We start from the raw sequence: 143,204 nt of genomic DNA, 5'->3' as shown, positions 1-143,204 counted from the left end.
TTTTATTTGAAAGAATGCCACATGTGTAGAAGTACCTATGGAAGTCAGAGAGGGCGCCAGATCCCCTAGAGCTGGAGTTACAGGCAGTTGTGAGCCGTCCAGAGTGGGTGCTGAGAACTGAACTCTCCTGCCTCAGGTTTGGCTTTTGAAGATGATTCCCACCTGTGAGATAACAGCTGCGCTATCTCTTTGGAATCCACACGTTAGGCTCATGCTTTTCAGCTGATGCTGTCCATCCTCCCTGCTGGTTGGAATTCTCTGTAGAGGTTGCCCTGAAGTTATTCCCCGCTGACTGAGCATCAGGTCTACAGCCCTCAGCTCTCAGCTGTTGGCTCCAGCTCCCCCCACACCCCCACACTCCCCCCTGCCCCCCCCCAGGGTCACAGTGTCTGCCATGTTCCCCCTCCAGCACCACAGTGACTCTTCTCTCCCCCTCCCCCTCTCCTGCACAAGTATTTTGTCTTCAGATCTGACCAACTCCCACTTATACTTACATCCACAGCTGGTTTTGACAGATGCTCTGGGGATCAGGATATTGGCACGCACAATATCTGAGGCGGATCAAATAAAAGGAGCCCCGCAAATGAGTGTTCCTTAGGGAAACTGCCTAGAAACTCGCGGTCACTTCCAAACTTGGGCAGTGATGGGTGTGAGTCTCTCGTAGGCTTTTTTAGAGAAGACTTTTGTGTGTACCTTTTAGTAGGTTTGCGCTAACAGTGTGTGCGAATTTCTCCATCCTCCTGCCAATAAGAAGCCAAATGTCTGGGCAAAACACGAAAAGGTGTGCTGAAAATGCAAGCACATTGTGGAGAGGAAAGGGACGGAGGAATTACAGCAATCCAACAGTTAAATGACCTTCCTGTTAGTTTTTACCGAGGATTCCAAAATGAGGAAAGAATAATTATTTCCAGCAAACCGTGCTGGGACAGATAAGATATCCATTGTGTAAAGGATGCTTGAATCCCTTCCTCACACCACACAAACATCGACTGAAGCAGACACACACCTGTGACCAAAATTGAAAGCTAGACGCACAAACCTGTTCAGGAAAACACTGAAGGAAATCCTCGTGATTGGGCCTAGACAATGGCTTCTTAGTGAGACACCAGAAACACAAGGAACAGGCGAAAATGTCAGACATGAGACTCAGCGGGTGAGGGAGCTTGCTGAACACATAGGGCACTCCGGGTTCCAGGGATGGGACCCACGTGAAGGTGGGGGGCGAGAACAGACTCCATAGTTATCCTCTGACGCCACACTCACACTGTGGTGCATACACACACAATAATAATTACACAGTTATCCTTGGACTGCCACACTCACACTGTGGCACATGCACACAATAACAATTAATTAATTAATTTTTATTTTATTTTAAAGGTCTGGGGAGATGGTTCAGCGGTTAAGAGCAGTGACCGCTCTTGCAGAGGCCGGGGTTTAACGCCCAGCACCACATACTGGCTCACAACCATCTGTAACTCCGGTCCAGGGGGTCTAACGCCTTCTTGCTTCCACCAGCACCAGGTACCACACGTGATGCACTGACATCATGTAGATCCATAGACAAAATGCTCACTTGAGGGGGGAAAAGAAAACACACATACATAGAATTTTTTAATTTAAAGGAAAAATAAATAAATTAGACTTTGTTGTAATTTAAAACTTCATACATCAAAAAAAACTACCAGGGCCAGTGAGATAGTTCAGCTGGCAAAGGCAACCTGAGTTAGACCCCACGTAGAGGTGGAAGGAGAGGACCAGCTTCACCAAGTTGTCCTCTGACCTACACACACACACACACACACACACACACACAGAGACAGACACTCACACACACACATACACACACACACACACACACACATACACTCACACACACCACATACACACACACAAACACACACACACAGAGACACACACACACCACACACACACAAACACACACACACTTTAAATATTTTTAAAGAAACCAACAAAAAAATGAAAAATAATAAACTATAAAATCAAAGAAACATTTGCAAATCATATGCCCAATGAGGTATTTGTATCAGAATATATATAAAGAATCCTAACAACTCAACAATAACAACAACAACAACAACAACAAAAACCAGAAAGCCAGGTGGTGGTGGCACACGCTTTTAATCCCAGCACTCAGGAGGCAGCGCCAGGCAGATCTCTGTGAGTTCGAGGCCAGCCTGGTCTACAGAGCAAGATCCAGGACAGGCACCAAAACTACACAGAGAAACCCCCTCTCGAAAAACCAACGACAACAACAATAAAAAGTCAACCAGGTTCTCATCAGTGAAGGATTTGAACGGGCAGCCATTCCTCCACAGATAATATAGAAATAGCCAATAAAGGCCCAGAGAGACTTTCAGCTTCACCGGTCAACAGGGCAACACAATGATCTTAGTTAGAGTTTCATTGCTGTGAAGAGGAACCACAACCACAGCAACTCTTATAAAGGAAAAGATTTAACTGGGGCTGGCTTACAATTCAGAGGTTCAGTCCATTATCTTCATGGTGAGAAGCATGGATGTTAAGGCAGACATGGTGCTGGAGAAGGAGCTGAGAGTTCTACATCTTGATTCCCAGGCAGCAGCAGGAGACCGTGTACCACACTGGGTGTGGCTTGAGCATATGGGACCTCAAAGCCCACCCCCACAGTGACACACTTCCTCCAACAAGGCCACACCTACTCCAACAAGGACACACCTCCTAATAGTGCCACTCCCATGGGCCAAGCATTCAAACCATGAGGCTATGGGGGCCATACCTATTCAAACCACAACAACCAAAACTATAATGATGTACAGCCCATATATATTGGTATGGTTAAAGTGAAGGACAGAGAATTCTGGGTGAGGGTATGGATAAATCAGGAGCCTTGTACATTGGTGATGGGACTGGGAAATGGTACAGAACCTAGAAAAGGTCTAAGCAATTCTCCTAATTGTTAAATAGATTCACTGTTTGGCTCAGGAACTCTACTCATTGAAATACATTCAAGAAAAAGGAAAATACACATTTACATGAAAATCTACACAAATGTCCACAGAAGCAATGTTTGTAATGTCCCCAAAGTAGAAATGACTCAAATCTCCACCAGGGGATAGTTGTAGAGACAAAACACAATATATCCATGCAGTGAAATACTCAGTAGTAAGAAGACATGGCATCATTTGGATAGGATATGATACATTCTATAATTTCAGTGGAGTTTGGAAACATGCCAATTGAGAGAGGCCAGTGGCAAGAGATCATATACAAGATGATTCTGTTGATGGGAAGTGTCCAGAACAGGTGCTGTTTTAGTTCGGTCTCCCATGGCTGTGATCAATATCATGACCAAAAGAAACTTGGGGAGCCAAGGGTTAATTACAGTTGTAGTTTATCATGAAGGGAAGCCAGGGCAGGGACTCAAGGCAGGAACCTGGAGGCAGGAACTGAAGCAGAGACCATGGGGGAACACTGCTTCGTGGCTTGCTTCCATAGCTTGCTCGGCCTGCTTTCTTATACACCCCAGGGCACCTGCCCAAGGGTGGCACCAGCTGCAGCAGGCGGGGCCTCCTCTATCACACAGACTTGCCGCAGGCTTCTCTCAGCTGAGGATCCTCTTCCTATTTTACTCCAGCTAACTGTGTACGGTGACAGAAGACTAGTCAGATGGGCATAGAGACAGAAAGCAGGGAGATCTGTGCTCTGCAGGGGGGGGAGAGGGACGGACAGGAGGGACTCCTAACGGACAGGGGGTAATGGAGCAGTGAAATGAAACAGACCCTGTGGTCTCTGTGTGTTCCTTTTGTCTGGTTCTGTTCCGGTTTTTTTCTCTAGTTTGTTTTGCTTATTTTGGGTTTCATTTTTTATTTTGTTGTTGTTGTTGTTATTGTTGTTTTTCCTGTTTTTTTGAAAGAGAGGTAGAGAAAGAACAGGAAATTGGGTGAACAGGAAGATGAGAAGGATCTGGGAGAAGCTAGGGGAAGGGAAAGAACATGGTCAAAATACATTATATGAAAAAATGTTTACAAAATTCATCATATAATAAAAAAAAATCTAAGCCAGGCTGTGTTGGCACAAACCTTTAATCCCAGCACTTGGGAGGCAGAGGCAGGTGGATCTCTGTGAGTTTGAGGTCAGCCTGGTCTACAGAGTGAGTTCCAGGACAGCCAGGGCTGTAACACAGAGAAACCCTATCTTAAAAAAAAAAAAAAAAAGATAATTCCTTCTAGGTATTTAATATATAAACAGCATAAATTAAAGTTTAACTTTTGTGATATAACATTGTTTATATTCTAAACGTTCTTTTTAAGTATTTTGTTTTATTTTTATATGTACGGCTGTTTTGCCTGCGTGTATGCCTGTGCGCCCCATGTGAGCCTAATACCCACAGAGGCCAGAAGAGGGCATTGGGTCTCCTGGAACCATAGTAAGAGACAGTTGTGAGCCACCATGAGGGTTCTGGGAATCAAACCTGAGTCCTCTGGACGAACTGTTCGCTTGCCTGCTGAACCATCTCTCCAGTCCAATGTCGTCTACTTTTAAAGTTATGCTGTCTAGATTTTTCATTGTCACTGATTTCTGAATAATGAATCTCAAACCTTGAGGGAAAGGGGAATTGGCAGACCTATGTGTTAATAAAGAACGATCTACACACATAAACTGTTAGCCCACAGAACTTGAATACAGTATCATTCGGTCCACAGCACAGTCCCGTGAACTTCTTGGCCCGCCACTATTAGGCAAAGCTGGGGAAATTTTCTTTGCTTTTCTTGCAACATTGTTCAGTCTAAGATGGTTACAAGATTAAACATCCAAAGTAGCACATAAAGATGTGTGCTGTGAAAATGTGGGTGTCTAATGGGCATGCGTGCCTGTAGGGAGGAGGAAGGCGCTCCTGGGGGCCCGGTGTGGAGAACTCAGCCAGCACACATCAGTGGTGTGAACGGACCTGCAATGTTTCACTTCCACCCTGTCAAGTGCTTATTACGTGATTCTTTGAAAATATTGCTTAGATTCAGCTTATAATAAATTGATGAAAGAGAAGTGTATAGAAAATAAGGCACAAAAATCATGATGTGTCTTCGTGAATGTGTCCATCTCCTTAAACCTGGTCTTGAGTTTCCAGAGTCATGCTGTTGATTTGAAAATGCTCCCAGCATCGTCATAAGTCACTTGGCTCCTCAGAGGCACTTGAACCACTTCGTGGCTGGGGAGCTTTGCCTGGTGTGCTGTTCTGTCACTAGAAGGAGAAGAAATCAGGAGGGACCCAGAGGCGGAATCCCTCAGGGACCATTTGTCACGTGATTAGATTGCTCATTTCATGGAGACACCACCTGCCATTCAAAAAAGTACAGGAGAGCCCTCTCCCTGGCTCCATACTCTAGTGTGAATGTTTTTTTCTCAGCACAGGTAACTCACGGATTCCTTGGTAACGGTAGCTAGTCCATAGCAACTACACGTCATTTTCCTTAGCCGTCCACAATCGCCCTGCAGAGACCCTTATTTTCTTTTGCTTCGGTCTTTGTGTGAAGTAGACAGCCTCAGTGTTTCCTCTCTCTGGTCAGCAAAGGCTCATGGGTACTGAGCCAAAGCCACGAAGCAGCTGTGGCCCCAAGAGCTGCAGAGAGCCAGGCCACTTCCGTGTCCTTAGGGAAGCCCTGCAGGGTCAGCTCCTGCCAGTAAGCTATTTGAGCTCCAAAGGGTGATAAGCCAAGAGGGGTGCAGGGAACACATCTCTCCTCGATGATGATGCTAGCAGTCCGGTGAGATGTCTAGAAGGCAAGACTCACAGCAACAGTCCTTTAGGAGACTGAGCAGGAGGAAGCTGGAGCTGTCCCCTGGCAAACCTGGGTCTAACCCAGAGTTTTACTCTGGCTCCCATTATGACCTCTGACCCCTACTGCTCACACTAACACCCTCTCCTCCCTCAGTTCTCAGCTCATCAGCTTCTCTTCATTCTTCTTGACCACTTTCTTTCTGTTTCCGGTCTACAGACAATAGTTTCTCAGGCTCCCATGCTGATTCCTCTTTTCAGCATAGCATGGCAAGTCTGCCTACGAGACTTCCCATTCTCTAACATCCCAACACATCACAAGTTTCCACTGGGGAGACTGTTCAGTGGGTAAAGTGCTCGCTACCCAAACCTGGGACCTTGAGTTCAGATTCCTGATGCCCACATAAAAAGCCGGGTGGTGGCGCAATGGTGCATACCTGCAACCCCAGCTCCAGGGAGGAAGATGCTACATGCATGTGCTCAAGTATCCATTCTCTCCTTAGCATTCTCCAGCACACTACAGTGTGCCGTCACCTGCCTGAAGCTCATGGCAGACCTGGTACCAGTGTGAGCAGGAGGGGTGAGAGGTCATAGTGGGAGCCAGAATAAAACTCTGGCTTAGACCAAGGGAACAGCCCCAGGTTCCTCCTGCTCAGTGTCCTAAACAACTGTTGCTGTGAATCTTGCCTTCTAGACATCTCACTGGACTATCATCTGACATCTCACTGGACGATCATCTGACATCATCACTGGACGATCATCTGACATCATCACTGGACTATCATCTGACATCTCACTGGACTATCATCTGACATCATCACTGGACTATCATCTGACATCATCACTGGACTATCATCTGACATCTCACTGGACTATCATCTGATATTATCCCTGGACTCACTGACATCATCACTGAACCACTGACATCATCATCAAGGAGAGACTGTGTTCCCTGAGCCCCACTTGGCTTATCATCCTTTGGAGCCCAAATAGTTTACTGGCAAAAGCTGACTCCTGCAGGATTTCCCCTAGGTTTAGGGACCTCGCAGTGTCCATCCCCTCCTCTCCCTCCATATCTTTCTTTCTTGGCAGAAACCCTCTAGGACTACAGGGATCTGGGGAACAAGTCATGAAGGAACACTTCCACACACTTCCACCTGAGACACAGCACAGAGGATGGTAGCTGGCTGTGGCTGCCCAAGGCCTTAGCTGCTGGGGGCACTGCCACAGGCAGTACTGAGCAGAACTCTCGGGGGCCTCAGAGAGTCAGCAGGGAGCTTGCAAGGCAAGGGAGGGGGCATCTAGGGCAGGTGGACAATGAAGACAAATGGTCCTGGGTTGTCAACGAGTGTAGCATCTTGTCTGAGCCAAGCTAGGGTTTTTCCACTTACGTGGACAACATTCCATCTCCTCCCTTGGGCTAGGGCGTCCAGAGATGACCGATGACCACGGTGTGAAAATTAGCACCTTCCCTCACTGCTAAGCAAAGTCACTCTCCTCTTGAGGCTGATGCTAATCACCTAACTCTAAGAGGACAGACGGACGAACACTATGCAACAGAGAAAGTAAACTACATGCCGTGTCCCGGGAGCTCCTGATCATCCACTTAGGGACAGTGGTGCAGGACAAGAGTAAGCGAAACATGCTGATGAGAGGCTTGTAATAGAGAAGCCTGTTGGGAGGAGATGTATGTGACACACACTAGGTTACATGTGCCAAGACCAATGGAGACAGGAAGGAGATGAAGGCTGGGGGCCTCCGCACAAGGACCCTTTGTGAGCTGGGAGGTCTGTGGCAGGTAGAGCCAGCCCAGGCTGCATCTGAGGAGAGACTAGGCTGAAGAGATCTGGACAAAGATGTAGGACACAGACTGTACGTCTCACTTCTCAGTTAACACTGATTTGTGCATTATCAGTGACCAAATGTCATCTCTGAGATATTCTTCTCAGGACAAAATGGGATAGGAAGAAATCACGTGTGTATACGAATATGTATATTATGTTTGTGCATCTGAGTATGGCTAATAAAGACCATGGATGTCATATGTGCCAATGTATATTGGATATGTACATAAACACGAATGTGTATACATATATGTGTGTGCATTCTATCAATATTCATGTGTATATTATATATGCACTTCTAGATATATATTTATATTGTATATAATATATGAATGTGTAAATGAGCATGCACATATGTGGGCATATGTGCATATATATTATAATTAATATTTAAATGTGTACTACAAAAATGAATATATGTATGTATTAATATGAATAGCACACATGTTTACATGAGCATATGTATATTTGCATAGATGAATGTATATGTGAATATGTATATATGTATTAGTAGAATGATGTATGCATGTTTAATAAGAATAAGTGAGTAGATGAATGTATATGTGCATGCACGCATGAAATGTGTGTCATGTATGCATAAACGTGTGTGTTTATATAGGTGAATATGTGCATATGTACAATGACTGTCACATGACCACTTCCTTGTGCCCCAACTCCACCTGGGCCACAATCACCCACAACACTTCGGACAGTGGGGCCTTTCCTTCCCCTTCCCTCCTTGAGACACAGAGACCTGAGGGGGCTGTGCCATCCTTTGATGGGCACACCAACCTCTGCAGGAAATACCTGGGTGGTTAAGCTTGGCCTGGCTGCCCCTCCCACAGAGAAGCCCACAGCTGGTCCTCTAAACCCACACATCACAGTTCACTCACCCTCTCACTGGTCCCTGCTCTGCTCTGTGTCTCCACCCACCACCCTCTAAACCCTTTACATTTAAACTTTCACATCTGTGTTGATCTATACATTACTGCGCTGCATAGTTTCATGTCAACTTTGACACAGCTAAAGTCATCTGAGAGAAGGGAACCTCCATTAAGAAAACGCCTCCATATGATCTGGCTGTACACAAGCCTGGAGGGCATATTCTTAACTAACGATTGATGGAGGAAGGCACAGCCCATAATGGGTGATGCCATCTCTGGGCTGGTGGTCCTGAGTTCTTTAAGAAAGCAGGCTGAGCAAGCCATGAGGAGCAAGCCAGTAAGCAGCACCTGTCCATGGCCTCTGCATCAGCTCCTGCCTCCAGGTTCCTGCCCTGTTTGAGTTCCTGTCCTGACTTCCTTCGGTGAAGAACAGTGATGTGGAAGTGTAAGCCAAATAAACCCTTTCCTCCCCAAGTTTCTTCAGTCATGGTATTTCATCAAGCAATAGAAACCCTAACTAAGATGGTAATATATAATGAAATAATACACACACACACACACACACACAATTTAAATGCACAATTTCGCCAGTTTGACACCTGCAGACTCCTGGAATATCACAGTCAAAAGCAAATGCATCCCTCACATCCAAGCACATTCTCCAATGACCCATCTCTCCTCCCACTTTGGTCTACAGGTTCCAGTTACATCTTCTTAACTAAATACTAGTTTGTATTTTACGCAACTTTAGACATTGTGTTATACTGTATAGCTTCTTACACACAACCTAATTACCTTGAGGTTCTTCCCTTTGTTGCAAACATCAATGCTTTTCATCTTTTTCATTACTAAATGGTATTTTACTATGTGGCTATATCAAAATATGCTTAGCTGTTTGTCTGTGACGGACATTTAGGTTGTTTTCAGGGCTGTGTATCCTGATGTCGTGGATGACGTGTTTTCTACCGTTTCTGAAGAATCTTGGTTAAGGCTTCTATCGATGTGCTAAAACACCATGACCAAAAGCGACATGGGGAAGGAAGGGTCTCAGTCTATCACCAAGGGGCTCAAGGCTGGAACCTGGAGAAGCAGAAGCCGTGGAGAAGCATTACTTACTGGCTTTCTCCCCCATTGCTTGTTTGTTGACACCATCCAGGAATACCATCCCAAGGAAAGTGCCACCCACAGTGGGCCGGGCTCTCCCACATCCATCATTAATCAGGAAAATGCTCCACAGACTCACCCACGAGGACAATCTTAAGGAGGCATTTTTTCAATTGAGGTTCCTCTTCTCAAATGACACTGGCTTGTGTCAAGTTGACCAAAGGAAGTGACTAAGGAGGACAGTTGAGACCTTGTCAACTTGACACATGAACACATTGCTGTTAAGCCATAACCTTTCCTTCCTTGTTCATCCCAATATTTTATATTAATATTAATATCACAATATAAAACATTCCATGTTGGGAGCACAAAGGTCCTTAAGCTCACAGACAGCACTAGGGAAGTCAGGAACATTAGACATACAGAGCTCTTTTAAAGAAACAATGGATGTATATAACCTGTTTTCTGCCCAGAAGGCTGGGAATGGAGTTGGCTAACAGCCGTCTGTGACCTCTGTGCTACTTGTAGGGCCAGGCCATACACAGCTCCCACAACCAGGACTGGAGGTGGCATATAGCCCAGATGACCTCTTCTGTATCTGTATGACAGAGACCACACCAGATCCTCCCCAGGCCCTTAAGATGACACGTGTAGCCTAGAACTCATCATCCCAGAAGAAGTGGCATACACTTTGAGAAGACTTCCGATGTAAGTGTGTTTCCTTGTGCACACAGGGTTGTGTTACACCAGGATACCTTTTTCCAAATTATACTGTACTTAGTATGCCTAAAGTAAACTGGCCAGTGTCACACTCCAGACATTTGAACCAGCACTGGCTACAGAGTTTCCTTTGTTTTGTTTTTTGTTCTGAGACAAGGTTTCTCTGTGTAGCCCTATCTATCCTGGAACTTACTCTGTGGACCAGGCTGGCCTCGAACTCAGAGATTCCCCTGCCTCAGCCTCGCAAGTGCTGGAATTAAAGGCGTGTGCCGCCGCCGCCGCCGCCGCCGCCGCCGCCGCCGCCGCCGCCGCCACCACCACCACCACAACCAGGCCCAGACTTCCTTCTTGCCTCACATGGATCATTACTCTGCTGGCCCTGGTGGTCGAAAAGTAACCTACACATGTGCCGTGGCAAGCCCATGCCTGAATCCACACATGAACATCCCACACATATAGACTTAAAATAATAACAAAAATGACTGGGACTAGCATCAGTTCATGCTCATTTACAGAGAAAAACTTGGAGAAGGATAGAGGACAGGAGGGAGATTGCTCAAAATACTGGAGAGCTCTGAGGCAGGATTAGGAGAAAGATCCAGCTAAGATCTTCAAACGGGAAGAGTAGTCATGCAAAGGGAAGTAGAATTCACACAAACTACATCCCCCAGATGTATGTCAAGTAATCACAAAGAGAGGAAAAAAAGCAGTCTTTCAAATGAAATAAACTAGCAGTTAAAGATTAGGAGATTTTTGTGCTCTTGGGCACTGGAGAGATGCCTCAGAGGTTAAGAGCACCGGCTCCTCTTCCAGAGAGCCTGAGTTTGGTTCCCAGTAACCACATGGTGACTCACAACCATCTGTAATGAGATCTGGTGCCCTCTTCTGGAATGCAGGCAGAACACTGTATACATTATAAATAAGTACATCTTAAAAAAGAAAAGAAAGTGAGCTCTTTAGATTGAAAAGCCCACTGTAGACACTGAAAAGTTGACATAATGACCCATACAATACTGGAAAGTAGTTGTAAAGAATAAAAAAAACTTTTGACTGAAGAAAAAAAAAAGGCTATCTGTAAGAGCTACCCTCCTGTCCCCAAAGTAACAACTAGGGATGTTCCCTGCTGTGCACAAGTGGGGTGAGGTCTACAGATGCCCCAACAGAGGACAGGTTTGTTTGGCCAGTAGACTTTTATACCCAGCCAAACTGCCATAATATATAAAGAGATAGCAACCAAATCCCAGTAGGCTACTTTGTCCATATAGAAAAGTTAGTTCTAAAATTCAAATGGAAGTGCAGATGACCAAAATGACATTGAAAATAAAAGTTAGATGATGCATCCTTTATGATATCAATGCACAGTGTAAAACCATTTTCATCAAAGTTGAATGGTGCTGTCAAAAATTGAATGTAGAAGGCGGTGGCGCACACCTTTAATCCCAGTACTTGGGAGGCAGAGCCAGGCAGATCTCTGTGAGTTTGAGGCCAGCCTGGTCTACAGAGCGAGATCCAGGACAGGCACCAAAACTACATGGAGAAACTCTGTCTTGAAAAACAATAACAAAAAAATTGAATGTAGAATAATAAAGTGAACTGCTGGAATAAATTACAAATGCCCAGTGTACCAGGAGTATATACATTTTATAGAAATGACAAACACAAATTTAGTGGAAAAACACATTTTATGTAAGCAAAAAAAAAAAGATAGAAACTAACATATAAAATCCTAACAAAATAAATTCTAGAAGTACCCTCCATATAAAATCTATAATGCGGAGGCTAGAGAGATGTCTTAGAGGTTAAGAGCACTGACTGCTCTTCCAGAGGTCCTGAGTTCAATTCCCAGTAACCACATGGTGACTCACAACCATCCGTAATGAATCTAGGGCCCTCTTCTGGCATGCAGACATACATGCAGGCAGAACACTGAATACATGATAAATAAGTAAATCTTTTAAAAAAAAAATCTATAATGCAAATAGAAAATCAAGTTGCAGGAGAGTTATTCTGGAAATATCAGGAGATTACAAGGTTAAGGTAAGAAAAGGATGGAAGGGAAATGTCTAGTATGGAAAGACATTGTTTAAGAAAAAGGTATGAACTACGAAGGGAATGACTAGCGAAGCCAGAACACACAGGTGCGCCCCAGATGCCCTTATCTGCAGTGATGCAGAAATGCAGCAAGGTACATAAAGAGATCCACTGCAATCTGACCCAGGCCAACATAGTTCTTGCAAAATTTTCACACATGAAGTAGATATGTTTCCAAAGTACCAAACTGGAACTATGTAGCTAAGCACCACTCGCAGTGTGTGATCGCTGGTCAGACGTAAAATGTAAAATTCTGTAAGTGCTTCAAATGTTTGTCATGAAAGCTCATTTGCAGCAATTCCCTTTTGTTTCGTTAATAATCTCAATAGAGAAGTTTTCTTGGAAAAAGACAAAGCTGGATTATTCCTAATTAAAATATAACTTAAGTGTGCTCATTCTTGAATCTCATCTGGATATGTTAGATGACAATATACAACCAAATTATGAGCATTTTAGTTCACAGAAATGTTGGTCTTTGGACATCTTGAAGGTGCACATACTATTCAAAATCTTCTCCCAACACCAAGTGAAAGATCAAAACAGGCCACTCAACTGCAAGTTTGCAGCCTCGGCAAGAGACAATTTACAAAGCCCCCAAATACAAGTTACTATTCAAGCCGCACTTAATTATCCACTCAGAAATAAATCAGAAAATACTGTCACTGTTGCACCCTTGCCGTGGAAGACATACTATCTCCTGTTACTCATTCGGTCTTCCATCCATCACTCAGACAGGGGAATTTTCCTCAGCGCCCTCTGAACTGTATCTTCCATGAGGACATTCTCCTACCTAGATGAGGAATGTCATGCATTTTCCACACTCAGCCTCTAAGAACAGAGCACACAGAAGCAGCCTCAGGAGGGCCCTGCCTGAATCCCAGACCTGGCAGGAAGCCAGGTCCAAACACCAGCGTGTGCTTACTGTGTCTCCAGCCCACAGTGCTCACAGAGGGGCCTTTATCTCTGTGTGGGACACTTCCTCACCCCTGCGGTATAAACCAACAAAATTAAGAAAATTCTAGTCTTTGACAGGAAAGTAGCATGACCACATATTAGACAGAAAAGCTTAGGTGTTTTGTTTTCCAAGGGAATTTGGATAGAAAAAGGTAAAATTAGATGTCTTATCTGGGCTGGAAGATATCCTGAAACCAAGATGATTAAAGAAACCTGTCTCTACTTTTACATAATAACTTTTCAAATCACTTTTATTTGGCTTCTAATATATTAGTATACAAAGTTAAGAGGAAAAATAAGGTAGAGATCTTTGTATTAAGAATGAGATAAAACATCACGGCAATTTAAAAAGATTGAGAATGAAGCCATCACGTAAAACTGCCATCTACAGAAGGAACAAGCAGGAAAGATCATCACTATGGTGGTGGGGTCACAGGCGACCAGGCAGACTCCACATACCATCTTGGCTAGTCTGCTAACAAGAGACACTTCAAGAATGTATATTCAGCTTGCTCGGCCTCTTACAACTTCTTAGAGTTTGCTTGTGATGGGTTTAAGACAAACAACCTAGAACTATGGTTCCCATATGTACACACAAACACACACACACACACACACACACACACACACACACACACATATGGACACACACGTACACCCCATCACTATTATGATTTGGATCTGAGGTGTCGTTATAGGCTCATCTTTTAAATGCTTGTCCCCCAGTGGGTAGTGAAATTTCAGGCAGTTGAAAAGACATGGGGTTTGGCTGCTAGGAATAGGCCAGTAGAGGTGAATTTCTCATGGTTAAAGCCGCCTGGTTCCAGCTTGCACTCTATCCTGCCTACTGTCCCATGAATAGCTCTACCTCACACCCTACCAGCTTGTGTGGAAACACTCAAGCCAGTGTGCTTTCCCCATCATGATGAACTCAGAAACAATGATCCAAAATGAGCCTTTTCGCTATTAAGTAATTTCTGTCAGATATTTTGTCATGGCAACAAGTAACTAATACAGGAAGTTCTTGCCAGTAAAAGTGGTGGTGTTGTTATGATAAGCCTAAATGCATGCTCTGTGGACCTTTGGGAATTGCTTGTGAGAAGAACGTGGAAGACTTGGGAGATGCAGGTTGGAACAGCCATGGAAGGTTGAAAGCAAAGTTTAATGATAAATTCTGGTGGGAGTCTGGGTGATGAGACCACCAATATTAATGTGTAGAACTGTGCCCAGGAGGTTTCAGATGCAACAACACCCTATTGTAAGTTGTACTAGAGGCTGTTCACATGACAACCTGATACAGAATCCAGCTATATTGTACCTATGTCCTAAAAATGAGGCTCAAAACAACTGATTAATTTGTGGTAGAGTAAGTTTCAAGACAGCAGAGCATTTAGTCTGGGCACAACTACTGCTGGCTGCTTTTAGACATGTTTATAATGAGAATCAAGAGGAAAAAGATGAGCAAAAGGATTTGAAAACAGGAGTTATCAAGACTACAGAAAAGTAATTAGAATTGTTTCAAAAAAAAAGATTAATGATATCATTGAGAGGAGCAGTTCCCATCAAGTCTCAAAAGTAGGGGCTGGAGAGATGGCTCAGTGGTTAAGAGTACTGACTGCTCTTCTAGAGGTCCTGAGTTCAACTCCCAGCAACCACACAGTGGCTCACAACCATCTATAGTGGGATCTGTTGCCTCTTCTGTCTGATGCCCTCTTCTGGTAGAAAGTTATACATGAGATAGAGTACTCATACATATAAATAATTGTTAAGGAGGAGGAGGAGGAGAAGAAGAAGACGAAGAAGAAGCTGCCTCAGGGTATAAAAATGCAAATTCACAACCAGGCAATGGTGGTGCAGCCTCTCTGAGTTCAAGGCCAGCCTGGTCTACAGAGTTCCAGAACTACACAAAGAAACCCTGTCTCAAAAAACCAAAACAAAATAATGCGAATTCATTTGAAAGGAGAGTGCCTGGAGAGAGGGGGGAGAGGGGAGACACACACACACACACGGACAGACGGACGGACGGACGGATGGACGGAACAGACAGACAGACCAGGGCTCCTTGCTGGAACAGGCCACATGGGAATGATTTGAAGTTCAGCCACCAACACTCTGCAGTTTGATAAATAGCAACTCAGCTGTTTCTTGAGCTGGCAGTAGAATTGTAAAACATCCATGTGGTTGCTGTTGGAAACTGTTTATTCTACCCCAGGAAAGCGCCCTGGAGTCGCTAAGAGGAGGCTGTTCCTTCTCAAGGAGATGTTAGGGACGCGTGGGAATAACCCCACCTCAGGACCATTCAGGTAGGGAAAGCATGTTTGGACATAAGGATCTGAAAAAAATGATTCTGTTCAACCTTTCAACAGAGAAAGCATTCTACCAGATGAAGCATCTCCTGTCATCCTTGTGCAGAGAGGACCCATCCAGCCCTGCTCCCCTGCATTCAACACCCCACTCACAGTGTGCTGATTTACATTTGCTTCCATTTGACTTGTTTTCAAGAAATTTTCTAACCATGCTAATAAATGTCATTAATTTGTTTTCCTTGGCTTTAGAATCAAGTTTGGGGACTAGAAGGATGGCTCAGTGGTTAGGAATACTTGCTGCTCTTGTAGGTCACCATACAAGGTTCAATTCCCAGCACCCTCATGAGTCTTGGCATTTTGTGGGCAGCTCAGTTTGTCAAGTGTCTTGTGGGTAGCTCTCTTTCAGAAGGCTTGCATGGTCTGAGAGTCCACGCAGCAGCGTCTTCTCCCCAGACTCCCTCAACAGAACTGGGCTCAGTTGTCCTGGTCTCACACACATCTGGCCTTCTGTGCACTCTCCAGATCCCTTTCTTGTTTCTCACAGGCATACTAAGTACTTTCTCTGCTGTCACGTGTGGAAAACCTGAAGTTTGGAAGTAGAAACCTAACTTCCTCGGGTCCCCACCAAGTGAGGAGAACGAACACAGTACACTCCTCCCAGAGTCACCGAGGCTCCTTCCTGCCCAAGTCAACCCTAGCTTAAAATAGTCAGTGAAAATTTTCAGAAATAAACCATCTACTAGGTTTTAAATTGTCTGATACTTGGAGTAACGTGATTAAAATCTTGCACAGGGGTGGGGGGGGGGGGCTGTAGAGATGGCAGAGCACTGGCTGCCCTTACAGAGGACCTGGATTCAGTGCCCAGCACCCACCTGGTGGCTCACAACCAGCTGCAACTCCAGTTACAGATGTGATCCTCTCTTCGGGCCTCTGTGCGTACAGACACACATGGTGTACAGACAAACACGCAGACGAAGCACTCATACTCATCAAAGTAAATTAAAAAATAAAAAGAACAATCTTATACCAGCCTGCTCCATTGTGCCTGGTTCAATTTTCCTTCTGTCCACTGTATCCACACTTCCACCCCAACCCTCTGACACCCCAACCCCTCTGACACCCCAACCCTCTTCCACATCTATGTAGACATCAGAGTTACTTGTCACAGTATCACAGTGCTTGTGACTAAGTAATCATTGCTCAATAAAGCAAATGTAGTTGATGGTGACTTTATCATAATATACTGTAATAACTGCTCAATTTTATTATTGTATTTGCTAATCTCCTGCAGTGCCTAGTTCATAAATTAAGAGCTGTCACTTGGATGGATGGATGTATGGATGGATGGATGGATGGATGGATAGATGGTTGGATGGATGGCTGGTTGGATGGATGAGTGGGTGGATGGATGGACAGGTGGATGGGCGGATGGGTGGGTGGATGGACAGATGGGTAGATGGATGGATGATGGATGGATGATGGATGGGTGGGTGGGTGGATGATGGATGGATGGATGGATGGATGGATGGATGGATGGATGGATGGATGAATGGGTAGATGGATGGATGGACAGGTGGATGTATGGATGGATGGATGGATGGATGTATGGATGGATGGATGGATAGGTGGGTGGATGGATGGGTGGGTGGATGGATGGGTGGGTGTATGGACAGATGGGTAGATAGATGGATGGATGATGGATGGATGGGTGGGTGGATGGATGGGTGGGTGTATGGACAGATGGGTAGATAGATGGATGGATGATGGATGGATGGGTGGGTGGATAGGTGGGTGGGTAGGTGGGTGGGTGTATGGACAGATGGGTAGATAGATGGATGGATGATGGATGGGGAAAACTGTACACACATGTACCACCCATGGTTTCAGTCTTCTGACAGATCTCAAATCACATCCCCTGTGGATGAGGGAAGACTGAACTCAAATCCAGGTTCTTTCCATTTTATGGCCCCTTCTGTTCCCACTTCATCACCAGAAAGACTGGATTATTAAAATACTACTCTAATTTGAAATCTGAATACTTTTAGAAAGTCAAGCAGGTCAAGAACCAGCCACTGTCCATGTGTTGTCCCCCTACGACACAGGCTCATGAGAGAAGGGATACGGGGCTCAGTTTCCCCAGCCTCAACAACAAGGTGAAGACATCCCTAGGGATGACCTGCAGGCTCTTCAGCCCCAGCATAGACACCACTGGGGTAGTGAAGGTCCTGAAACACAAGACCACACTCCATCCACCTGTCCATGATCACAGGGTGTGAGTCACCACAAAGTGACACCTGCTGGTGGTACCTGGCCTCCACCTCAAATGTCCCTCAGCCCTGGCCTAGAATCTTAGCACTTGCTCTGGTGAGGACCCACAGTCAAACAATTGGTTTATTTCCCAACTCTGGCAGCGGATTAATTCAGAAACTACTTGCCTAACACCTGTCAACTAATCCAATCAAACGTGAGTTCTTCAGGAAGGGGGCAAGCACAGTCCTCTCGGAAACTGGGCATAAATTACACCAGCAGTGCAGTTGTTTCTACTTAAATCCTAGAAAGCAATCACTTCACCTCCTCAACATGTGGTCTGAAGGAGGCAGCGCTGCAGCCCCTCCTCCAGCCCTTACCCCTCAGCATCTTCCCACTTCAAACTTAATGTGCACAGTCTCCAAGCAGGACTCCTGCTTTACTGGTGACCAAGCTGGCCATCTGCAACTTTAAGAAAGCAGAGATTTGGGTTAAACCAGGGTCACACTAAGGATTCTGCCACTAGATGGAGAAATTACCCCCAGATCCTTACAGAATCTTACCACTGATGGGAAAAAAGGCAATGACTGTAAAAGACAGAGCAGTCAGGTCCCTATGGCAACTATATATGTAACATTAATCAACTATTAACTCATTTTATGCTCTCCCTTATATCAGGTAGATATCCTGTATTTTTATGACATTGGCATGTTTCAATTTTGCCATGCACGTTCATCTATGATTTAATATTATTGAAACTTACTTCATCTTACCTTTTTTAGCCGTTAAGGTTGCATAGGTACCTAAAATTCATCCCTCCGGTTCTGCAACTGATTTGTAGCTACAACATTAAAGTTCAGAACAGACTGAAATACACCTTGGGGAGAAAGCCTTTCCCAGAAGAAGACTTGCACATAATAACTGCAAGGACCATGTGCTGCATATTACCTTTATTGTGCAGAAAAAAAAAAACTTTCTGCGGATTGTCTTTAGCTACTTTGTCAACAGAAAAGTATTACACAGTTGCCTTCACAACACAAAAAGCTACATGTGCTTAAAGTAGACATCTTCCAGAGGACGGAGTAGTTTCCAGTTCGGTTACAAACCACTGGCTATGATCTGTCTCTGTCCTCAAAGTTAACTACTCTAAAGCAACAAGGAAGGGCATTAGAAGTGTGCCTTGTGTCTCGCTAAAGTAGGGCAGGGGAGTGGGCAAATTCCGGTATATCAGAGTCACCTACATGTTGCAGGAGAGACAAACACAAGGTATAGGATGCTGGCAAAGAATTCTGACTGCCAATCACAGGAAACTGGACCATAGCCTCATCTCTGTACCTGGCTTCACATGTAGGACATACATCACTACCATAGGTGTCAAGCAAGAGGCTGTGAAACATGATCAACAGGACATGGACTGTTCCTCTTACTTGAAAATGGAGTTAGTAGCAAGCTTTTATTTCTTTCCCTTGTCCCAAGAACCTGCCATGCTGTGCCTAGCAGACGATCCAATTGACACTGGTTGTTACAAGTCTTAGCACATGGAGGAGAAGAGTTCAATTCACATGGACGGAGGTGACACGGGTGTCCACGAGGCTATGAGGAGGCTTTGGGCCGTGTCGTACTGGCTGTCAGAAATGTCTGTGACTGTAGCAGCCCCTTCATACATTGGGGAGCCAGAGGAAGTGGCGGCTGAGACCGTGTGCGTCAGGGGTGCATAATGTGCAGGGGAGCCTCGAAAGAGCTGGGTTCCCAGCCCGTTGGACACCCCAGCTGTCTGGGAGCCTGGGGTGATGGTGCCGTTGCTCACAGACCACAGGCTGGGGTACTGGCTGAAATGAAGAAAATAGACGTCAAGGGGCTGGGAAGAGGCTCCAAAGGAGCTACATGGGGGCGAGGTGGAGGGGAGGGACTAGTGCTCAGAACATTGTTGTCAGTAATTGCATCATCACAAGGCTTTGTACCTGGCTTTTCCGCTACTACCACGTGTCCAGAAGCTACTGTATTAAGAAAATCAAATACGAAGCAAACTAAAAGGAAAGTGTGCCTAAGCGCGGTGGACATTCGTGGGCTGGGTTCCGCTGAGACAGACTCCCGGCAAGAGTTTGTACTGAGCAACAAGGCTCAGAGCTGTGTGCCTATTTTGTTAACTAATGTTCCCAACCCGCTGCAACAACCCCTGAATTCACGGAAGACGCATTCCTCAGAATGCTGACCCCATCTCATCCAGTGGATAGTGTGCTAGCAACGTCGACATGGGCCAACATGCAAGGGCCCCCAGAGCTGGGCTTGAGACCAGCTCTGCTCTCTAGCTGGCCCCACGACTGCTTTTCAGGCTGTCTCCTCATCTATCAAATGAGGAAGCGGAAATGTATTAAACCCTCTGGCCTACACCCTAGAAATGAATTTCATTAAACTATAATAAAATTGTTTGAGAAACCTTCCTTAGAGCTCTTCCATAAACACACAGCATGAACTGACATAAGACTGCCATTATTTAACATGCCATCCCGTATACCTACCTCAAAGCATTTGAACTTGAGAGCAAGCCTGGGTAAATTAAGGAGGATTGTTTCTGATTTTGTTTTTTTACAGGTATGAGTTTCAGATGGAGACACCAAATTGGGATGAGTGGTCAGCACTCGCTGCTGGCAGATCATCTAGCTTCTTTTTTTGGTTTTTCAAGACAGGGTTTCTCTGTGTAGTTTTGGAGCCTGTCCTGGATCTCACTCTGTAGCCCAGGCTGGCCTCGAACTCACAGAGATCCACCTGCCTCTGCCTCCCGAGTGCTGGGATTAAAGGTGTGTGCCACCACCGCCTGGCTCATCTAGCTTCTTAACAGTGTCCTCAAGGCCATGGACAAGTTTGCCATCCTAGGTGTGTGTGTTTGTTTTAAGAGCAGATAAAGGTGGATGTAGTGATACCTGCCTATAACCCCCAACAAGTCAGGAGGCCGAGGCAGGAGAATCAAGACCTTGAGCTCTAGACTGGATAGTGAGTTTAAGGCCAGCCTGGGCAGCATACTGGAACTCCATGTCCAAAAAACACTTTTCAGTAAAGATCTATATCCTAAACTCCACAGCTAAGACCTTAGGTAAACATTTGATGTTCTAGACCAGTGGTTCTCAACCTATGGGTCACAACCCCTTTGGATGTTGCATATCAAATATCCCACATATCAGATATTTGCTTACGATTCATAACAGTAGCAAAATTACAGTTATGAAGTAGCAATGAAATTATTTTATGGGTTGGGGGTCACCACAACATGAGGACCTGTATTAAAGGGGTTAAAGTGTTAGGAAGGTTGAGAACCACTGCTTTAGACCATCAGGTACACCTTCGAGGTCAAAGTCACATGAAGTCAGGCTCACTCCTTTATGAAGTAGCAGCTTATCAGCACCACTGTCCCAGAATTAATGTCTTTGGGCGCGTTTCCTCACTGGAGAATCGGCGTTGGCATCTATCTTTGCTCTTACCTCAGTACTGTGGAGGATTAATAACCCTGAAGGGGATGTATTACCAGCTTCGCTGGGTGTTTTTGAGCCTTCCTATTATAGAACTCACTGGTCACTCTAACAGTCTCCATGCTGTGCCTGTTTCCCAGCATGCTATTAAGGACGTTTACTCCTTGATCCACAGAAAAGCCAAGCAATGTATTGCCTCAACTGAATAAAGGTTCTGCAATATTACTTTAACCCACATGTGCCAACCCCATCAGCCTGAGAGAAACAGCCTGAGGCTGGGGCTATTTAGCATCTTTTTACATATGGAGAAACTGAGGCTCAGATAAATTAGAGGACTGTTCATCACAGCACATGTTAAGAGCCGTGGTAAGGCTGAACCCTGGTTTGGATAAGCACAGCAGACCACTGGAAAAAAATGCAGGTAATCAGAACCAGACAGTCCTGGGACCAAGCCTCCCTGGTCCCAGTTTAGTTTAATTGCAAACACAAACCCAACCACCACAGGTGGGACTTGAGGCAGAATAAGGGAAAAGGCCAATAGAAACGGAACCAGCAGAAAGAAGCCCCAGGAGCGCTTGTCTCACTCCCCATACATACCTAGAGCCAGTAGGTGGGCTGGTGCTATGACTCATGGGCAGCATGCTGGTGTGGCCAGGCACTCCCAGGCTAGACCAGTTGTCGTGGGATTGCAGCATGGATAAGCACGCAGATGAGTTGTCGGCATAGGCTGAGGGGTGTAGAGAGGGGAGTTACCTGACAGGTCTCCAAAAAGGAATAAAACGCAACAAAATGATAATAACAGCTGAACCAACAAAGGCTGCAGGGGTATTAGATGAGAGTACGCCATTTAAGTAGCCAGCAGGGCAATACTTATTGTTTCTTATTTGAACTATTTGGAAATATATCAAGTCAGGCGGTGGTGGCGCACGCCTTTAATCCCAGCACTCGGGAGGCAGAGGCCGGCAGATCTCTGTGAGTTCGAGGCCAGCCTGGGCTACCAAGTGAGTTCCAGGAAAGGCGCAAAGCTACACAGAGAAACCCTGTCTCGAAAAACCAAAAAAAAAAAAAAAGGAAATATATCCCAGTTAACCAAAGCTGTCTCCTGCAGACACTTGTATTGCTTATCTTTCTTGTTATTTTTATGGTATTTATTTACTATTTTGCGGCATTGGGGATCAGATTCAGAGCCTTTCAAATGCTAGGCAAGTAAGTGCTGAGCCACTGAGCAACACCTAGAATACTTCATTTAAAAAGTAAATAAAAAACATCTGCTGCTTAGTTCACCTTTTCCATGGGGGGAGGGCTATTCCCTAAGGGTTGACCAAATTAAAAATTCGATCTCCCCACCTCAGAGGCTAGCCTCTGGCTGAACAAGTCTCCAGAACTGTTGCCTTTCATTTTGAATCCGCTGTAATTGCTTAATTGTTTTATGGTGTTCTTCAGCCATTTTCCCCTCCTTTTGGAGCAGACAAAGTTCTGACTGAGCAGACCACATTAGAGAACCTGCCAGAGGTCTCTGGCTGTCCTGGAGCTGAATCAGGGAAGTTGGTCCTGATGTCGAGAGGACCACCACACCCTCCAGCTTCTGGGTCTGGGTGGACCTGAACTGTGGCTGGTTCTCAGGTGACACTGAGGGCCTGGGCTCTACACCTCAAGAATCTTTGGTCTAGTCAGAAAGGCTTGCACCTGGCTAATCCAACATGGTCACTTTAGAGAAGTTCAACATCTAAACTAAAGCTCAGTGAAAAGGCCCAGAGAGCAGTCATTTTAAAAACCTACAGCGTGATCTGAACATGGAGACTGAAAGCCTCCGTTGGAACTTCTGGTAAACGACCATCCTGACCAAGAATAGGGAGCTGGGTTCCCTATTCTGCACCGCTGTAGAAATAGCTCCCCAGAGGGGTCCTCCCACACCCACCCCAGCCACCAGACAGAACCTACTTGGAGAATTGTTCCGATGAGCATATGGGCTGGGGTAAGGTGATGAGCGGTGATTCCTCAAAGCTGGGTACCTCTCACAGCCATGTGTGGAGGGGAGAGGGAGCGAGCCTCCAAACTGAGGGTGGGAGCTGGCAGGTGGACAGAGGGTGCTGGTGCCAGGAACAAGCCACCCCCCTGCTGTGAGAAAAGCATGCTGAGTAATGGACCCTTGCTTGAGACTGTCCTAGCTCTAACCCATGAGTCCTTGGAAGTGAAGAATCCACTGTCCCACCCCTCAGTGCAACCTAACCTCAAAATATCAGAGTGGAGAGCTCCACACTATGAGCCTTGGATGCCGAGCTCTGAGGGCCTGAGCTGAGGCCACAGCTGTCTTAAAGGTTTACACCTGAGACCTCTCCCCCAGCCTTGGCGGGATTTCTGTTCTGATGGCAAGGAGCTTTCTACCAGCTGAGCAGAATAAGATACTTGTTCAAAGGATGCAGTATGAAGACAAGAGGAAGGCAGTGGGTCACAGGTAGGACCCAGACTGCTCCGGGCTGCTCCTCCTCATCTGAGGTCCACAGTCATGCTCCTGCCTCAGAAACAGCTAGTGGATTCATTTCCTATTTGGTCCCTTCTGTTTCGACTCCCCCAGGCCTCCCCACATTCTCCCCACTACATCTCCTCTCCCAGACAGCTAGATCCACTAAAACTAATGTTTTCCCATAGTTTTTATAGTTTTGTTTTAATTAAGCAGAAGGAGCCCTCCATGACACAATTTCCAAACAAGACAGTTCTTTAGATAACGCTTCAAAGATGGAGGAACACACACGTGCCCACACCGTCCTGTGTGACCCCCATACACAGTCCATCTCTTGCCCATTTCGCCCTGATCTGCTCTCAAGTGATTACTGATAAGCCACAGTGTGGGTCCTGTTTGTTAAATTCATTTGTCGAATTTATAGAAGACGGTGTTAAAACAGCAGTTTAGAATAGCTGGTTCTAGTTTCAGGGCAGAGTGCCAGGCTAGTTTTGGCATCCACAGAAGTGACCCTGCAAGCAGGACCCTTCTGCCCCTCAGCAGCGACTTCCTCGATATTTGCAGATCCCTTCTTGGAAAGAAGGGGGAGGCCAGGCCTTCTCTCTCCCCAGGTGTGTCTGCACAGATCTGCGCCCCTCATTCTGGCTAAGAGAACTCCTAAAGGAATTCTGAAAGAACTAGCCACCTTACAAGCTCCCAAAATCAGGAGCCAAGGGGACTGAGCAGGAAGGTGTCTCATGTGTGTGTCCAAAGACAGCCATTCAGTTTCCAGTCACTAACAAGAATGGAGATCATCTCCAAGGGGATATGACAAGCTGAATTCTCATCATACCCAAGTCTAACCCAGAAGTCCACTCTACCCCTGACCACTGCAAAACAAAACAAAACAAATCCAGAGCTCTTTGGCTGGCCAGTGTCTCAAGCCCAAGATGGTCCGGCAGCCTCCAAAGCAAAGGGCACCTGCCTGGGGCACAAAGAGGGGCCATCCTGCTACCCCACCATTCCCAGAAAGCCCTCAGCTTCCCTTTGGGCTCTGGTTTTAGTGAATCTTAGAACTGAAACAAGCCAGAGGGACATGGAGAATGCAACAAACCGTACATTGGGAAAACCCCGGCTGCTGGCAGTCCCCGGGTTCCTCCGTCACATCTTTGTGGTCGTTTCTGGGGGAAAAAAAAATCAGAATGGTCAAAAGGGAGAACTGCCTGGAGACAGCGTGTCGCTTTCTTTCTATGTGGCCCTTTGTCCCAGGAGTGGGATTAGATTTCTCTCACCTTTCTTTTGCATCAAGGAAGGCTTTTGCAAATGGATTGTATTTAATTTTAAGGGCTGTGATCTGAAAAAGAAGAAAGTGTATTTATTAATACAGTGCTGGTTACCAGAGGATTTAACGAGGAAAAAGAAGTATCATAGGCCTGTAAGCCCAAGGATCAGAATGCTGAGGCAGGAGGACTGCTGTGAATATAAGGATAACCAGGGATACATAGCAAGACCCTGAAACAAGTGGGGGATGGGGGGGACACACTACCAAAGAAGGAAAAGAGAAATTGAGAAAGAATAGAAACGAGTTGAAATATTCAAATTGAATCAGTCTTTATTTTGAATGAGTTATTTTAAACTTTTTCCCTCTTACCACAGAAGTGGTAAACCTGAACCCAACTCCGCCTGTATTCAGCACTGTGAATACAGTCCCCAATCCTATATGCATGGAGAGCACCCTGAGAAGACCCTCTGCCTTCCCAGAGCCTCACCTCCTCGTTCTGGTAGGCAGTCACAGCTATGAACTGGGTCTCTGGAAAGCAGTGGCTGGTGATCATGCGCTGTGGGCCCCCAACTCTCACAATGTGAATCCGAGGCTCGTACTTATGCAAGGAGTTCAACATGATCTGCAGGAGATAAGGAGCAAGAGTGGAGACCAGCATCTGCCTTAACACCACAGCTTCCACAGGAACTGCTCAGTGAGAAATGGATTGAGCTACAAAAGTCACCAGGAAATTGCCTGTAGTATGGAGGGCATGGGGTCTGTGGGTGGTGTTTCTTGGCGTTTTACACCTCTGCTTCCCACAGCTGGTCTGAAACTAGAATGTGAGGTGCTACGCACTATTAAACCCTGCCAGAATAAGGCCACAGACGACTTTAAATGCCTGGCTTGATGGCAACTTGGAGTGAGTTTTCTAGGAACAGGCTCCAATAAAAGGCTTTTGAGAAGAGTGGAGTGTACACGCTTGTGCAAGACTTCCCGCGGTGTTCTCTTTTGACTTTAAGATGACCGAGGATTCCAAGTCAAAGCCCACCTGTCCACAGCGCTAGGAGAGAGAGACAGGGCCTGAGTGGTTTCCCAAGAGGCAGCCCTGACTGCACCGAGCCTTCCAGGTTGAGTGAGGACTCCCAGCTCCCTTCTTCAGGCCTCGGTGTGACCCTTATCAGCTTAATATAAACAGTACTAAAGATTTAATTGGGGAAGCCTGTGCTGGCTTCTGTGAAGCTGACAGAAGCTGAGGGAGCGCTTCCAGGCTCCCAGCCGGGGAGGTGCAGCCCTCAGCCCCCTGGGCTGGGGCGCAGCGGTCTCCAGCACACCCCGGCACACCCTACCTGCCCTCCTCCGTTGAGCTTGTTGGTGAGTTTGACTTTGCTGAAAGACACCGGCGCCTTCATCCAGTGGGCCCCGAAGTTGGGCGAGTCTGGGTGGATGTAGACGCAGCTGGGCGCCTGAGGCTCTGGCTTGCCCCCAGGTACCCACTCCCCATTCACGTACTTCCAGCGGTGATTGTCAGCCGCCACGAAGTCCAGCAAGAAGGAGTACATGGCATTGGGGTCCAGACCCGACACGTTCACCTTCAGCACCGGGAACATCCTCCTGGAAAAGACAGGTCACAGCAGGAGGACCCCGAAACTGACCCATCCGGTCGGAGAGAGGAAAGCCTGGCACAAAGTGTTCACTACCAGTCAAAGAAGGGCCCCGGCAACAGGCCTCACAAGCTTCTCTTCCCGAGCTTTCTCAGTTCTGGCACCAAATCCATCTCCCCACTAAGCCCACGGTCTCTTGAGACAGCAGAGGGACAAACCTGGCCAAGAAACACAGGCCAGCCTGGCCACACTAGTGTAGACCTAGGGGCCCTAGAGTTCGAATACCTCCTCCCCAGGTTTCAGTCAGTGAAAGTCCTGGAGGAACTAAGGTTAGGAATCCCTGCGGCAGTCAAGCGGGAAGAGACCGACAGTCGGCCTTAGGCGGAGAGAAGGCGCTCCACCCCCCCGAGAGGCCCTCTCCGTGCCCCAGCCTGCAGACCCGCAGCACGCACCTACCTGCCGTTCTTGGTCACAATCATCTCGTTCGTCAGCTCCTTGAAGCGCAGCCACAGCTCGCCCTCCTCCAGGCCCACGCGCAGCTCGCGCTCCGTGGGGTCGCCCTTCTCGCTGCCCGCCTGCAGCTCGCTCTCCACGGCGCTGAGCAGGTGGTCCACTCGGTACTGCAGGCTCTTCCCTGCGCTCTCTGTGCCCGGGGAGCTCATCCTCCCGCCGCCCTCTCCACCGCCCCAGAGTCTTGACTGCCTACCCAAGAGCCACCTTCACTTCTCCCGCCACGGCTGTTCCAAGAAAAAAGGGGGTCACTCGCGGAGCCCAGAGACCACACCTGGGTCCCAGCACGTTCGCCAAAGGAGGGCCAGGACTGGGATGTGGGGGGAAGGGGGCGGGGAGAGGGGAGAGGGGCTAGGGAGCCGTGGTTCCACTTGAACTCCCGCAAGTCGCGACAAGAGTAAGTCTCTGGGGGAGAGAAAATGGGTCCCCTCCCCATAAATACAGCCGAAGTGGCCTCGCAGGGGGCGCGGCGGATTGGGCGGGACACCCTTTGAAGTACCTAGCCGCTGCCCATTGGCGGTGCGCGGCCATATCAGACCCGCCGGGCGGGCCCGGAGGCCAGGGGCCAACAATGGGCTCCCGCGCGCGCTTCCTGTAAGGAAAGCGTCGGGCGCAGTCCCGACACCCCCGCCCTCCCCAAATGTTTGCACCTCCATCAAAGCGGCGGGGCGGACCCTGGGGGGGGGGAGGGTAAGGAGCAGGGCCGAAGCCACCCAAGCCCGCCGCTCCCAGAGCAACTGCTAAGCTCTCCACTCCCACGCTCACACCGCGCTCTCCGAGCGCACTGCAGCGCCTGCGGCTGTGCCCCACGGAGTGTCCACGCTGCGCGCACCTGCGCGGGACTACGGCGGATCTGCGTCTCTCGGGTCTCCCTGACCTCTCCGAAGCCTCAGCTCCCAGAGGTGCAGCAGCTTCAGGACACGTCCCCTCGCCCCATGGACTGCCACTAACTCCCACCTCGGCGTCCGGGTTCCCCAAGACCTTCTTCACCTGCGCAGAGAGGGAAGCCCAGTGCGGATCTGTCCAGATAGCGACCCTAGTAGGAGATGTTCTCGCGTCCCACATAAAAGCTGGACTTTGGTGACGGTGGCTGCTCCTGCACCGAGTGTGGCCCCGGGATTCCCTGGTCTCTTTGCCCCGGGGATTGTTGGAACGCACGCTGGGTGCGTTTCCCTACCCGCCTCCGCGCCAAGCGGTGTGGGCAGCAGTTGGTTTATTACCTCTCGGTGAGAACCTCTGCCGGAGAGCGAGGGGAAGGTGACAAAGAGCAGGAAATAGTTCAATGGGGTCTCTTTAAACAATAACATTCCTCTAAAACGGGAGCCCAGGAAGCGGGAAGGAAGCCAGAGATCGCTCCCAGCTCTTTAACGAGGGCCTGGGTCCTAGCCTCCGATTCCCCATCTTCCACACGCGCACTCCACCCGGAAGCTCCTTGGAAGAGGCCCCTGCATCAGGTGGGGCACCCACTTCTGAAAGTTCTGTGCCTCTCTTGAGTCTCCTTGGGAAGTCTTTGGGGTCGGGGTTGCGGAGTAAGCCAGACCCCGGCTCCGGGTTCTACCTGCCTCCTCCTCCTGGGAGAGAGGGTTTTCCGAGAGCCAACCGCCGAGGAAGATGCTCCGGGAGTGGGATGGGAATACGTCCCAGGCTACTTTCCTCGGCCCTTTTCTAACTGACTACGGGAGCTGCGAGAAGCTATCCCGCTTATTTGCTCTTTTGTAGTCTAGGATGTAAAGAAATTAATTTCGGGCTGACCCGAGGGAGACGTTCCTTCTGCGGAGACGCCAAAAGGCCCTCATTTGCACTCAACCCCGACCCTCCCGTAACGCCCACCAGCCAGCTTGTGTTATGGGTTTGCAGGAGTCCGGGTACTCGGAATAAAGGGCCTGGGTGGAAGGGACTTGAAGACGGAGGGTGGGTCCGAAAGTGACGGAAGATCTCTAACCTCGGGCGTGAAGGCGAAACCGGCCCTGGGAATGTGGTTGTTTACGGGTGGATTTTCTCCAACTTCCACGAAGCTCGTGGAAGATGGCCCTGGATCCATTCTCCAAGTGGGAGGAGGCAAATAAATGTTACTTTTTCTACCGTGAGCAGTGAAATCTACACTCTGGGCTAGAAGCAACTCTTTCAATGCTTAGCTATTTTGCCCCTTACCCTCTTCTGTGGTTGATTTCTGGTCTTTGTCCCCAGAACCTCGTCCACAGCCTTTTCAAGGAAGGCTGCAGTGCATGACAGTTTACAGCCAAAAACTTCCTCTAGCTCAGCTATAAAGAATTCCCAGTTAATAACCTGAGCTTCCTTGGGAGAGAGGCGTGGCTTAGAACTACTCTCTGCCAGTCCTTGGGAAGCCTCAACCTTCCCTGGATAGGCAGAGAAGCGTCATGCCTGGGCCTCTGCACCCGCAACCTTCCCACGAAGAGCAAACAAAGGAAAAGACCCGGGAACCATAAATGTATGCCCACGGCAATTCCCAGAGGGGCAGTTCCCCTGATCTCACCCCTTCTCAGACAACAAAGCCCCCAAGAGTTGAGACGTCCTGGATCCTGACCTCACCTCCAGAGTCTTCTTTCTTGAAAGAAAAGGTGGGGGTGTGTGTGGAGCGTTTCTTTTGTGACGCTGGGAATAATGTACATCCATGTTGCAGAACACAGACACATGGGCCCTAATCACTGTTCAGATTTAGTGTGCCGAGCTAGTCCTTCTCCACTTCCTGTTCCCCCAAGCTGACCAAGCAGACATAGCATCCCCAAATCCTAGGTTAGTGCACAGAGACCCCTTCAATGAAATAATTTTGTCACCAAGTGGTGAAAGAGAACGAAATAGCACAGTTCTTTCGACTGCATAACATTGAGCTTTTTTTTTTTTTTTTTTTTTTTTTTTTTTTTTTTTTTTTTGGTTTTTTGAGACAGGGTTTCTCTGTGTAGCTTTGCGCCTTTCCTGGATCTCGCTCTGTAGACCAGGCTGGCCTCGAACTCACAGAGATCCGCCTGGCTCTGCCTCCCAAGTGCTGGGATTAAAGGCGTGCGCCACCACCGCCCGGCACATTGAGCTTTTTTTTAGGACCTTGGACTGTTTGTAGTGGCTGTGGTTTGGGTAGAAAAGAATAAAGACAAACTTTCAGAGTGGGCCAGCAGGACTCACCTGTCACTGGTCACTGTGACTGTGGGAAGAAGGTCACCCCACTGTAGAGGTCCTGAACGGCGATGAGGGCTAGCTGAAGAAGGTGTCTTCAAGTCCAATCCTATCCTAGCTGTCCTCATGAGCCAGTGGTCTGGTAGCTTAGGGACAGGAGCGGACACATTGAAAACAAATAAACCAGCCAACATTTCTCCCTAACCTCTCTGGTCTTTGAAGCCAATGCTGAAGAGGGGACTCTGTGGTCACTGGCTTGGTAGGTAGCTTGAACCTCTTCAGCCTCCTTACCTAAGCTTTCCATGCCCAGTGGGTCCAGGCTTCTTCAGGAGTAATCAGGGGCAGCGCTTGTACCTCATTCTTGTCTCAGTAAGGGTCTTGGTGCAAGCCCCAGAGGTCATCCGTGCCTGGGAATGACTGCCCCTGCCTATTCTCCCAGTCTCCTGCTTCTCCCCTGAACTGTTTCATCTCAGGTCCTTCTGCATGTATTGAATGGTGTGTGAAGTATTTGCGCCACACCACCTTGTCAATTTGTCTCTCTGTCACTCTTGGGGTTTTACTGCCTCCCATGCAGATTTTATTTCTTTGCTCTCCCTTTGAGTTTCTGGCAGACCCGGTTCCCTATGAATCTCGGTCATGCTATTTATTCCACGGTCTTCTATGGCAGCCTTTTGCTCCTTCAGGCTGTTTGTGACTCCTAGAGGCCACAGGGCCTTATACTCAGGCCTGACAGCTGTTTTTAGGTGAACACTGTGGTTATTTCCTTTTAGTCTTGGGCTGTTCTCCTGCCCTCTACATTAGCCCTTTGAGGAAGATTCCATATTTCTCCTTCCTTCCTCCAATTGACCCTGGGCTAAATCTGAGATAAACCGATCTTTGCAATGGATCTTTGGCCCCATTCAGATATGGTAGGTACCTCATTTCTAATCCTCTTGAGCTCAGGGATGGCCATGGAATGCAGATGTCCCCATGTCCAAAGATGTCACTGTGTCCAGGAGGAACAGCAGTCACCACACTGAAACCTACCCACCGGTGGTGTTTTAACTCCAGTCGACACAGACCTGGCAGTCCTGCATACATCCTGAAGACATCTGCCATCAAATTCGGGGCAGCCTTCCTCTATTCCTTGTTCCCAGTTTCCCAGAGGAGAACAGCAAACTGAGACAGAGCCTCATTTGAATGACAGTGAAGACGCCACAGCTACGGGGAAGGATGGTCCAGGGAGGTCAGAGGGTCAGAGCTGCAGGTATCAAGGCCAGAAACTTCGGAGCTGACGGAGAAGGGGGAAATAGGGGGCTAAGTCCAAAGGAGGACTCTGAGAGGGAGTGTGCCTGCCAGACTTCTTACATGGGGGAGGTTTAGGGGTCTCCAGAGGCCTCGGAAGAGGAATTTTAAGTCCCACAAAAATCCTAGAAGAGAAGAGCACTACTGAGAGACATTTTATAGGAATTTCCAGGGGTGCTCGAGGCAAAAACAGTAACAGGAGAAGAGCAGGAGAATGATGGAATTGTGAGAATATCCCAGGAGGGTGACCAGCAGGGAGTGTGGGGGCGGCTTCCAGGAGGAGTGGGTGTGAAGGAGGAGGCTGTGCCCACCTGCTGACAGCTAGCCAACAGGAAGGACCGGAAAGGTGGAAAGGTAGCGAATGCCCCGGGTGGGGGGTGGGGGCTTGGCTGCAGGAAGAAGGGGAGTTAAAATAAATCTCCCCACATATCAAGGGCAAGACTGATAAAAATGGGGACGCGGACTCTTAACACACTTCTGAGAACAGATTCCGAATCGGTGGCTCCCACCACCAGACTCCAGCAAGCTGAAGAGCCCAGAGGAAAGCCCAGTTGGAAGTCAGAATTAGCACATTCGATGATCCACACTCAGGCTTCCAGACCCCAGTCCTACCTCAGACTGCAAGAAAGCCTATTGTATGCAGGGGAGTATGTACACCGGTCAGGCAGACAAAACAACTCCACGGTTGTTTTCTACAGATAAGGCAGCTAAAGCTTACAGAGAAGAATGGAAAGTGAGAGGAGGTTTTGCTTTCTAACTTGTCTTGGTTTAAAAATACTTTGTTTCCACTAAAATAAGTCTACAGAAAATAGATACAAGGTTTTGTTTTGTTTTTTTCTCTTGCCCCACGCACCACTCACTACATTCTCTCAACTAGTTACAAAAGGAATTTGACCCGGAGAAGACAAAGCTGATGGACTTGACTTGTTTGCTTGTTTGTTTGTTTGTTTGTTTGTTTGTTTAGACAAGGTCCCACTATGTAACACCAGGCTAGCCCGAAACTCACTATGTAGACCAGGTTGGCCTTGAACTGCTACTGCCTCCTGAGTGCTGCAATTAAAGGCATTTCCCATCATGCCCAGTGACTCCTTAAATTAAAAAAAAAAAAAGAAAAGAAAAAAACATGGTCTGTACTGTCCCCAAAGAAACAATTCCCGGAACATCAACCTCAATGATGTTGGCTTCTTCTTAATCATAACTGGTCCTTCAGCCCAGCTGACCTGAACCACAGAATCTTAATTCAAAATATCTCCCCGGGCGGTGGGTGGCGGCGGCGGCGCACGCCTTTAATCCCAGCACTCGGGAGGCAGAGCCAGGCAGATCTCTGTGAGTTCGAGGCCAGCCTAGTCTACAAAGTGAGTTCCAGGAAAGGCACAAAGCTACACAGAGAAACCCTGTCTCAAAAAAAAGAAAAAGAAAAAGAAAGAAAGAAAGAAAAAGAAAAGCAAATATCTCATAAGTAGCCTGAATCGAGTCTGCTTTGCTTCCCTCCGAAACTTCACAAGCCAGCCCTCCATCCTCTGCATTACTCTCCACACTCTTATCATCTAAGATCCCACACAATAGCCAGCCCACTGAGCTCTGAGAACTCAATGGCTTTTCTAGCCCAAAGTTCAAATGCCACCATAATCCTCCCCAAAACACATAGCCACATCAGTCGCCTGCAGCAACACCCTGCTCTTTGTACCAATTTCTACCTTCGTTAGGGTTTCTATTGCTGTGATAAATCACCAGGGCAAAAAGCAAATTGGGAAGATGGTTTGTTTCACTTGCAGCTTGTACTCCCATCATCCAGAAGGCCAGTTCAGGAACTGAAGCAGGGACCTCGGAGGAGCGTTCTTTAATGGCTTCCTCCTACATGACTTTCTCAGCCAGGACCACCAGCCCAAGGTAGCACCATGCTCCCACATCAATCTTTTTTTTTATTTTTTTTATTTGTTATGCATACAGTTTTCTGCCTGCATTCCTGCATGACGGAAGAGGGCACCAGATTTCATTACAGATGGTTGTAAACCATCATGTGACTGCTGGGAATTGAACTCAGGACCTCTGGAACAACAGTCAGTGCTCTTAACCTCTGAGCCATCTCTCCAGCCCCATCCCACATCAATCATTAATCAAGAAAGTGCACTATAGGTGTGCCCACAGACCAATCTTACGGAAGCATTTTCTCAGTTGAGGTTCCCCCCTCTTCAATGACCCTAACTTGTGTCAAGTTGACAAAAAACTAACAGTACATAGTCCAGACGAGATCATCCGCAGGAAAATCTGTCTTCTCTCCTAATGGCTTTTATTTTGTAATTGTGTGTGTCTGTGTGTGTGCACGAGCGCATGCAGGTGCCTACAGAAGCCAGAGGCCTCAGATTTCCCTAGAGCTGGAGTTACAGGCAGTTTTGAGCTATCTGATATGAATATAGATATTAGGAACTGAACGCAGGTCCTCTAGAAAAGTTGTGTGTGCAAGAATATATGTTCAGAGGACAACTTGTAAGAGCTGGTTCACTCTTTCTAACCTGTGGACTCCTGGGATCAAATCCAGGTCATCAAACTTGGCATCAAGAGCCTGTATCCACTAAGCTACCTTGCCCTCCACAAACACACAAAAGAAGTAGGTATGATGGCCTAAGACTTCATTTTTGAAGAAAAAAAATATATTATTTTTATATGTATGAGTGTTTTCCCTGAAAATCTGTCTGTGTACCACTTACATGCCTAGTGTCTGTGGAGGCCAGAAAAGGTCCAGATCCCCTGGAACTGGAAATACAGACAGCTGTGAGCTGCCATGAAAGTTTGGGTGTCCAGCACAGGTCCTCTGGAAGAACAGTCATGGGACAATCTCTCCAGGCCCCCAAGATTTTTTTTAATTGTTTTTTTTTTTTTTTTTTTTTTTGCCAGTCATGGTAGCACAGAGGAGGCAGATCTTTATGAGTTTGACACTAAGTCTGGTCTACATAGCCAGTTCCAATCTGCCAGAGCTACATAATCAGACCATATATATACACGTATATATATATATATATATATATATGTATATATATGTGTGTGTGTATGTATATATTACATTATATGCACATGTGGGCAAGTGTGTATTTATGTGTGGGAGCACACATGTTCCACAGCACTCACACAGAGGTGGGAGGACAATTTATGGGAATCAGTTCTCTCTTTCTGGCACGTGAACTCCAGGAATCAAACTCACGACCCAGAGGAGGGCTTTGGATCCCCTGAAACTAGAGTGACATACAGTTATGAGCTGCCAGAGGTGCTGGGGATCAAACCCAGTCCCCTTGGAAGAGCAGTCAGTGTTCTTAACCTCTGAACCATGCCCCCAGCCCCGACGGCTTCAGCTTTAATCCAGTTTTGAACGTCTTCTGGAAGTTGGTCCCTGAGTTGATGACCACACAACAAATGGATAAAAGTTCAAAGAGGGCATCGGGTCACCCCTCCCACTTTGAAATCCACTAGTAACTGTGGAACTCGAGCTCCATGCCAGCTAGGGACCCAGAGTCCTTCCGAAACAGGATTAGGAGAGTGCAGTGAAGTGAGGGGCAGGATTAGCTTTGCTTCCCTATCCAGCTGCCATTCCTGCGCCTGACACTCAGCATCTCTAACTGGGTTGCAAGATGGGGTTTTTTGTCGTTGCTTTTAGATATTTTTATTTTATTTATGTGTTTGAGTATTCTGCCTGCATGTACCCAAGTGCATGTATCACATGTGTAGTGACCAGGGAGGTCAGAAGAGGGCATCAGACACCCTGAAACTGGTGTTATGGATGGTTGTGAGCCATCATGTGGGTGCTGAGAATTCATCCTGGGTCCTCTGCAAGAGAAAGAAATGCTCTTAACCATTGAGACAGTCTTAATACTTGGCTCTATCCCTGGTTACAAGGGATTTAAGTGACAGATTTTGGGGCTTGAGAGATGTTCAAACATTAAAGTCTATACAAATATTCCAAAATCTGAAAGACACTGAAGTCTTAAATACTTCTGGTCACAAGCATTTTAGCTGAGGGATCCTTAACTTGCATAAATAGTTTCAGCTTGTCTTCAGCCTTCTGAGACCACACTGTGTACACAGATCTCTAATGTTTAGAATAGTGCTAATGGGCAGGGTTTACTTAGAACTCTTCTTTTTCTCGTTCTCTGGCTGATAAGGAAAGTGGTAGCCTGCCTTCCTTTCCTTCCTTCCTCCACTTCTCCTTCCTCCTGCCTCTCCTTCATGGCTCGTTTCTTCTGTCTTTTTTTCCTCAATATCATTATGTTGACCAGGCTGGTCTTGAACTCATAGGCTCAAAAGATTCTCCCATCTCAACTACCCTAAAAGCTAAGATATACTCTCTCTCTCTCTCTCTCTCTCTCTCTCTCTCTCTCTCTCTCTCTCTCTCTCTCTCTCTCACACACACACACACACACACACACACACACACACACACACATCTCATGAATATTATTATTATGCTAGTGACATGGTAGCTATACTTAACATACTTGTCACCAATGGAATGAAGGAACTTTATGACCTTCTTATTCAAGTGTCTTTACCATTCTATTGCTGGGCTGGAGAGATGGCTCAGTGGTTCAGTGTTCTTGCAGAAGACCCAACTCTGGTTCCCAGCACCCACACAGTCCCCAGTTTACAGCCACCTGGAACTCCAGCACCATGAGAATGGACATGTTTAGCCAAACACACACACACACACACACACACACACACACACACACTTAACAGTTAAATCTTCTTTTAAAATTCTATTAACTCATAGAAGAAATGTTTGCAATAATTAAGCACAACTAAATTAGCTGGGTGTGGTATCACACACATTTAATCCCAGCACTCTGGAGGCAGGTAAATCTTGAAAAACCAAAACCAAAACAAACAAACAAACAAACAAACCAAAGCTTAAGTTTTCTTGTAGCATTTAAACCATATAGGATTGAGCTGGAGAAACGGCTCAGAGAGTAAGAACACTGGCTGCTCTTCCAGAGGACCCAGGTTCAACTCTCTGCCCCTCCACAGCAGCTCACAACCATCTGTAAGTACTGTTCCAGGGGACCCAACACTCCGCCTCCTCGGGCACTGTATGCATGTGTACACAGAAACCTATACACATAGAATACAATGAAAACCTAAAAGATGGTAGAGTTACACATTTTCCACCTTTTGTGGGTCAAGCTTCCGGTATAATATCTCATGGGAGTGGAAATGAAGGGATCCTCGTGTTGTCTAAACCTCAAAAGAAAAGGCTGGCTATCTCGCTGTGAAACACACCATTTCTGATACATGTTTATTTAGACATATGATTAGTTCAAGATTTTCCCTCCTTTTCATCGTTTGCTGTTGTGTTTACTGTGGGGAGGAGTTGCTGAGATGAACAGAATGTTACTAGAGTGGATTTGTCGCTGTGTCTCTATGAGTGTTGCCTCTGTGTCTTGAGTGACAACTGCCTAGCTCTGGCCTTGTGAAGGAGGACCAGTGAGGTCAGACCCTTTGGCCCTTTTTCTAGAGAATTTATATTTGCATTCAATGCTGTTCCTCCTTACACGCCCGCAGACTCGGCCAGCTGAACCAATGTGTCTAATAGTTTCTTCTTTTCTTTCAGGGAGGTTTGTAAGTGGTGGACTTGGCTTAGTTAATTGTTACAGGGCCACTAAAGGTTTATAAGTGGTGGACTTGGTTTAGTTAATTGTTACAGGGCCACTAAAGGTTTCCGCTTCTTTTTGTTGGTTTGGTTTGGTTTTTTGAGATGGGGTTTCTCTGTGTAGCCCTGGTTGTCCTGGAATGCTCTATAGACCAGGCTGGCCCGGGACTCACAGAGATCCACCTGACTCTGCCTCTCAGTACTGGGATTAAAGGTGTGAGCCACCCTGCCCTGGCTCTACTTACTGTTAAAATGACCCTCTAAGAATCTGCTTGTCATCCCCACTAGGGAGCTGCCTGCCTTTGGGTGTCACACCTTGGTGAGAGGTGAAATCTGCTTTTTCTTTGGCTCCTTTGAGGATCTCCTTTTTTTTTTTTTTTTTTTTTTTTTTTTTTTTTTTGAGAAAGGGTCTCACTATGTAGACCAGGCTCACCGCAAACTCAGAGGGATCCACTTGCCCCCGCCTCCCAAGTGTTGAGATTAAAGGTGTGCACCCTACACCTGGCTGAACTTTTTTTTTAACTATTCTTTTTAAAATCTCCTTTTCATCTTTTATGTGTACAGGAGTTTTGCTTGCATGTATGTCTGTACACCATCACACAGTGCCCACAGAAGTCAGAAGCGGGGCTCGGGTCCCCTGACACTGGAGTCACCCACAATTGTGAACCATCATGTAGGTTCTGGGGATTGAACCCAGGTCTTCTGCTAGAGCAGCCAGTGCTCTTAAGTGCTGAGCCACCTCTACATCCCCCTATATTACTATTATTATTATTATTATTATTATTATTATTATTATTATTATTTAAGTGCTGGGTACTGAACCCAGGGACTTGAGCATGCAAGTCAAGCACTCTCCCACTGAGCCACATCCCCAGCTGGTGCCTTTTTTTTTTTTTTTTTTTTTAACTAGTGTTGGTGATTCTTTGGGTCCCTAAATCTGAGGGTTGATCCTTTCCACCAGTTCTAGAAATACTTTCTTTTCAAGTACTGCACCTTCCACAGCCTCTCCCTCATTGCTGCTGGGCCTGGGATTAAACTCCACCAGCCTAGTAAGGCCAGCACTTAGTCTGCCAGCGCCAAACATCCCATCAAATCTTTGGCCTGTCTAGTTCCTGCATTCTGTCTTCAGGTACGCCTAATCCAACCACTTGTCAGATACTACTTCCATTAATTATATTTGTCTACCCTATAAAGCTAATTTCACTTCATCAAACTCCTTTGATTCAATTTCCTACTGCCTTATGCTCACTCATAATTGGAAAGCTTTTTTTTTTTAATTATTTTTAAGAAAGAAAGCAGGCTTATTTGACTTAAGGTGTTGCAAAGAGAGCACCAGGCAGAAGGACCCTGGGCCAGCAGAACTGAAGCGCCACCAGCTGAAGCCTCATTTTTAAGTCTGCCCAGCGATGCTGACGATGACTATGCTTGGCCATCACCATCATCTGAACTCACGGTTCTGGGTTCTGCATGATGACGTCGCTTTTATAATGAAAGAATGAAGTGCCATGCCAGGTATCTCATATCAGGTACGCACATCTTTACTGGATGTCAACCTCACTGCTTATCATAATGTTGAACCAAAGGAAAAGAAAGCTGTCATTTCCTGTTTGGATTTTTTCATCTAGTAACCATATAAAAATCTTATTCTTCATCCACATAGTTCACCCAGTATCGACATGCTGTCTTAGCCTCCTACAATGAATGAAAGAAAGAAAGAAAAAAAAACATATTTACATGACCTCTTTCATCGTTCATAGAATAGATAAACTCTGAGGGTTACGCCATGACTACTTTCTTAACATTCACCCATAGTTTATGTGCTCCAGCTCATCAGGGAATTAGAAATCTATTCACCCCTCTCCAGTGCCTACCACTGTCCTGACATCTCCCATACTTCATCTCTGGGCTGCTGGCCAGAAATCTCACACTTGCCAGCATCCTGCTCTGCCCCACCTCCCATCCCTCCTCCATCTCCTGCTCTCATCCGTCCTTTGATCTCATGGAGAGCCACAGCCTCCACCCAGCACAGGCAGAGAGAAAACAGTTGCCTACCAGCACAGGATGGGTCTGGATCACGTGTTCCAGGGTCAGGGGTGCTGTAAGCCTGGGGTCTGTGGGCATCCCGGCAGGAGCAAGCTTGCCCCTCACGTGATCTGAAAGCTTGCTCCTAAAGGAAAGAGATTATCTTACAGATGGCATTCAGATTGTTTTCTGAGCATAAACTCCAATGGTGTTAACACGAGTACAGACTTTTTTTCCTGCAAATACAAGGGGTTTTTTTCCATTTCATTCATCTGCATGATGTTAACCTTTTTTTTTGGATCACAGGCTTCCTCATTATAATTTAAAATTTTTGCTTGTTTGTTTTTCAAGACAGGGTTTCTCTGTGTAATGTTTGTTTGTTTTAGGTGTGAGTGAGTGGTCTGCCTGGATGACAGAAGAGGGCATCAGATCCCATTATAGATGGTTGTGAGCCACCATGTAGTTACTGGGAATTGAACTCAGGACCTCTGGAAGAGCAGCGAATGCTCTTAACCAGTGAGTGAGCCATCTCTCCAGCCCAGTTTTAAATTTTAATGTGTGTGAACAATTTGCCTGCCTACGTGTCTGTGTACCGTATGCATGCAATGCCCATGGAGGCCAGAAGGAGGCACTGGATCCCCTGGAACTAGAGTTACAGGCAGTTGTGGACTACCCTGTGGATGCCGGGAATCGAACCTGGGTCCTCTGGAATAGTAGCCTGTGCTCTCCACTGTGGAACCATCTCTCCAGCCCTGTCAATACCATAATTTTTTAAAAAATCTATGTGAGTCCTTTCTCCAAGACAATCATATCCACAATCATATGTGGTGTGTTTTAAGGGGGTTTCTCTCTCTCTCTCTCTCTCTCTCTCTCTCTCTCTCTCTCTCTCTCTCTCTCTCTCTCTCTCTCACACACACACACACACACACACACACACACACACACACACACACACACACACGAGGCTATGAGACTTTCTCACTCCCAGAAAGTTTCCTCTCACTGGACTCAAAGCATTGCTTTCTTGGTGGATCTGGCATGGAGAATGTATCAGTCACAGACTATCTCTAATATCAGTCACAGACTATCTCTAACTTCTTTCTGAGTAACTTGAATCCATGAGGCTATTTTAGGACAAACTGGAATTGACCATGAACAAAATCACAGGGCCAGTCTCTATGATTTTGAAACAAATTAGATAAAAGTCTGGCTTGGCATTCTGTGCTCAATGTCACGATCTTGGCAGAGTCAAAGATGCTGATTAGGACAGTATACCTGCTTCTAGATCCTTCTTCCAATCCTCAACAAAGGTCACTATCAGAGAAACAGAAGCAAACAGCAAGGCAAATAGCAAGGGCATGTGTGTGCACATGTGGGTGTGGGTGTCAGTGTGTGGAAGTGTGTTTGTGTGTGTGTTTTTATGTGTGTGTGTCTATGTGTATCTGTATGTGTGTCTGTGTGTGTCTCTTCATGTGTCTGTTAGTGTCTGGGTCTCTGAGTGTGTGTGTGTGTGTGTGTGTGTGTGTGTGTGTGTGTGTGTGTGTGTGCATGTCTGCATGTGTATGTGTCTGTATATATGTTTGTTGGCGTGTGTGTGTCTGTATGTATCTGTGTGACTGCATATGTGTCTGTCTCCTCATGAGTTGGTGTCTGGGTCTCTTCGTGAGTGTATGCGTGTAAGTGTGTCTGCATGTGTGTGCCTGCATGAATGTCTGTGTGTGTGTGTGTCTGTGTCTGTGTGTATGTGTATGTGAAAATATCAAGTGTCCTGGAACTTGCATGCAAATGCAAAGAAATGAGAGAATTTTCCCGCCAGCTGTGTTGTCTTAAACTTAATATCACTTTGTACAGGTAGCATCTGGAGATCTCCTAGAGATGGGTACTGGAGGATGATTCACTAGCAAATTCGGGCAGCTGAGTGGAACGACTCTGGCCCTGCCTTTCCTCAGCCATGGTGCTGCAAACGAGCCCACAAGAATGGCATCTGTGTCACTTGGGAGGACAGAATTCAGGGTGGCTCTAGAATGGACAGGAGCACTGACCCTCACCCCTCAGCACCTGCATGGTGCCAGGGTCTTAGCAGCATTTGAGACTCTCCTGGGCTGTCTGAAATCATAAGGCTAGGAAGCTATATTAATTTTTTTAGCTTTATTTTATGTATCTGAATGTTTTACCTGCATGTGTGTGCCCCATGTGCATGCTTAGTGTCCTCAGTGGTCAGAAGAGGGGCATCTGATTCTTGGGGAAAGGGATTATGGATAACTGTGAGTGTTGGGAGTTGAACTTGGGTTCATCTACAAAGAGTGCTCTTAATCACTGAGCCATCACTCCAGCCCTGGCAGACTACTTCTTAAGGATAAGATGGTGAATAATAGCTTCATTCTAGGATACAAGGAAGTTGGCTGAAATATCAGTTCTCTCCATTGCACTCGATCTAGAAAGGATTTCTAACAGAAAAAAAAAATGGACATGTATTACCAAAGTAACAGATGACTGGAGAGATGCCCTGATGGAAGGCTTTACCAAGCTAGAGTGCAGGCAGACATGGCCATCCACAAACTCACTCTGCAGGGCATCAGATGGCACCAGGGGCCAGGCTGAGAATGGGCTTCTCCTTGTTAGAGGCAGGCTCACCAGCACAGGAAGCATTTGGCCGGACGGCGTTCACTTAGTGAATAACCCTAAGCCTGAAGCTCCATGTGACTTGCTGTCTTACACAAGTGTCCACACCTAGGGAAGATCTAACCCAGCATGACCGGCGAGGACTAGCTAATGGCGGCCTTCCATTCCCCCCTTAGGAAATTCTTCTCAGGGGAATGAGAAGCTGGGTATGGACTAGACATGAGTCACGACTGATACATACATGGACAGGACATTTAAAGAGCTGGTGCCACCTCGGACATACGTGAGGGAGAATGCCTCCCTCACGTCACTAAACTGAGTCCTCCGAGTACACCACAGTACAGATGAAACAGACTGAGCTTCACCGAGATCAGCCAAGAAAGCACAGCTGGGCCCACCTGTGTCAACACACACCACCAGCCATGCCCCTCAGCCTCACAGCGGGGAGCAGGGAGGGGCCGTGTCCAGAAGGTAAACTGCAGACCGGGGGGAGAGCTCCAGGGGACAGTGTTTGTCTGACATGTGCAAGACCCTAGGTTCAACCTCCAGCACTTCAAAAACAGTTAAATGAAATAAAACTAACGAAGAGGACTTTGCCGGAGTGTCCCACAGGAGCAGGGTGTGGCAGGCAGAAGATGGCAGGGCACACCCTCTGACTCGGGATGATGGAGTCTGGAGGCAGCGGAGAGAGGCACCTGCCCCACCCAGGGGCCCGGGGAAGGACTGTGGAGAAAGTGGTCTGGGACTGGCAGAGACCCAAAGTGGGAATCCTGTGGGTGAAATCCCAATTACTTATTTCTCAGTTTTCAGCCCTCCACTGCCAAATTCTTCTAATGCCATGGTATAGTTCTGTGTTTACCCATTTGCTGCGGGTGAGTTGTTTCTGACCTATTTTTCCCACGTTTATTTATTGTGTGTGTGCGTGTGTGCGTGTGCGCACACACACACACACACACACACACACACACACACACACGCACAGGTACATGTGGGAGTCAGAGGGCAACTTGTAAGAAGTGGTTTTCTTCCGCCATAGGGGTCTCAGGGATCTCAGGTCGTCAAGCTTGGCAGCAAGCGCCTCTGCCTGCTGAGCCGTCCCCCGGGGCCATTATCATTATTTTGATAACTCACCTGCCACACAGGGTCACTTGGTGTCTTCCTGTCCTCAAGCGGGAACTTCTCTGTGGACTTTCTGGGCTCCGGCACTTGAGAAATCGGAGTGCAGGTGGTGCTTGAAGCCGCTGGCCAGGGACCAGGGGGTCCTCCATCCCCGTCTCTTTGGGTGGAGCGTCTGCCTGCGTGTGCCTACTTGGGACCATGAAATCCAGCTTGGAAAGGAAAGAACACTTTCATTTTGTTGTCATTGGAACATGAGAAATGGGTTAGAGACCAGAATTGGGGGTGCTGAGTAATGATCGTTAACATGTACACTCATAGTTTAAATGTTCCACCATCTAAATTGTGCCACTTTAGAAAATCATACCTTATCACCAAGAACTACCACTGGGGATCCCCCCCCCCACCCCCCGCCTCCCACCTCATGCTTGCTACATGAGTCCCTCTCTGCTCTGTCACTCTTCCTCCAGGCCACCACATCAGACCCAGTGTTACAAGGGAAAGAGCAGAGGAAGGTCCGGGGTGGTTTGGGCTTTCCTGTTTTTAAGTTGGACTTGGCCATTTTCTTTTGAGACAGAGTCCTCAGGTAGCCAGGGTTGGCCTCAAACTCACTGCCTAGCTAGGAGCGACTCCGAACTCTCAATTTTCCTGCCTCTACCTCCCAAGTGCTAAGATTACAGGTATGTGCCACCATGCCCCATTTATACGATGCTGGGGTTTGAGCCCAAGGTTTCCTGCATGCTGGGCAAGCATCTATTAACCTGGCTACGTTTCCAGTCTCAGACCTAAGACTTTACTTCACGGCAACCCAGACGGACCTTTCTGTCCCCGGCCGCCACCGCATAGGGTCCTGGTTTGAATCACAGTTCAGTGAGAATGGACTGGATCTTGCAGCCAGGAGACAGTGTACACCCTGTCCCAGCACCCTCTGCACCTCCCAAATCTATGTCCGAGCAGGACAAGACACCTTGGGTGCTGTCTCTGGGCCCACAGGACACTGACCAGGCTTCCAGCCCTGTGCTCAGCGTGCGCGTCGGCAAAGCGGCCGTCTCTCTCCAGCAGTCTGCCCGGGTGGCACCAAATAGAGAAAAGCAAACACAGGGAAGCCGTGAGGCTCAGCACCCCTTGAGTATACAGAGGCCGTGGCCACAAGCCCTCCATGTCCTTAGGCTGGGCGCCCTCAGCTGCTGGGTCATCCTGCAGGAGGCCACAATGACAGGACAGCTCTCACGCAGCACAGTTATGCTGGACAAGTAGCAGAACTTCAGAGGAGGCTCTTACCGTGTATTCAAAATAAAAGTTTGGCCTAAAAACAGGCTTACTCCCAGGGAGCCTGCAGTTGAAGGAGCACACTGTGCTGGAGGGAAGTCTCCTGGAACAGGCTTGTAGGATTGTGCCCTCTGAAGGGTGGCTGGCTGTATTCTTTAATGAACCCTACTGGCTTCTCGGAGCCTAGCTTCGGCTCTACAATGAGTGATGAGGGCTGTCTGTCCTCATGAAGATGCTCACAGTTACATGTGCCCTGCACACACTTCTGATCATGAAGGTGCACCTGGCACTCAGTGTAACCTCACCTGTGTGCTGAGCACAGATACTTGGGACACTGTGTGTCTGTGTGCACATGCATGTGCGTGTGAGTGTGTGTGTGCATGTGTGTATGCATGGGAATGTATGAGTGTGTATGCATGTGTGTATGTGCATATATGCATGGTAGGGAATTTCCTTGTTATCTTCAGCTAGCCCTAAAAACCAGGAGACCTTGAATAAACCTTGGCCCTGTCTCAGGTTAAAGTATAGACTTCATTGTGTAGCTCAGGAACATGCCTCCATTAACAGTCCCCCGGGGGGCTCTTACTGAGTTCTCACAACAGTTCAGTGAGAATATGGGGTGACTGTACTGGAACTATCTCTGTCTGTTTTTTGAGACAAGGTCTTATTATATCACCCCAGCTGGCCTAGTACTAGCTCTGTAGACCAAGCTGGCCACAAACTCACAGAGATCTGCCTGCTTCTGCTTCTAGAGTGCTGAGATTTGAGGCCTGTATGTCACCCTGCCAGGTCCTGGGGCTGTTTTTGAGGTCATAGGTTCCAGAACCAATAAATAACCACACTGTGTTAGTTGGGTGAGGAGTTGGGCCATGGATAAGGCCCTGGGGGTGCTTTTCATTGACTTCTGTGCTGCTCCTGGGGTGCCCAGAACATCTGAGGCAAAGAAGTGGGCCACCCATGCCCAAGCGACTCAGCTGAGCTCACAGCACAGCGGGGGGAGGGGGGGGGGATGACACAGGGAGCAAAGGCAAGCCAATCTGGGCTGGATTCTGCTGGGCTAAGGACAGGACAGGTGACATCTGTCTTTGTACACAGGATACAGCAAACAGTCTTTTATCAGGTCAGAACAGCTGTTTGACAAACTGCTTTCCTTGGAGAAGTCCGGCCTGTGGGAGGATGCTCACTAATTAGGACCCTGGCTGGCTCCTTTGAGTCACCGAGGGAACTCCAACAGTTGGAGAATGCAACTCAAGGAAGGAACTTGGGAGCCCCAGGGTTACAGGCTCTGTGTGAGCCAGGGGTGGGTGGGAGAAGGCTCTCTCTCACACAAGGCCTCCCGGAGAGGTGTGGCTGAAGCCGGTCTCAGAGGGAGGCCATCTCCCATTTCCGGGGGAGTAGGGCAAGGAGAGCAGGAAGAGCAGAGAGAGGCATACTTGATGCAGGCCTAGGGAACATCTGAGGCAAAGAAGTGGGCCACCCAGAGCAGACCAGATGCCAAATGAGCTGTGACTGCCACAAACGGCAACTTCCTAGGAGGTTTTTCCCTCAGTGGGAGTCACCTCCTTTTTCAGGAATCACCAATCTTTATGTCCCTATGTGCACAGTGGTGGCACACACCTTTAATCCCTGCACTCCGGAGGCAGAGGCAGGCAGATCTCTGAGTTCAAGACCAGCCTGGTCTACAGAGCAAGTGGACGGGACAGCCAGGGCTACACAGAGAGACCCTGTCTTGAAAAAATAAAAATAAAAAGAAGGAAGGAAGGAAGAGATAAAGAGAGAGAAAGAGGCCGGGCAGTGGTGGCGCACGCCTTTAATCCCAGCACTCGGGAGGCAGAGCCAGGCGGATCTCTGTGAGTTCGAGGCCAGCCTGGACTACCAAGTGAGTTCCAGGAAAGGCGCAAAGCTACACAGAGAGACCCTGTCTCGAAAAACCAAAAAAAAAAAAAAAAAGAGAGAGAGAGAGAGAAAGAGAAAAAATATAAACCATGGTGCCAATTTCAGATAAAAGGAAGAAAATGGAGGAATTTTGAAAACTTAACCTTGTGTCTTTTTAACCTAAAACTTGGAAGCTTTTGCTACTTACTAAAGTAATAAAAGTAATTTACACTTCCAGGTCATGTAAATTAAATACTGCAAAATGCTGTATAAACATGCCCTTGAAGGGGTCTCTCACCCAGTGCACTGTGAGCTTCAAGTTATTTGAATATCATCCCGGAAGTGGCCGCCTGTCCTTGGCCCTTGCATGTGGGGAATGGGCAGCAATGGGCTGACTCGACCACCTGGACCTTCTGTGTTTCCATAATTATGTGGGTTGGTTTCATCCAGACAAAGAGATCCCTCTGAAGGCACTAAAGAAATTCTGAGGGAGAGGACAGCAGCAGGCAGGGAGCGATACCAAGTGCTTCTGGGTCCAGGGCTCCCACGGAAGGGGCTTTAGAGGTGGGCCTTGTGCATTCTCAGCCCAGACAGGCAGCCATTGACATTTCCCCCATTCCAGCTGATTAAAGGAGACCAGGGAACAACTTACTCCTTAAATTGCAACAACAAAGGCTTGCCTTCTCTATTCAATCAAAACAGCTCGGCTGCCCGATTCAAATGCTAATAGCGGGCCAGAATTGGTCCCTAAATGAGGGAAACACTCCTCCGACACCACCCACCACCCCACAAATGACCAGCCAGCAGCTTGGCCACCAGAATTCTCCCAGGTGTATGGTCTGTTAAATGTCTCATGGGAAACACCCTAGCGGTGAGAGAGCAGATTTCCCAGAGGGTGGGGAGGGCATGCCTCCATTCGCTAGCGCCTCTGACTGGAAAAGAACTTGGTCTCCTGGAGAACCACCTTCTGACATTTTGACGGATTGGATGCATGTTTTGAATACCTTGAGGAAGACTACCGCCTCAATCCATCCTAGTTTCTGGAAGGCCTCTGTGGACTTTGAGTGAAGGGCGCTCTCTATCTGTCATGGACACCTGCACGGCCTGCAGTCCCCCAGCCTGTTTTATCCACCTTGAGCTCACAGGGCAGGCCAGAGTCAGACTGCCCAAGTTCAGCTCCTAGGTGGCAACCTCAGGCCAGGTCCTAGACCCATACACTGGGGTTCACTGTGTCCTTGGTCAGTTTGGAGGAAGTGAGGGTAATGCCCACATTTCCATGCTGTTACAGAAAAGTACATACAACACATGCAGAGGCCGTCTCTGCCATCATTACAGTGGTATACACACACACACACACACACACACACACACACACACACACACACTTTACATCTGCCTTGTCTGTCACTATGTGTTGTTGTTCATGTTGATCTCACACCTGCCCACCCCTCTTAACAGTGTGGTCACTAGGAAATGGTACACACTGAGGCCATGGCAGTGCACACGGACGTCCGGCTAACCTCCTACTATCTAGGAAGTACTCATTGCTGGAGCGGGTACTAGATTCAAGCTCACGCCGAGGAGCTCCAGTGACCCCAGCCCTGAGTAGGTGATGAATCCCCTGCCTCGCCTCTGCCTTCTTTCCATGTTCCTTCACAGCCTCACAGGGCAGCAGAGCCTTCTCCCCCCTCTTATCGCACACCAGGTTCTCCCTCAGGATTGGATTGTATGGCTCTTCCTTTTCTAGGAGGCAGCTTGAAGGCTGTTTGGTAGTGACAGTTCTTCAGTGTCTACGTGACAAGAAAAATGAATGTGACCATGAGGGGACATCAGACGTAGAAGAAGACACCAAGGGATGGACACAGGGCAGTGAGTCTAGTGGGAGACTGTGAGGAAGGAAGGAAAGGGAAGGGAAGGAGGGAGGGTGGGGGAAGGGAGGATGGGAGAGGAGGGGAGGAAAGGGAGGGGAGGGCAGGGAAAAATGGAACCTGAGTATGGTGGTTCACACCACAAACCCAGCCTTCTGGAAGATAAGGCAGAGTGATTTTGAGTTTGGGCTACAGAGTGAGCCCCCAAGACCTTGTCTCAGCAGGGGTGGGGTGGGGAGGGGGAGCTTACCTTCTGGAGAATTCCATGTTAGCAAGGGAGGTGGAATACATCTGGTACAAACAGCTAAGGTATATTTTGCTCCGGGAATCGGTCTTTGTCTTACCCATAATCTTCTTGCTCTGTAAGATGCATTTCACGGTGAACACATCCTTCCTGCTCCTTTTAGCTACCCGCCTTGTAGCTAGCAAGCAATTGAACTTCTCAAGTATAGGGACAAAAACCCCCTTGTACCACTCTGGTACAGGCTGGCCAGCATGCCACATGCAGTAGCCGTCCACTGTCCCGTTTTCCATGATGGCTGAGTGGAAACACCACTCTCTCTCGTTTGGGATTACGGTGCCTATGGGGTGTGGACACCTCAGCCTTGCCTTCCTCAGCCTCACATTCCTGTAGGTGTGACGTCTGCACTTAAGCTGTTCTGCCTTTATCTCAAGGGACAGCACCAAGAGCTGGGGGGCCGAAGAGCTCAAGAGCCTGCATCAGCCCGACACTGGAAAGCACAGACGTATCATTTCAATAACGGCTAAAACGGTGCTGTTTAGGATAGTATTTTAAAAATCCAAACATGCCGGGTGGTGGTGGTGCACGCCTTTAATCCCAGCACTTGGAAGGCAGAGGCAGGCAGATCTCTGTGAGTTTGAGGCCAATCTGGTCTACAGAAAGTTCCAGGACAGCTAGGGCTACACAGAGAAACCCTGTCTTGAAAAAATTAATTAATTAATTTTTATTAATTAATAAAAACTCAAACATACTGTTACGAATTACACCACTCTTTAAAAGGTGTGGGAAAATATTTATATTCATCTAAATGGTTACCTTTTTTTTCAGTGTTGGGAGTCAAACCCAGGGCTTCAAACATGCTAAACCCATACTCAAGCACAGGGCTACATCCCATGCCAGAAATTGCTCAAAAAAGAATAACAACAACAAAAACTACAAACAATTATATCACTAAGCATAGAATACTAGGTGGAAGGGTGGTCCAAAAGGAAGAAATTGACCTCGAAATAACGAAAATGTGAAGCTGAGGAGGAAGGAAGGATGGGGGGATGTCTGAGCTGGAAAGAATATGCTGGCCCCCAGGCCTGAGATAGGAAACCATTTATATACACACTGTCCTTCCTCACTGAGACTTGGACCCTTCACTGGGGCTGAAGTCGTTCTAAAGGCCCGACAGGACAGAGGTCACCCAAAGATGAGGCTGAGTCCCACACGCTCACCTCCCCCTGTCCTTGGGGCAGTCTCGGGGCCGATTCACGCTGCTGGCACCTTTTCCTCCATTCCGTAAGTCGAGAGAGAAGGCTCTTATAAGAAAGCAAAAGAGGTCTCCTTGCAAATGTCCTCCAATGGGCCCTTTTCATCAGGCCAGGAGCCATGCCCTGGTCCCTCCATCACCTCATGACAGCCCTGTCCTCAGAGCAGGACTCCAGGCTTGTGTCCACCCTCTGGGCACACCAGCCTCACTGGGCCAGAAGCCTTTGTGCCAGCTGCTCCCGTTCTGAACAGGATGCCTGTCACCTCGCTCAATGAAAGCAGGTGAGTGAGATGATAGAACCCACCCCACAGGCCGCAGTACAGCCATCAGGAACGTCAGAGAGAAACTGGGATGCAGTGTGGGACGATGAGGAATGGAGGAGAGATGAACATTCCAGGCTCCGTGAGGACCACAGCAAGACACACATAAACACTGCCAGCACACCAGGGCTGGGGCTGGGAATGAAAAGGACAGACAAACTTTAAGTGATGGGAACAGAACCCAGCTTCACACAAATGTGGTGAATTAGGAGAAATGAACTGTTTCTCAAGATCCACAACTTTCTTTTTTTTTTTTTTTTAAAGATTTATTTATTTATTATGTATACAGAAGAGGGCACCAGATCTCATTACAGAAGGTTGTGAGCCACCATGTGGGTGCTGGGAATTGAACTCAGAACCTCTGGAAGAGCAGTGGGTGCTCTTAACCTCTGAGCCATCTCTCCAGCCCCAAGATCCACAACTTTCAAAATTCACCCGAGATAAGAAAGACAGACAGGCTTGGTAATCATTACAGATGGTTGTGAGCCACCATGTGGTTACTCGGAATTGAACTCAGGTCCTCTGGAAGAGCAGCCAGTGCTCTTAATCTCTGACCCATCTCTCCAGCTCCTGAGCTTGACGATAATTAAAAGAATTGAAATGTGGCAACATCCAACCCAGGTGGTCTCATGAAGAAATTGTACCCAGTTCTTAAGGAAAATTTGACACAAAATTTTACACACTCCAGAAGGTAAATGAGGAGAGAACGCTTCCCACATCATTTTATGGGGCGAGTACCCTAACACCAACAGCAGGAAGGAAAAAGAAAACTGTGTCCTTGTCACATGACTTTCCCTGAAGAAACCTGCATCTGTTCACTCCAAACATGTCACTGACATATCAGAGAAAGGACTCCACCCAAGTCCTGCTTGTTGAACCAGAGATTCTGTTGGGGATTATGTACAAGAGCATGAGTGACTCATGGGCAGTGGCATTACCAAAATGTTCAAGCCAAGCTGATGACCGACAAGGCTGTACCAATAAAGATTCCTCAGCCCCAGTCCACCTTTATCTGCCAACGACCACACAAAGCTGACAGGCAGAAGGAAATGGACAGTTTGGTGAACCCCTCCCCGACTTCCACGAGGGAAATTGGCAGCCCCCTCACCGCTACTATAGATGCAGATGTCAGGAATGTTCTGTTTGTGTTTTGCCATGTGTTCCAGGCCAAGGGCTTTTGCGGGCTCTCACAGGAACTCAGCTTCATGACTGGTCATATCAGACTTCGAGGAAATAACTTCACTACAACACTCAAAGATGTGAACACAAAAATTCTCAAACAACAACAACAAAAATCAGCAAATCCAAGCCAGCAACATATGAAAGCAACGTATGAAAGAAAACTCCTACTTGAGAAAGTAGGAGTTTTCTCAAGAATGCAAAGGTAGCCCAATATTCAAATGTCAGTCAATGGACTCCGCCATCTCAATAGATACGGAAATAAACTGATACCCAAAAATCATTCGGCAAAATTCTACACCCATTCACGAACAAAAATAAAAGGAAACTTTCTCAACCTCACAAAGGTATCCTCAGGAAGTCCACAGCCAACATCACGCTTCATTCGAACCACACGATCCTTTCCTTTAGGACCAAAAACAAGACAAGGATGTCTGTTCTTACATCTCATTCAACACAGTTCCAAACATGCTAGTGTAACAAGCCAATGGGAAAGAAAAAGGAGAAGGAAGGAAGGAAGGAAGGAAGGAAGGAAGGAAGGAAGGAAGGAAGGAAGGGAGGGATAATTTTTTAAAAGAATCCAGCCAAATCTTTATAAACATTGATCGATGTACTCTAACATCTGTATGTAAAAGTAAAAGCCAGAAGAGGGAGATAAATAATTGAAAGAGAATAAAAATGGCAGGCATCACCCTCCCACACTAATGAAGACTGTATGATAGCAGTAGCAGAGACACACGTAAATCAGAGGAAGAGCTAAAGCACCCAGAATGCACCTATGTGATATGCCCAAGTGATAACAAAGGCACGAAAGCAACATCCTTTCCCACCAATTGTGCTTGAGCAACTGTGGACAAAAGTGAGCGCACACCCGATGGCTAAAACAAACAAAAACAAAACAAACAAAAAACCTGAGCAAACTGGAAGCCAGTCCAGATGTGAGCAGGATCCCCAGGCCACAGTCAGTCATAACAGTTCCCACTGCCATGCCTGCCCGACCACAATGAACTTCCCCCTTACTCCACAAGCCAAGATAAACCCCTGCTTCCTTCAGATGCTTTAGCCAGGTTACTGTATCACAGTGACAGGGAACACACACTGTGGGTGTCCAGGTTACTGTATCACAGTGACAGGGAACACACACTGTGGGTATCCAGGTTACTGTATCACAGTGACAGGGAGGGAACACACACTGTGGGTGTCCAGGTTACTGTATCACAGTGACAGGGAGGGAACACACACTGTGGGTGTCCAGGTTACTGTATCACAGTGACAGGGAACACACACTGTGGGTGTCCAGGTTACTGTATCACAGTGACAGGGAGGGAACACACACTGTGGGTATCCAGGTTACTGTATCACAGTGACAGGGAGGGAACACACACTGTGGGTGTCCAGGTTACTGTATCACAGTGACAGGGAACACACACTCTGGGTGTCCAGGTTACTGTATCACAGTGACAGGGAACACACACTGTGGGTGTCCAGGTTACTGTATCACAGTGACAGGGAACACACACTGTGGGTATCCAGGTTACTGTATCACAGTGACAGGGAACACACACTGTGGGTGTCCAGGTTACTGTATCACAGTGACAGGGAACACACACTGTGGGTGTCCAGGTTACTGTATCACAGTGACAGGGAACACACACTGTGGGTGTCCAGGTTACTGTATCACAGTGACAGGGAACACACACTGTGGGTGTCCAGGTTACTGTATCACAGTGACAGGGAGGGAACACACACTGTGGGTGTCCAGGTTACTGTATCACAGTGACAGGGAACACACACTGTGGGTGTCCAGGTTACTGTATCACAGTGACAGGGAACACACACTGTGGGTGTCCAGGTTACTGTATCACAGTGACAGGGAACACACACTGTGGGTATCCAGGTTACTGTATCACAGTGACAGGGAACACACACTGTGGGTATCAGCAATGGAATGTGGAGACAGACTGTGTGGGGGAAAGGATAGGGTAATAGCAGGGAAGCCCCAGGCTTTTGGCTTGCAGATCATTACGTTTCAATAGTTAATTCTCACAACACTCTATCACTTGGCCTTCCTTGGCACAGGGTGAGACAGAAAATGAGGGATCCGGTGGCCTTCTAATGCACACAGATTCACCTCACAGGTTCTTGACCTTAGCAGTTTCCCCAGAAGTAAGTTGTATTGTTTTGTTAGGCATTCTCTCTCCCTCTCTCTCCCTCCCTCTTTCTCACCCTTCTCTCTCTCTCTCTTTCTCTCTCTCTCTTCCCCCTTCCTCTATCTATCTATCTATCTATCATCTATCTATCATCTATCTATCTATCTATCTATCTATCTATCTATCTATCTATCTCCCTCTCTTCTGGGACATTTCATGGTAAACTATCTCAAGTGACAGGAAACTAAACTCCTAGGATTTTTTTTTTTGAGTAGATCAAGAAATATTTTTTATCATATTTCCTTTTTATTTATTTTTATTTAAAAATATTTTTATCCCTTTTTTAAAATTTTATTTATTTATTTTTCTATTATCAGCTTGATACAGTACAAATTCTTATCCTAATAGTGAAATGTTTCACTGTCATCACAAAGAATGAGGCAGAATTTGAAAATGTTGATGGAAGAAACAACATGTCAGCAGAGCATGATACAGGAGCTCATAGAGAAGAACCAGCAGCTTAAAAGTGAACTTCAGCTAAAACAGAACCAAGAGGCACACCAGGAACATCAAGCCTTTTTACATACCAACCACAAATCCCTCTCTCATCCCTCCTCCTGCTCCCCCCCACTCCCCCACTCCCCCACTTCCCTACGCCCCACCCCCTACCCCCCCCCACCCCCCACCCCCACCTTTCCCCTCCTCCAAAAGGGTAAGTCCTCCCATGAGGGGACAGCAAAGCCTGGTACATTCAGTTGAGACAGGATCAAGCCCCTCCCCCTGAGGAAGTCTACAGAGACTACTGAACCAAGCTCATAGGAACTCAGGAACTTTAAACGGACAGCAACAGCGGTGGAACCTGCATGGGACCGGACTAGACCCTCTGCAAACGTAGCTGGGTCTGTTTGAGGTGCCCCTGGCATTGTGATCAGGATCTATCCCTGGTTCTTGAGCTAGCTTTCTGGATCCCATTACCTATGGCCAGGGTTCTTCTATAAACAGAAAAATACTGCCAACAGTGGAAAGAAAAGGCGCCAACCAGAGACTAAAACTCAGCTATGAGATTAAGAAGAGAAATTCAACATCACAGCTTCAGTTCACTTCATTACACCCGCCCCTCTGAGTTCAAGGGAAGCAGCCAAATACAGAGAAACATACAGAAAAAAAAGCCTAGAGATGTCTTCAGAGTTTAAACTTTGACTCCAGAGTGCTCTCTTCACACATGTGCATACATTCACAGTGCATGGATGTCCCTAGGACCCTGCTCTAGAACCTCCAGCCAAGTGTTCCCATATGCTCAGCCCAGGGCTCCTGTGACATGAACAGCCATTCAGAGCCTTATTAAACACTAAGGACACAGACCTTGGGGACGGAAATGCATCCTTCCTTGTAAAGTTAGTTGGCAGTTGCTCTCAGCATAATACCTGGGACACCCAGTGAAGAGGAAAAGGAAGTGTCAAAGTCATGCTTTTTTGCAAACTTCAAAGGTCGCCCCTCCCCCCTCTTTACATTTTACTGTCTGGGGAGCTGACTCGTCTGCAGCTGTCGGCAGGGACTGCGTCCCTGTGTCAAACCTGCCTCTTCCTGGGCCCATAAAACTACAGCAGGAAAGTGACTACAGGTGTGGAAGGAGTGTCCCAGTGATGTCCCCAACACCTCTGGGAGCTGCTCAAAGCAGAGGGCCAGGCCAAGGGAGGCGGGGGAGGTGCCACGCACACACGCACACACCACACACCTATGTGCTGGGTTCAACCTCGTGCCACAGCTGGAATGAGGTGAAGGCTCTGCCCCCCACATCCCCACTCCCCAGCACAGAAAGCCCCGTGGGTGCCTCCCAGGAGAAGTCCTGTGCATGCAGGCTCTCAGAGTCAAAGACCACAGGAAGCAGAGCAGCTGCCAGAGCACCTCAGATGCTTCATGATCCAGGTGCAGGGATGCCATGCAGAGCCAGCATGGGTACAAAATGCTTGGAGAGCCATTGGGCTGGATTTACATTCCTCACCCAAGAGGAAGCTGAGGGTAATGATACACATTAGTAATCCCAGCACTTGGGGGACTGAAAGGAAGAACCTGAGTTCCAAGCTAGCCTGGACTACACAGTGAGAAAGATGGGGTAGGGTGTTAAAAATCAAATGTGCATGTTTCCCAAGACATCAGGGATTTTTGTTTGTTTGTTTTTTGTTTTGACATTCATGTAAAAACACAAAACACTTTGCCTCTTTTTTTTCAATAAAGAGAAATTGGTAATTATGAAATACCCATGAGCCTGATGAGAGGAAGCGTAGGTGAATTCTTGATCACTATATGTTACTCCTTTGTACCAATGTCTTGAAGCAAAGAAGGGGGAAAAGAAAACAGATTTATTTAAAGCAATCTTAAAGGATTCACGTTGGTTTTCTTAGGCGGACCAAGAAATAAATGTGTTTACTTCTTGTATAAATTTTTATTTTTTTGAGACTTTCACATGAATGCACTGTGTTTGTGTTATTTCCACCCTGCTCTCTCCCTGCTCTAACTTTTCTCCCCAGCTCTGTTGCCTGATGGTCTCTTATTTTATACTTACTGTTGTTACACACATGCATACACAACCTCCTGCGTGCGTTTTGTTTTGCTGTATGTACACGTGACAAACACACTTCTGTGTGGATGCTCCGGATCTGAGCTACGGCCCCGCCCCGTGCTTTATCCCACAGCCAGCGATGTATCCAGTGAGCTGCTGCCCGGCCTTGCCTGGCTGTGTCATTTCATCAGCCACATGACATTTTTTAATAAGAAATAAGTCTGTTGGCCATTTCACCAAGGTTCCGATTCTTACCCAGGCACTTCACATGGTCAGGACAAACACATTTTAGATCATCTGACTCCCACCTCAACCCCAACACACACACCCTCACACCCCTGCTCTGTAGACCAGGCTGGCCTCAAATTCAGAGATCCGCCTGTCTCTGCCTCCTGAGTGCTGGGACTAAAGGCATGTGCCAGCATGCTTGGTGGATCATCTGAATTCTTAAGGTTCATGGTTTCTAACTCCAGGGAGCCACAAGGCCAGTTTCCCTTGGGGACAGGCCACTTTTCAGCAAAAACTAATGACATGTCCATCTGACACTAAAACTATAGTCACAGTTTATTCACTGCAACTACATGGCTTAAGCAAAATTTCATAAATTACATCATTGCCTGCCAGGAGCCACCTGTTCCTGCTGAGAAGCCTACACTCCAGTCTTTCATCATTTGGGGACAATTGGCCATTGGAATTTTGAGAATTTTTCCTTTATACATTTTACTGTTGTGAAATATTATTTTAAGTTGTGTTACATTTGTTTATAGTGTGGAACATTTGTTTAATGAGGCAGAGATGTGTTGCGTTCTTGTTTGTTGCATTTGTTTAACTCTGTGAAGCTGTGTTACTGTGCCTGTCTGATGGCCTAATAAAGAGCTGAACGGCCAATAGCGAGGCAGGAGAAAGGATAGGTGGGGCTGGCAGGCAGACAGAATAAATAGAAGAAAAAATCTGGGAGAAAGAGAAAAAAGAGCAAGAGAACAAGAAGAGGATGCTAGGGGCTAGCCACTCAGCCACACAGTCAGCCACAGAGTAAGAATGAAAGTAAGATTTACAGAAGCAAGAAAAGGAAAAGCCGGGCGGTGGTGGCGCACGCCTTTAATCCCAGCACTCGGGAGGCAGAGCCAGGCGGATCTCTGTGAGTTCGAGGCCAGCCTGGACTACCAAGTGAGTTCCAGGAAAGGCGCAAAGCTACACAGAGAAACCCTGTCTCGAAAAACCAAAAAAAAAAAAAAAAAAAAAAAAAAAAAGAAAAGGAAAAAGCCCAGAGGCTAAAGGTAGACAGGATAATTTAAGAAAAGCTGGCAAGAACAAGCCAAGCTAAGGCCAGGCATTCATAAGAAAGAATATGCCTCCATGTGTGATTTATTTAGGAGCTGAGGGGGCGGGGGCAAAAGAGCAAAAACAAACAACATTTTACATTAGCGTGAAGAGCATTGGGAGTGAGTGGAAAGTCACACATTTTTGTGAAATTAAGGAAAAGTTATCGGCCTCTATTTACGCAAAAGCAGAGAATCTAAAAGGAAAGAAAACCAAACATGAAGGAACTTATTTGAGGCACTTCCTGGTGTTTTCCAATATATTTATTCATTTTATGTATGAGTGCTTTATCTGCATGTACACCTCCAGGCCAGAAGAGGGCATCGGACCCACTGTAGGTGGTTGTGAGCCACCATGTGGTTGCTGGGAATTGAACTCAGGAAGAGCAGCAGTGCTCTTAACCGCTGAGCCATCTCTCCAGCCCAGTTCTTCCTGGTTTTATTGATCATGTAGTCACTGAATACAAACGTAACAAAAACATAGTTCCCTGAGACCAGATGAAGTGTGACCCTGGCTGAAAACAGAACACTGGCGCTAAAAGCCCTAGTCCCATTTGGCTTCTGTCTTTTGAGGTTATTAGTGCCGTTTGCACTATGAAGGGCATCCCAGAGTTCTGGGATCCAACAGGGACCAGCATGGAGGTGCACAATATAACAGACCCGAGGGTCTGCGTCTGGGCGTCTTGTCTACTACAGTCAGGTGACTGCCTGTAAAACCCCAAGTGCGAGAGCAGACAGCTGGTTCCAAATCCGAGTGACCGTGAGCAGATCTTAAAGCAACAACTGCCCCATGTCCCCACGAAGCTGGCATTTCCTGTCTCTTGGCACAGACCTGACTGGAACAAATCTCTGCAGCCCCACTGGGTTCTGTTGAGTGGCAAGGTTTAGAAAGAGATGTGCTTCCAGACACAGGGACTGTTTGTTCGTGACATCGCTGGATGGGCTTGAGGGCCGAGGGGGCTACTAACTGCCTTTTGGTTTTGTGAATTTGGGGGAAAAATATTCAGAAACATGAGTGGGAACTCTTTTTCTTTAAATGGTGCTGGGGATTGAACCCAGGGCTTCACACATTCCGGGTGAGTGCTCAGCCACATCCGAGGGGTCCGAGGTCACCTTACTTACACTGCCTGGGTGAGCTGGGGCCAGGGCATCTGACCTGCCCAGCTTACATCCCTGAACCGGCAGCTCTGAGGCCATCTGCACCAGGCTGGGAAGCTGAAATGTCAGATCATGCCTTTTTTTTGACTCAGTAAGACCAGCGTCCTCCACCCTACTCACATACTAAAGAAGAAAACCAGGCATTGACCAATGTCACAGGGAACCCTCCTCTAAATATATGCCACAAGTACAGAAGCAGCTGTGGCATTATCTGAGCTCGATTTATTCCAATTAATAACAACATGGGGGAGAGGGCTCCCCAAAATGCTTTCTTGCCATTGTTTTCATTTTTGTTTTTTTGTTTTTTTTGTTTTTTTTGGTTTTTCGAGACAGGGTTTCTCTGTGTAGCTTTGCGCCTTTCCTGGAACTCACTTGGTAGTCCAGGCTGGCCTCGAACTCACAGAGATCCGCCTGGCTCTGCCTCCCGAGTGCTGGGATTAAAGGCGTGCGCCACCACCGCCCGGCTGTTTTCATTTTTAATTCCCAATTCCAACCAATAGCAGTTTTAAATGTAGCATGCTTTCTTTTAAGTCTAAATAAGAACTGCTAAAGGAAGCATTCTGTGAGCCCTTTCTATAACTCGGTGTATTTAGTTAAACAAAGTAGCCCTGTTGAAGCTGAGACCTCAACGGGCCAGTTAGCTCCCAAGTTAGAAAGAAGGAAACTGAAATACAGAGAAGTCGGGGTCTGCCCAAGGTCTGCAAGAAATAACCGGAAGAACAGGGTCAAGGGGTAAAGCAGCGGGTTGGTCCTTGCTTGAATTCCCTTTCCTCTTTGCTTCACGGTCATAGACGCTGTGGGTTTAAGTGCTTACGACCCGTGCTTGGTAGAAGTCAGTTTTAAGTCACTGTCATCACAGCAAAGGAGGAAACGTCCCCAATGAAGATCAGAAGTGCTAAGGCACCCAAGGCCACTTTGCTCCACTGTCAGGGCATCACCATCACCAACGGCATCTGTGAGGGACACTGGACGTTTGACGAAAACGTAAGCCAGCATGTCCTTAGTCCCTTCTGAGCTCACCATGAGTGAATGTGGCTGGGTGGGAGGAGCTTACCAAGGCCAGGGGAAGGTAAAGCCAAAGACGATGGCCTTGGTCACCCCACTTCCCAATGACTATCCCTGAGACGCACATAAATGGTGGACCAATACAAAGAATCTTCTGGCCTGGAGACATTTTAAGTCTATATCTGATGATAACAGGCTGAGGATGAAACGTCATGTGGGTAGAAAGGAGGACACTGCACACACACAGGCAACAAGAGATGGAGAAGAACTGGAAAATCCAGCCTGGACGCAGAGGGATGGGGGTCAGGGGCCAGGGGCATGGATGCTCCACGGTAGGAGTCCAGGCGTGAGCCCCAGCCAAGCAGTGTGTTTGGACCCTGCTCTGAGCTACTCCAGGGTGAGGCAGTAGAAAACCCATGTGAAACCAAGGGGCACACACCAGCACAGAGACCAAAAATCCTTGAGGGGAGACGGCGTCCTTTGACTGGAACCACTGGGAGGTTTACAGAGGTGCTGAGGTATGGACGTAACCAGAGGAGATCTGCAGGGGCGGAGGAGGGGGCAACGGCAGGCAGAGAGCAGGGGGCAAGAGATGGCTGCTCTACCAGGGCACAGAAGACCCTGCCCGCATGCTGAGCTTGTCTGTGTCCTTAAACAGTATGAATTTATCTTATGCACACATGCAGACATGGTATGTATGTGCAATTTATCTTATGCAGACATGTAAACATGATATGCGTGTGTGTGTGTGAAATTTATCTTATGCAGACATGTAAACATGGTGTGTGTGTGTGTGTGTGTGTGTGTGTGTGTGTGTGTGTGTGTGTGTGTCTGAAATTTATCTTATGCAGACATGGCCTATATGTGAAATGAAAAGCACCATCATGGAAAGTTTCTTAAAATCTCTCCAGTCTTTCTGGCAATGGATCAAATGCTGAATGCCAGGCCCTTCCCTACACACTGGTAATACAGTAATAAAAAGAAAAATGAAGAAAATATAATAAAATATAAATTATGTTAGATAGCAATAAGTGCTAAAAAGGAAACTAAAGCAGCAGATGGACTTCCATCCGCCAGGGTGGCAAGTCCCCAAGATGGACTTCCATCCCCCTAAATCAAACAGCACTGGCCTCACAGCAAAGACCCGAAGAGAAGGAGTTGCCGGCAGGGACACGTAGGATTTCCAGGCAAAGAACCTGCATGTGCCGAGGTCCAGGGTGGGAGTTTGTCAGGATGAGTGAGGGAAAGCAAGAGACCAGGTGGCTGGCCAGAGAGAGCAAGGAGGAGACAGCTAACGGGAGTGGCGCACAAGGCTTGCAGACTGGGAGGTGAGACCCTCGGGGGACAGCCAGCAGGAAGGGATGCAGTGCTGGCACAGGAAAGGCATGGTGAAGGGGCCTCACTTGACGGGACACTAGGCATGCTCACACTCTCGGTTCATCTCAGGCCACAGGGGAGTCCACTCAGCTCTGCTCCTTACCAAGGGCTTGTGCTGATCAAGTGTGATAGAATAGGTTCTCTGCAGGCCTTCTCTCAGCACTAGAGAGGCTCTACAGGACACGGACACACACACACACACACACACACACACACACACACACACACACACACACACACACAGAGTGAAGGGTCTCCCCCAGATAGTGAGATCCCAGCCTGTGTCACACTCTACCTCCTCTCTACTGCCTCCCAGGCTGATCTTGGGCAACAGTGTGCTCTCCTGCGTGACTCGGGACCCCAGCTTTTCTCAAATACAATAGAGGGTGTGCCTCAAGCTCTCTGTGAGAGACAGGGAACAGAAATTCTCCTGTCAGCACCTAGCCTCTGCTCTGCAGAGTCAAGGAGGAAGACTGAACAGAGAGGCCTCTGTTGGCAAAATGGCGTCACCTTGAAGCTGAGAGTAAGACCCATTGTCGTGTTTACAAGGCAAGGCAACTGTTCAAAGAGGCCTCGGGCATGGAGAACAGATGGTGGGGGAGGCCGGGGTGGGGAGGCAGGAGTATGCCCTGCCCCACCCACAAGCTGCAGATTTAAGTGTTTACAGGCTGTTTATGGTCTGAATGCCCACAGCTCCACCCCTCTAAGCTCTGAGACAGGAGAAACTGTCTTCAAGGGTCATCCACACGCTTGGAAAGCATGCTCTCATCTCCTTCAGGAAAGTACTTTTTCTGTGAGCGAGCAGCCTCTTCCTTGGAAAGGTGGGTCAGACTTTGTCCACTTTCTGTGGGAGGTGAAAGACAAGCATCCTGGCTGGGGGTCTGCAGACAGCAGGACAGAGAGAGAAGAGGAGCAACCATTGCATGCTCTTCCCTGGCTCCAGCCACCAGTCCCAGGAAGGGCTGGGTGCGAAGCAGGATGAGTTCACAAGTCCTTTAAAATCCAATCACTGGAGTCCCAGGGGATGTTTAGATATCCTGTCTGTCAGGAATACCTTTGCTCAACTGTCATTCTATCTACTTTCTCCATACCTAGTGAAGGTGCTGGTACTCAGTACTCACCCCAGAAGGATGCTTATGGGAAAGGGAAAAGAAAATAGAAACGCCAAGTTCCTGCTACCAGTCAGCTCTGAAGACAACAGAAGAGAGACACATTTCTGTGCAATTTTCGCATTAGCTGTTACTCTGGTCCCTTTAGGTACTTCAGATCCCTTCTAAACACATCACGTTTCAGCATGGGGATGCTTGTTTGCTTGGTTTGGGTTTTTGTTGTTGTTTTATGTTTTTTGTTGTTGGGTTTTTTGTTATTGTTGTTTTGTTTGTTTTTTGTTTTGTTTTTTCCAGACAGGGTTTCGCAGAGTAGCCCTGGCTGTCCCAGAACTCACTTTGTAGACCAGGCTGGACAAGAACTCAGAGAGATCTGCCTGCCTCTGCCTCCCAAGTGCTGGGACCAAAGGCATGCACCACCACTGCCCAGCACACAGATGCTTTAAAACTATCCAAACATTAGTCCCTTGACAAGTTGGCTCATCTGCCTACTTCTCACAGTCTATTTTAAAGCCAAATCAACGAGGAATTTTGTTTTGGGGGTTGGTTAGTTTTCAGTTTTTGAAATGAGGTTTTTAGACTGTCCAGACTGACCTCAAATTCACTACGTAGCTAAGGATGACCCTGAATCCCCAGTCCTCTTGTCCTCTTGCCTACTCCCCCAGTGCTGGGATTACGGGCATACAGCACCACATCTGTTTTAAATGAGTATGCACCGTGTGTGTGTGTGTGTGTGTGTGTGTGTGTGTGTGTGTGTGTGTGTGCATGCACACCACATGCAGGCAATTCTATCTCTGCCTACCAGAGTGCTGGGATTGCAGAGTGTGCGATCCAATCTTGCTTTTTATGTGAGTTCCAGTGATTGATCTTTGATCAACAGGGTTGCAAGACCAGCATTTTTTGACCACTGAGCAATTTCCTTGGCCCCAAATGAGGGATTTTTAATGAATGGATGCATTGATAGATAGATGAGTAGATGGGCAAGGTGATAGACAGGTAAATGGACAGTGGATGAGTGGATGATGAAGAAGTGTACACAGATGGCTAGGAAGATGGATGGACAGACAGAGAAATGGGTGGAAGTATGGACAATGAGCATATGAATACACAGGTGAGTCATAGGGTGGATGGTTATGAGGGTGGGTAAATGTATGAATGGATGGGAGAGTGATATTTAGTTAAGGTTAGAAGTAAGCATTTGGCCGGATGGTGGTGGTACACGCCTTTAATCCCAGCACTCGGGAGGCAAAGGCAGGCGGATACCTATGAGTTTGAGGCCAGCCTGGTCTACAGAGTGAGTTCCAAGACAGACACCAAAGCTACACAGAGAAACACTGTCTCAAAAAACCAAAAAAAAAAAAAAAAAGATTAAATGCTTCCTTAGTCTTCTTAACTAGACACACAGCCTCTTCCAGAACACAGCTGCTTAAACAGTGGGTCATGACCTCATACAAAGTAAAGTAACTAAATGTTGCAACATAAAAGGTTTCTGAGTATTTCCCACCATCATTTCTTAGTGCATCTTTGGACTGTATTGTGTTGGAATGTTTGGTTTTAAACACTGCTAGCTGAGCTGCTGATTTGAATTTGACTTTTTCAAAATATTATTGAGTAAATTTTGGCTTGGGATTAGAACAGAATCTCCAAAAATTTTGAAAATGGCTGCAAATATACTTCTTCTACTATTGTTATGATGTAGCTATGCTTAGGATGGCTGTAAACTGCTATCATTATGTATATGTGCTTAGTGAGTTCTCAGCAATGAAGACGTACCTCTGCTAGCATTATTATGTACATATGCTTAGTGAAGTTTTCAGCTGGAGGTTATAAAATCTAAATATCGATCCACTCTGCTAAACACTGAGTATGCTCTGTGTCCTGAAGGACCAAATATTCAATAAAGATGTGACTCTTTATGTAAAACAAATAAGCATATCAGCCCTTGAGCATGCAAATTTGCCTTTGTCTTTAATAAACAGTGACATTTATGTGTAACAAAGAATTGTTTTAACATAAATGTCTTTATGAGTTACTATTCATAAGTGATTTGTATAACTGCTTTAAGGGCTTACATAAAAAGTCTTGAGCAAAAGAGGGTCACAAGGGGGAAAAGTTTTCTTTTTGGCATTTTGTTGTTTAGTGTGTGTGTGTGTGTGTGTGTGTGTGTGTGTGTGTGTGTGTGTGTGTGTGTTTGACTCCTGGCCCTCACAGGCACATGTGCACATGCACGCACACACACACACACACACACAGCAAAATCAAAGCAAACCAAGCCCCCCAGCCCCTTCTCTCCACGGAGTGACTTTTTCAAGTGCCCCACTTTTTGTTCAGTCTTGCCCTGTTTTCTAGTCCCCTTATTCCCCTCTCTCCTCTGCCCAGCTCCTGTGCAGAATGCCCTGTTGGGTGCCAGTTCTAAACTACATACCCACTCGGGAAAAAGACAAGGACACAACAGAACTCATGCCTGCAGAAACACCCGGGTCATCTGAGAACGCTCAAAGCACTAGAAACCAGCCATGCACATTGCTCGGGTGCTCGGACCTCACCGGATTATTAACAGGGGGTTTAGGGATAAGAAACATCTGTGATTTGGGGGATGGGACCTCTGTTTTATTTGGAAGCACATCAGGGTTCTTCTAGTAACCAGTTTAGGGGCCCCTGTTCAGGCCATGTGCCCGCAGGCTGAGTGGCTGTGGTTTGACGGCCTGTCAGATCTACCTGTTGGAAGTAACCACCTCATGGAAGGTGGGCCTTAGCAACAGGTAACGGGCCACAAGGCTCTGCCCTCCATAGGAGCGGACCGGCCTCTGATAGAAAGATTAGTCTGTGCTCACAAGTGCCCCACCCACCCCTCCCTCTCCTAATCTGTTCTTTCACCTTCCTCCAGGGAATGATGCACCAAGGGCCTCCCTAGTTGCAGGCCCTACCAGGGTTCAGAAGCGTGAGAAATGGGCCTCAGACATGCCCTTACTGAAGCACAAAGTGCACTGACAGTGAGTGACCTCACACACACAGGCCTAAGTCCCCCTCGGCTTTCCACACTAGAGCACCAGGGCCTTCGGTATTTCCCCTTGTGGTCACAGGCTCTCCCTCACTCCCTACAAACCCACAGACTTAGCTTCAGCACAATAAAGCAACTTGGTCTCAAGTGAATGTTCTGAGGGGGGAGGGGAGCTGTGTTCCAGTCCCAGTGCTGCAAATCCAAACTACCAGCATTCCTGAGTCCTTTGCACAGCTGACTGGAGGTTGAGGCAAAGAGGTCAGTCTGAAAGAAACTGTTCAGTGAGACCCTTGTCTCAACACCCAAAGCCACAACAAATGGCTAATTCCCAAGTAGTTCCCATTATCCCCAGGTTCCAGGACAGGGCAAATCCACCAGTGAACAACCATCTCAGGTGTAGGTGTTCTGCCATCAGGTGTGTCTACAGCAAGGCCAGGGAAGTGTGACAGGAAAAGCCTGTGAGGTACCACACAGGGCTGGTGGACCACAGATGCCTGAACACTTTAACTGAACTGGTGCCCAGCACCTGGTTCTCAAACCAGTGTCCACACTAGGAGTCCCTGGAGGATTGGGCCGAGCCCAGAGTTTCAGGAAGCAGAAAAGGCCTGGACATTTACATTCTCACATATCCCAAGGTCTTTAATCCAGAATCACTGAGCCGTATATCTAGCGTGTGTTATGGGATTGGTGCGTTTTAGGGCTACTGTCCCACCTGTGTAAATAGTAACCTGCCATGCCATCTTCCTGTGAGAGAGTCACCTGCTCCAGGACAGGTATGTGGAGAAGACTCCCGGAAGCTGACCTGCATGTGACCATCAGCAACACGGATAGGAGCTTCAGTTTGCGGCAAAATTACCGGCCTTCTTCTCTTACACCATCAGACTGACTCCTGAACAGGCAAAGGGTAACTTCCATCCTTGGATGCACATTGTTTGAAAGCTAAACGATCCCAGAGAGGTGGCAGGGATCATCCCCTGAACAACGGAAGCGCCCTCCCAAGGGGACTTCGCCAATGAGCCAGCATTTGGCTTTGGAGCGGGCAGTTCCCGCAGCGGACGCGGGAGACAGATGGGCCATTGTCAGGCCTCCCTAGACAGCACCACTGGCATCTTGCCTGCATCTCTGGGGGGTGAGAGGAGACACGGCCATCCCCAGGGGACAAAGCGTATGATATCACCGGTACCACGGGAAGCCTAATTCAGAAGACTCCTGGCTTAGTGGTTACGCCTCCTTCAGCACCAACTTCATGGCACACCCGCCTGAAGCTGCATCTCATACCGAGAAGTTAGACAACCAACCCGTGAGCCCGCGCACACAGAAGCCCTGAAAGCATACGGCACGTGAGGATCAGGGTCAGGCTGGCACAGCCCTTGCCTTGTTCTCTCCTTCTCCAGACCACCCTCCACAGATGCCTGTAGACCATCCTGGATGGTCCTGCTTGTTGACAAGATGCCAGGGCCATTACCTTAAATTCATTTTGAATTTAATTTCAGTGGTACCTCTTCCCCTTTTCATGTTTAAAAGAGCCTCAACTCATTTCAGTTTTATTTTTTTCTCACCTTGCTGTGAACCATCTCCTCCTCCCGGCAGCCCCTGAGTCACCACGAGGAGCCCAGATGTGTGTGTGCCTTGCTCCTTCAGACCAAACAGGAGCTTGGCCTCCCCATGGGCCAGGCCAGATTAAAGGCAGGGGGCTTTCTCACAGTTTGGTGTGAGCTGCATCAGCCTCTGTATGGAAACTAATTTCAAATTCACCTGACTTTCCTCAGCGGGGGAAGTGAAGGGTAACACAGCAAAGGCAATTAAAGGAAGGCTCCAGGGTGAGAAGCCACTGTCTGATTTACTCATGAATTTTGACATTGGAGGCTGGAGAGATGGTTCAGCAGCAAAGAGCACTTGTTGCTCTCACAGAGGACCAGAGTCCAGCTCCGGTTCATTGCGACTCCAGCTCCAGGGGATCTGGCATCCTCTCCTGGCCTCCTCAGGCACCCACATGCATAAACGCACGTACAAACACATACACATGAAATAATAAAATGTATCCTTAAAAATAAACAACTTGTTGGGATCCATAAACTCACAGTTGTTCATGAGACATTTCCTGCATGCACTGTCCTATGAATCTTGTTATCCCCAGTTTAAGGAGATGGTATACAGCCATCAGGTCTATGGGTCTTAGAGGCAGGGTGGGTTTGGATCCAGGGCTAATCCTGTACCCAGTGGTTACTTGATAACGTGTGTGACCAGCTTCTCCCACAATCCTTTTCCTCACCTCTAAAGTGGGTCTGCTAAAAGTTTTAGGTACAGCATTGCCCAGGCTGAGGGGGCAGATTAGCCAAGATGGTGTTAAGGGCACATCCAGTGCCATTATTGGTCACCTGACAGGCCTACATCTCACTGCCTTCCATGAGGACCAGGTGTCCGCATGTCAAATACTCACCCAAGACGCTGTTTACTTTTAGTTCATTCTCCAGAGTCTTTTCCCACAGCCCTTTAATTATTACAGAGGGTCCTTTAAATAAGCTCAATTTAAACCTGGAGGTTGTAATAATATTAACATCCCACAGAGAGCTACTGAGTTAAAGTTAGGTCTGATGTGTCCCAACACTCAGATAGCTCAGACAAGAGGATCAAGAGACAGAGGATGCCAGGGCTGGGTATAGTTCCCAGAACCCAAAAATTTGGAGGCTCAGAAATGTCTGTATATCCATTTCCAGAGGATCTCACACCATCTTCTGCCCTCAACAGGCACTGTATGTACCTGGTGTTCATACCTGCAGGCAAAACACTCATTTAAAAAAATCTCAAGGGCAGGGGGCTGGAGAGATGGCTCAGAGGTTAAGAGCACTGACTGCTCTTCCAGAGGTCCTGAGTTCAATTCCCAGCAACCACATGGTGGCTCACAACCCTCTATAGTGGGATCTTATGCCCTCTTCTGGCATGAAGTTGTACATGCAAATAGAGCACTCACACATACAAAAATTAATAAAAAAAAAATCTCATGGCTGGAGAGATGGCTTAGAGATTAAGAATTCAGAGATTCCCTTTTACACCTGTCAGAATGGCTAAGATCAAAAACAATGATGACAGCTTATGTTAGAGAGGATGTGGAGTAAGGGGAACACTCCTCTACTGTTGGTGGGAGTGCAAACTTGTACAGCCCCTTTGGAAATTAATATGGTGGTTTCTTAGAAAATTAGGAATCGATCTACCTCAAATTCTAGCTGTACCATTCTTGGGCATATACCCAAAGGGATGCTCAAGCATACTACAAGGACACTTGCTTAACTATGTTCATAACAGCATTATTCACAATAGTCAGAACCTGGAAACAACTTAGATGCCCCTCAACTGGAGAATGGATAAAAAAAAAAAGCGTAGTATATTTACACAATGGAGTATTACTCAGCTGTTAAAAAAAATAGAATCACGAAATTTGAAGGCAAATGGATGGAACTAGAAAAAAAATCATCCTGAGTGAGATAACTCAGACCCAGAAAGACAAACATGGTATGTACTCACTTATAAGTAGATATTAGATGTAAAATAAAGGATAACCATGCTACAATCCACAGACCCAGAGAAGCTAGATAACAAGGAGGGCTCAAGGCGGGGATGCTTGGATCTCCCTGAGAAGAGAAAATAGAATAGATTTCATGGGTGGACTGGGGCGAGTGGGGATGGAAACATGAGGGATCAGGTTGAGGGGTGGAGTGAAGGAGGAGAGTACTGAAAGAGATGACTGGAAAGGGGGGGCACATTTCGGGGTCAGGTAGAAACCCGGTGCAAGGGAAACTCCCAGGAATCTACAAGGATGACCCCAGCTAAGACTCCAAGCAATAGTGGACATGTAGCCTGAACTGGCCCTCTCCACATCTACGTGACAGTCACGTGACCTAGGATAGAACTGAACATGACTGGAGGGCTCTACATCTACGTGACAGTATGTAGCTAGCCTACTTGTGACCAGGCAAGACTTCCAGTGGAGGGATTAGGAAACCAACACAGCCACAAAACCTTCGACTTACAATCTGTCTGCCTGTGGGATGTACAGAGGTAAGGGTGGTGCAGAGATTGAGGGAGTGGCCAACCAATGACTGTTCCAGCCTGAGACCCAGGCCAAGAGAGTGAGCCCACCCCTGACACTGCCCAGAGCACCAGGACCCAGAGGCTGGATGACTCAGAGACCTAGGATAGAACTGAACATGACTGGAGGGAAGAAAAAAAGTCAATGTAATGATGCCTAACTATATTCTGCTGTACTCATAGATTAGTGCCTACCCCAATTGTCATCAGAGAGGCTTCATCCAATAACTGATGGAAACAGATGCAGAGGCCCACAGCCAAACATTAAGCCAAACTCAGGTAATTCTGCTGAAGAGAGGGAGGAAGGATTGTAGGTGCCAGAGGGGTCAAGAACATCACAAGAAAACCAACAGAATCAACTAACCTGAGCTGGTAGGAGCTCACAGAGTCTGAACTGACAACCAGGGAGCCTACACGGGACTGACCTAGGGGCTCTACATCTACGTGACAGTATGTAGCTAGCCTACTTGCAGGACTCCTTACAGTGAGAGCAGGGGCTGTCACTAACATTTTGGCTGGTTTTTGGGACCCTATTCCTCACACTGGATCGCCTTGCCCAGCCTTAGTACAAGGGGAGGTGATTAGTCTTGCTGCAACTTGATATGCCATGTTCTGTCGATATCCAAGGGAGGCCTGCCCCTTTCTGAACAGAAACAGAGTGGACAGGGGTGGGGATGGGGCAGAGGGGAGCTGGGGGGGGGGGAATGGGAGGAGAGGACGGAGGGGAAACTGGTCAGGATATAAAATAAATAAATTAATTAATAAAAAAACAACTCTAGTTGCTCTCCCAGTGGACATGAGATTTGACTACCAGCACTCACATGGCAGCTAACGACCACATCTAACCTCAGTTCCAGGGGATCCAACACATCATCTGGCCTTTGTGAGCACCAGGTATACATGCAGGCAAAACACTCACACGTGTGAAGTTCTTTAAAAATCTAAAAAACTGATTAATGAGTATATAGCATTTAAAAAAATATGTCTTATCAATGAAGCTTCCCTTTACAGCAGGTGAAGACCGTTACAAAAATCCACAAGTGATCAACATAACAACCAATCAGCCCTAGTTGAGACACCTACAACACAACTCCAACACCCAAGGTTCAGGGAACATCACATGAGAGTGTGTGGAAAGATTTTAAGAGCCAGGGGCCTAGAACATCTGCTACAAGAGTGTGTCTTCTATATACGAAAGGGAAGCTGCACCCAGGACCTAAACAAGTCCCAAACAATGACACCACCCGTTGACACGTTATCACGAATGGAGGAGATCTCACCAGGCCCCACCCCCTAGAGCTATCGGTAATTAATAGCTGCTGAGAGAGGGTGGTAGGTCACTTGTCTTCCACATCATATGTTCACTTTTCTAGTTGCTTCTGTTCTACTAAGTTATGACACATTTTGAGTTAACTGAAGCATTGTGACCCTTCCTGGGTCATATTGGTCTTATTTACCCATATTCATGGGTCAGATCAATATCACTCACATTGATTTGAACTTTACTTCCCCAACATCCTCCCATGGATCCTCTTTCCAGTCTCTGAAGCTACCCAGGATTAAGAAGGAACTGTGAAATGCATATACTGGAATATTGTCTTAGCTCAGGTCGCTGTCACAGAACACCACAGGCTGGGTTGTTTAAATAGCAGGAATCAATTTTCTCATGGTTCAAAAGGTGGAACTAAGAGAACATGGAGCCAGCACAGCAGGTCCTAGAGATGGAGGCAGCCACCTTCCCAACTATGTGCTCACATGTAGAAGGAGGGAGAGCAATCCCCCCCAAGACTCCTTTTTTTGAGGACATTCATCCTGACCTTACAACCTCACCTAAACCCAGTCACCTCCCCCACACCTACCTGACCCTCATCATGTGGAGATTTCTACAAAGATGATAAACATGGTGATTGTCTTCAACAGTTGCCTGTTTCTACCACTATTTCAGAAAAACGCCTTTCCTGAACTGTGTGTATGACTTATTTTGTTTCAAAATTGCTAGACGGATCCGGAGTCTTCAGTCAAGGGCCCTCTGTCCTCTCCAGCGAATGCGGTTGGTAAGTAAATTAAACCGTTGACTGTAAATCAAACTCTCAGCCAAGTTCAACCATCTGACAGCTGCCCCCCCACAAATATGTCTGTGTAGCAAACCGAAAACGAGGCGCTCCTTGCACCTGTGTGTGAGGCAGTCTTCATGAGAGCAAGGCTCAGCACTGCCTACAGGCTGGGCACAGTGGAAGGAATGTGTCTAAGTGTGTTGGCTCCCACTTGGGCTGAAATAGCTTTCCAGTAGAGAAGTTCAAAACACAACACATTTAGTTAATAAGACTATTCGAGCTGAGTATAGTGGCACACATCTACAGTCCCAGCATTTGGATGCCTGGGACAGGAGGATTGCAAGTCTGAGGTCAACCTAGGCAATGTAGCAAACCTCTATCTCAAAAAAAAAAGGTGATACAACTATCTGTGGTGGAAGAAAATGTTCTCAGAAGCATTCAGTCTTCAAGCTGAGCAGTCAGTACCTGAACCTTCTGTGTGGGCCCCTCTTATGAGGTCCTTTTAAATGGACATTGTCATACCTCTCTAGAGAAAGAAGTGACTCAGGGAGCTTGAAGTCCTGCCCAAACCACCGGTTACGGAGCAAGGTCAAAAGTCAAACTCAGATGTCCTTCCCCAGGACTGGGTTTCTCCATCACCGATAGTGTATAAATTAAAATTCACCAAGTAAAACTGAAATACCATTGGCCCAGCACAGCCTGGACATACATGCACAATCCACGCTCACTCTTGAGATCCTTTGGTCTTTAATATCCAAACTTCGGCCCTCTGCCTGGATGGAGAGGCTCCATAGCACAGAATCCCTTAGCTGGAAGGGGTAAAGATACACAGAACAGCAGGGTCGAGTAGAGGACCAGAAGCTTGTGGTGGATCAGATCACCAGCCTCATGTCCTGCCATAGAGCTCAAGACTGGACAGAAGCAGAACCAAGTCTCCCTAAGGCAATGGTTGAATCCAGCTCAGCTGAGCAGCCTGCATGCCATGGAACAGCTCTTCCTCATCAGAAACACAGACCCTGTGGGATCAAAAAAAGCCTACTTTCTTTTTTCTTAAAGATTTGCATGCATAGGGGTTGGGGATTTAGCTCAGTGGTAGAGCGCTTGCCTAGCAAACGCAAGGCTCTGGGTTCGGTCCTCAGCTCAAAAAAAAAAAAAAAAAAGATTTGCGTGTGTGTGTGTGTGTGTGTGTGTGTGTGTGTGTGTGTGTGCGCGCGCCCACAGAGGCCAGAAGGTTTCAGATCCCCTGGAGTGGGAGTTACAGGCAGTTGTGAACTGCCTGGTGTGGGTGCTGGGAACTGAACTAATGACCTCAGGAAGAGTGGCAAGTTCTCTTAGCCACTGAGTGCTCCTCCATCCCCAACAAGCATAGTCTGAGAGGAAGGCTTCCTGAATTGATTGTACCATGATTTTATAGGATAAAAAAAGAATACTTTTCTTTCTCCCCGAACAACTAACTGCTTGCAGTTGTTGGAGTTTGAATATGGAATGCTCCCCATAGTCTCATGTCTTAGGTATCGTTGGGGAGGCTGTGGATCATTTGAGAAAGTGATGTCTAGCTGCTGGAAGTATGGTCCCCCAGGGATGGGCCTCTGGGGGTTTCCCTGGGTCCAGCTGACTTTGGCTTCCTGTTCTGCCATGATAGGAGCCACCTGACCGAATGCTCCACAGTCGTGAGCACCGTGCCCCCCCTGCCATGGAGACTGAGAGTCACAATAAACACATCCTCTGTTCCACTGTGTTTGTGGTTTTGGTAATAGTGACGTAAGAGGTACCTCAGTTATCTTGCTAACCCTCTTCCCCAAGTTGTTTCAGTCCCACGGTTCTTCTCCTGAGATGCACCGGGAGTGCAGGAATGAAGATGGCTTTTCTGCTGTACATTCCTCAATGAAATTAGATAGGTGGTGTAAAAATACTGCTTTTCATGCAATAAGAATTTTAAAATGTGCCAGGTGGTGGTGGTGGTGGTGGTGGTGGTGGTGGTGGTGGTGGTGGTGGTGGTGGCGGCGGCAGTGGCGGTGGCGGCGGCTGCGGCGGTGGTGGCGCATGCCTTTAATCCCAGCACTCGGGAGGCAGAGCCAGACGGATCTCTGTGAGTTCGAGGCCAGCCTGGTCTACAGAGCGAGATCCAGAAAGGCGCAAAGCTACACAGAGAAACCCTGTCTCGAAAAACCAAGAGAGAAAGAGAGAGAGAGAGAGAGAGAGAGAGAGAGAGAGAGAGAGAGAGAGAGAGAGAGAGAGAGAAGTCACACCAACTACTTGCTTAAATGGCTATTTTACTGCTAAATAACAACAACAAAATCTTGAAATGTGGTAGACACAAAACATTTTCAATAGAAAAAAAAAATTAATACCCTCCCCCAAAAAACACTACATTGGAAGATGCATTTTTCATCCCCGGAGGAACTCTTACCTGTACCCCCGGGCATGCCCCACTGTCTGGATCAGTGTTGACCCGCATCTCAGTTTCTTTTCTCCTAGAAGCAGCTGGTGGCCAGGGCCTGGGGTTCATCACTGGGGAGAGAGACCGGAGGGTTATGAACAAGCCAACTTTGTGATTGTATAAATGTTCATTACCCTAGATGCAGGAAAAGTGTGAATTCGTGTTGAGAAAGGCTGCGTAATGTTGACAATGCAGCTCAGTGTTTGTCCTCGGGAAGAGCAGACAGAGCTCTTAACCAGAGTCATCTCTCCAGACCCTCCACCTTACTTTTTAAGATAGGTCTCTCAGTGTCCAGGAGCTTGCCAATTCAGCGAGCCTGGCTGGGCATTGATCCCTATGGACCCTTGGTCTCCATCTCCTTGGGGTTGAGATTGTATGCTAAGCTCCACACCTGGCTTTTACATGGTCTAGTCTGGAGATCGAACTCAGGTGCTCTTGCTTGGACAGCAAATGTTTCATTAGCTGAGCCAACTTCCCAGCCCCACACTGCTCTTTTATAAAATATGAACAATCATGAAGTCCAAGAACAGCTTTGACAGCAGACACACTTCTAAACTGACCTTGCGAATTGCCGTATTTTACCTTCACACAAAGGTGTTTTCAACAGTGAAAACGGTTTGTGAACTCTAACTCCCGTAGACAGTTTAAACCACTCGCCCAAGCTGCATGGCTTTCTGTACTCATCCAGAAAGACTTACAGCCTGTGAGTTTCCCCAGACTTCAGTCCTGAGGACACACAGACAGACAGCACACTTTGAAAAGCTACGCCACCACGAATCAGGTGGGCCACCTTCCTGCAGCTTCCTGCAGCAAGCTGGCTGCCTTCCAGGCACTGCACCCACAGACACGGGCAGAGGAGCCTTCCCGACAACACTCCACCCCATGTGTCATAGGTACACACACTCAGTTCTTAGCAAGGAGTAAGCAGTCAACAGTTATCAAAACGAATTTCTTCACTCTGGTGAGAGAGGCGGGAAACCCTGGCAAGGTCCAGAGGAAAAACTCCGTAATCCTCCTCACCGGGGACCCAGTTCCCCGCAGCGCCAGCGTTCACCACTGTTTTTCTCCCTGGTGCTTATTTGGTCCCCCAAACCTTTGTCTTGTTAATAAAATTATTAGAAATCAATACAGCTTTTAAATGGTTCAGCACAGCTGAAAAACAGACTGCTTGTCACTTCCTAGAACCATCTGCTTAAAAGTAACAAAAATCCCCAGTGCGGGGGGGGGGGGGGGGGGGATATACAAACACTTAAATTTTATCTTCTGAAGCTTTTCTTTCATGTCCACTCCAAGAGCTTCCTCCCGAACCAGCTTCCAGAAGTCTTCATAGTCACTCAAATTCTTCAGGATTCCATGTTTAGTCAGCTCATCCTGCAGCCCTATAATCTTATTTTCAAAGAGAACAGGTATATAAATAAATACACACTGCGGGATGACATTTCTAACGGCACACTGGAAGTCAGAAGAGTGAAAACGTAATCCCGTGTCTAAACGTCAGAGTGCCTTCTGCGTAACTTCAGCTTACCTCGGCTCAGGGTTCCTGTTAAGATTGACACAAGAATTAATACTATCCGTCATACTTTTGAAGTTTTCTGTCCGTAAATTCTGTGCATTCATTTACATTTCAAGACTTAAAGGGAACAATCAGAAGGCAGGCACCACCTTAATTGCCACATAGGAATATGCTGTTTGCCATAAGGCACATACACTTGCCAATTTAGCAGAAAGGAGGCTTCGAGACTCTCCCTCTTTCAAATATAATTGTGCTTGTAGATACAGGGGTCCGTCTCTATGGCCAGTTTTGACATATGCCTCCAACACTTACAGTGAAGGGAAGCCCCCCAGGGCCCCAGAGACTCAAAACTTAAGGGTGACGTTTTCCATTTCCAGTTTGGGAAAAGGCAAAAGTACTCATGTACATAGTTCTAAGTGGCTTTTTTAGGTGATCCCAACATCAAGTAACTAAGCCCATAGTTGTTTGAGAGGAAGGCCATTCCAAAGTCACTTTCCATGCAGAGGTTAAGATTAACACCTGGACTCTTAGGCAGCCTTAGGTAAGTGACTCTCTTCTGGGAGCTGGCAGACACAAGAGCCTAGCTTGAGTTCATGACACCTGGCACAAGAGACGTGCAGGGGGGCCAGGGCTGACCCTCCTGCAAAACAATGTGGCCTGGGAGTTAACAAATCCAACAGTAAAATAAAATTGGCCATTCACTGCCCTCTAGCTAGGGGTTTGTTTTGGATGACCGAAATGTAGCTTGTTCCACGGACAGCACCACCACCCAGGATTCAGAAATGGGAGGCGGGTTAAGCTGGTTTTCTGTGGAGACTGGACAATCTCAGATTCCAGCAGTGGCTCTCTAAAGGAAGAACTCTTACCCCCTCTGCAGGAAGTATTTAAAGGACCCAGGACCAGGGGGAGCCCCTGCCAATTCAATCCTTAGAGGCAGGCCCAGAGGCCCAGGGATGTGTAGGGAGGGCTTGGGTCTCCTCTCTGCTTAGTTCCTGGGCAGATGACTGGCAGTTGTCGCTGATGGACGGCCTTGTGGCAAAGGCCGGTCTGGAGCGGCAGGGAACCAGGTCCTTTGGGATGCACAGTGTACTGCTTATGCTCAGAGAACTGCATGCGGGGGGTCCTGTCTTACCAGGTAGGTGTTGGACCTTGTAGGGTACCGAGTTGAGGCCTTGGGCGGGAATGCTGGCGGGGCTTCGGGCTGTGGCTGCAAACAAGCAAAGCAAAGTGGTGAGCAGGGCGAGCAGTGCCCAGAAACAAAGCCTCAGGCACAGGAGAAGTAAACAAGCAGCCACAGGAAGCCATTAAGCAGAGTGGGCGCTAATGAGCGCACCGCGGGGCCCTGCGCACCCGCCTAGCCAAAACCACCGGGGACTGCCTCGCCTGACAATTTGGAGCCCAGAGCCCTGCTGGCAGGCCATAAACCTGTTTGTAGTCTCCATCGGTTCCCCCTTCAAGTTTGTGTCGTCAGGGATGAGGAGAAGGGCCCTCGGATGCTGTGATCTCTTCTCAGGACCTGCAGTTGCAGGGGGCAGATGGGCTTCCAACTCCAAGGTAAAGAGACTGCCTGCCTCCCACCCCCAACCTTGGCTGGCCACGGTGGGAGACCAGGGGTGTTAAGCCCACCTTCCAGAGTCTTTTGAAACGGTTTTTCGTTTTAAAGGAAGTCATTTGACTTCCCAAATGTGCCTCTGAAAATCCTCAAGTTGTAAACCGTGCTTCCAAGTTGCTCCAAGGACCAGCGGCTAGTCTAAAATATTTTCATATCATTTACTACTGGGCGCTGGGCTGGCGTTCTTCCATGGCGGGGTGGGTCTCTCTGTAGGAGGCTGGGGTGTGGGGCGGGCGGGGGCCCGGGGGCACTACCTGCACACATTCCCAGCATCCTCGGGTATGCTAGTCCTCATACCTTCTTGTCCCCGCAGCAGCGACACCCAGCGGCCACCCCTCCCACCTGCTATTCCCAGTCCTGGGTACCCAGAGCCTCACAGGTCTGTCTCCAAGTCATTCCCCAGACCACACACAAAGAGGGGCTTAGGAATCGCCCATTCGCATCGTAGATGATTCAGGAAGTATGTGGGAAAGCCAGCTGAGGATAAGTTTCAGGCCAGCCTTAGATGTTTGGGCAGATGTTTATGATCTCTTTTATGGGAAGAAGAGGAGGCATCATATAAGTAGATAGTCATAAATACTTTAGTCAAATTTAAAGACGACAAATCACCTTAAACAACCCCGGTAGGAACTGTGGTAATGAGTGTCTCTTCCTGTTAATCAAGTCTGCTGTCTCCTGGGGTCCCTGGGTGAGTGTGTGCACACATGCCTCCACTTTCACATTCCTGTCAGTTCATTTTGCTCAATGAAAATAAATTCAAATATATTTTCATTTGTATATTTCATGTGCCATGCACTGAACATAAGAACAGCATATTGGGCTGGAGGGATGGTTCAGAGGTTAAGAGCACTGACTGCTCTTCCAGAGGTCCTGAGTTCAATTCCCAGCAACCACATGGCACCTCACAATTGCCTATAACTCCAAGATCTGATACCCTCACACAGACATGCATGCAGGTGAAGCATCAATGCACATAAAATAAAAATATTTTTTTAAAAAGAATAATTATTTTTAAAGAAAAGAACAGCATATTAACCACTTTGTAATGGAATTCCTGACACATTGACTTTAATTGAACTAGAACCCAAAACAGGAATTCGGGACGTGCGCGGGCACACACACACACACACACACACACACACACACACACACACACACGGTCCTGAATCTACAACTTCATGTTTTCATTATATATCAAAATCTTTATAATATTCTTTGGGGAAGCCTAAAATCTTGTTCCCCAACAGGCAAAAATTAACATGCCTTCCATCATTTAAATGAGTATATTAAAATTGTACTTTTGGGCTGGGCAGTGGTGGAGCATGTCTTGATAGGATGGGGTGGCCAAACTAGGGCCATGACAGGCTCCCCTAGCAGCCCTGACAATGACCATGCCTTAGTTTCAGTTCACTAGAACAGGCTGGATCTGAGCAAGCAGTTCTCAGAGGGACAACCAATCAATAGTGCCTGCCCCCCCCCCCCCCCCGCCCCCGGCCTCCTGCTGCCTCAGCAGATGCCCTCAGACTTCTGCTAGGTAAAGACAGCTTTTCCTACCCTCTTGTCTAACAAACCCTGGACACTAGACCCCCACCACCAATAGGCCCCTAGCCACTACAGCCTCCCACCAATCAGCTCCCAGACTAATCTTACACCCACCAATCAGTCTTTAATCCCATCCCTCGGAAGGCATGGGCAGGTGGATCTCTGTGAGTTCAAGGGCAGCCTGGTCTACAGGATTGAGTTTCAGGACAGCCAGGGCTGTTACACAGAGAAACTCTGATTTAAACAAAACAAAACAAAAAACATACTTTGAGAGAGCCTGCAAGATGGTTTAGTGAGTAAAGCCTTGCCGTCAAGCCTGACTGAGTTAATCCCTGGGATCCACATGGTGGAAAGAGACAACCCACTTCCCTAAATTGTCCTCTGACCTCCACCGTTGTATTGTGACATGTGTGTGTACGCATGCACACACACACACACACACACACACACACACACACACACACACAGGTTAATAAACAAACAAATAACATTTACAATGCTGATGGGCCTTGTGCTGTTGTTCCCTCTGGTGGTTAGGATACAGCGCGTGAGCGGCAAAGCTCAGAGACGGCACCGACTCCACGCCACTTCCTTTTCGGCTGCTTTTGATTGCAGGCTTGTTATGTACCAGGCGTCCGTAGCTTTGGGTGTCCTGCTGGTCAGAGCTTCCTTCACTGTTTTCCCAGGAGTCCAGAGCTGTCTCAGAGAACGCTGTGGGGTGCAGAGGCCCCAGGTCACGTTGGTGAACCTCAGCCGCCCTCTGTGCTTCCCTGTGGTGATAACAGTCTCAAGCCCATCCAACACCCCAAGAGCCCGGGCTTCTCTCCCCTCTCACGGCCCTTGTCTCCCACCAGTCCCCCTTTTTCCTCTCCCGAGCCTTTCACTTCGGTTGAACGATGGAAAATAAAGAAACACGGAGAAGTGAGAGCAAACTGAGCAGTTCGGCGCACAAACCTACGATGTTAGACGGCCTTGCTTAACAAGCCTCTGGATGGCACCCCCAAGACAAGAGTCTAGGGAGAAACATCAATCCCATGTACTGCTGGGGAAACAACCTATTTAAAAACTGCAGCTGATTCAAGTCTAAGAGATTTTAATGCCATTAGTATAACTAAGAGATGGACACAAGCTTGCACTGTCCCCATTGAGTAGATGCTAACACACAAGTACCTCAGGCCCCTGGAGGCAGGAGACCCGTGGGCTTTGTACAGTTAGCTCTTGGGACTGAAGAGATGGTTCAACACTTAAGAGTATTGTCTGCAGGCTGGAGAGATGGCTCAGCACTGACTGCTCTTCCAGAGGTCCTGAGTTCAATGCCCAGCAACCACAGGGTGGCTCACAACCATCTGTAATGAGATCTGGTGCCCTCTTCTGGCCTGCAGTCATACATGCTGTATACATAATAAATAAATATATATATACATATATATGCACATGGTATACACATACACCATATACACACACACACACACACACACACACACACACACACACACACACATATATATATATATATATATATATATATATATATACATACAGTACATACAGTCAGGCCAAAACACTCCTACACATATGAAAATAAAAATAAATCTTTATTAGACTTAGTTCTCCTGTCTGAGATGGAAGCCCCAGGCCGAGGATTGAACTCAGCAGAGTGTGTGAGCCCAGGCAGAAGAAGGTCCTAGGGTCTTACTCTTAGCAGCATCTCCCCCAAAATTAAAATCAAATTTAAAATAACAGAGTGAAAAGAACAAAAGACTCCTTCTCATACACCCATATACAGCGCTAGGATCCACTTCCAACTCTCTTCCTCGAGCCCGGCGCCAGCGCCTTCAAACCCTGTTCATCTGTCGACTCCTTATCAGACTTTCAGTCTAATTGTGTCTCATGTGAAATGACTGAATGAAGTCTGACCCCCAAGAGTCAAGTTTAAGGACGTCTGTGATGGCAGGGTCCACCATCACTCCAGGGAAACCCGACCTTCCAGTCTCATTGCTAAAGTGTGGGGTGAGAGGGGGAGCCCCAGACACCACGCTCCATGGTCCACATCTCCCGTGTGCACCGGCGCACCCCCTCCCTCCTTACATGATGCATCTCAATGAGGAAAGTGAAATGGGTGAAAGTTGAAGGAACCCTAAATTTTAGGGTACTAAAGTTCAGATCTGGGCTCTAAGGTATCATTGACTTGGACCTCAAACTCTACTGAAGACGTCACAAACAAAAGCACATGGTTAATTCCTAGGGCCCCAACAGAAAAATGAAGCAGGAGAAGGAAGAGTCCCAGGCCAGCCAGGGCTGCACAGCCAGACTCTGTCTCAAAGACAAACAAACAAACAAATACCAGCAGGGCCTAATTAGACCAGCAGGGACTGAGAAACCCCTGCCCAGATTGGGGTAAACACACAAACCCTGAAAGCGCCTTCCACTCACGGCTAATTTGCAAAACAACAGATGGATGTAGTGGATGAAAATTGTTAAGTATTATTCCGTTCAGAATATCTGGATTGGATTTCACCTACTCAGCCCATGGCAGATTCCTAGAATCTCCCCGTCTTTGTTACAGAGTAAAAAAAATGGGGAGGGGGAAATAAATATGTTTAAAGTTTGTTGGGTTTCAAATGTGTATTTTTTTTTAACATTTTTCACTATTTTGGTCAGGAGAAAAAAAAACGAAATCACTCCACAAGTTGTTATAACTTTAAGACTTCAATAAATCTGTCTCAGAAGCAAATTGTCACCCACACACATCATTGTGTCGCCTTGGAAGCTTTAACTGTGTCTGTCAACTGTGTCTGCAAAGCGTAATTCAGCTCTTAAACCGTGGGCATCTTGAGGCCCTCTCTCCTGTACTCTGTGGGCAGCGTCTTAAAACACATTCATAGATGAAACTTCCAGTAGGAAACCTACTCTTGAATATCCACAAGCATTTTGTTAAAGATCTTTTACGTTTATTTACCGGAACGTTATAGGAAGCACACTATATTTTAGTAATTATTTCACGCACACCCATAACACAGCCCAAACCCGTAAGCATTACTCAGGTATGACTGTAGCTCCCAGCCAAACACCAGCCCTTTGTAGCTTCTAAATTTCCCGGGGAACATATATTAAAGAGTATCCCCTACAGCAGTAGAGAGGGACTCAGGAAGGGCTGGGTGAGCCTCCACTCTCATGGGGACGGGAACTGGCTGGGGGCGTGTGCATGTGGGGGGAGTGATTTCACTTTAAAATGGAGATTTCCCATTCTTTTAGGAAGGAAACTGAGGAAGTTGTTTCAAACAAAATAAACATTCAGGATGAAACCAGAAAAGGGTGTGAAGGGGTACCCTTTGATTCCCCAACTTGTGTATTTGGGCTCAGACAACATTTTATGTGCATATTAATCAAATGGTAATCAGCCTCCTGCAGGACAGTGGCATTTGACACTAAGTCCTATCAACAGAAAGGTATGGGGGTATTTTAATCCCATCAAGGTGGGGGCAGTGGCAGGGGTGGGGGGCAGCTGGGAGATCACAGTGGAGGGAATGAGTTTTGGGGTTTGGGGACTGCCTCCGGCCTGAAGAGCCAGTGATTTTGAGGAATTATTTTCACATCAATGACCTTTCTGAAAGGTGTAAACTTTGCCTTCAAAACCTAAAACTATATTTACTTACCCATCCTGCCCCAGTAGGGGTTCACAAACTTGAGTGAGCTCTTGAGGGTGAGCTTGAGGGATCCAGCCCAATCCCCAGGCCTAACAACAGCTTGGGGACCCTGTTAGGGGCCACAGTGGAGATCAGGGTACCCAAGCCACACTGTTCTCTCAGATGTGTGGAACTTTCATTATTCCTAATAGGGAGCCCAGACTTAACTGTCACAAACCAAGAAGAGCCTGCCCAGGCCAGAACCAGCAGAGAGAGCTGTAAACCTTCCACAGCGTCAGGGACTAATTTCCAAAACATAGAACTCAACAACTCACTAGCATTATAGGGCTGGAGAGATGGCTTAGAGGTTAAGAACACTGGCTGCCCCTCCAGAGGATCCGGGTGCAATTCCCAGCTCCCAGAACCCATGTGGCAGTTCACAAGTGTCTGTAACTGTGGTAACAATGGTTTGTGCAGGGTTAGGAGTGTGGCTGGGGTAGAGCACTCACCTAGCATACATTTGCCCAGGGTCCATTTCCAATGCCGTCTGTCCAGACTGTGTATGTAGCTCACTACAGGTCTTTCATGCTGTTCCTGTGCCTTCCTTGTGTGGGTTTATAATAATTTCCATATTGAAAGCAGGCAGACCACCTCCCCCTGCTTGGTCTCTTTAGCCCCGTACATTTTTGGAATACTCTCTTCCTCTACCTACAGACTGTCTGGCTGTCATTGCCGGCAGAGCAGACACCTTTTCTACCTAAGCTTTGGTCTCGGCCCGTTGGCGCGGCTGTAATGAATTGCCACAGACCAGGTACACACTTATGTGTGTTGTTTACACCTTGGCCCAAGGTCACAGTATGAAGCTAAGGAAAGCTGCCCTCTGCTTCCAAGATGGCTTCTTGGTGCCGTGCCTCTCAGGAGCGGTGTCCATGGTAACAGAGGTAGAAGAGCAAGCTCAGCCCCTTAAGCCCTTTATAAAGTTGCTAATCTCATTTTCCAGGCCGGAGCTGTCATGATTAAACACCTTCTTAGACACCCCAACTCTTACTTAATACTGTGACTTGGCAAGCAAGCATCTGCCCATAAACTTGGGAAATGTTCAGATTATAGCATCTCTCCCTGTTTGCTCAGACTTTGGTTTCTCCCATGAGCTTTGTGTAACTTTCAGCACACAGGATCCTATGCACCTCTTGTGGGTTTATACCTAAGGATTTTGCTTGTAAATTGCAGATAGGAACATTCTTATTCTTCAGTCTGTGGCTTTTGGTTCTGTGTTTTGATTTATTGAATTAGTGGTCCACTAAACAAGAATGATGAGAATGGGCATTTATGCTCCATTCCCAACATGAGAGGAAACAGAGTTAGGCCTTTACGGGGGGCGGGGTGGTGGTGTTGAGACAAGGTCTTAACAGGGGGTTGAAGACAGGCTGTCTTGGAACTTGCTATGTAGACCAGGCTAGCCTCGAACTCACAGATATCCACCTGTACAGACATGCATGCAATCACAACACCCATGTACATAAAATAAAAGTAAACCTTAAAAAAAGGAAATCATGACCTCCCTTCAGTCTTAATTTCTCATTCATTCCTGGAGGGCGGTTTCACTGGGTTCAGGAATCTGGCTGTAGAGTTCTTTCAATACTTGGAAAATACCATATTTTCCTTTACCAGGTCCCTTCTCTTCCATCATGTTCTCTACAGGTTCCTGTCTTCCTCAGTTCCTGGTTTACTTCTTTATTGCTTATTTTTCTGTTGCGGTGATAAAACACCATGAAGGGTTTATTCGGGCTTATGCTTCCAGAGGGAGGGTCCATGAAGGTGGGGAGATGTAGCAACAAGTAGCCAGCATAGTGGCCAGAGCTGGGAGTTGAGAGGTTACATCTTCAACCCAAACATGAGACAAAAGAGAGCAATCTGGAAGCAGGACAAAGGTATGAGCTCTCCAACTCAGCATCAGTGACGTTCTTCCTCCAGCAAGGCTGCACCTCTCATGGCCTCCCCAAACACCAACAACAACTGGGGTCCAAGTCTTCAAATACATTTCCCATTCTAATGACCCCAGTCAGTGTCTGTGGTGATACTGTGTTCCCCAAAATATTGTGCACCCTAATAAACTTATCTGGGGTCAGAGAACAGAGCAGTCACTAGATACAGAGGCCAGAAAATGGTGGCACTCACGCCTTTAATCATAGCATTCCAGAGGCAGAGATCCATCTGGAGCTCTGAGTTCAAGGCCACATTGGAAGCAGCCAGGCATGGTAACAAGAGCCTTTAACCCAGGAAGTGATGGCAGAAAGCAGAAAGGTATACAAGGCGTGAGGACCAGGAACTAGAAGTTGGTTAAGCTTGTAGGCTTTTGAGCAGTGGTTCAGCTTAGATTCATTCTGGATGAGGACTCAGAGGCTTCCAGTCTGAGGAAACAGGATCAGCTGAGGAACTGGCAAGGTGAAGTGGCTGTGGCTTGTTCTGCTTCTCTGATCTTCCAACATTTGCCCCAATACCAGGCCCTGGGTTTGTTTTTATTAATAAGACGCTTTAAGATTCATGCTACAAGCATCGTCTTCCAAACGCACATCAGTCTATTCTTGTTTCTCCACGGACGCTGCCCAAGCTTCCGCACCCCACTTTCCCCCGGCCCAAGGCTGTCTGAACACAGTCTGAGAATGGAGTCGTATGAGGAGAATTATGAGTGCCTGTGAGAAAGTTCCTAGAAAACAAGACAAGAGTCTTGTGACCTCAGTTTCTTCAAACCACAGAACTGTTCCTGGAATGTGCTTTTGTGCCCCTCCCAGGTGTAGCGGACAGGAGTGCGTTCACTTCAGATTACTCATTACAACCGACTGTTGCTCTTTGTTTACACGCCTCTATGGAGAAACCTGTTTTTGCCACATGCAGCCCGTCCTGGTGATTGTACACTTTACTCAGGCGACTCTTCTTAACCCTCGGAGTATAAATTGTCTGATGCTCCGAATAAAGCTGGCTCTAGCATGAGACTTTAGTCCTCCTCATTTTTAGGCCCCACTCTCCCAGGCTCACACCGCCCACTACAGCGACACCCCCAGGCTCTAGAGATCTCTCCATATCCAGGCACAGAAACCCTCAGCTCTGCTCATGGTTTCACGGTCCAGCCTGTGTGACACTTCAGCGTTGTCCACCTTGTGCCCTTACAGATACTACTGCCATTAGTTACACTGTCTCCAGGCCATTTGTCCCTGTGCCAATAGCATCTGAAAAAAACTGTAGACGTGAGGCTGCTAGGTTGGAGGTTACATGCGGCTGTAGTTTTATTTTTGTGGTTCTTTCGAATGCAGTCCCGATCCTGGCCTGCCTGGCTCTCAGAAGGCCCTCCTGCATGAGATGGAACAGCTGATACACAGCTGACCACCATGGGCCAGGTCTTTAAGTTTTTCCTCCCGTTTTTAATTTTTTTTTTTTTAAGATTTATCATGTACACAGTGCTCTGCCTGCATGTATGCCTGTAGGCCAGAAGAGGGCACCAGATCTCATTACAGATGGTTGTGAGTCACCATGCGGTTCCTGGGAATTGAACTCAGGACCTCTGGATGAGCAGCCAGTGCTCTCAACCACTGAGCCATCTCTCCAGCCTCTGTAGTTTAATTTTTTTTTTTTTTTTTAAAAAATGTTGTGTGGCCGGGTGGTGGTAAAGCACACCTTTAATCCCAGCACTCTGGAGGCAGAGCCAGGTGGATCTCTGTAAGTCAGAGGCCAGCCTGGTCTACAGAGCGAGGTCCAGGATAGGCTCCAAAGCTACACAGAGAAACCTTGTCTCAAAAAACAAACAAACAAACAAAAAAATGTTGTGTGTATGAGCATTGTTCTGGCTTTTATGTCAACTTTACACAAGCTAGGGTCATTTGGGGAAGAAATCTCAGCTGAGTGAGAAAATACCCCCACCAGATTGTCCTGTGGGCAAGACTATGGTGCATTTTCTTGACTGATGACTGACGTAGGTGGTGCCATATCTGGGCTGGTGGTCCTGAGTGCTGTAAGAAAGGGTGAACAACTCTTGGGAGTCAAGGCACTAGGCAGCACCTCTGCGGCTTATACTCCAGTCCCTGTCTCCAGGTCCCAGCTTTGATGTCCTGCAGTGCCTTCCCTAGAGGACGGAGTAGAAGCTATAAGATGAAATAAACCCTTTCCTCCCTGAGTTGTTTGGGCCATGGTGTTTTGTCACAGCAATAGAAACCCTAACTACGAAAAGGTGTTTTGCCTGCATGTATATCTGTACACCACTTGCATTTCTGATTGTAGCAGAAACAAAAAAAAAAAAAAAAGAGGGTGTCAGATCCCCTGGAGCTGGAGTTAAGGATGGTTGTGAGGCACCATGTGGGTGCCAGGACTCAAGCCCAAGTCCTCTGGAAGAGCAGCAACTTCTCTTAACTGCTGAGCCATCTCTCCAGCCCTGTTCCTCCTTATTAAATACTAAATGCACGTGTGTATGTGTGTGTACACAATTCAGTGGCATGTACACATATATGTGGAGGTCAGAGGTCAACCTTGGGTGGTGTTCCTCAGGAGTCATCCACCTTGTTTTTTGAGGGTCTCTCACTGGCCTAGAACTCACCAAGCAGGCTAAGCTTGCCAGTGATCCCCAGGGATCCTGCCATCACCCCCATTTCCCATGCAGGGATCACGAGTGTGCACCATGACACCTGGCTGCTTTAATTGGGTTTAGAGTACAGAACTCACATCTTCATACCTGCAAAGAACATGCTTTACCCGCTGAGCTATATCCCCAGCCAAAAAGTAGTTTTTTAAATAGAGGACCACTTACTCTGAACCTCACATGCATCTTCCTCCTTACAGTATGGAAGCTTGGCTTCTGTCTGTTGATTTTTTAAAATGTCTTCTTGGTCTTTGTGTGTGCATTCATATGTGTGCACGTGTGTGGGCTTTCAGGAGCTGTAAGATGGGCGCACGTAGTGGTGCGGATTAAATTTGTAATTTTTCTAGTACTGACACTTGGAGGTTTTATGTTTTTTTAGAAATCTCTCATCAGTATCCTCTAATCTGTGAACAAAACATAAAGGAGGTGTTTTCTTCATTGTGATTAATTAGCAATCTAGTTAGCCGTGAGATACGGAAAACGGGAACCTCTGGTGACTGTGCCCAAGGGTGCCAAACATCTCGGTGATTCGGGCACGCACCGAGAGGGTCAACAGATCCTATATGAGATCACTCCCTGTCAGTAACACCGGGGCAGCGCCTACAGCTCCTGGGATGGCTCACTGTCTCCAATTCTTTCTCTGTCTTTGCCGGCTCGTCCTTCTGGCTACACTGGTGCACAGATCACTAAGTGTTTCCACCAAAGGAACTCAGAGCCCGCAGCACAGCCCCAGCCCATCCACAGGTGCCACCTGCCAAGCAGAGGAGTGGAGCAGTACTTCCCGGGCCCCAAAGGAGAGAGAGCCTCTGCGCCCTGGTCATGCTCCCAACCCCACATGCCTAGCACTGTCCCAGTGTCCTCCAACCCAGCCGCAGCCCGATGTCTGCAGCAGCCACTTTCAATGCTACCCGGTGTTCCCAACCCACCGCTCACCTCAGTGGCCACTAGCTAAGTTCTCTCTACCAAGTCTTCCCAAACTGCCTGCCTGGCCAGCTCTCCCTCATTAGCGGGAAGGGTCCCCCGACTCAAGGACCCTGGCCTCCACATGTACCTGAGGCAGACAAAATCTCTTTTCTCCAGATCTCAAGTTTCTGCATTTTGAAACTCAAGGGTGGACTCACAGGACACAGGAAGATTTTCACAGTTTTACCCTCGGTGTCAAGGTCACTGGAGCGGGGTGAGGGAAGCATTTGGATCCTGGTTTGAGCCAAGTGTATCTCCCGCTTCAGATATGCTACGTCCTCTCTGCTCCACCAGAGGGCGCCAGAGAACAAGGCGCCTTTGTTCCTAGACTTTCCATGTAATGCTGTTGGGTGATTTTAATTCACCGCGCGACCTTGGATGACAGAATGGGACTGACAGAACAAAACTTTGTTATAATTTTATGTTCTCGGGGTTTGAATTCTCTGGATCCACTCACTGCTGTCCCAGCTGCACAGTGGTGTGTCCTGCCATTCTAATAGGAACTGAGACATCAAATAGAGAAAGATCAAGGACGAGACGGACTCCCTTTGTTCACAGCAGCACAAACAGTAGTTACCTGTTCCGGCGAGATCTGCTGCGCTGCCTTCTCCGTGTCCTCCATCTGGGCACGACTGTCCCTGTGTTTCTTTCTTTTGGCTCTTTTAAATGGTCTCTCAAGATCAGGGACATCCTAAGTCACACGAACAACAACAAAAATTAAATTTTGGGTTAGAGCGGTTTTGTTGTTGTTTTGTTTTGTTTTGTTGTGTTGTGTTTTTGTTTTTTGTTTTATACAGCTAGACATTTTTTACACTGTGATGTACATTCAGCTTGCCGGTGCCTGTGTGTACCCCCCAACAAAAGAAGATGCACAACCAATTCCGGAAGCGGTTAGGAACATTAGCAGAAAGCCCTTTTACGAAGCACGCTGGGACAGCAGCTCCTTGATGCTGCACACTGGCCATCTTCCCGTGCTGGCTACAGCACAAAGTGGGCACACCACACCACGGAACTATTACAGAAGGTGAGGAAGCGGGCGAGACGATCCTGAGCCTCCCAAATGCCGCTGGAAAGGAAATTGCTTTTCTGAGCACAACAGCCAGATCCGCCAGGCAGGGAGGGGCTGCAAACCACCGAAACGCCGCCTGGCTCTGGCTGGCCACATGCTCTGCCTCCAGCCCAGCCCCCTCCTTCCAAGCATGCTCCTTCTGCTTCTTGGCTTTGTGATCCCAGCAGCAAGCAATGCTCTGGTTTCTGTAGCCGAGCAACGGGGCTAAGGGGCACCGGATGGTGGAAGCTGGCAGGTGTTTGTCCGAGACATTGGAAATGGAGGCAGAGCATTCCAAGTGGGGGCGTATAGAGGATACTGACAGCCATCCTAGGCGGCTATCATAGATCCCCGGAAAGATCGTCTTCATGATCTCATCCTTACCCCTCTTTCCTTTCCCCACAACCTCCTATGTACTGTGACCTTTGCCGGCTGTCCTCTCCTATAACAAGTTAAGAGTAGGAACTGGATAGATGGCTGGGAGGTTAAGATCATGTCCGCTCTCGCAGAGGACCCAGCACCCACAGTAGGCAGCTCACAACCACCTGTAACTCCAGCTCCAGAGTTATCTGATGTCTTCCCGCCTCTGACCGCACACACATGAACATACCCACCCACCCCCACACACACATGTATACACATAATTAGAAATAGCTTTTAGGGGCTGGAGAGATGGCTTAGTAATTAAGAGCTGATGGCTCTTTCAGAGGACCCGGGTTCAATTCCCAGCATCCAGATGGCAGCTCACAACTGTAACTCCAGGATCTAACACCCTCACACAGACTTACATGCAGGCAAAACATCAATGCACATAAAATAAAGTAAAAAAAAAATAGTTTTTAAAATTGAGGCATGTAATTCATATACTCAAAACTCATCCTTTTTAAAGCCCATGATTCAATGGGCTTCAGTGGGACTTGGCAGAGATGTGCAGTGGTCACCATAATCAAGTTCTGAACATTTTCATTGCCCCCCAAAAAGAACAATGTTTATCAGCAGTCACCTCATCGCTTTCCCGCAACACTTGCAGCCTCATCTACTCTCAGGCTCTAGAGTTTTTCAGGCTTTCCTGGTCCCCAATAGTCACACGGTAAAACTCCCACCTCAGTACCTCGGAATAGGACTGCATTTGGAGGCAGGGCCTTGAAGGAGGTGACTGAACTAATTGAGTTCACAGAGCGGGCCCTGATCTAACTCCGTGTCCTTGTGAGAAGAAACGGGGCCGCACAGACATGCGCACATGTGAGGATGATCAGGTGCGGATGCGTGGGGCGTGGGCACACGTGAGGATGATCAGGTGCGGATGCGTGGGGCGTGGGCCTATGGCAAAGGCAGTGGCTAAGGAGCAGCGGGCTGCATGGGGGCAGCGGGCTGCATGGGGGCAGCGGGCTGCATGGGGGCAGCGGGCTGTATGGGGGCAGCTGAGATGAGAGGCCTGCATCCCCCGTGCCCCTCTGCCGTGTGCTCTGACTGGGCACGGGTTCAGTTGACCGTGTACTAAACTTCACTATGAAGCTGTGAGCCCACATGGATCTTTGCTATCTTATCTCCCCGGGGTATTTTGACCTTAGCAATGAAACCCTAAGACATCACCTGTCTCCAAAATCACTGGGAGACTGAGATAAAGTCAGAACTCTTCTATAACTCCAAAATGCACACGGAAGCCAGGCGCCTGCGAGATGAGCAGCAAAGACTGAGGTACTGCGTCGGAGAGGGGCAATCAACGTCAGCCTGACAGAGCCGGAGTTCCCTGAAAGGAGGGGACTTCAACTGAGAACATGCCTCCCTAAGATCTGGCTATAAAGCATTTGCCTCATTAAGGATTGATGCAGGAAGGTCTAGCCCATTGGGGTGGTGCCATCCCTGGGCTGGTGGTCCTGGGTTCTGTCAGAAAATAGACCTCCAGTTCCTGCCCTGTTTGAGTTCCTGTCCTGACTTCCTTCAATGATGAACAGCAACATGGGAAGTGCAAGCCGAATAAATCTTTCCCTCTCCAAGTTGCTTTTTGGCCATGGTGTTCTATCGCAGCAACAGAACCCCTGAGACAGGTGGTAACAATAGCAGAAACATTCAACTAAAGTTGTTTTTCTTTGGGTTTATTTATTGGGGCTGGAGAGATGGCTTGGGCGTTAGAGGTTAGGCTCACAACCAAGAACACTAGCTTTATTTTATGCGTCTGGGTGTTTTGTCTGCATGTATGTCTGTGCACCGTGCGCCGTAGACCATTTATGAGATTCACACACAACAGACCCTGGGTCCAAAATCATAGCCGTACCAACTGGTCTCCTAACTAGGCAGTGACAGGTTCACAGTCAAACTCAAGATCAACTTTTCTGGTTCTCTCTGGAGTGTGATTTCTTTAACGTTCCCTAACTTTTTTATTTGAACTTCTTTGCTTCAGTGACCGCCGCATCTTTGTCATTTGTTTCTCTGGTTGGTTGGTTGTGACAGGGTTTCACTATGTGGCAAAGGCTTGAACTTGTAGCAAATCTCCTGAGCTGAGTGCCAGGATTCTGAGTGTGTGCCACTGTACCCAGCTCTCACTGAATCTTGAAGTCTAATGTCTTAGTGGGACTTGGGAAAAGTGGGATTCAGTGTCCTGGCCTCACACAGGATTTAACTTAAGAGTCGGAAGTAGCTATATCCTAATTCCTTCCCCCACACTCTTTACCCTTAATTCCTTCCAAGACTTCCATGGCAGGCTGTGGTGGAGTCCCTGGCTCTGCATGCATGAGACCCTGTGCTGGATATCCATTTCTCCTCTGATAAAAAGAGATGGAAGAGACAAGGAGAGAGGAGAGGGAGGGCGAGAGAAGGTGTAATACAGCTATATTAACAAACTGGAGCTCGGTTGGTTTTCCTTTCACTGAGTTATTAGGATTTGCAAAATACTCCTCTTTTGATTGTTGGCCAGTGAGGAAGGTAAGCAGCTTGCGAACCTGTGGGCACGGACTGGAGGAAGACCTCCGTGTCTGCCTTATCTTGGTACTCCTGGAACCGTGACACCAGCCAGCCCCGCCCCCTCCACTTTTGGTGCTGGGAAGGAGAGGGGGGTCTGAGCCATCCATCCCTGGTCAGGCACGTGAACCTGAACAGGTCATTCCAAACCATGAAACCACTGGGGCCATGTGATCAAATAAGTATGGCCAGCAAAATATTTTATGTAATAGAAGAGAAAATAATGTACTTGTTCTATATAATATGGAAAAGATTGCTTTTACACAGTGAGTGTAAATATTGTCTCGTCAAGCTTTTGCTTCTGTGCACGCACGCGCGCACACGCACACACACACACACACACACACACACAGAGGATCACAAATGAACAAACGTTTTGTACTGGGGGCTAGATGGTCACAGACAGGGTCAGAGTGGCATCCTCTTGGGGGAAGGAGGAAAACCAGGAACATGGAGTGGAAGGGCTGAAGAGCAGGTGGTGGGGCCCAGGAGCCCCAGGGAACTTCATAGCACATTAGTGGAGCCTGGTGTTAATTAGCTTTGGAAACAAAGCAAGCGCCAGAGAGCAGAAAGAGCCTAGGAGGCTGAGCAGAGGCTGTGTTGGGTGGCACCGTGATGGTGAGGTGATGGTGAGATGGCCTGACCAAGGAAGGGGCAGGCACCAGATGCCTGGCCCCCTTTTTCTCCTGAAGCTGAATTCAGGGTCTCTGATGAGCCTGAGCAGGAGGGGAAGTGTGCCAGACCTGCAGAGGCCAACACGCTATCGACGTCATCTGTAGTGTGCTGTGCTGCGATGCAGCATCCCAGGAGAGCCCTGCTGCTGTGTTGCCATAGCAACATCTTCCCTGCCATGGCCATGTCACTATTATCTCATCACGCTGCTTCCTTTGGCTGTGAAAACTGGCTGCCAGGCAGGGCCCCTGCAAACTTCAGTTATCACCATCCCTTCCACAGGGCGTGTGGGAATGGATGCCTCTCAAGCCCAGAGACGATCCTGGCAGGGCTACAAGGGTCTGGTGACTTGTAAGTCTTCTGTTTCCTTGTGTCAAAGAGACTGGTCCAGATACCCAGGGGATGGCAGGGCAGACACAATCCTGCCTCCCCAGTGACATGGAAACTTGGATCAGGGCCCAGCAGTAGATTCAAACCAGATCCCCTCAACTCAGCGATGGTGAAATGAGACAAAGAAGGGGGACCCCCATGACTCAAGGGCTTCAAGGAGAACAAAGGCCACCCAGCACCCCGGAGACATCTAGGGACGCTGGCGCAGCAAAATGGACTGGTTTTTGGAGCAGGTTCTGGCTGTCATCCATTCCCTGCTTCGTCTCCACGACGGATTTGCATGCTGATGCTTCCAGTCGCCGAGGAAAGAAAACCCAGATTCTTAAAGCAAAAGCAACAAATGAAAATGTTTAAGAAAAACAAGGGCCGCAGCTGCGCTGGGCCAGACCCATGGGTTCTGTGTCCGTTACACTTTCCTTCCACAGAACACTGAATCCTTCTGTTGCAGGGTCTTGGACTGTGACAGCTTGTTTCCGGGCTCAGATGGGCTTAGCACAAGGAAGTAGGGCGCTGGAAATGCAACGTCTCCCACCCCCAAGTCACACTGACCCAGAGTGGTCATCTCATCATATGCATTGAATGATACACGTACATGCAGGGAAAATACCGGTACACATAAAAGTATTTTTTAAAAAGAATAGCTGAGATGACTGGGTGTGACGGCACACGCTTTTAATCCCAGCACTCAGGCGGCAGAGCAGGCCGATCTCTGTGAGTTCAAGGCCAGAGAGACAAGCAAGAACAGTAGAAGCGCACTGAGGCAGAGCAGCAGGCCCTGCAAGGGAGGAGGCTTGAAGCATGAGTTGCCTGTTGGGCCTCCTGGCTGGCTGCCTTCCTCGCCCAGTGCATGAGTCTGGATGGATGAATGATGAAGTAGGAGCATCCCGGCTCAGGAAAATCCCAACAAGAGGTTTCGAGAGAGAAGAAGAATAAGGAAGTGAGGAAGTGAAGGCTGCTGGTTAGCTGCTATCTGGGTGAACCTAGGACTTTAAAAAAAAAAAATCTGAAATAAGTTGGGCAGTGGTGGCCCACGCCTTTATTCACAACACTCGGGAAGCAGAGGCAAGCAAATCTCTGAGTTCGAAACCAGCCTGGTCTATTATGAGTTCCAGGACAACCAGGGCTACACAGAGAAACCCTATCTTGGAAAACAAATAAACAAGCCAATCTGAGCTAAATTCACAGAGAATGGGTAGTCACCCAGACATTGTGCCCTTGAGGCCCCGTCCATTTCCCATGTGCAGAAAGAGGGCTTCTAAGTGACGTTTACAGCTTCTGAGCTAATTCCAGAGTGCTTGGGGTCCAGTTTCTGCACCCACTGTCTGTGTAGAGGTCACTGGGAAAGCTTCTGCTAGTTTGCAGGCGTCTCCCTGCAGGATAAGCTCAAGGCCTCTCTGCCAGCTCACAGTGGGTTTTCCTGGTCCAGGGTCCTCTTATCCTCACGTGACTGTCGGAAGAGGAAACTGCCATCCACAGATCTCTACCACTTTCCCTTGAGGCCGGGGACTCTTCGAGACAGGAGCGAGACTAGCAATCAGAAAACAGTTTTAAAGTGGGCAAGCCGGGGGCGGGTGATAGTACAGAGGGCAAAGCACTTGCAGCACAACTGTGAGGACCCGAGTTCAAGCCCCAGGACCCACATTACAAAGGCTGGATGTGGTGGTATGGACTGTAACCCCAGAACTGGGAAGGCAGAGGCAGGCAGATCTCTGAAGAGCACTGCCACCAACCCGGCCAACTCAGCAGGCGCCGGGCCAAGGAGCAGCCTGCTGTCAAAACAACAGCCCGAACAAGCTGAACAGATAATGCTGGAGATGGTCATCTGACTGTCACATATACCCATACACACATGACAACACACAGACAGACAGACAGACAGACACACACACATGACAACACACAGACAGACAGACACACACACACAGTAGGCAAAATTAGGTGTTATTGAGAAGATAAAGGGTTGTTAAATAAAAATGATAGCCAGCAGTTTGTACTCATAAACTGAAAAAGAAGACAGCAAGATTCCGCCACAGACCTTTAAGAAGAGCTAAAACTGGGCTAGAGAAATGGCCCAGCAGTGCCCAGCACCTCAGCTCTCACAAAGAACCCACATTCAATTCCCAGCACCCACATGGCAGCTCACAACAGTCTGTAACTCCAGTTTCAGGAGCTCAGATGCCTTCTACTGGTCTCCAAAGGCATTGCATGCACATGATGCACACGTGTAGGGAAGCCACTCACACACATACACACACACACACACACACACACACACACACACACACACAAATAGCTAAGACTGTGGCACAGACCTCTAATCCCAGCACCCAGGAAGTAGAGACAGGCAGATCTCTGTGCCCAAGGCCAGCTTGGTCTCCTTTAAAGTTCCAGGCAGCCAGGCTACATAGTGAGACCCTATCTTAAAAAGAAACAGCTTAGACCAAACTGTGTCACTGCAAGTGGCAGCTAGGATGCCATGGCTTAACTCTCATGCCATGTGTGTGAGCACTCGTGTGTGTGTGTGTGTGTGTGTGTGTGTGTGTGTGTGTGCGAGCATTCATGTGTGTGAGCACTCATGTGTGTGACCACTCCACACAGTCTCTTTCGTTAAAACTTTTATTTATTTATTTATATTTTATGTATGAGTGCTCTACATGTATGCCTGCATGACTGAAGAGGGCATCAGATCCTCATATAGATGGTTGTGAGCCACCATGTGGTTGTTGGGTATTGAACTCGGGTCCTCAGGTCCTCTGGAAAAGCAGCCAGTGCTGTTAACCATTGAGCCATCTCTCCAGCCCCTCCACACAGTCTCTTTAATAGTTAATTTACTGTGAGACTCCTCCTTCACTCAAGGTGGTTGTCCGAGAGAGAGCCCGTGTGCACAGAGCCTGGAACTAGCAAGCACAGCTCCTCCATTTGAACAGCCCCAACTGGAAACAGCCCCCATGTCCATCACGGTGTGACCTGACAGACAACCAAGCTGCTGCTGGGAGATGAAGCAGGACACCACACACTCCGACGACCTCGGGGGGGGGGGGGGGGGGGGGCCCGAGACCAAGGTGAGAGTCCAAATTGAAGGATTTTTCACACAGAGAACTCGAGACAACGCAAACTTATCTATAGTGGGGAAACCTACTTGGAGGTTGCTCTAGTGTGGGACCGAAAGAAGCAGGAAGTGACCTAAAAGGGACCTGGGGTTGGGAGTGGAGATGCATTCACTGTCTCAGCAGGGGGAGGCACACCCCTGTCAAAATGTATCAGACGCCAGGCCTGGGGGTGCACAATTTTTTGTGTGACGTGACACCCCAGAAAGACTATGAGGACCAACATAAGTCCCTCTTGCTTCTGCAGCTCCGTGTCGACTGCCCCAGTCTCTCCCTCGCCCTCTCATCAGCTCCCACTCGCATGGACCCACACTGTGCTTTGGTTTCTGCCACACGACCCACGGGACCTGCTCCTGCCATAATCACGGTTGTCACAGCATGCCGAGCCCAGCCACCGGCTCTCTTTTCCACACCGGGGCATCTGTTCCTCCCTCTCATTTTCCGTCATCTTTGCTCACAGAGGGATAATCCTCCTGCCCCCGTGAGTCCCACCTCCTCCGTCTCTTCCTCCGTGTCATCCTCAGCTTCCTGCAAGTTAGTCTCAGGATTTACCGCCCCAAGTTCCTCTCTCCACTCCCCCTTGGGTCTTGGCGCTCCTTCTCTTCTGTTCTCCAGGATTCTCCCAACTCCACATCCGTATCAAGCCCTGACACCATCTTACTCAGACTTATACCCACTGGGGGGTTCTGGACCCTCCTGAAATCCAGTCAAGTCTGAACTTAGGATCTTCCCAAAATGTTCCCTCTCTACCATGACAGAAAATTAGGGCCATCTGACCCTCTTTCATCCCTTCCTCTCCAGTCACCAGTCTCCAGGGCTTTTTTAATTTATTTGTTTTTCTGAGATAAGGCTCACTGTGTAGCCCTGGCTGTCCTGGAACTCACCTGTAGACCAGACTGGCTTCAAACTCAGAGATCTGCATGCCTCTGCCTCCTAAATTCTGGTATTAAAGGCGTGTGCCGCCACCACCTGGCCAGTCTCCAGTATTAATGTGTGCCGTCCAGCAGGTAGTTTCAGAATCACCCCTCCTCTCCAGGTCCACCACTGCCGTTTACGTCAGCTGTTATCATCTCCAACTTGTCCCAAGTGCACATTGGCAGGTATAGGATCTGCATGACTCTGGCCATTTCTCCAAGCAAGCTCTCTGGATCCCTCACCCACTCTGTGAGCCAGTCAATAGCCTTCTAATTGACTGGTGGGTATTTTTTGCTTTTTTTATCCAGAAGTTAACACTTCCGGGTATAGACAAACAGTGGAACTGGCATAACCCGGATTGTTTCACGTGCTTGGCGCTGGAAAGAACACAGTAAACGTTTGTTGAGTAAAATTTATCAAGAAGGAAAACAGAGAGATCTATCTGCACACACCAGGTGGATGTGACTGTCCAGAGGTGCTGCCGGGTCTTGGGTGGGGCAGCAAGGATTATGTGCATCTCCTCCTAAGCAAGTGGAGTGTGTTCCCAAACAGTCTCCAAGACCGCATTGAAGCTGGGAGCCTCACTTAAGCATGGGTCATGCCCCAGGAACCAAAGAAGGCAAGCCCACACTTGTGCACACTGGCATCAATGTTCGAGGTCCAGAGGGAACAAAGGGGCACTGTTGAAAACAAAGTTTTGTTTTGTTTTGTTTTCTTGAAACAGGGTTTCTCTGTATAGTCCTGACTGTCCTAGAAGTCACTCTGTAGACCAGGCTGGACTCAAACTCAGATATCCACCTGCCTCTGCCTCAAGTAGTGGGATTAAAGGTATGCACCACCACATCCAGCTTGAAAACTAATCATTTCAATGAAAAAATTACAAAGGAAATGAGACAGGTGGGATTAAATGACAAAAAGAAAATGAAGCCTCAGGAAAAGATCCAACATATGTACAAGCCAATTGTCTTGGTCTGTGCATGGGGTGACCACAGAATCTCACATACTGGCTAATTCTCAAAGGACAGAAGTCTGTCTCATCAGTTCTGAGGCTCGGGATGCAAGAACAGCATGAGCAACTAGTGTGTGGTGATGGCCATAGCCACACTCCTGAATGGCACAGAGCAAGAGAGGAGAGGGCACTGATGAGGTGTCCTCTTACAAGGATCTTGACCCCCCTCTCAGGAGGGTACCTCGTGGTCTGATGGCCTCCCAGAGGCTGATTTCTAAATACTGTCTTCCTAAAACACCTGGTCTTTAGAGTAGACATATTCAAGTAATTTAAGTCAATTCTTTCTTTCCATTTATCAAAAGCAGGGGTTGGGGCTGGAGAGATGGCTCAGCAGTTAAGAGTGCATCCTACTTTTGCAAAGAATCCAAGTTTTGCTCCCATTTGCCTGTAACTCCAGCTCCAGGGGATCTGATGCCCTCTTCTGGCCTCCTCAGGCACTGCACTCATGTGCACCAACCCACTCATTGACACAGACATATACACACTGTTAAATATAAAAATAAAACAGAAGAGCAGGTTCTCCTCATCTTAAAGGTAAGAACGTGAAAGAATCAGGGACACACACACACACACACACACACACACACACACACACACACACACACTCACACACTGAAAAACTGACCTAGCTTCACTTAGATGCTATTCTGTGTGGTCTCAAGAAGGTAAGCAAGCACAGAAATTGGCAGTCAGGAATGTTCATAGAAAACTGAATAGAGAAGCTGACTGCTCCAGCTAATGCTAGGAAAAGTTGGCGTGCGTTTTGTAAATCTCTTGTTTCACCTACATTTAAAATGTGGTTTAAGATAAAAATAATTTTTATCATATAACTACCATATGAAATAGCATATAAAAGACTTAGCTGGGTTGGAGATATACTCAGTGGGAGAATGCTGACTAGCCATGCACACAGTTCTGCATTCAATCCCTAGTACCCTCCATAGGCAACCCAAGGACTTTCTTGAGGTTGAAGGCATAATCCAGAAGCTGGGCTGCCCATGCAGGATGCGGGCTGGACGCCTGGAGGCAAAGGGACAATGAAGTGCTGGCCACATCAGTATGAGGCATGCAGGTTGAAGGGAAGAGGCCTGATCCCCTGTGAGAATCCACGACTGAGTTTTAAAAGCCATTAACTCGTGTAATCAAACATTTGAAGCCTCCCGGCAGAGGGCCTGTACAATAGTGCAGCTCTCAGCGGGACAGAGGGCTTCCCGGCAGAAGGACTCTGAAGTCGGTAACTAGAGGCAGGAAGGAGGAGATGGGGTGCTCAGCAATGAGTCCCCATCCCAGGGCCTGTGAGCTCCAGTCACTGAAAATGACCCACAGCCCACAACACAGGTCCTGTGTTAGCATCGGAGTCAACAGCATGAACATGGAACTGGGAAAGGAGCGTGAGTAACCAGCCACATGCCTGGTCAATGAATGTGTCCGGGCACTACGCAGGATCAAATTCAGTACAACTCTTCTCCTTGCTGTGACCAAATACCTCACAGAAGCAAGTTATTCTGGCTCCAGGCTCAGAGAGTCCGTCACAGCAGCCATGCATGACGGCTAGAGGGGCTCTGTCAGTGGTAGGGGGAGCTTGAGTCTTCCCACGTCTCAGTGGCAGACAGAAGGGTGGAAGACAAGGCCCCGGACCCTCAAGGATCTGCCCTCATGATGCACCTCCACCAACCGTGCCTGCCACCCTAAGGCTTTCACAGCCTCCTCAAACAGCACCCCCAGCCGGGGACCAAATATTCAAACACATGAACCTGAGGCTGAAACTTCACATTCAGATGCAACAGCTAACAATTCTGTTCTGCGAGTGAGAAAGGGAAGAGAGGAAATGCAGCTGGGGAACTGCAAATGATGCCAGATGGTGAGGATGCCCTGGACTGCACTGTAGGCTAGTACAGCCGGAGCCAGGTGAGGAGGAGGGAGGTCCCCAAGGGGTCTGGAGAACCTACTTCCCAGGAATGGAATCACGCCCTCCCAGCTCTGAAGAACCACAGCTTAGGAGGTAAAATCCACACTTGGGAGTAGGAACATTCTCTCGGCTGCATCCACTCCCCTGGGGTGCTGCTATTGCTGAACAGACTACCTCTGTTTGAGGAGGGTGGGGTGACTCTTATCAGGCCTGTTGCATCCTCTTCCCTGAACCCTGCTTGGTTAAAAGTACTGAAATCCAAGGCACCACTCCTAGACATTCTTACTTAAGTCAAAAGTAAGGCCCCCACTGTAGGTATTTCCTGAAAGCTCTCCAAGAGACCCTGATGTGCAAGATGGAGGTGCCTGGATGAGGGTCGAATGGCCAGGAATATAATATAGTAACAAGGTGGGAGCTCTTGAGGTAGCAATGGGAAAGAAGATGGTGAATTTGACAGGCAGGCCATAAAGATGCAGAATAAAATGTTCCATTTGATGGGATACAGAGGTGGTCTAGGACCACTAGGTTCCAGATACAGGCATTCAGCCTGAGGCTGTGGCTGTGGCTGTCAGAGGTGTTGGAGAGGAAACAAGCTCATTTTACACCCCTGGAAACTTTTCTGTCCCCCGCTGACGTCCTTTACTCAGGTTTACCAACCTCCAGCCTTGCAGAGAGCCTCAAAAAGATGAGTCTAGGGCTTGCAAGATGGCTCGACAGGCAAAGGGACTTGATGCCAAGCCTGATGATCCAAGTTCTATCCTAGGGACCTACATGGTAAAGAAAGAACCAACTACAGCCAATTTTCCCCTAACCTCCACACTTGCATCATCATTACCATCATCAGCAGCAGCAACAACAACATGATCCCATACACACACACCATCATCACCATCATCATCAACAAACATGATCTCATTCATACACACACATACACACACATACCACACATACACTTGGAAGTAAGCCTGGTTCTCTCCCATCCTTGACCTTCTAGAGGGACAGACATGCCTCTGTCCACTCCACCCCATGTCTGTCCACCCCACCCGTCAGGTCTGTAGTAAACACAAACATCTGGCACTAATTCCTGATTTCAAGGGTTAGGGGATTTGCTGGTTCTGGTGGCGCAGGCTAGTAGGGTTTGCTGAAGGGGGCAGAGGCAGGAGCATCTGGAGTTCAAGGCCAGCCTGGGATACACATGCTGGGCAGTGGTGGTGCACACATCTTTAATCCCAGCACCTGAGAGGCCAAGACAGGTAGATCTCTGAGTTCAAGGCCAGCCTGGTCTACAGAGCTAGTTCTAGGACAGCCAGGGCTACACAGAGAAACCCTGTCTCAAAAACAAACAAAACAAATAAATAAAAGCAAGAGTGGGGAGAATCACCAAACATGAGTAAGTATTAGCTTTGGCACTATGGGCACTGTAAATACAAAAGACCAGAAATAAAAGTGAAGTTCCCACACTGAACCAGACCACAGCTGCTTGTGTCCTGACCTCTAGTGATTTGTGATGTCTTACACAGATGTCGGAGCCTACCTCCCAATGATCCATGTTGCCTGAAACAAAATGCCCAGTTTCAAGAAAAGCAACTTCTATTGTAAGATTATTACTTAAGACACTGAGGCATCCTCTTGTCTATCCAGATATGGATCCCCCCCCACAAATGACCCAGGAGATAAGACCAAGTACCTGCCCCACAACTGTTCTACAAGACATCCAGCCCCTCTACTCAGGCTGTTCTCTCTGGAAATTCACCTGCTGCCTCTGAAGTATATTTCAGTAAGCATGCTGTCTTTTCTTGCCATGGTAAATTCTTACTTCCATGTCACCAGCTTTCCCTGTGCCTTTCCAAAAGGCAAGTAGGATGTAAGAGAAGTGCTACCCTGGGGTCTTTGGAGGAGGAAGGGAAAGAAATCACACGGCTTGAGGGAAAAGCTGGATGGGTACGGAAAGCCTTGAGCTGACTCCTGCAGGATTTGAGTGCGCAAAGGAGAGGAGGAAGAGATTTGGCCAGAACAGCTGAGCAAGTCCAGTCCAGGAGACCAGGCCCCTGGTGCAGAGTTTGCCTGGTGGAGCCTCAGAGAAAGATGGGACAAGGAGCAGCATCGGGGGGAACAATGGTCCACCTTTGGTGCTGTGACCGGCGCAGTGAGGTGGCTGGATATAGTGGCCTCTACAGGGACCACGTACTATGGGGCTCTTGGAACCAGACTGGACACCAGACCAACACACCTCCCGAATCTGAGGGAGAGCTGAGCCTCCCATCTGTCTACAATTGGGATATGGGTTTGGATTGCCATTAAAGTCTCCTGCCTGCTCTACCTGGGAAATCCAAGGCTCTCTGTCCAGTTAGTCTTGAGGCCACACAGAGGAGATCCCGGAACAAGCTTCATGGGCAGTCACCACCTGCCTGTTCACCGCCTCTGAAGACATGCCTTCTGCTGTGCCTTTTAATCTCGGGCTCTCCTGCCCCTGAAGGTGCTGCAAAAGCCAGCATGGCTGCTGTTCTGGGGTGCTTCTCAGTGAGGTTTCTCCCTGTGATGCGCATTGCAAATGTCAGGAACCAGGAGCATGCGCTAGTTGACTTTTTTGCTACCTCCCTAGGTCTCTTCTTCTTAAACTTAATTATTTTTAGTGTATGGGTATTTGACCTACACGGATGTTTGTGCACTACATGCATGCCGGTACCTGAGGAGGCCAGAAGAGGAAGACTGGAGTTGTTACAGATGGTTGTGAGCCACCATGAGGATGCTAGCATCAAACCCAGGTCCTCTGGAAGAGCAGCCAGTGCTATTAACTGCTGAGCCATCTCTGTAGTCCTCTTGGAACTCTTCTTGAACAGCACAGAGACCGGCTATTCCCTCAGGGGACATTGCAGCTTCTAGGATGACTCCCTTGCAAGTATGTGCTGTGGTGTGGTGTGAGTGGTTTGTGTTTCTGTATCCTGTTTGTTTTCTGGACCCTGTTTCCAGCTACACACATCATGGCCTGGGGGTGGGGAGTGGCAGGAAGTGCCCTCCAGAGAATGTTCTGAACACACACACACACAAGCCACACACACAACACACACCCTCAGCCTTAGCAGATCCCCTGTGCTTCCGTCCACCACTTAGGCAAGACAGCCTCAACATCTCACCTACTGGGTGTCCAGGTAGGGACCAGACTGACAAGGAAGCCATGCCAAGCCCTACTTGGGCTCTATTAGAAACTGTGATGAGAGGGAAATGTCCTCAATCCTCCACCCAGGATTCACAGAACTCCAAGTGCCTCCAAACACACAACTGGCTGAGCTTGTCCCTCTGTCTGAAGGACGGATCATCTGTCTTCTCATCAAAGCCCTTCCCCATGTCTGGGTGCATCTGTGAAGACTAATTCACCAGGACTGAGGTCAGGTTGCGGCTCCTCTCCACATGGCCAAAGGTGCCACTGACTCTGGGTATGAATCAGATAGGTCTTTCAGATATGAATACTCCAGAACAGAGGGAGGAAGAGGTCACATAGCCCGGTGATGGGCGTTCTGGGCCCCAGATGCTCAGGAGCCACCTAAGGCTTTCCTCTCTAACAAGGAACCCTGTAGACTGCGGTGTGTGAACAAGAGCCCTAAGAACAAGAGACCCAAGAGGCAGATGCCACATGGGCTCTCCACTGGTGGAAGCATCAAGCCACGTCCAGATCAGCCATACCCTAGTCATAACCAGAATAGAACCGTGGATTTCTCAGTTTTGCTGGGACCTTTGTAGGTACCATGGAGTTGGGTTTGGTATTACACACACACACACACACACACACACACACACACACACACACACACACACACAATATTTGGCTGTAAGAAGTTTTAGCTGTGTTAATATTTACATGCATTATTTCACCTCTGTGGTCAAGAGCTAGAGTGACTAGGAGGTGCTACATGCAGGCTTCAGTCACTGGGCACACCTGGTCCTTCCAACTAATGCAGTTTCTGATATCCTCCGTGAAGCAATTACCTGCTGGTGAGGGCTTTGTGCTAGGCGGCTGCTCAGGAGAGGCAGATGCAAGCCCTTGTGGTAAGTGTGGAGGTCCGCGGCCATGGTCTGAGGAGCTACATCTGTGAAGAGAGGACACACTCAGCACAGGGCAGGCCTGGAGACAGGCCTGCGGCTGTGGGGAGGGAATGAAGTCACCTGGCTGAAGAGAGAGACCCATAGGTGAAGGGCAGGACCCTCAGACCAACAGCCATGGGACACATGCACCTTAGCTATAGCCTTGTGACTTTAATTACTGATCCCCAAAGCCACCTGGCTACACAGTCGAACGGTTTTTCCTGGGTGAACACAATACCGTAGGTCACTCTGCCTCCCTGGAGATCCCAAAAGCCTCATTTACCAATGGACTTGAAAAGACCCTACTTTAGTTAGCAGTTTGAGGGTCTGTCCTAACACCCCCCCCCCCCCCCCCCCGCTTCAGAACAGAAAGGGGGAAAGGGGTGTGTCCTATCCAGTTCCCATATCAGCTTCAGACTCCTCAGCACTGCTCTAGACACGATTCAACTCTGCACAAAGTCAGACCCGGCTTTCTTCGGATTTATTGGGAACTGAATTTGCTCTGGGACTGTCTGTCCCCTCCCCCCGTACTCCAGACATGGAGTTCTCCTCCAGCCTGCACCTCCACGAGAGGAGGAGAAAGGAGAAAGCAGACACGATACATGGGTACAGGTTGCCGGACGGGGTATCTTCAGACGACTTGTAATGGAAGTAGCTTGGGAAGTGCTTCCTATGGGAGACTCACTGGGGAGCCAGGTGACATGCCCTGGCCATCCGGGACTGAGCATGGGGTGTTGATGCCTCACGCAGAACACCGACGGGAAGAGAGGGATGTGGTCTGACACTGTTGCTCTTTATTGCCACTGTGATGGGGGTGGGAGCTCACATAGCTACCAAGGGTATTTAGGAAATGTAATAAAAATATCTCTGATAGGGTCTTACCTAGCCCAGGCTGGCCTCTAATTCGCTATATAGCCAAGGATGACTTAAACCCCCGACTCTCCTGCCTCACTTTCCCAGTGCTGGCAGGACATGTGTGGGACATCACACAGTCTCTGCTGTCCTGGGGATCAAACCAAGGGCTTTGTGCCTGCTAAGGAAGCTACTCTGATAACTGGGCTACAACCCTGGTCCCTGACTTTTCTTTAATTGAATCTTCATTAAATTAAAGGGGAAGAGCAATCTGCCATGAGCAGCTCAATTTAATTCTGCAAAAGATGCCTCTCCCACCACGTATCCGACGACCAACATCTCACTAAAGCCAGGGCTGTACTGTAAATGCCCTCACCTCCAGGCCTGCCATCCTCAGGCCCTACCATCAGGCCAGAGGTCCTTTCTTGGTCCACACAGCTGGTGTCCAGGTGCCCTGAGAGCAGGCGTGAGCCCCAGCTCCTTCCCCCTCTCCCTCCCCCACCGTCCTCCACCGTCTCTCCACCCGGGCACCAGCTGTGCCCACCCAACCAGGCTGGGATCTTTCAGGTCCCACAGTCAGGTCCAGGCAGACTCACCACCGGCTCCAGGCCACTCTGTTGCCACAACAAGGCAGCCCTGGCAATGAGTGCAGGAGACTTGGTGTGTTCTGCCCGCCCAGAGTTCAGCCTCTGGCCCTGTGGCACGGGCTGTCTGGCTCTGGGGAGACTTGGGTTCTCTCAGCTATGGCTCTCTTGCTCTCTTCGATCTTTTCTCCTAGTGCCCGCGGGTGTTGGGATTGGACTCTGGCTCTCCATAGCACGACAGTAGGCCAACCCCAGACCCACTGTAGAAAGCGGCTGCGTGTTGCCTGCCACTGACATCCCTTTCACACCTAGTTAGGCGTGGAAATACAAGCCATGCTGTTTCTATTCTTCGATTTGGAAACATGAAGCAACCACCTTTGAGCTCAGCTCTCCGCCAAGCAGAGGTGTCACAGCCGTGTTCCTGCGCCCTACCGTCCCAGGTCTTCCACGTGCTGTGCTTGTGATGACCCCAGGTCCCTCAGCCTTTGAGGAGCCTCTTCTCACTCCAGCATTTACAGCCAAGCACGGACAGGATGGCCCTTAGTGGTCCCCCAGGCACTCGAGTTGGCTCGTGCCATTAAGAACACTCCTGGGGCTGGGCGGTGGTGGCACACGGGAGGCAGAGGCAGGAGAATCTCTGTGAGTTCAAGGCCAGCCTGGTCTACAGAGTGAGGGTAGCGAGGTGGGGGGGGGACCAAAACACCCCTGGGGCTGGAGAGCTTGCTGCTCTTGTAGAGACGGCTCACAACTGTCCGGAACTCGAGTTCCAATGCCTCCTTCTGGCATCCCAGGCACCATGGTGCACATCCATGGGCACATAAAATAAATAAATATTAATAAAAGTGCACACTCACACTCAGCAGCTACCTGGTGAGGGTCCAGGGTCATCTCAGGCTACTCTGCTGGGCAGGCCCATGCTGGGCTGGTGTTTACCACTGAGCCACACCCTGGCCCTCCGGCTCTGCCTCCTAACAGAGTGCACACCCAGCAAGGGCGAGTGACCCCATGCATTCCTGCTTTGCCTCTGGCAGGCAGGGTCCTGCAGGACTCTGATTTGCCTCCTCTTACCTCTCCCAGACCCTCTTCCAGACTGACCTGTGTGACTCGGGCCCTCTGATCCCTTGTCCTCTGCCTGGCCAGCCTCCCCTGGTGTTTGATCGGACACCCATGTAAACGTCTGTGCTTGGTCACCTTCCCAGTGACTCAGTACTTGGAGTTCCTCATCCTGCCCCGCCCCACTCTGGCTCTGAAGGAACTTGATCGGCTTTTTCCCCCCTCACTGCTCAGGTCATCTGATCCTTTGCCATTTTCACATTGTTTACTAATTGTAGCCTCCCACCCCAGGAACATAAGCCCTAAGGGTCTCCTGGGGCAGGGAGGCATCTAGCGCTCCAGCAAGTGCCTCCCCTATGACTGGCTGGCCATCACTGGGTAAGAAGACAGCGCACGCACCCCACGGCCCCTTCTATTCTCTTCTGCCGCCACCCCGGTTCCTCCCCATCTCTCCCCTCTGCCCTCAAAACCACCGGTCACTCACCACAGAGCACACAAGCTGCCGCACACCCCTGAGAATCTCTGTGGGCGCCGTCAGACCGCGTTTGGAGAAGGCTGCTGTGCGGGCTAGCTCTGTGTCAACTTGGCACTAGCTGTAGTCATCTGAGAGGAGGGAACCCGTGTCTCCTCGTAAGGTCAGGCTGTGAGTAGACAAGCCTGTTGGGCATTGTCTTAATTGATGATTGAAGGAGGGAAGGCCCAGCCCATTCTGGGTGGTGCCATCCCTGGGCTGGTGGTCCTGGATTCTAGAAGAAGCAGACTGTGTGGACTGGAGAGATGGCTCAGAGGTTAAGGGCACTGGCTGCTCTTCCAGAGGTCCTGAGTTCAATTCCCAGCAACCACATGGTGGCTCACAATCATCTGTAGTGGGATCTGACGCCCTCTTCTGGCACAAAGTCATACTTGCAGGTAGATCGCTCATGCATAAAGTAAATAAATAAATCTTAAGAAAAAAAAAAAGCAGGCTGAGCAAGCCATGAGGAGCAAGCCAGTAAGCAGCACCCCTCCATGGCCTCTGCATCAGCTCCTGCCTCCATGTTCCTGCCCTGCTTGAGTTCCTGTCCTGACTTCTTTCAATGATGAACAGTGGTGTGGAAGTGTAAGGCAAACAAACCCTTTCCTCCCCGAGTTGCTGTGGTCGTGGTGTTTCTTCACAGCAATAGTCACCCTGACTGACACAGCTGGTGCAGGAGATGGGAGAGACACTTAGGTAATCTCCCCAGTAACCTCCCTGTTCAGAAAACCCAGGGCAGGGTATTCTGTTTTCTTGGTTTTGTCATAGTTTGTTATTCATATGTGTCTATGTGTGAGTGCACAGAGACCAGAAGAAGGCATCAGATGCCCTGGAGCAGGAGGTACAGGCAGTTTTGAGTGACTCCAGGGTGCTAGAAACCGAACCCAGGTGCATTGGAAGAGCAGCGGGCACGCTGACTCAACTCTCCAGCCTTGGTGGTTTGTTTTGTTTTTCAAGACAGGGTTTCACTGTGTAGCCATGGCTGTCTCTGTAGACCAGGCTGGCCTCAAACTCACAGAGATCCGACTGTCCCTGCCCCCTCCCTCTGCTCTCCTCTACCCCACCCCACCCCACCCCCATGCCTCCCCAGTGCTGGGATTAAAGGCGTGCACCATCACTACCAGGCTCTCCAGCCTATTTTTGTTTTTGAGGCAAGGTCTTGTGTGTCCCAGGAGAGCCTCAACCTCTGCATGTAACGAAGGATGACTCCAGCCCTGCCACACAGTGCCAAGCCTCGGCTGCTCTTCACGACCCCTTTATGCCTTCAAAACCGGTAGCACCTGGGCGGTTCCTATACTACCAAGTTCAGATGCCAGCTCAAGGCACGACGTTGGCTGTGTCCAGAACACAGCTTCTGTGTGCTGACTCTCAGGAAACACTTCCCAGAAGATTTCTCCTCAAAGATGCTGGTCACAATTTCTCAGCTCCAGCTGACCAGCATCGAGTATCCCAGCAAAGCAAAGGTTTCACTTTAGTAATCTGTTCTCTTGTTAATCATGGCTGAGTCTTCAGCCATAACTAACCGGAACACAGATTCTTCGCACAAAAAGCCCAGGAGAGTCTTTGCTTCCCTCTGACACTTCACCAGCCAGGCCCCCACCGTCTGCACTGCTCTCAACGTTCTCATCTTCCCAGCTCCTACAGAACAGACCACTGAGCTCTCAACACTCAAGGGTTTTGCTGGTCCAAAATTCCAAATTCCTTCCACAATCCTCCCCAAAATAACACGGTCAGACCTGTCAGCAATACCCCACTATCCTGGTACCAACTTGTCTCAGTTAGGGTCACCGTTGCTGTGATAAATCACCACGACCAAAAAGCAAGTAGGGGAGGGAAGGGCTTACTTGGCTTACACTTCCACATCGCTGTTCGTCATTAACGGGAGTCAGGGCAGGAACTCAAACAGGGCAGGAACCTGGAGGCAGGAGCTGATGCAGAGGCCACAGAGGGGTGTTCCTTCCACCACGGGCTGGTCCCTCCCTTATCAATCACCAATTATGAAAATGATCTCAGGGAGGCATTTTCTCAACGGAGGCTCCCTCCTCTCTGATGACTCCAGCTTGTGTCAAGTTGACGTGAAACTGGTTGGTGTACCTGCTTTCAATCCATTGTCTTACAGTTCAAACCTTCATCTTTGCTCAGGTCCTCATCTGCTTTTCCAGATCTCTACATACAACGAAGTGTGATGGGCAGGGTGTCATCTGCTTCCCCTGGGCACCTGGGCGTGCATTCTCCCCAAGCTGGTGTGAGAGCCCACCCCCTCCTCCATCATCAATTATAATGTGCTGGATGCTGTTTTCTCAAATTCCGACAAGGATTCCCATCATCTGTGGGGCAGAAGCATGATGCAGCTAGGAGGCTGCTGATGCCTCAGCCTAGACACATCCCTAAAAGGTCTGACAGGAATGCTATCTGCAGGGAAGACATGCCCTGGGAGCCTTTAGTTCAGGAAATCTGAGAACGTTGTGGTGGGTACCGTCATCCTCAGAGCCCACCTTCCTGTGGCAGCCAGCATTTGTACATGTGAACTTGGGTGAGGAGATCACATCTAAGGGTCTCTTCAGATGACCCTTCTGCCATTGCTGCTTCTCCACAGACCCCAGGCTGACACAGGAGCAGGCGGGCGTGGTGAAAAAGCTCTTTGTCTGAAGTCCGCTGCTCCTTCAGCGCCTCGTGTGTGTTTTGTCCCCGAGTGGGATGGCACCGTGAGAGGATTCAGACAGGGACAATTGTCTCAGAACTCTTTAGCTTGATTGTCCCCGAGCTGCACATGTTGTGGTCAAGTGAGGCCCACAGTCTGGGGTGGTGCCAGAGAATTAGACAGCGTGAGGACTGAGGATGGCAAGGATCGTCCTATTGTGCGCCAGCCCGGCCTGGCCTCCACACTCGGGAGCCAGCGAGGGGACAGCTATGCGGCTGACTGACTGACTGAGGCACTGAGCAATGAGCCAGGTGGCTGGGCTCAGGCGCTGCCTTACAGTGTGCAACCCACCTGGAGATATTGTCTCCTCCATGGTGGCCTGGGGTCCCCCTGAATTGCTTGTTGTTTTATCAGATGGCTGGTTTCACCCAAGTGTATCTTTTAGCAGGTCCCTAGAGTAAGAGGCCCATGCCTTCACGATCACAGCTAAGTGGTCCCATCGCTGCCCTCTACTGTGACACAGGTAAGGAATTAGTCATCTTCTGTAGTCTCTGAACAACCATCTGAGTTCGAGAGGGACCGGCTCTCTGCTATACAGTGACAGAGTGACAAGGACCTGGGGGGAGTTTGTTGAGGGTGCATTAGTGGGAATACATCAATGTCCCCTTGGGCATGAGCTTCACAGAAGGGACAGGATGGTTGCAGAAGGAGGCCGTGACTGGATAGCCACCCCACCCGCAGCAGTCCCCTTAACTATGAGTCGGGATGAGGAATTGCATGCGATTGAGGGCAAAGGCAAGAACTGGGAAATCAAGCCTTGTCCCTTGGCTGTGTTCTAAGGAGCTTGTGGCAACCTGTCCCTTGGTATTGGGTCCTGGGGTGGGGAGATTCAGTAAGGCCCAAATCTAACTCCACATAGATTCCAACATGGGGTGGGAGAAGGCAGACAGGGGATGCCCAGGGATGCCACACACGCTTCTCTGCTGAGCACTGTGCCTGCCACATCAGGATGGGAGGCAGGTCAGTGACTACCGGGGAGTGCTTGCATTCACTGATGTCAATAAAGTGAAGCCCCTCTTGACTCCACCAAAGCTGGTTATTTAAAAAGAATAAAAGAAAAAGAAGCCAGTCTCAGTCATGTGATGTCAGATGTTCTGAATGGTTGACCACTTAGCAGCCACAGACAGGATGGTTTTCAAAAATGACACAAAAGGAGAAAATTATTGGTTAGAGTTCATTCGGACACCATCACTGGTAGCCGACTGGGAGGTCCAGTGCCAGGGCATGCACAAACCCAAACACACACACACACACACACACACACACACACACACACACACACACACTGTATAAAAATAATTGTAAAAAAAAATCACAGTAGAGGCCAGCAAAATGAATCACAAACAGAAATCAGCAAAGCCCAAAGTTGGTTACTTTAAAAATAATTAGTTGTATCTGGGAAGTGGTGGAGCTTGCCTTTAATCCCAGTACCTGGGAGGCAGAAGCAAATGGATCTCTTTGAGTTCGAGGCCAGCCTGGTCTACAAAATGAGTTCCAAGACAGCCAGGGCTGTCACATAGAAAAACCCTGTCTCAAAAAAGCAAAAACAAAGACAAAAATTAGTTGTATTGAGCAAATTCCCACAAGATTGGTAGAGAAAATTTAAAACATGATGAATTTGAAGATGAGGAATGAGAGAAGGGCTTTACCCATGGACCCTGTGGGTTTTAGGGGATTGTCAGACAGGGTCCTGGACTGTCTCACTCTGTAGCCCAGGCTGGCCTGAACTCATGGAAACCTGGCTGCCTCAGCCTCCTGAGCTTTGGGATTAAGGGTGTGAATCTCTACCACTGGCAAAGCATTGTCTTCTGAGCTCCCGGATCTTGGTACTCTGCTTGGCTGACACTGAGCAAGGGCTCTTCTAAGGAATTGATTAGTCCAACTTCCCGTGGCTGTGGTCAATCTCTCAACAGCCTTGTCTCACAGGCCAAGTCCTTGAGGTCTGTCGGGAATAGGATCCAGCAGAAATGACATTCTTTTCCAAATGAATCGCCGGATGATTCTGTCCTGCTGGAGGTTGTTTTGATGAAAGTCATTGTGAATATTTGTCTTGTTCATGAAGTCTGAGACTATTGTGTCACTGGTTGGAGTGGGCTACACACAGGAGTCTCACTTCCAGAGAGGCTTAACTGAGGGAAAACCCTTCCTGGATGTGGACGGCACCATCCTGTGGGCAGAGAGCTGGGCTGGGATAAAGAAGAGGGGGGTTGAGCATTAGCTCCCACCTCTGCTTGCTTCCCGATTGGTGGGATGTGACAGCCACTCACATTCATGCTGTCGTGTCCACAGGGATTGAACCCTGAACTGTGATCTGAAATCCTTTCTTCTTCCTTACAATGCTCTTTTCAGAACAGAGTGGGGAAGTTAATTAAGACAGAAAGCTGGTGCTGGAGGAGTAAGAGTGTTGCCGAGATACACGTGACCGTGTGGTTCATAGACTTTTGGACCCGAATGTGGGGAAAATGGGGAGAAGATTGGAGCCAAGGGCTAGAGAAGTCCTGGAAAGCTGTAATCAGAACTTAATGAATCCTTTGGGTGAGAGTTCCCAAGATCAGGGCACTGAGAGAAATGTAGTCCATGAGGCTCCGGACGGGATCAGGGACACTATTTGCAAATGGACTAGAGGACATTTACATTGTATTCTGGCAGAGAATCTGGTTGTATCTTTCCCTTAACCTGAACAAAATGAGTGAGGCTGAATTTAAAAATGGAGACGAGGTGGTGGGTGGGGGAGTGGGGGAGTGGCACACGCCTTTAATCCCAGCATTGGGAGGCAGAGGCAGGAGGATCTCTGAGTTCAAGGCCAGCCTAGTCTACAAAGTGAGCTCCAGGACAGCCAGGGCTACCTGTAGAAACCTTGGCTGGGGGTTAGGGGAGAGAGTGGGTAATTCTAGGACAGTATAACATTCCGACTGTGGGTGGCTATTGTTCACTGCTCTTAGTGAGATCCACAGTAAGAGACAGCAAAAGATTTGATAAAATGTGCTGTTTGGAAAATAAAAAGAATGTAGGTGAGCTGAAAGATGCAGACAAGAAGGGCACAGACAAAACAGCTGCTAAAGAGAAACTGAACGAGCTGGAGAGATGGCTTAGTGGTTAAGAGCACTGGCTGCTCTTCCAGAGGACCCGGGTTCAATTCCCAGCACCCACATGATGGCTCATAACTGTCTGTAACTCCAGTTCTAGGAAATCCAACACCCTCTTCTGGCCTCCACAGGCATCAGGTACACAAACAGTGCCCAGAAGTATGTGCCGGCAAAACACATAAAAATAAATATTAAATAAAACATCAATATTAAAACGAGAGAAATAGAGGCTCTGCAGTGGGACAGCAGGGAAAGTGAGGGTGAGACCTCACTCCGAAGGCTCCTCTGCGAGGCTCCAGCAGTGTAAGAATATGCGCTTATTTAAAGGGAGACTGAGCTGATGTCATTGCTGGAAGATCTTCCCGACTCAAAACCGTCTCTCCGATGTGCATAGAGGTCACTACAGCTGTGCCAGAAAGATACCAGGTAGTATATTCAGCTGGCAACAGACCCTGGCAGCAGCAGCTTCTTGGTGGCCTTTTTGCCACATGGAAAACGCAAGAGTTACGGGACCATAGAGGCTTGCACCCAGGTTCCAGAAAGCTACCAAGGCTTGGCGAGGTGCAGAAGGATTGGAGTCTCTAAAGGGAGGCCCAGAGAAGCCACTGAGTGAAACAGAGAGGTGGGAGTTTAAATCACGGTGGAGACCCTGGGATGGAGGAGATACCCAAACTGTGGTCTATCTGCCATGGAAAGCTGCACACAGCGTGGAGACAGCCCAAGAGAGAGGCCAAGTGTGCTGCAGGCGGAAAGAACTGGAGGAAAGACTACCTGAGATAGCTGAGCCCAGATCCCAGGCATGGGGCTGCACCACCCAGTGTCTGCCCATCTGGATTTTGGTCTGGCTTTGGCCCAATCATTCTTTGCCGTGCTCCCATCCCTCCCATTTGTAATAACAATATTTATTCTATGCCATTGTATATCAGAAGCATGTAATTTTTACTGTCTTTTTTTTGTTGTTTACTGATTTTTATAGAAGCTCAAAATTAAGACTTTATCTTGAGTCACAGAAGAGACTTTCGACTTGTGAGCAATGTAGGGACTGGCAGATGCTACGGAGATTTTAGGACTGTATGTATTTTACTAGATGGAATGAGCCTTTATGGGACAGGGGTGGAATGTTTCCATTTAGAAGTAGTGTGTCTGGGCGTCAGGTTGGAAGGGGTGGGGTTGTGATGGTTTATTTTGTCAACCTAGAGTCACCTAGGAGACACATCTCTGGGCAGGTCTGCAAAGGCGGTTCCAGAGAGGCTTAGCTGAGAAGGGAAGGTCTGTCTGGAATATAGGCAGCGCTATCCTACAGCTTGATACTTTAAGTGAAATAAAATGTAATAATAAATAAATAAAAGGGAGAAATCAGGCCGAGCATCTGTGTTTACCTTTTTGCTGCTTCCCAAGGGCAGATGCAATGTGACCGGCTGCTCTGCCCTCTTGACTGACACATGCCTTCCCCTCCATGATGGACCTCATCCCCACAGACTGTGAGCTAAAATGAACCCGTTCTTCTTTAAGCCCCCTTTGTCAGATAATTGTCATAGCAAGGGGCAAAGTAACCAGCAGATGGATTTCTCACAGCCACAATGGCCCGTGCACTGAGGTCAATGCAGCACGCTGTACGGAGGTGAATGCAGTGGGCTGCTTGCTTTGAAGGAGGCCTGACTTTGCCACTTTCTTGGAATGACATACTACAAAGTTCTCATACTAAAAAGCAAAGGGTCCGAATGGCAGGCTTAACATGCTTGGACCCCATAGATCAACCACCCTAAGCTGAACTGGACCATTTCAGAGGAAACCACAACACTAAAGGTCCTGATGACATTTTGGCATTGATTGTTAGTTTACAAATTAAGGGAAACGGTAACAATACCTATTGGAAAGTGCCAGGTACTGTCTAAGTGTCACACAAGGTATGGAGATGAAGTCACACAGAGTCCAACTCTGGAACTCACAGGCACATACCACAGGCATGGCACACTCTCTCATTTCACATACAAGGTTACCTACCCTCTAGGATAAACGTCTACCTTTCTCTCTCTCTCTCTCTCTCTCTCTCTCTCTCTCTCTCTCTCTCTCTCTCTCTCTTTCACACACACACACACACACACACACACACACACACACACACACACACACATATATATATGACAGAAGGAGGGAATGGTTCTTAAGTTTACTTTCACTATTCTTTTATACATGGACTCAAGAATTTATGACAAATCACACTTACTACGCAATCTGGTAGCAACCCTGGCTGTTACTCAAATGGACCATTTACTTCTGGCTGGGATGGCCTACAAGTTAGGAAGTGTGTTAGAAGTCAGAAGCAAAGGTTTTACTGAATGTGTACAGGAGGTGTCTGTCCAGATTTCACAGTCTTCCTGAAATATATGTCCACTCAATGCAGACTTCTTGTCCTGTGGGATGGCTTTAGGAGTGTATCTGGGGTAAAGCTCTCATGGGCATTTGCAATCTCTCACAGGTTTTGTCATTGTTCCATAGAATTCGTAGAAAGCATTTGGTCTTAGATTCTTAAAAATCCAAGCCATTTCTGGTGGTGACCTCGTATGACCTCAGAAGTCCCTGGGCCTAAGGAGGCCAGGCAGTTTAGAGGCCATCTTAGAGGACTTACCAGTGTTCAAAGGTTTCTTTCTGGACAGTTATCAGTCCTACTCTATAAGAAGCAGCACACACCATCGAATCCCTCTTTTATTTAAACATTAAGAAATTGTATCACAGTGACTAGAAAATGTCCTCAGAACATCAGCAATGATGAAGAGACCTCACAAGCGCAGACCTTCCTTTGCTTACAGACAGCCATCGGCCATCCAACACAAACATGCTCCCATCTCTAAAGTGGAGAACCAGCGTACAAGCCCCTGTGAATAACCAACCAGGAAAAATGTGCTTAGCTTTGAACTGAGGCCAGTTAGAAGGGGAACTGGGAGAGAGCTGCCTGGAGAAGACAGGGAGGAAAGAAAATCAAAGCAGACACACAGACAGGGACGGACAGAGCAGTTCGGAGACCCAGAAGATGGACAGAGCGAGGAAGATCTCTCTCGAGGTCCCTCCTTTAGGACTCACCAGGAATTCTCCCTGTGGTGTGACGGCAGCTGAGGCAGGGAGCTGAGTGTCTTAAGGACTGGTGTTTGCACTGGGTGTGGGTGAGATGAAGCTGTGCTGTGCCCTCTCCACCTGGTCTGCCTAGAGAAAGAGCCCTTCTGTTCCCGCCAGAGAGAAAGGCTCCCATCTACCTTCACCAGGGTTGCTAATTTTGCCCCTTTGGCATTAACCATTTAAAACCAATGAAGATCTACTTCCCAGCTGTCAAACTAGGATCAGGAAAGAGGAATCAATGAGTGACTTATTTCGTAACTCATCTGGTGGCTGGTGTGGCTCCCTCTGAACTAAGGCTTCGTGTTTGACAAAGCTTGTGCCAAGAAGGAAAGAGAGAAGGAAAGAGAAACAGGGACAGAGACAGAGAGAACACAGGTCTCTACAAGGAAAATATGTAGTTGGTTCTTAAAAGTGTAAGGCTTCGATTTAAAATACAATTAAGAATTGACACACTAAAGTTTAACAAGATAAACATTAAACCAGTTATTGACTTGCATAAGGTAAGTGAAAAACAAAACACTGAGGTACTGCATTACTCTTCTATAGCCAACCTTATCTGCTTAGAACAAATACTTCCTTCTCATCCTTGGGGTTAAATCCACTCAGGCACGGAAGAAATACAAAAGAATCATCCCCTAGTTAGTGGGAAGGGCATGGCTGCTAAGAGACAGGAGTTTTACCCTTCATTCCAATAATAAATAAAATTTAAAAAGTCACTATTTACAGCTTACAGAGTCCCTGTGTCCCCGATCTTCACAGTGATGAAAGACACCTGCCCTCACCCACAGGTACTTCCTGCTTTCCTCTCTAAGGGCTCCAGGAGGCGGACTTGCCCTGCCTCGCTTTCACACAGGCCCCTCCCCGTTCCCCCATGCTCCTTCGGGAGACGTTGCTGTGCCCTCAAATAAAGGCTGCATTCTTAGCAAATGCCAACCACAAGTCCTGTTCCCTCCTTGGTCCAGCTCTTGAAAATAATTCTGTGGTCCTGGGAACACCTGTGTGTGGCTGGGGAGGGGGCGGGGGTGGGTGGGGGGACTACAGTGAGATTGGTGTATGGGCGCGAATGCTCATCTATGTGAGAGTGGCATGTGTGGGTGATTGTGTATGTATGCATGCCCCCATGACTGGACACTCATGGGTATGAGTGTGCGTGCCTGTGCAATGACAGGGGAGTGTTTTGGTGTGCATGTGTGTGAAAGTGCAGGGATGTGGGACGGCTGAGTACACAGCTGGAAGGCAGAGCACAAGTCCACCAAGTTCACCCTGTGGCAACAGAGCTCCGTTACCCCGGAAGCTCGCTCACTCACAGGGCTGCCGAGTTACAACTTAAGTTAACCAGAGCTTTTAGGCTTTCCAACACCCAACATCTTTCTGATTCGGAAGGAGACGAATCATAAATGTAGCACCATGTCCCAGCTCTACAACAGGAGACCACCCACCCTCGGTGGCCACAGGCTTGCAGAGTCCCCAAGGAGGTGGGCTGCCGCCTGGGGCAAAGGGCCACTGGGACCGCTCCTTAGGGTGGGAGGTCAGAAGGCATTTCACAGGTCCTTCCTCCCCACGAGGGAGCAGGAAGAGCAGAGGACAGCCACCGGAATCAGGCACGTCTGCTGTGTCCCGCGATGACCTACGTGGTGGCTCGCGGTGCACGGTGCACAGGTGGGCGGCGGGCATTAGAGGAGGCTGTGGGTCACCCATGACTAAGTGCACCTGTGCCAAGTTCCAGGCTGTGGTCCTGTCTCTTGCTGGCCTACCTTGTTCGCAAGAGCCCAGATGGGGCAAGGAGCGCAGGAGGCGGTGGCGGGCCTCTTGCCAGGTCGGGTCACACCAGGCCCACCTAGCTCACAGCGTGCTCAGGTGAGGCAGCGAGTCCAGATGCCCTGTGCGGCCCCTCGCAGCGGCGGCCGACTCCACCCCGCGCAGCCACTCGGTGCACTTGCGCACCAGGCCCTCGTCCACCACCTCCACCTCCTCCTCGTACTCCTCATCGTCGTACTTGTGTTTCTCATTGAGCAGCGACACCTTGAGCACCGGGCGCAGGCTGGAGGGGCGGTGGCTGGGCATCGTGGCCTGCAGACCTCCCGGCATCAGCGAGGCGCCGGGTGGGCGGCTGCTGACAGCCACAGCCAGAGGCGCGTCGGGGACACTGGTGGGGCCGCCCCTCCGCAGGGTCGCGGTCCTGGTCCGGGGACAGGGGACCAGTGGGCGCCGAGGGTCAGGCGAGGGTGTGGGGAAGGGCCTGCGGGGCCGTGCCAGCAGCTGCTTCTCCAGGTGGCGCCTCTGGATCACCAGGATGGCTTCAGGAGTGAGGCTCAAGGAGAAGCGCGTGGTGTCGTCTGGCCCCGACCCCGCCCCCGCTGGAGTCCCCGCGGCGGTGGTTCCCCCTGGGCTGTGGCTGCAGGCGACCCGCCGGGGCGCGGAGCACGTGGTAGAGGCTCCCCCACGGCCCGGAGAGGACTGGGGCAGAACGCGTGCGGAGGTCGGCGGCTGCGGGGTGCCGGGACCCAGGCCGGGACCGCGGCGGCCTGGCGGCCTCTTCAGGGTGGCGGAGGGCCAGGAGCTGGAGAGCAGCATCTCGGGCGGCCGCTTCTTCTTCTCCCCGGCGGCGGCGGCGGCGGCGGCAGGCGGCGAGGGCGCGGGCGGCACGCAGGGCCTCCGGGATAGCTGGCGCGCGGCGGGGCCCCCCGGGGTTCGGGAGGGCGGCGGCGGCGGCGGCGGCGGCGGCGGCGGTGGCGGCATAGGCTGGAATGACATGACGCCGCCGAGCAAGCGGATCATCAGTGTCCTGGAAAGGAGAGGGGCGGGTCTCAGTCACCGCGCGCGCGGAGCCGCCCCACAGGCCCAGCGACCCCCCTGCGTCTCCCCATCTGTTGCAGATCGCCCCGCGCTCCCGGCGCACCCACCTGCGAGCAGCCACGGCATCTCCCGCTCCTTCCTAGCCCCGGCCTAAAGCCCGGTGGCTTCGAGAGAAGGCTCCTCCCGCCCCTTCCTCGCTTCGGCAACCCCGGGAGCTCCCTCTAACAGGGTGCTCCGGGCTGGGCCCTGTGGGCACCGCCAAGCAGCGGCCCAACTGCGGGCGGATCTGGATGTCGCCCGGTTCGCACCTCCGAGACGCGCCGCCGGGCTGGGCCGGGCGGCAGGAGGAGGAGGAGGAGCGCGCGCTAGCAAGAGCTTGCCAAGTCCCGGGCTGCGCGGGGCTGCTGTGGCCGCCGACTGCTGAACACTGGAGACAAAGTGCCCGGGAGCTGCAGGGGCGGGAGCCGGCCCCCAGTGACCCAAGCCTCCCCTCTCCCCAGTTCTCCCGTGGTCCGCGAAGCGAAGGCTTAGTCCACCAGAAGCCAGGAGCTAGGTCTCAAGGGAGCTGGTGGCACCAAGTCACTGCTGGAGCCCTGCATGTTAGACAGAAAAGCCTTTCAGATGACACTCGGGAGAGAAATTTCGGGCCAGTCCAGAGAGCACCCGGAGCCGGGCGGGGCGTTTCAGTGCTACCTAGGTTTCACTGACATCGCTGATGCCACTCCTTAAAGAGTTGTTTGCACATTAAAACCGGTTGTTATCTATGACCGGGCAAGGCAGTTTGTTATACAATAGCAACATAGGAAATATTAGACATTGTTCTGTTTTAATGAGCGACTGCAGGCAAGGCGATGTGTTACCACCACCGTAACAGGATTCAAAATGAGAGCCAATCTTTACCTCAACTCATTTTCTGGTTGTAAATACCTGGAAACATATCCACAATGCTGAAGAGTCCATTAAGTCGGCAATCCAACAGTTAGTGCAATGTACCCCAAAGTCAAGGGCTTTTACAGGGCAGCCCCAACACCTGTTTCACTTACAAGTGAGCATCAAACGTTTCAAAAAACTACTCCCCATCACATTAAATAGCTCTGGCCCAGGGTGAGTCAGCCACACATGGGAAAGTGGGTAAGCCTGTGTGCTCTGTGCCAACACTCACCCCACCCCCTCCTCTTCTGTTTGTTCTGCACAGCAGCAACTGGACACTCAGTGCCCAGGGTAGCCAAGGAAACTTGGGTGGCGGAAGCATTTCTCATTAGAGTGGTAGAGAAGTTGGCATGGGCCCCACAACCCCTATAGGCATCTCCACCACACCACATTCCCTCTGTGCAAAAGCACCTAGCTTCCAGAGAGCTCTCCTCCTCACAGGAGCCTCCTGCCCTTGCCCCTGCCAGGGCACCAAAGGCAGTAACCTCTGCCTCTGAACTCAGCTGAACACGGGGCAGCTTAGCTCCCCAGACACTGAAAGCATGCTTCTGTTGTTTTACTCCAGGTTCTAGTTTTTAGGTAGTTGTGGGTACAGGTTTGTAAGCAGTGACCACAGATTGAAAGCTGGGGGTGGGGGTGGGGGGGTCAGCAGCTGTTTCTGTAGGGACAGCTGAGGAGGTCAACTTTAGAGGAAAACCAACAAACAGCTGGATGCCCAGATGCTCTGTATGCCAGTGAAAACGTGCAGTGTCTGGAATCCACTGCTTCCTGCGGGTGGGCTCACATCGCTCCCTAAGGCTTCAGGGTGTTCAGAAGTAATGGTGTTTGGGCTGAAGGTCAGAGGCGGAGGCGGCAGGGCAGTCTCATAATTTTAAGAGCTGACATAAACTGATGTAAGTCTGTGCCCAGCACTCCTTGTCCATTCTCCTGGGAAAGTGGGGCTTCCGGAAGCTCCAAAATGCAGTGAGAAAGGACAGGACTCAGTACCAGGTGAGAGGCCAAAGTCAGACAGAGCTATTACAGTAGAAAAAGAAGAGTCTGTTGGCTGAGGAACAACCATAAGTGAACCCAGCTAGTAGACATTGTCATGTAAAAGCCCAGAGAAGCAGGTGAGCAGTTACCAGGGTGACAGCTAAGGAGACCCAGACCAGGGACTGGGATGTTCCATGTCACCTCAGCAGCTTGCTCTGGCCTGGTAGCCCGCAACCTGGGAAGCTACAAGCATTCCTGTCCTCTGAGAGTCCCGCAGGAATGGAAGCAGGAAGCCAGCTCAAGTATGGTCTCAGGGAAGCAGTTATACTCCTGTACCTTGAGTGGGCTGCCCTATCAGGGGAGCTTGTTCACTTCTGACAGGATTCTTCCGAATCTTCTGCCACGGAGAAGAGCATCTACACATCAGCAGCACTTGTCCACCTCCCTCGGCCTCTTCTCAGACGTCAGGAAGAGTAGGACACCTGGCCTGAGGAGCTCTGGAGGCATGGGGACCATCTACCGCTGACTGTTAGGGAATCCGTTACACATTCCATTTGGTGGGAGTGGATAGCAGTGACAGTTGGAGCAAGGGAGATCAAACGTGACTTTCCAATAGGAGATGCAGAGGCTGACGTGATGGCTGAGCTGATAAAGACACTTGCTGCCAAGTTTGATGACCTGGGCTCAATCCCTGGAACCCACTGACTCCTGTAAGTTGTTCTCTGAGCACTACACATGTACGATGGCGGGGCACAGGCAAACACTTACAAAAGTAAATAAATGCTAAAACAACTTAAAGTAGTTTTTTAAAAAAACGGATGGCGGATGCATGATGCATTGATTAGTCAACAAATACACTCTTTACGTAATTTTATACACATTCAAATTTACCTGGAATTTCATATAATGTGAAGAGGGAGGGAGACGCCCAACCTTGTCACATCACACACACACACACACACACACACACACACACACACACACACACACACCACAAAACAAAGGAACAAGGGCGGACAAGGCTCTCCTCACGTGGCGGTCTGAATGAGTCCCCAGCTAATGGCTGTTTGGGGGAGGATTTGGGGGTATGGTCTTGTTGGAGGATGTCACTAGGTGGGGACTTTGAGATTTCAAAAGCCTCACAGCATTTCTGATTCAGTGCTCTCTGCCCCGTGCTGTGGTTTGAGATGTGAACTCAGCTGTTCCTGCTGCATGTTCTGGCTCTGCCATCATAAACGCCAACTTTCTGGAACCTCCTGGAACCATAGGCTTTCGCTTATAAAATGCTTCAGTCATGGCGTTTTATCGCAGCAACAGCCAAGTAACCCGTACACTCTCTGAACTTACTATCCCGAATAAGCCAGATGATAAAAAAAAAAAAAAAAAAAGCTCAAGTCAGCAAGCCCAAATACACGTATTTGGCATTGCCCAGAGTTTTTGTCATTTCATCTTAACATAAAATTAACATGCTAATCACCATACATTATATGTGTGTATGAAATTGAAGACAGCGATGTTCTAAAATAGAAAGTGGTGATGGTGTCATGGGCCTATGAGGATGCTGGACTAAAGTCTATCAAATTGAGCAAACAGGCCAATTGTATACTATGTGAATTATTTGTCAATAAAGATTTTATAAAACGCAAAAAAAATGAAAACAGTGGTTATCCCAGACATAAACAATAACCTCCACATTGGGAGTCTCGCTTTAACTATGGTTATTATTCATCATCATAAAAAACAACCTGGAAGCTTGTAACACCAAGGCCAAGCAGCTTTTTCCTTATAACCTCAATGTGTTCAGAAACATTCAAGGTTACATCATACAATACCTTCGTTATGTGGATAAGGAAACAGAGGTCCCAAGAGTTAAAGTGACTTGACTAAGGCCCGAATTGGTATATGTGTCCTATCCCTATGTCTTTGATGCTCTGGTACTTGAGGCCTTGATACTGGAAAGACTGCCCTGTATAGTACTAGTTAAGTCCTAGAGAAAGCAAAGCCCCCACATGCAGACTTTGGTATAGAAAGTCCAAACCACCATCTGTTTGTTTGGGCCCAGACTAGTCTCGAACTGAACTTGAGATCATCCTGCTTCTCAAATGTTGGGATTACAAGGATGTGCCGGCACACCAGTTCAACTCTGTGTTTCATCAGGCCCTCACACTCCACACCAATACTCCTGTAAGGCACCTCAGCACCAGGTTGTAGCTTCTAAGGACCCCTGTTCCAGCTCACAGCCTTCAAAATGGATTCAGAGGATACGATCTTAAACTTTTGTAGTATACCTAAGCTATCTGTCCGTTCCTTCCTGAAATAACCACAACACAGACTCTGGACCATATTCCACTTTCTTCCTTCTGTTTCCTGACCAGTTAGGTAGCCCCTATATGCTGTGGCTTGAATTTCTAGTAATCTGTGAATGTAAACTTGCTTCATGAAAACAGTTCCATGTCTGCTCTGACTACGTGTGTTCAGGTAAATTTCCAACAATATCCTAGTTGTTAGTAGTAAGAGATACAGGACTAGTACCTGACATTCAGACAGGAAATCCTTTCTTCTTTTACTGTGCTCCTACAACACCAACCACCTCCTGCAGTTCAGGGTTGTGTCTCTGAAGTGGACCAAGTGAGATCATAAAGATAACTGCTGCTGGAATAAAAGTTAAACACAGTACAAATGCATAGTGACATACTGTGTTAATTACTATTCCCAGAAGCATCTAAAGGAATATTCATAGTATTTGTTGGGGTTGTGCTTATGCTCACATGTGGAAGGAGGTTAACATGAAATTGAGCTGGAGCTAGAGAAAGGAACCAAACTTTGCTCACCTGGGTTTTGTGCTTACCTTATGGGCATCTGTGGAAGTTTGGCCTAAGCAGGGTAACATTAGAAATGCTTAGCCTGGTGGTCAATGATTATAAACTCAGCACTGGTATTGAGGTAGGAAGGTGGTATTGGGGGTATTGAGGCAGGAAGAATATGATCAAGAAGCCAGCCTGGGTCAGAGTGGATGTGAGAAGTCACTCTGCTTGTCTATGTGCATGTGGGAATGAGGAGAGCCAATGATCCACCTGCACACCTTGGTGTATCTGGAGTGAATCGACCTTGAAGAAAGCTTTTATACTCCATGTCTGAGGAAATTAAGACACGGTTATCTACTTCCTATCCAGACCAGCTAAGCTGTTCTAAATGGTCTGACATCATACACATTGGGCTCTAAGGGCTGTCTTTGTGAGAATGCTGTATTCCTGGGGTGAATTCACTGCTGTAGGGAGCTGTGGGTAAAGTGATGCAGAGATGGCAAAGAGAATACCCACCTCTCACTGCTCTAAAGAAGTTAGAGCAAGCTCATAAAAGGTCCAGGATTTTGAACATCCCAGAAACCAGTTAAGATAGTGAAGAGGACTTTCCTTGACTAGAATGAGACAGGGCAGAAAGAGGCATTGACTCATCGTGAGCTCTCCTGAGAGCAGGATTCCTCAGCTCCCTTTGAAGGCTTGTGGTCCTGAGTCAGTTTGGGACTTGAGGAAAATGTGGATTATTTATGTAAAGATCATGACTTTTGGATGCATGTCGCTTGCTGCAGGACCTGAGATGTTAAGATGACTGCAGGTTAATTTTCTTCTTTTTCAGTGCAGCAGCACCAGGTAACTATTATCTTTACTAACTCTGCTCAATGTATGGAGAAGAGATAACTAAAGATTTCAAATGCCCAAACCCCAATCTTATTAATAAAACAGAAAATAGCTCAGTAGTTTTCTGGTCTACCACTAATTTCTGTTTCATTTTTGTTGGGAGTACAATTTTAAAATAATTTAATCATTTCTCTACATGTGTATGAAATTAACTTGACTCTCTACTTTCCTGGGACAATCATTTTGGCCTCTTGATGAATGGAATTAATAAAAACGGATATTTTGATATTAAAAAATTAAATTAACTTGCTTCTAGATTTTAAATACAACATGGTAATTACCACAACCTTAAAGATATTTTCAGAATGAGTAAAATGACGACGTCCAGGTCCCATTGCCACGGCAGGTGGCTCTCAAAGGCGTGAACTGTAGTTGCTTTTCACTCTTTTAACTCTTTTAAGGGGCCCACCACCCAGCTCTCAAATAATCACACACAGATTTTTTTCCTTTCTTATGAATGCCTGGTCTTAGCTTGGCTTGTTGCTAGCCAGCTTTTCTTAAATTATCCTACCTTTTGCCTCTGGGCTTTTCCCTTTTCTTACTTCTGTAATCTTACATTCACTCTTAATACATGGCTGGATGAGTGGCCGGGTGGCTGGCTGTGTGGCCGGGTGGCTGGCTGTGTGGCCGGGTGGCTGGCTGTGTGGCCGGGTGGCTGGCTGTGTGGCCGGGTGGCTGGCTGTGTGGCCGGGTGGCTGGCTGTGTGGCCGGGTGGCTGGATGTGTGGCTGGGTGGCTGGATGTGTGGCTGGGTGGCTGGCTGGCCCCTGGAGTCCTCCTCTCCTTGTTCTCTTGTTTCTTCTTTTTTCCTCCCAGATTTCTCCTTCTATTTATTCTCTCTACCTGCCAGCCCTGCCTATCCTTTCTCCTGCCTTGCTATTGGCTGTCCAGTTCTTTACAGACCCATCAGGTGTTTTAGACAGGCACAGTAACACAGCGGCATCACAGGATTAAACAAATGCAACCTAAAAGAATGAAACACATTTTTGCATCACTAAACAAATATTCCACAGCATAAACAAATGTAACACATCTTAAATTAATATTCTACAACAGTGAACTGCCTGTAGAAAGGCCCCCCCAGCTGTGGTGACAGTCCAGCCCCCCAGATGAGCCACAGATGTGCACACACCTGCCAGGCCACTTGCTCGCCATTCCACAAGGAGTCACCAGGGAGAAAAGCCAGGCAGTAATCAGATGGCAGTACCAGGGAGTAAGACCGTGACGCTAAGAAGCACTTCATGATTCTCACAACTTCTTGGCTGTACCAAGGCACATCACACTTAAGTGTCCATCTGGGAAAACTCCAGAGCATCCCTGCTTCCCTGACTATCCACACACTGCTCTTCCAGTTGTTTTCTTCAGACTTCACTTTGTTCCATGTATGTGTGTACACATGCTTGCACGTGTGTGTGGCACGCTTCTGTGTGCAGGTGTAAGCCAGAGGTTGGCATCAGGTGTCTTCCTCAGCTGCTCTCTATTTGCCCAGGCCGGTTCTGGCACAGAACCTCCAGTTTGCCTACTCGGCTAGTCTGGTTAGCCAGCTTGCGCCAGGGATCCTGCCTCTGGGAGTATGGGCTGTGTGGGTGCCGGGGAGCCAGACTCCAGTCCTCAGGCTTGCACAGCAGGGGCTCTACCCACTGGACCATCCTCCCAGCCCCATTTCTGTATTTCGATTTAAATAATTAAACTCATTATAGCAATAAGCAGTCAAAAATCTAACCTCAACTAACCCTGAACTTTAAGACAGGAAAAGTGTATTCGACTGCACCATTTCCGGCAATTTACACTCATTGTGTTAACATTAAATTCAACACTAATATTTTCCCCACAGACTAGGAGTTTAGCCTGACTCCTTAGCCCCAATTTGAAGCAGTCTCTTTAAATCATTTCCCTGTGGGCTAGGGACAGGGTCACTGCAGGAAGTGGGTCTGGGTGGGATGGAGGCACATGGTAACATCATCAGCCTTCAGTGGAACCAGGAAATCCAGCACCAACCTTAGGCGCTTTTATACAAGCATGAATATTCCAAATGACCTCACATTTTTCCTGACAGTTTTATACTTCAAGAGCTGGCTTAGGCAGCTTTTAGGGACGCGGAGAGCAAAGTCTGTGTTTTCTTAGGCCACACCAGTGTGGGCGGAGACAAAGCAGCTTGCAAACTGGGCATGAGATGCTTGCCTCTGCCCCACCCTGGGGCTGGTCACTCTCCAGAATCCTGCCAGCCCTACTCCTGGGACTGCTGGAAACCTAAGCTGCCACAGCACTGGTCCCTGTTGCATACATCCAGCTCCTGACACTGACGTTACACTCGATGCCCCAGGATGAGAAGCTGCCACAAGCCACATTCACCATGACTGTCATCTGCCACCAGTGTGGTATAAAGAACACTGGACTGTCAGGCTGACAGAGGTTGTACCGATAACCTGACCTGGATCCTGGACCTGCTCAGTCAGGAAGTGGCTCATCCTGGGAGCACTCAGACCCCAAGGCACTGCATCCCAGGCTCAGTGGTAAGGTAAGAGCTTTCTCTGCCTTTAACTTCAGGCTCCTCCCACAGATGCCTGGCCCCTTTTTGAATGGTCTATGTACTGAGTGCTGCCTACCAGGCTCTATCACTCATTCACTCTTGCCAGCCATCCTGTGGAGTCAACTGAGGCTGAGGTTATGGATCTATCATCCCACACCTTTACATTGCTCAAATCTCTATATGGCTGTGGAGTGCAGACAATCCTAGTGAGGGCCACCTACCTCGGCTCCAGATAACCTTCTTATGACATGCATGTCCCAGGTGCTACGCACAGAGGCCACACTTGTAACCCTTTGAGGATCTGGAAAGGCAATGGGACACACACACACACACACACACACACACACACACACACACACACACACACACAAATTCTGCAATATAGAGGCAAGGCAGTGGGTCATGAAGTCCCTCAAGGCCTGTCTACAGCACCCATTTTCCTGATGTGGGCCCTGCCATGGGTTTTCTCTGAGGAGACGCCTTTCTTGTGTAAACTGATGTTAGCTGACCAGAAGACAAGAGGGTTGGGATATGCTGTGTGCACCGCCAGGTGTGACCCCGGCTTATGCTGAGGAATTAGCTCCACAGCACGGAAGGAGGGCTGCAGGACACTGAGTGAGACAAGCAGGTGGGACAGATCATCTGTGCCCACACTAAGGTCTGACCCTGGCGTTCAGAAGCCAGAAAGAAACACGTCTCCGGAGCGCTGACCGGATTACCTAACAGCCTGCCTCACAACGCTCACTCCACAACAGCTGTGCCCTCAGGCACTGCAGCCCACCTGTCCCCTCCCTCCCACAGAGGACACAGAATCTGTCTGTCCTCCGTCCCTCCCACCAACAGTCCTCCAAACTCTCCTTCAGGTTCGGGGCTGAAAACGGAAGGCTAAACTGGATCTATCTGAATCTCAGTGTCCCAGTCACCAGCTGCAACTGCTGCCCCTGCCCAGCACTGCAGGGCATGTATGCCCGGTTCCCCTCCTCCCCACACCGGCACTCACCAACCTTTTTTTCCCCTTATTTTTTTTGTTTTCAACACATCTGACCGAAGTTTCCCCTCCCTCCATGCCTCCCAGTCCCTCTCACCCACCCAGATTCACTCTTGTTTCCCTTGAGAAAAGAGCAGGCCTCGCCGGGATATCAACCGGACACGTCATAAGATACAATAAGACAAGGCACAAACCCTCATATCAAGGCTGGTCGAGGCAGCCCAGTAGGAGGATCCCAAGAGCGGGGAGTCAGAGACCCCCACTCCCGCTGTAAGGAGTCCCACGAGGCCAAGCTAATAGCTACAAGGTGTGTGCAGAGGACCCAGCACAGACCCGTGCAGGCTGTGTGGGTGCCGCTTCAGTCTCTGTGAGCCCCTAAGAGCCCTGCTTAGCTGATTCTATGAGCTGAATTCTCCTGGTGACCTCGACCCTCTGGCTCCTACAATTCTTGCTCCCCCTCTTCCACGAGGTTCCCCGAGCTCCAAGGGGAAGGGCCTGATGGAGATCTCCAATTTGGGCTCTCTCTCCGCCTCACGTTTGGCTGTGAGTCTCTCTGATGACGACTGGGTTAGGCACCGATCTATGAGTATCATTAACCATCATTTCAGTGATTTTTTTTTTTTTTTTTAATCCTAGCTCTCTGGGTTATCCAGCCTCTGGTTCCTGGTCATCCAGATAGTGTCCAGCATGGGCTCCCTCTTGTGGCATGATCCTCAAATTAGACCATTCTGTCTAGCCACTCCCACAAGTTCTGCGCCTCCATTGCCCCAGCACATCTTGCAGGCAGGATAGACTATAGGTTGAAGGTTTTGTGGCTGGGTTAGTCCCACTCCCACCACTGGAGGCCTTGCCTGGTTACAGAAGATGGCTGGTTCAGACTCCATATCCTCCATTACTAGGAGTCCTTGCTGGGGTCCCCCTCATGGAGTCCTGGAGTTTCTACTGCACTAGGTTTCCACATCACCCCTGCCCCCGATGCCCTACGAATCCTTTCCAGCACCAGGCCCATGTCTTGCAATGCCTGTGCAGGCTGCTACCGCTGCTGCCGTCTGGCCCAGGACTGAGGGCCCATCCTCTCTTACCTGGGAAGACCCGAGATCCCAGCAAAGGCAAAACCCTGCCTTCCATGCATCTCTCCACTTGAGCTGATTTAGGAACCCACTTCTCCGTTCTAGGGCCAGTCTGCACCCTAAGGCGGACATTTTTGCCCGAAGTTGCTCATGTTGCCCTGGGACCTGAGCCAGCACTCAGCTCCCACAGAGTGTTGCTGTGAGCCACCCCGATCCTCTCAAAGGAAGAACTTCAGGGTCTGCTAGCTAGGCTACCTGGATCCAGCTTTTCCAACGGCCCTTTTCTTGGGACTGGCTATACCCAGTCAACACATGGCACAAAGTGAGGGGACAGCACCTGAATTTTAAAGTCTACTTGGAGACACTTTTCAAGGGGGAATCCCCAATTCTGCTTTCTTCAGAAGCTATGGCTCCCATATCTGGAGAAGCAGAACCAGATGATTCAAAGGAGCAGCATGGTAAAATGTACAGTCAGGTGTGGCCACCTCTCCTAGAATCTGGCCCACTGGACAGGATAGGCACTTTAGAAGAGCCAAGAACCTGGAGGGAGCATGGCACATGTCTTCAGTGTGCTTCTGTCTGCACTTTGCTCCCCCTCCACTGTCAGGTGTGAACTGTCCTCAGTGTGCTGCTGTCTGCACTCTGCTCCCCCTCCACTGTCAGGTGTGAACTGTCCTCAGTGTGCTGCTGTCTGCACTCTGCTCCTCTCCACTGTCAGGTGTGAACTGTCCTCAGTGTGCTGCTGTCTGCACTCTGCTCCCCCTCCACTGTCAGGTGTGAACTGTCCTCAGAGAGCTTCTGTCTGCACTCTGCTCCCCCTCCACTGTCAGGTGTGAACTGTCCTCAGAGAGCTTCTGTCTGCACTCTGCTCCTCTCCACTGTCAGGTGTGAACTGTCCTCAGTGAGCTTCTGTCTGCACTCTGCTCCCCCTCCACTGTCAGGTGTGAACTGTCCTCAGTGAGCTTCTGTCTGCACTCTGCTCCCCCTCCACTGTCAGGTGTGAACTGTCCTCAGTGTGCTGCTGTCTGCACTCTGCTCCCCCTCCACTGTCAGGTGTGAACTGTCCTCAGTGAGCTTCTGTCTGCACTCTGCTCCCCCTCCACTGTCAGTGTGAACTGTCCTCAGAGAGCTTCTGTCTGTACTCTGCTCCCCCTCCACTGTCAGGTGTGAACTGTCCTCAGTGAGCTTCTGTCTGCACTCTGCTCCCCCTCCACTGTCAGGTGTGAACTGTCCTCAGAGAGCTTCTGTCTGCACTCTGCTCCTCTCAGCAGGTGGGATCATCACACCGGGCAGGTGCTGAGCAGCGCAGCACACCTGCGACAGGGCAGAACCCCTGTGAATCGTACACTTTGTCATGGTACCCAGGCCTCTGTAGGGCAGGCGATGTCTGTTATACCTGGCACCAAGGTGCAGCATAGCTCCAAAGAGGCTCCAGGCTGGGCAGAACCCTCATTCTGCAGGCTTATCTTAAATATTTACTTTTATGTGTATGAGTGTTTTGCTTATGTGTATGTCTGGTCACCATGTGATGTGGTGCTGCTGGAGGCCAGAAGGAGGCTCTGGAACTAGAGTTGAAGATGGTTGTGAGCCACCACGTGGGTGTTAGGAATTGAGCTCAGGTCTCTGGAGAGCAGCATGTGCCCTCGATCAGTCATTTCTCTATCCCCCCAAGGCCACAGTTCCTGAGTGCCCCAGCTGCCTGTCCCCTCCCACCATTTCTGTACTCTGAAACACTGAGCAGTGTGAATTGCTCACAATGCCCTGCCTTCTCCACCCTGTCCTATGGACTCATCTCCATACACACCTGCTGCCCCACCCACCAGGCTAACAACACGAGCACAAGCCACCTTACCTCTTCATTTGTACCTGCCTGAGCCGCACATTCTGGTGTGTGCCTACTCACCCTGTCCCCACAAATGGACTCCTGCTGCCACTGACGGGGCTACCGCCAGCCCATGGGGACCTGAAGGAGACAGCACCCAGCCATTGCTTCCTCATACCCTGTTGCGCCCCTCCCCTCCGTCTTTGTGATGACTAAACCCCTTCCTCCTCCTCCCCATCCTTACCTTCCAATGACAGCAGTACCCTATCCTTGCCAGCTCTGGGCCACCCTTCTGACCAGCAGCCCTCACATCCCTCCTTGGACCATTTTTGGTTTTTTTTTTTGGGGGGGGGGATGGGGTTGTTTGTTTTGTTTTGAAACAGTCTCACCGTGTAGCTCTGGCTAGTCTTGAACTCAGAGATCCACCTGGTCTCCTGACAGCTGGGGTTAAAAATATGCATGTCTGGCCGGGCGGTGGTGGCGCACGCCTTTAATCCCAGCACTCGGGAGGCAGAGGCAGGTGGATCTCTGTGAGTTCGAGGCCAGCCTGGTCTACAGCGCGAGATCCAGGAAAGGCGCAAAGCTACACAGAGAAACCCTGTCTCGAAAAAACCAAAAAAAAAAAAAAAAAAAATATGCATGTCTGGTCCCTGGACTTGTGCCTGGCTGGTTTCCAGTCCCTGTGACACCCCAGTCTGTCACTTCTCACAAGCAGCAGCTGCACCTTACACAGAGCCCGAGCTGAACTTCAATGAGCTAAGCTACTTAAAGTATAATAAAGTTGATCCAGAAAATGGTACATTTGTAGGAGCAGGTTTATTTCAAACCGTAAAGATACATATATTACTTTTTATTACATGTAATAAGTAATTTTAAGCTTAAAGTATATAAAATTTCACATTTTTAAAGTTAAAAAAAATTTTAAATTGTAGACCATCTAAAAAGCCAAATAAGCTGGATATATCTTACAACACAGGTTTATACCTTAAATATTCACATTTCAAAAGCTGTCTGTGAAGATTAAAAACTGAGCAAGATTATTTACAAGTGGCAATGATTATTATCTCCTTGTCTCTGGAAGAACAGGTTAATGGCAGGGAATGAGGGCTATGCAAGCGCAGTTCACCAGTACAGGGCATGGTCTGAGGCTGCCGCCGTCTCTGGAGTGATCACTGTGTAGGCACAACATCAGCACCATTCCTAAGCACTTCTGCCGGCTGAGCAGATGCAACTTTCAACTGAAGATCGAGGAGCAGCACTTGAGCACCGCGTCCCTGAGGGAGAGAGAAAAAGCAGTGAATGTGCACATTCCAGAGGAGCGGTGTGCGGGGACCAGCAGAGCTCCACACACTAGCCGAGGAGGAGCAGTGTGCGGGGACCAGCAGAGCTCCACACACTAGCCAGGAGCAGTGTGCGGGGACCAGCAGAGCTCCACACACTAGCCAGGAGCAGTGTGCGGGGACCAGCAGCCCTCCACACACTAGCCAGGAGCAGTGTGCGGGGACCAGCAGGGCCCTCCACACACTAGCCGAGGGAAAGAAAATGCAGTGAGCGTGCACATTCCCAAGGAATCAAAACTTTGCTGGGAATCACTTAAAATACTTGCAAGTGCTTTTAAAGTATTTTTGCTGATTTTTGAAAAGGTATTTATCACAGGAATTTTTACTAGCATGTAATCAGCCTAGACATGTCCAACAGTGGGTGTGAATGAAGAAAATATGGTGTACATACACAGTGGAAGTTTTTTTGTTTTTTGTTTTTTTTTTTGTTTTTTTTTGTTTTGTTTTTTTTTTTTGGTTTTTCGAGACAGGGTTTCTCTGTGTAGCTTTGCGCCTTTCCTGGAACTCACTTGGTAGTTCAGGCTGGCCTCGAACTCACAGAGATCCACCTGGTTCTGCCTCCCGAGTGCTGGGATTAAAGGCGTGCGCCACCACCGCCCGGCTGTTTTTTGTTTTTTTTAAGATTTATTTTTCTGTGTGTTGTATGTGTTTATGTGAGTTTTTGCCATGAGTGTGGGGTGGCTGCAAAGTCCAAAAAAGAAAAACAGATCCCTCGGCTCTGGAGCTACAGGCAGTTAGGAGCCACCTAACCATGGATGGTTTGGCCCTCTAGGGGAACAGCAAACACCCCTGAACCGTCTCTCCAGCCATAGAGAAGAACAGAAGAATCCTGCTGCTTGCTGGAAAACAAGTTGAACTGTCAACCTAACACACTCTAGAATTACCAGGGACTCTCAACTGAGGGGTTGCTCCAATCAGACTGGCCTGTGGGCAAGTCTGTGGGGGACTGTTTTGATTATTAATTGGTAGAGAAGGGCTCAGCCCACTGTGGACAGTTCCAGTCCCTGGGAAGTGGTCCTGAGCCTTGCAAGAAAGCTGGCTAAGCCTAAGTCTCCAAGTAAGCCAGTAATCATGATCCCCCATGGTTTCTGTTTCAAGTTCCTGCTTGAGTTCCTGCCCTGACTTCTCTTATGATGGGCTGTGACCCAGGAGTGTAAGTCAAATACGCCCTCTCCTCCCCTAGGTCGCTGTTGGCTGGAGTGTTTTTACAGTGTTTTACGGTGTTAAGAGCTACACTGTGCTCTCTCCTGTGCGGAATCTGGCTATTTCAGTCTTTGTTCAAGACCTTCCCAGGTTTGGGTCTGGCCAGACAGTGGCGGGGCATCGCGGTGGGGCAAGTGTGAGCAAAGCCGCTTGCTCCAGAATCCAGAAAGTAGACAGTGAGTCTGATTTTTAAGGTAGAATGTTTAATTGCATTCTAAGCATCCCCAAAATAATGTGATAACCTTCGGCTTTCACGTTTTCTTCTCTCAGTGTCTGAACCATTACACAATGTGCTTAAAATTAAAAAACCACCTTACTGATCAAAAAACCCACTAATAAAATGTGAAATGTCTTCTTCATGCTGCCTGAGGCTCCAATCCAGGAGCCTTCACTTGTGGGGCACGAGGTCATTCTCTAGCAGCTGTGCCCTCGGAGAGCCTTGACTTGGATGTGAAAGGACAGTGTGTGTGTGTGTCAATGACCGTCCCTCCACACTGAAAACACTGGATCCTCCTAACTGAGCCCAGCTAGTAACTCCAGCTGGGTAAGTTTCCTCTGCTCTTGACTCAAAGCCTCCTTCTGCAGTTCACACTGCTTTGCTTTTTCTCCTTTTAATTTTTTTTCAAAAACAATCATAATGAGAAATAGAATAAAAACAGATTTTCTTCCATTGTTCATATTAGGTATATAATTCTGCTGGTTTTTTAATATATAAGGTGTCTTCAAATTCCACAGAGACAAAGTCCTACCTCACCAGATCATTTTTCCCCCAAATCTATCAGGTTTAAGGTTGGAATTAAGGCATGCTTTTCTTCCACAACTAAGTCACTCTGTTTCTCTAGAAGAGCATGCAGAATCAGCAAGGTAGACTACAAAGGCTTCTGTGGGTGAGGATGTCCACCTATCACACCTGGTGAGCATCCTGCTGGCTGAGAACATTACTGTACTACGCCTTGATTCCCCATAACTTCCCCATTATTTTCCAAAATAGAATTAGCCTTGCTGGAGTCTGGGCTCTCAGTTACTAAACAGAAAGATGCAGATTTCTTTTTCAAAGTCCCTGTTAGTGTTCACACAGCAAGGCAGAAACAAGCACCCCTCCATCTGCTACATGTATCAGGATGTTCACCTGAAGGAGTTCATATGCCAAGCTTTTTAAAATCATACTTAAAAATAACGTTCTTAAAGCAATGAATAAAAGTTAATTAAAAACCTCCTACATATTTGCTGTTATGACAGGGTCTCACCACGGAGTCCTCACTGGCTTGGTGCTCACTGTGTAGACCAGCTAGGCCTTGAACTCACAAAAGTGGGGTTAAAGGTATGAGCCACTATGTCCAGCCATCAATATCTTAATGTGAGAATTTATTTGAACTCACGTCCAGAAGGAATAAGATGGAAATCAGAGGAGCTCACCTTGCATATGGGATGTAGGACAGACTGTACCTGCAAGAGAAAGTCCAGATGTTGACACTTCTACACCACAGCCCCCATTCCCACTGGCCGCATCTACTACGCAGCCACCTCAGCAGCGGAACACAGGACAGCGGTTTTCAAACTGTGACTCCAGTCTCAGGCAATAATCAACCAGGAGTTTGTGGGGTTCTGGTTTGCTGGGCTGGGGATGGAACCAGGTCCTCTCCCGCTGAGCTCCACCCACAACTGATAATGTTTTAGTAAACGTGCAGTGATGCTGATGCTCTCTGCGGAGGTTAACCTCTCATCCTTCCAGCAGACGCTAACACCACTAAGAACTGGTGACAACTTCCTGGAGAAAAGCCAACCAAGCACACATGAGACAGAAGGCACAGTCTTAAGAGAGTAGCCTGTGCGGTTTAGCTTAGGTTCTTCACACTTGAAGGAAGAGACAAGGAACACTACACGGTGAATCTGATGTGACATCTCAGTGGTAAGGTAGGAACAGAGCCAAAAGAAGAGCGGGGTCCAGCTGGTGACAGGCGTTGGGAAGGGTTGCAACCACTAGGAGGCAAGCAAGGGAAACATGCCTGACAGGGAGAGAGGTGAGGAGCAGAGTAAGACACACAGGGCTGTAAGGCGGAGGTCTGACTGGAAGGGTCACACAGCAACAAAGAGTAGAATGCCTAAGGCACCCGACCCCCCAGGCTCACCCTGTGCTTCTCCTCCCGTTAGAACTCAAGTGTCTTTGTCTACATCTCCAATCAGCTCTCCTCCTCCACTAGCCCACCTCCACGGCTCGTGCACACGACCGCCCCAGCTCTCTCTGGAAGGACCAGTGAGGCACACCATCCAGAATGGGCCTCATCCCACCTGACTGTGCAGGAGCCTGGCTCTCAGGCACGGGCCTCTGACCCCCTTTTCTAGGGCTGGTAGAAGGAGACTTACCAGGTCATCGACAGGAACTGCAATATGCAGAAGAGTAAGGCCAGCCCCTTCTTCCGCCACTAGCAACAAACAGCACATAGGATTTTAAACACTATCATTATAAACAGGTTCAAGTCTTCCCTTTAAAATGGACAGCCCTGTTTGTTAAATGTTATCCCTATGTATTTGAGAACCTGAGCATCACCCATGAAAGTACATTTCCTTCCCAATGCCGTCTCTATTATCGTACATGCTATGAAGTACACAGCATCAGGTGACCTACAGTTGTGCACAGGCTGGAAAGAGGAACCTCTCAAGGACACAACTATAAACTGATGTAACCTTTGCTAGAACCAACATTTAAAACGCCATACAAATTTTACTTATGCATCCCTGCTGCTTCTCAAGATTTTTTGGTTTTTGGAGGTGTTTGTGCTACACAGCCCAGGCTGGCCTTGAACTTTCAACAACCCCCCTGCCTCAGCCTCCCATGTGCTGGGAGTACAGGCATGCACATCACACCTGGCTTCTTGGGGTGTTTTAAAGGACAGGTACGCTGCTGCAGTTTCCTGGGGTAATCTGGGGTTCCTGCAGCGCTCTAAGATAACTGACTGGAGAATGCCTAGTCTTCTGGGGGAAGAGGGTGGGCAGTGCTGAGGATCAAATCCAGGACTTGCCTCCAGCTGGGCAAGTGCTCTACCCCTGAGCTACATGCCTATCCCCTGCCCCTTAAGGAGGGGTCATCAAGACAAACCAGTGGGTAAGGTGCATGCTTGCCAAGCCTGATGACCTGAGTTTAATCCCTGGCACCCACACGCTGGAAAGAGAACCCTGACTCTTGCAAGTTGTCTTCTGACTTCACCTGTGCACTGTGCACACCCACAGCAGTGAAACCCCTAGCGGCCCAAACTCCAGATCTGCTGCCTCTGCCTCCCATCACCAGCACATCACCCGGCCCTGACAGAGAGTCTTCTGCTTCCAGTCTGCCCCATGGCACTGCTGCTTCACTCCGAGCCACAGAGTCTGCAGCAGGCAAAGCAGAGGACAGGGCCTTTCCGAGGCTCTTCCCAGGCTAGGATGCTGCTGTCAGAGCACGAGGGTTCTCACAGGGACCTACACTGAACAACTTCTGTGTAGGTTGTAAACAGCAGAGTCTCCAGCCTTGTTTCAGGGACACCGATTCTCTGGAGGGTTGATGAAACTGAACTCTGAGATATTCTAAATGATGGTGGGGTGGGGACTGTTAGCAGAAAGCCAGCATGACTGACATAACTTACCCACAGAGCAGCGCACAGGGTACACACGAAGCAGAGCTATAGGGAAGGAAAGAGTTAATGAGCAATCTGAGGCTCTTCAGGGGCCCAACAAAAAGGCACAAACCCCCTGCATTCATTGCCCAGATAGCATATTATGGGGTAAGTGAGACGGTGGACTCTGTTGTCACCCTAAGCCTGTCACAGCAGCTTCCCCGGCTCCAGCAAACGGAAGCACAAACAACGTGCTGGTTACGTGAAGGGAACAACTCTGAAGAGTGAGGGTTAGGACAAAGAGGCCGTCCTATGGCTCTTGGGTCGATGCCTGCAACAGCTGTGACCAGCAGTGCCGACTGCCTCAGCGTGCTCCACCATGCTCACTTCACAGTGTGGGACCATGTGTCACACAGGGACACACACCCTGCTGCACAGCCATGCCACCTGGGCAGGCTAGGGAGAACTCAAGTGGGAGTCCCAGTGAGGGGGGCCTGATGGGATCCCAGTCTCCCCTAGTCAGCTCAGAGGCCAGAGCTTGCTTAGGGTCTGCCTAGGGCTCAGCTCTCCTCTAACAAGAGGGAGGGCATCCGCCCACTGCTTCACGGGCTGCCGCTGCTCTGCACTGGGGCAGTGGCTTGTCTTCACCATTACTATGAGGCAGAATCTGTGCGTGCAGGAACTCGGCTCAGGTTCAACATTCCCTGGAAAGGACATGACCCACGCACTGCCAGGGAGGGCCATGGAAACAGCCAGGGCCCGAAGAGATGCTTTACACTTTCAGCATTCTAACAGTTAGCAACTGAACATGTGTGTGAGGTACATTACTAAAAAGCCTAAGTGCCAAGACATCACCAATAAAGCAACCCTAAGCACAGTACGAGAGCAACATGGGCTTCTCGTAGTTTAAAGTCGATCAAGTTAAACGTAAATACATGGGCTGATACAGGTGAATCTAGGAAACTCAATCACCAGAGATGTAAAAATGGAAATAAAACTGAAGTTGAATAAAGACAAAAAATATAATTAAGCCAAACTGAGTTCAAGCTGACAGAACGACAAACTAGTTAAATAAATATCCTGTATCCAGAAAGTAATAGAGGTTGCTTGTGTTTTAAAAGCTACTCCTAAAGGAGAAAAGAAACGACCCGCTAATGCTGGAACTTGACTTCTTTAAGCATCGCAAATGTTCTAAGAACCCAACATCAGGACCAAGTGGACCGGGAAGGGAAGATGCGAGGGGGGATGTGAGCCTGGGTTCCCTGCCCACTCTACACCAAACACCCACCAACTAATGCACCCCAAGACCCTCGCCATGTGGGGTGGTGCAAGCTTTCACTGAGCAACAGCCACGGTGAGACGCAACACCATCCCAAGAGCCAAGTCAGCAAACAGGAGGAGACAGAAGCCAACAGTCAGAAGTCTGCTTCTTCCTGAGAAGAGCCGACGGATTCTGAAGTGGTCCACCTTCCCTCCTACCCCCGGAAGAGCAGACATCCCCACAGACGTAAATGAAAACACAACCAGCTCTGCTTTCCCTGACTGCTCCCAGCCATACAGCAAGCATGCAACAGGAAGGGGGCACCACCCAGCCAATCACATCAGACAGCACTGTACAAGTCAAACTCTTCACTCACACGGCCTTGAAAACATTGCAAGAGTAACACACACATGAACAGGTACAGCAATAATGTAGAAAAGACTTCAGTAAGTTTATAAAATTAACATTATTTACTTACAAGCATAATAATTGTGGCAAGCAGTCTTGTCGTTTCAAACATTTTCTTCAGCTGCTTCACGGGTCCCATTAAGAAGCACGTACTATTCAAGACAAGTAAGAGACGGCTCTAGTCTGGCTATGCAAACAGAAAATTGCTATAAACTAAACTGTGTGAGCTGTTCTACTTCTTCCTTACTTTTCTGTGGGTCTGTTGTCTTTGTTGTTGTTTGGGACAATGCCCAGGCTGGCCTTAAACACCGCACACTCCTGCCTCAGTCTCCTGTGCTGGAGACTTTCTCGCCTAACTTAATTTTTGTTGTTACTTGGAGACAGGGTCTTTCTATGTAGCCTGAGCTAGCCATAAACTCACAATTCTCCTGCCTCAGCCTCCTTATTTCTTTTCATTTTTGTTGTCATTTTGAGACAAGGTCTAGCTACACAGTCCAGGATGGCTAGACTTTGTGATTTTCTGCTTTCTTCTCCAGAGGATGGCTGTTACATGCATGTCCACCACGTGTGGTTTTTTCCGCCCTTAACTTTGAAAGGACACTTCAGGACATGCCATGGCCTTAATGTAACACTGGTATGACAGTGTGAAGGGGTGAAGAGGTCACCTGGGTGGAAGCAAGGCCCTGAGGTGACCCTTCAAACACAATATTGCATGCAACCCCTCAAGGATACAGGGTGCAGCCCTCAGCGGATAACGGAGGCCCTGATCTTGTAGAAATGTGAGAGACACATCTGTTCTTACAGTCTGTGGTATTGTTAAGGCAACACAAACAGACTGGACTAGGACATTTTACTCATCACGACACAGCAATAGTCTCAGACACACCAGCGCCCACCCCAACAGTTCCTAGTCCCTGCGGCTTACCACCCTCAGGTCTCTGCACTGCACCCACAGCTTCCCGTATGAGCGCTTCCTCACAAAACCTTAGCTCCACAAGAGCCAGGACTGAGGGTAGCTCTGGAGAACACCCCAGGCTAGGATCTAGCCTCAACGTGTGAGGGTCGCTCTCTATGCTCCCCAAACACACTACTGGCCATGTGGCATCCCTGGTACTCAGTCATACAACAGCATTACAGAATGAACATAAACTTTGCTGTGGAATTGACATTTATAAACAGTAAACAGCCACGCAGTGGTGGTGCACGCCTTTAATTCCAGCACTGGAGGTAGAGGCAGGAGGATCTCTGTGAGTTCAAGGACATTCTGTTCTACAGAGGAGTTCCGGACAGCCAAGGCTACACAAAGAAATCCTGTCTCAGGGAGAAAAAAATCAACAGAAACATGCTACCTACAAAGAACTTATTAGAAAGGAAATCTGGTACCAACAACAAACAAGGCATTTTGAGAAGCCAAAGTACACACACCTGGCCAGCGCAGCAAGGTTGCCAAGGGTGTAAAATACTGCAAAGAGTTTTATGCCATTGGGAAGCCACAGCAAACCAGTTCCCTAGAGCAGAAATTAGAGTTAGTTAATAACAATGCGATCTTAACAGCCTAAAACTTGAAAGTGCTTCTACAGCAGTTGATCCTGAGTACTATACAATACACGACTAAACACAGGTGAGGGACCACAGTCTCTTGAACCAGCGTACATAAATGTGACTCCACACTGTCAGTAAATGGTCTGAAACTAAGTATTCGTTTGAATGCCAAGTTAAAACAGGCTTAATAAAACACATCTAAATTACTGACTGTCCAGTTTTAACACAAATTGGTGTCCTAAATACAATTTTAACATTTTCCTCAAATCACCATAACATTAATTTCTGCATATCTTTAATCCCTGCACATTTATTTAAGGTCACTGTTTCCATCAAAATAATCTAAGAGACATTTAGATAAAGCAGGCTACTTTTGTTGGTTCTAAATGAAATTACTCATTTAGCACAACATAAACTATCAAACCAGACAAAGCCTTAACTCACAAGGATTGAAAAGAAAATGCCAGCAACAAAGCATATGACGAACCACTTCAATCTGGTGTTGAAGCTAAGGGATGAGGCGTCCAGGACCTTAGGGAAGAGGAGACAATTGAGAACGTTAGGTCGGCAGGTGTGACTCTGACTCTATGCTATGTACATTAAACATGCCTTTTGTTTCTGGTTTTTTGTTTTGTTTTGCGTTTTTTTGTTTGTTTGTTTTTGTTTTTAAGACAGGGTCTCTCTATGTAGCTCTGGCTGTCCTGGAAGTCTCTTCACAGACTAGGCTGGCCCCAAACTCAGAGATCTGCCTGCCTCTGCCTCCCAGATGCCGAGATTAAAGGCACGTACCACCACACCTGGCAGCAAATTCATTTGAACATGGACCTGACTCTGTTTTACTCTAAGTAATGGGGTCATTTCTGAGGTTCTAAGGGACAATAAACATCACATGATTCTGGGAAACAACCTGGTAGGTATAATCACAGCACTGTTCTTCTCAAAGTCCTGCCCCACTGGGTGCAGCACATGCATGCTCATCTAGGGAGAACAACTCAATGCATAAGATGCATCTTTAAAGTGGGATAAAGCCAGGCGGGCAGCATGCTGGAAACTGCTGAAGCTGGGCTTGGCACATCACAACAGGAATTCGTGTGCACCATCTCCAATCCCCTTGGTTACCACTCCTTACCTCAGCAGATCATCTGAGAATCCTTATGCAGCATGAAAAGCAGATAAAACAGCAAGTCGTCTGTCAGCACGATACAATGCACTTAACAAATCTTAAAATGTCTCTGCAATGCACTTTAACTCAGACACTCTTATTTCAGCAATGCCACCCATTTACAGCCTAACTGGACGTATGGTTGTAAATAGAGTGAATAGCCTACAGACACCCAAAGCCCCTTCTCACCAGGGATTTATACACTCCATATATTTTAACCACAGAATAAAAGCCCAAATGTTACATCACTTAGCAAATGACCCAATGGTTCATTCTTCAGACTCTGCTGTCACACACATCAGAACAACGTGCTCTGTCACACACGCATCCAATTTTCACTATCAGTTAAATGTGGTAACAGTCACTAGTCACAACTTCCAAAAGTTGCTGCGGTCTGGCAATGACATTAGAATTTACTCATTAGTAAATATGACATTAGAAAATACACTCATTTTTACTTTTCTCTAAGAGCCTAAGTCATTTCATTGTTTCTAAGCTCAATAGTTCTTTTTCAAGGATCTGTTTAGTTTTCCCCCATCAACAAGCACATGTAATTATCTGTATGATAGGTTTTCCTCTCATTACCATTTTCATGTGATGATCTGAAAAACGCAGCATAATGACCAATCAGTCCCGCTATAAACATGGAGTCCACAAGCCAACAATGTGTGGCGGATACAGAAACCTCATGGGGACAGGACATGAGTTTGCAGGAAGCCTTTCACCCAACTTTCCAGCTCTGCAGCATCTGTGTCCACAGGCTTCTTTACAGCCAAGGGAAGCAACCCATCCTCTGTCACCTCTTTAGTCTCAGAAAACACTCACACATCACAACTGCCACCAATTGTTTTCCTTGTCACCAGAAGAAGGAACAAAAAAAAGTTCCTGTAAAGCAAGAGCCATGCTGTGGGTGGTCTTTCTGTATGCTGTGAGTATGTGCTGTTCTCATTGGCTGATGAATAAAGCTGCTCTGGCCTATGGCAGGGCAGAACATAGCTAGGCAGGAAAGCCAAACTGAATACAGGGAAAGAGGAGAGTGGGGTCAGGCAGACGTGAGCCTGCCGCCCAAGGAGCAACATGGCAAAAATAGGTTAATAGAAATGGGTTAATTTAAGATGAAAGAGCTGACTAACAAGAAGCCTGAGCCATAGACCAAACAGTCTGTAATTAATATTAAGCCTCTGAGCGATAATTTTATAAGCTGCTGCAGGCTGAGCGGGACACAGGAAAACAGAGCCACTTTTTCTATTCTCGAGGACTTCTTGCCATCACACTCAACTGATAAGACACAGGAAGGAATCAGGACCGAAAGATGAAGCACGGATGCCGACTCCTCAGTGGTACGGGCACTGAGAACAAACACACCTACCACACTGTTGAAGCCACCTCTGCACCTGGACCTGATGGATTGGCTAATGCTCAGGCTACACCTCCGGTACTGCCAGGAGAGTGCAGAGGGCAGAGTCCAGTTCTCAAGAGAACACAAGCTGAAGTTCTCAATTGACAAGAGCTCTAATTTCTGTATGCCCCTCCATTCCTCTCCCCAAATAACTGGCATATAAAGAGACACCAATCAGCAGAAGCTGGAGGCCCTGCTCCTCAGGGCCATCTGAGCAGTGCACCTGACGCCGCAGCCTTTCCCCTGGGGTCCTGGGGTAGAGAGCCCCTCTGTCCCAAACATTCGTCGCCTAGGCCCTGACTAACTTTTTGTCCTCTTCTTCAGGACTTCTGGCCACAAGGCCAACCCCAGCCACATGGTGGGTCTTGCATGGTCTCCATATTCAACATGGACAGCCAATCCTTTCTCCAGTGGTTTTTCTCTTTTCATTCGACCCACTAACCAGAGCCCTCTCTCTCCTTGCAATTACTCTATCTCTGAAATCCTTGCTCAAAAACCCCAGTCTTGGGGCTGGAGAGATGACTCAGCAGCTAAGAGCACTCTCAGATGCTCTTGTATTGGACCTGGGCTCAACTCCCAGCACCCACTTGCTGGTCACCATTCCTAGCTCAAGTTCCAGGCTATCAGATGGGTTCAACTCCCAGCACCCACTTGCTGGTCACCATTCCAAGCTCAAGTTCCAGGCTATCAGATGGGTTCAACTCCCAGCACCCACTTGCTGGTCACCATTCCTAGCTCAAGTTCCAGGCTATCAGATGCTTTTTTCTGGCAGCGGTGGTCATCAGAGATGCACATGGGGTGCATACATGCACACAGGAAAGCACTCATACACACAAAAACAAAATAAATCAATCTTAAAAAACAACAACAAAAGTATCCTAGTAGCTGCCACCTTGCTGCCTCACAGTCCCCCAGAGAGCCCTCAGCTTCCCCTCATTTTAGTGGCAATTATATTTTCATACCGCTTCAAGACAACACCCAAAGTTCTCTTCCCACTGCCTCCACTTTACCTACTCTGCATCAAGCCTGTTTCCCTGGGCTCCTGGGTTGAGTATAGCGGAGGAGAGAGGTATGTCAGTGTGTCACCAACTTTTCTGGGCTGCCAGAAGGCTACTCGGCCTCTGATCACTCTCTCCTCTCGCTCCCCCCCCACACCAATCTGTAGATGAAACCAACCGTCTTATTAAATAAGACACACAGAGCTGATTCAGAGAAGAAAGCCAAGAGGTTAGAGCTAAGAGCCTCACCCTTCCTGATTCAGTGATCCTCTTCAGCAAGAGGGCTCTCCGAAAGGGACCTATTTCCTGTGTGTATGTCTTTATATACTCTAGCTGTTCTGC

General features: G+C 48.5%; 4 protein-coding genes across 10 annotated transcripts in view; all 4 read right to left on the bottom strand.

Annotated features, from left to right (window-relative positions):
* Positions 1-18,857: 18,857 nt before the first annotated feature.
* Positions 18,858-30,057, bottom strand: Tbxt (T-box transcription factor T). Of its 2 annotated transcripts, none has more exons than XM_052750810.1 (8): positions 27,152-30,057; positions 26,441-26,705; positions 25,600-25,734; positions 25,123-25,184; positions 24,950-25,011; positions 23,332-23,508; positions 21,988-22,117; positions 18,858-19,755 (listed from the first exon to the last, which is right to left on the bottom strand). In XM_052750810.1, the coding sequence occupies exons 1-8, from the start codon at positions 27,355-27,357 to the stop codon at positions 19,485-19,487; spliced, it is 1,308 nt and encodes a 435-aa protein (XP_052606770.1). In that variant the 5' UTR covers positions 27,358-30,057; the 3' UTR covers positions 18,858-19,484. The 2 variants fall into 2 exon arrangements, with proteins under 2 accessions (XP_052606770.1, XP_052606771.1); XM_052750811.1 differs by having other exon boundaries at positions 23,332-23,505; positions 27,152-30,056.
* An 8,714-nt stretch (positions 30,058-38,771) lies between these two features.
* Positions 38,772-117,023, bottom strand: LOC128118275 (uncharacterized). 5 transcript variants are annotated; one of them, XM_052750804.1, is made up of 12 exons: positions 116,909-117,023; positions 103,155-103,255; positions 87,740-87,853; positions 75,925-75,999; positions 74,527-74,665; positions 73,250-73,350; positions 49,490-49,573; positions 48,279-48,388; positions 44,019-44,079; positions 43,032-43,228; positions 39,309-39,423; positions 38,772-38,948 (listed from the first exon to the last, which is right to left on the bottom strand). In XM_052750804.1, exons 2-12 carry the CDS (start codon positions 103,236-103,238, stop codon positions 38,898-38,900), a joined length of 1,131 nt encoding a protein of 376 aa, XP_052606764.1. In that variant the 5' UTR covers positions 103,239-103,255; positions 116,909-117,023; the 3' UTR covers positions 38,772-38,897. The 5 variants fall into 5 exon arrangements, with proteins under 5 accessions (XP_052606764.1, XP_052606763.1, XP_052606767.1 ...); XM_052750803.1 differs by lacking the exon at positions 116,909-117,023 and adding an exon at positions 108,098-110,133; XM_052750807.1 differs by lacking the exon at positions 116,909-117,023 and adding an exon at positions 96,222-96,629 and having other exon boundaries at positions 103,155-103,244.
* Positions 114,734-119,448, bottom strand: Prr18 (proline rich 18). 2 transcript variants are annotated; one of them, XM_052750809.1, is made up of 2 exons: positions 118,851-119,448; positions 114,734-117,939 (listed from the first exon to the last, which is right to left on the bottom strand). In XM_052750809.1, the coding sequence occupies exon 2, from the start codon at positions 117,930-117,932 to the stop codon at positions 116,997-116,999; it is 936 nt and encodes a 311-aa protein (XP_052606769.1). In that variant the 5' UTR covers positions 117,933-117,939; positions 118,851-119,448; the 3' UTR covers positions 114,734-116,996. The 2 variants fall into 2 exon arrangements, with proteins under 2 accessions (XP_052606769.1, XP_052606768.1); XM_052750808.1 differs by lacking the exon at positions 118,851-119,448 and adding an exon at positions 118,058-118,814.
* An 11,308-nt stretch (positions 119,449-130,756) lies between these two features.
* The window catches only part of Sft2d1 (SFT2 domain containing 1), an 18,766-nt gene continuing 6,318 nt past the window's right edge, over positions 130,757-143,204 (bottom strand). Inside the window, 7 exon segments of the mRNA XM_052750802.1 lie at positions 130,757-131,233; positions 133,919-133,948; positions 134,867-134,925; positions 136,123-136,158; positions 137,832-137,913; positions 139,187-139,269; positions 139,748-139,834. Coding sequence (XP_052606762.1) covers positions 131,194-131,233; positions 133,919-133,948; positions 134,867-134,925; positions 136,123-136,158; positions 137,832-137,913; positions 139,187-139,269; positions 139,748-139,834 — 417 coding nt within the window. The 3' untranslated portion in view covers positions 130,757-131,193.

Source organism: Peromyscus californicus, unplaced genomic scaffold (genome assembly GCF_007827085.1).
Source record: "Peromyscus californicus insignis strain IS unplaced genomic scaffold, ASM782708v3 Scaffold_22__1_contigs__length_63687245, whole genome shotgun sequence".
In the NCBI taxonomy this organism is placed as follows: Eukaryota; Metazoa; Chordata; class Mammalia; order Rodentia; family Cricetidae; genus Peromyscus; species Peromyscus californicus.
This window is presented reverse-complemented; position numbering and strand designations above follow the sequence as displayed.

What these genes read in the sequence shown, in the direction of transcription:
- Tbxt (XM_052750810.1), bottom strand. Translation starts at nt 27,357, where the DNA reads ATGAGCTCCCCGGGCACAGAGAGCGCAGGGAAGAGCCTGCAGTACCGA. An exon ending in TTCCTTGATGCAAAAGAAAG is followed by an intron (nt 25,012 to 25,122) that starts GTGAGAGAAATC and finishes TTTTTCCCCCAG; the next exon opens with AAACGACCACAAAGATGTGA. An exon ending in AGCCCACCTACTGGCTCTAG is followed by an intron (nt 19,756 to 21,987) that starts GTATGTATGGGG and finishes TCTTCATTTCAG; the next exon opens with CCAGTACCCCAGCCTGTGGT.
- LOC128118275 (XM_052750803.1), bottom strand. An exon ending in CACAAAGCCCTCACCAGCAG is followed by an intron (nt 87,854 to 103,154) that starts GTAATTGCTTCA and finishes CGTGTGACTTAG; the next exon opens with GATGTCCCTGATCTTGAGAG. An exon ending in CAAGGTCCAACACCTACCTG is followed by an intron (nt 74,666 to 75,924) that starts GTAAGACAGGAC and finishes TTTGAAAATAAG; the next exon opens with ATTATAGGGCTGCAGGATGA.
- Prr18 (XM_052750809.1), bottom strand. Translation starts at nt 117,932, where the DNA reads ATGATCCGCTTGCTCGGCGGCGTCATGTCATTCCAGCCTATGCCGCCA.